At 45.6% G+C, this 139,898-nt stretch overlaps 3 protein-coding genes across 5 annotated transcripts in view; 1 reads left to right on the top strand and 2 right to left on the bottom strand.

Moving 5' to 3' along the window:
• The window catches only part of GTPBP10 (GTP binding protein 10), a 59,041-nt gene extending 34,942 nt beyond the window's left edge, over positions 1 to 24,099 (bottom strand). For both annotated transcript variants that reach the window (XM_085892376.1, XM_085892378.1), the window contains exons 1-4: positions 23,953 to 24,099; positions 20,512 to 20,699; positions 16,397 to 16,488; positions 11,181 to 11,325 (exon numbers count right to left, since the gene is read on the bottom strand). In XM_085892376.1, the coding sequence (XP_085748502.1) occupies positions 11,181 to 11,325; positions 16,397 to 16,488; positions 20,512 to 20,699; positions 23,953 to 23,991 (464 nt within the window). In that variant the 5' untranslated portion in view covers positions 23,992 to 24,099. The remainder of the gene's footprint in view (positions 1 to 11,180; positions 11,326 to 16,396; positions 16,489 to 20,511; positions 20,700 to 23,952) is intronic.
• A 5,149-nt stretch (positions 24,100 to 29,248) lies between these two features.
• On the bottom strand, positions 29,249 to 100,628 carry CAPN7 (calpain 7). 2 transcript variants are annotated; one of them, XM_085892375.1, is made up of 21 exons: positions 100,460 to 100,628; positions 100,192 to 100,300; positions 96,724 to 96,893; positions 95,013 to 95,080; positions 66,153 to 66,371; positions 62,647 to 62,733; positions 62,131 to 62,257; positions 59,970 to 60,055; positions 59,418 to 59,511; positions 57,596 to 57,742; positions 56,563 to 56,669; positions 56,325 to 56,445; positions 55,926 to 56,070; positions 55,698 to 55,797; positions 53,066 to 53,201; positions 52,775 to 52,850; positions 50,496 to 50,641; positions 50,328 to 50,390; positions 49,968 to 50,098; positions 33,638 to 33,730; positions 29,249 to 31,025 (listed from the first exon to the last, which is right to left on the bottom strand). In XM_085892375.1, exons 1-21 carry the CDS (start codon positions 100,559 to 100,561, stop codon positions 30,881 to 30,883), a joined length of 2,472 nt encoding a protein of 823 aa, XP_085748501.1. In that variant the 5' UTR covers positions 100,562 to 100,628; the 3' UTR covers positions 29,249 to 30,880. The 2 variants fall into 2 exon arrangements, with proteins under 2 accessions (XP_085748501.1, XP_085748500.1); XM_085892374.1 differs by lacking the exon at positions 100,460 to 100,628 and adding an exon at positions 100,387 to 100,413.
• Positions 100,629 to 105,897: 5,269 nt separating this feature from the next.
• LOC147021932 (uncharacterized) lies at positions 105,898 to 131,724 on the top strand. Its single transcript, XM_085892373.1, has 4 exons — positions 105,898 to 106,127; positions 117,837 to 117,875; positions 128,162 to 128,523; positions 131,401 to 131,724. Exons 2-4 carry the CDS (start codon positions 117,863 to 117,865, stop codon positions 131,446 to 131,448), a joined length of 423 nt encoding a protein of 140 aa, XP_085748499.1. The 5' UTR covers positions 105,898 to 106,127; positions 117,837 to 117,862; the 3' UTR covers positions 131,449 to 131,724.
• The last annotated feature ends 8,174 nt before the right edge of the window (positions 131,725 to 139,898 follow it).

Raw genomic sequence — 139,898 nt, 5'->3', positions numbered from 1 at the left:
CGGTCGTCCGCACACCAGAAATCTACAACAATATATAATTATATATATACATATCAATAAAAAAATATATATATATATATATACATATATATATATATATATATATATATATATATATATATATATATATATATATATATATATATGAGGTGTGTTCAAAAAGTATCCAAACTTAATTTTTCGTGCGTAAACAAATGAAGCAAGGGAGGTATGGTTTGGTGCACGTATGTAGGCGATCCTAATTCGTATGCGTGAATATTTTCCTGCCTGCAGAAGCTGTCAGTCGCCGACAGACCGCCGATGAGTGAGGAAGTGGAAGTGAGCGCCGTCGGATTTTTGTTTTTGACAAAATGATGGATCACTATGGTCTCATTGCCAGTGATCACTGTGTTGAAGAAGTTGGGATCGCTGTTCACAGTCTCCAGCATGTCCTGTGCGATCTCCAAACGGAGTTGCTTCTGCTCAATCGTTAGCAGCTTTGGCACGAACTTCGCTGAGATTCTCCTTAAGACCAAATTCTCAGTCACAATGGAATGAACGGATCCAATGCTGATGACCGCCTCGTCTGCAAGTTCTCTGACCATGATTCGACGATCCTGCATCAGCAGGATCCTCACTTGGTCAATCACAATCTCATTTTGGGATGTTCAGGGCCTACCAGAACGTGCTTCACTTTCCACTGATGTGAGACCATCTTTGAAGCGGTTGTACCACTCTTTTATCTGTGTGGTGCCCATTGCTTCGTTCCCGAAGGCCTGTTGAATCTTGCGGATCGTTTCTACTTGGGAATCACCAAGCTTTACACTAAATTTGATGCAGTAGCGTTGTTCAAGTTTTTCCATCATTTTGTCAAAAACGAAAATCCGACGGCGCTCAATTACCCTTCCTCACTCATCGGCGGTCTGTCGGCGACTGACAGCTTCTGCAGGCATGAAAATATTCACGCATATGGATTAGGATCGCCTACATACGTGCACCAAATCACACCTCCCTTGCTTCATTGTTTACGCACGAAAAATTAAGGTTGGATACTTTTTGAACACACCTTGTATACACACACACACACACACACACACACACACACACACACACACACACACACACACACACACACACACACACACACACACACACACACACACACACACACACATATATATATATATATATATATATATATATATATGTGTAAAGATGATTAGTGGCGTAGAGGAGAATAGGCAGACCAAATGAAAAGTCCAAGACTTGCAAAAATGACAGATATACCCATCCATGAGTACCGTAATCAGGTTTCGAGAACTGCACAAAACTGGAGAGTTCAAAGAACACATTAGCCCATTCAGACTTGAGAAACAAGGACAAGGGCAGGGTCTATGAGCAGCAAATTTGATTGGTCTTGATAGCGTAAAATGCCGTGATATTTGGACCAAGTACTGATGAACAGAAGGGTTTTGAAAGTGCTAAAAAGGCGTTTTGCGTTCGACAGTGTTCAAGTATAAAATTCAATTGAAATAAAATAAAGATTTTTAAGGTCGTAAAAAAAAAAAAAAAAAATTCCGGAAGTTTACCGCCATTGACGCAGTGACCTTATTTAACACATTACATTAGTTATTCGTGCCTCGTGTTTGTGTTCTTTACAACGTCCTTAAAAACAGTAAATTTTCTGTTTGAAATTATTTTCTATTTTGTTTGATTGCCAGACAGGCAGACAGAGTAAAAATATCATCTCACTCCTCTCTGCACATGTGCGATCAGGACAAATTCAGAGCCAATGTACTGCTAAACTACAGGTTCGTTTTCTGATTCATGTTCAAAATATAACATTCAACTGAAATTAAGTTGTTCCACAATCATAAACTGACATTTGTTAGACAGACTGACAGAAGTGAACCTCTTGCTTCACTCTGCTTTTTGCTTAGCACGTGCGGGTTTAAAAATCGAAACGACGTTTCCGGAAAGTAACCATGTGTTGATGGTGGACAACCGCGTTTCTCTATCCCGTAAGAAGAACCATCGTGTTTCCAAAAGTGAAAAATCGGTATTTCAGGGTTTTTGTCGAATTGTTCTGTACATCGTTAAATAGCCAAATAGGTACAAAACAGACTTTTACATCAAGTCGAGTGCAATGCTCTTCATGAGGAGAAATGTTAGAATTGACATTGATGGAAATATAGACGACTTATAAAATTGAAGGATTCCGGCTTTTTGAAGAACCTTTACCCTTGTTAAAAGAGATTAAAAAAAATAAGGAGCAAATTGGAGAAATAAAAAAAACATTGCAAATAAGATGTTAATCTGTTTTGACGATCCTCTCCCTCCCCCCCGACACACAATGTATGCACCACATTGAAACCCCCCTCCCTCCCCATACATCGATACAACTGATACTGTTGTGGGCCGGGGCTCAGTGGCGAGGACGACCGCGAGACGGAGCAGTCGGGCCGTCTCCCACCGAACACCGGAATTGAAAGGTTGTCACCACGGATAACTCCGGAGTCGATGGGTCGCTTAAAGGACCGTGGTCGCCAATATTTTGACGGCGTGAGGTAGGGTCCACTTGTCTCATTCCAATTTACCTAAGTACCTACGCCATCTAACTACCGGGGAAGCCACACCCTCGGCTGACTTTGTCCGAACCGAGACGCTGTCACCGACTCGGATCCGGCGTAACCGAGCAGAAGTTACCAAAGCCGCGCCGGACCAAATGAACAATTTACGGCACAAACGACCTTCCTAGTTCTCAAGCCCGAACCATACTGGGCCAATGAAAGAAACAACAGGCAATGAGCTGGTACATTTAACAGGGGATTTATTTTACAATAGGGAGGGAGACACAGAGCAGAGTTATCACAAATAAAATGCAATGTACAATGAGCAATCAACACTTATACAATTTCTACTTATCGGACGGCGGCGCCACCACACACACACACACACACACACACACACACACACACACACACACACACACACACACACACACACACACACACACACACACACACACACACACACACACACACCAAAAGAAAATGGACCCGGTGGTCTTTATTTCGACCCTCGCAGACAAGGGGATAGACAGGCTGGAGGTCAGAGCTTGGTCAGTACCTGGCCGCCTTGTGCGGTTTGCCCCGTGACTGCAGGTGTGAAACTCGGGGTCATCGGCGGGCCCAGACATAGTATAGCGGGGTCTAGGCGGGGGCCAGGGTCACTCCTCACAGAGGGCCAGCAGAGATTCCCGGCTCGGACTCCGGGTTATTGCTCGACAAAAGGAGAGATGGAAGTCGACGGCTGTGGAATAGTCAGAGGACCAGCTTGAGATACGGCAACAATGCACACCAAGAGCAATGGCGACCCCATTTTCCTCTCCGACAATTTTAACCCAACTCCAGCGAACACTCAGGGGAGCCCGGTGATTCTCATCCCTCCCCCTGGTCGGGGTGGGGTGATCAGTCCTCTGAGGTAATCTTTGCCCTGATTGGACAGGGTTTCGTGGGGTGATATCTGTCCATCCATGATTGGACAGGGGGGAACCCCCTCCTTTCCAAGGCGGAGTCAGTGTTCTGAAGTGAGGAAACCTCCGCCCACGTCCGTGGTCAAACGCACGTGGGCAATGGCGCCGATGGTGCGAAGAAGTGAAGGATTGATTTGTTGGCGTTGGGTATTGCAAAAATCTAACGAGAAAGAAACTTCGCAGCACACACATGTAATTCCCTTTAAACATAGGAACGGGACCCTAACTATCAACACATACTTATGGAAATAACTAAACTGCGGGGACTCTGGCTGTTGTGTGCAAATGGCTGCCAGATTCGTAACAATACAATGGTGTCCATGCCTTTGTTTATCATGATGTCTTTCCTAATGTTGTGAAGTTTCCAATCTCCTTTCCCTCACCACTTTGTCCATCATCACCAAACTTTATAGGCATGATCAACAATGTCTTACCCTATCTAAATATATAAAGCTAAGTTTGTATCTGTGGGTCTGTCTGTCTGTCTGTCTGTCTGTCTGTCTGTCTGTGGGTCACAAGCACCACCCATTCTACATGCTACGCCTTCTAGCCATCCAGAAATCACCACCATCTTTATCTCTCCATGGAGCTCAAATCGTTTTAAAGGCCTCATGTCCATATGAAGACTGAACAACACATCCCCTACCATTAAATGAAGATACCGTTTTGAGGAAAAAAAAAAAAAGTAACATTTTGATTGCAGCTCAAACGACGTAATGCATGTTTTGTCCGCAGTGATCGTGGCAGCTGTCTAAAGGCGCTGTCACACCTTGATGATTTAGCCAGCAATGGCAACGTATAAAAATGGATGTAAAACGTTGGCGTACGCTGAAATCTTGATGTTTTTTTTTTTTTAAGTTTTGGTCGTATTTATAACATGTTGGTCGTATGCATAACATATTAGTAACGAGCACCGAACGTTTCGTTGTCTTATAGATAACTTATAGCAACGAATGCTTAGCCTGTTGTCAGCGTTCACAACCTATGCCCAACGGTAGTATAAATTAGGCATAGCGCGCTGCACGTATCGCCGACGAACTCGTGGCATAGCCTGTTAAAAACCTGCCGCACGCCGATTTAAATCATAACTGCCTGAAAATTGAAAGTGTCAACCACGCAGTCACACCTTGACGATTTAGTCAGCGTATGCCGACCTATGAAAAATTTGCCGAACCAAGCTGGCACACGTCGAATACGTTATGGGTAAGTTGGGTATACGTTAAGAGTATACGTATACGTATACATACCATGCTCTGAATTCGCCTTCATTGCATCCATCAAGAATTGTGTTAAATCGCATCTCTGACCTAAAACTTTTAAAAACCACAGTTTGCCATGGATGCTCGCTTTCCATCAACCATTCTTTTTTTCCAACTTCAGTGCCAACTCACCCCCTCACCCCTCACTCTCACTCTCAAAGCAACCATCCCACTCTTCTCCCTCCAAGCCTCCCTCTCACCTCTTTCAAAAATTCCCCCCTCACCTTTCTCCCACCTTTCATCCCCCTCACTCTTCCTTCTCTAAGTTGCCCCCCCTCTCATCCACCAACCTGCCTCCCTCCACTGCCCTCTCACCTCCATCTCTTCACTCCACCTCCTCAAATCCTCAACTGCCATCTTCCTTGTCTCTTGTCCCCCCTCTCTCACAGCACCACAGAGCCTTTTCTCCTCCTCATTCGGCCCCCTCCCCTCGCTATTCTGCAATACCTCACACCCCTTCAGCAACCCCCCTTACCTCCCCCTCGTCCCTCGTCCGACGCGCCCCCCCCCCCTCCACCTCCTGCACCAAAAGTCTCCTCCCCTACCTCTTCATTAAAAGTGTGGACCTCAAATATCCGGGGCCTTCGCTCAAACCTTTCAGATCTTTCCATGCAGGTTGCCACTGACAAACCAGACATTATCTGCCTAACAGAAACTTTCCTCTCCCAAGACGTGTCTGACTCCCAAGTATCTCTCCCTGGTTACTCCCTCTTACGGTATGACAGACCTGAGCCTCGTCCTGGTGGAGGTGTTGCTCTCTTCATCAAAGACTCTATTCCTCACTCTCCCTGCACTGCTCTCACTACCCCACACCCCCAGGAATACCTCTGGCTTCGGCTTCCCCTCCACTCCCACCTCATGTTTATATGTGTACTGTACCGTCCACCGAACAGTGATGACTCCATCTACACCTCACTCTCCGAAAACATGGACCATCTTCTATCTTCTCATCCAAACTCTCTCTTCCTCTTATGTGGCGACTTCAATTGTCATCACGCCAGTTGGCTAGGTGTGGGTACCTCTCTCACCTGCCATGGGACATCAGCAAAAGCTTTCTGTGACTCATTGGGACTGACTCAATCGGTCAACTTCCCGACCCGGATCTCAACCAATGGTACTCCATCTCTTCTGGATCTGATTTTGACAAATTTCCCTGACAATATCTGCTGCTCTTCCTTCGCTCCAATTGGTTCTTCTGACCACGTCCTTATTAAAGTGGACATCTCTCTGGCTGTTATCAGAGAACCACCTCACTGCCGTCGAGTCTGGCATTTCACTCAAGCCGACTGGCAGGGTCTCCGAGCAGCCATCAAACTTACAGACTGGTCTCCTATCACTACTTTCTCAAACATCAACTCATCCTGGGAATTCTTTCAAAGAAACTTGCTCTCCCTCATGCACAGATTTATCCCCTCTCGTGTTCAGTTGTCTTACCCTTCCTCCCGCCCTTGGTTTACTGAAGCTTGTGGCGAGGCAGTTGTCCTGAAACAACTTGTCTTTGCCTCATGGAAAGCAAACCCAACTGAGGGCAATCTCAGTTCTTTCCACAAAGCTCGGAACAAGTGTGTAGCTACCCTCAGGAGAGCCAGAAAACAACATCTTTCTCATCTCAAGTCTGAACTCTCAAACCTCTCTCCCTCCTCAAAATCCTGGTGGCGTTTAATCAAATCTGTTTCTGGTGTATGTTCCCCCTCCATCCCCTCCCTTACCTCAAATGGCCGCACTGCTGATTCCACACGTGATAAAGCTGAATGTCTAAACTCGGTGTTTGCAGCTAAATCTTGTGTCCCAAACCCATCACTATCTCTACCCACTTTACCCAGTCGCACCCAACTGTCCCTGGACTCTGTATCCTTTTCTCCTGACAAGGTGGAGAGCTTGCTTTCAAACCTCGAGTCAGATTCTGCAACCGGCCCAGACGGCATCAGCCCACGTGTCCTCAAAGCCTGCTCTTCTGCTCTTGCTCACCCTCTCTCTGTTCTATTCACCCTCTCATTTTCCCAAGGTCATCTGCCATCTGCTTGGAAATCTGCTAACATCACTGCCCTGCATAAAAAGGTGCAAAAACAGATCCCTGTAACTATAGACCAATCAGCCTTCTCCCAATCATCAGCAAGGTTATGGAATCCATCATCGCTTCAGACATGAAATCCTTCCTCTTCTCCAATGGCTTGATTTCCAATCATCAATTTGGTTTCAGACCAGGTCACTCTACCCTAGATATGCTGCTACTGCTCTCCCATCAATGGATGGAGGTCCTCAATGCCAGACAGGAAATCCGAGCCGTATCCCTGGACATATCACGTGCTTTTGACACAGTCTGGCACCCTGCCCTACTCACCAAACTCTCTTCCCATGGTATTCAAGGCCATCTCCACTCATGGCTCGCAGACTTCCTCTCCTGTCGCAGTCAACGTGTGGCCCTAAATGGAGTTCTTTTATCCCCTCTTCCTGTGCAGGCTGGAGTTCCTCAAGGTAGCGTTCTGGGCCCTGTTCTTTTTCTGGTTTTCATCAATGATCTCTCGGACTCTCTGGAAAATCCTCTATTTCTCTTTTCCCGATGACTCAACCCTCTGCCGTACCATCTGTCATCCCTCAGACCGGCAAGCAGCAGCTTCTTCGCTCACTGCAGATCTGGATAAAATCACAAACTGGTCCAACACGTGGAACATGTCTTTCAATCCAGACAAATCTCACACTCTCACTATGTCTCTTCGAAAGGACCGTTTACAAAACCCCCATCCACTTTCGGAACAATCCTCTGGAAAAAGTCTTGACTTTCAAGCTCCTGGGTCCCACTATCTGCCATGACCTTTCCTGGGAAAGTCACATTTCCAACCTTGCCCCAAAAGCCAGTCGCCGACTGGGAATCCTCCGTCGTGCAAAGTCCTTCCTCGGCCCTCTTGAGCTCCTGACCACTTACAAAGCTTTTGTCCGTAGCCTGATGGAGTACTGCTCTCCCCTCTGGGCTGGTGCTCCTGCCTCCCACCTTTCTCGACTTCACGCTGTCGAAACCAGGGCTTTTAAGATCATTGGCATCTCCCGCAATGAAGCTGAGTCTTTGGGCCTCTCACTCAATCACCGCAGGTTGGTCGGTGGTCTTTCTGTCTTCTACAGACTCCTCTCCAGCCTTGCCCCCCTGCTCTCTCTGCGATTTGTCCCAACCACATTTCCACAGGGCGCTCAAGGTCCGCCAACAACCCCCTTCTGGTAAAACTACCAAAATCACGAATCACTGCTCATCTTCACTCTTTCATTCCTCTTTTTCCCGCCTTTGGAATAAACTTCCTCACTCTATTCTTTCCCATTCTTCCCTTCAGGCTTTCAAAACAGCTGTTCACCACCACCTCTTATCTTCCCCCATCCAAATCCTCGATCTTTTCTACCCCCGATAATCCACCCAAGCCCACTTCCTTCAATTCTCCTGCTTTCCTTCCTGAAAGTCCCTTTAATGTCCATCTTCCCCTCGCCATGTTCCCCGTCCCATCCCCATCCCTCTCCCTTCCACAGTTCACCTGTGTCTGTTCCCCAATGTTTTGTCCCTTCCACTCCCGCCCCTCTTGTCTCATGCCTCCTTGCTGTGAGTTGTGTGTTAGCTCTCATACGAGCCTCGACCAAGGTATACAAAAAAAAAAAAAAAAAAAAAAAAAAGAGCACGCTGAAAAACGATGAAGTATGCTGTCATATTTCATGGTACGTCTCGTACGTCGTGAAATTTCAAGCTTGCTGAAAATTTTATGACGTACTCACCGTATGGCTCACACGTTCCGCTACGCTGGGAATAAGTTGTAGGCACGATATGCGATCGTTGACACACGTCAACACAAGTTCCTTGTTAGTTACTCATTAGTCGAAACACGTCGAGGTAATGTTTAGCATACCCGAAACTTGTTTTCTCCGTCAAGGCACATTTTCTTTTTTTCTACTTGGCTCCGTGAAGGCACGTGACGAAATATCTGAAGTTGATATTGTTGTTGTTGTTGTTGTTTTTTGTTGTTTTTTTTTTAGTCTATCACGAATTTTAAAATATATTCGGACATTTGCTTTTAAGTTTCGACGTCAACGTGACAATATCCTCAAACAGAAAATATTCAGAGGAGGAACTAAGAATAAGACATGAGCAAACTGAAGAGGCAATCGGACGTGACGTAACGGCACGTGACGAAATATCGGAAGTTATTGTTGTTGTTTTTTTTATTTAAAATTCTGCCAATACGCCATTATACGGTAGCTGTAAATTAGAAACACATTCAGTAAGTTCCGTGGTCATCCGGAAGACGTCAATCAAATACGTCTACATACGTCAATATGCGTTGGAGGTACATTACACATTCGTTCAAAGCACATTACTCATAGGTTAGAAATAAGTTTTGGGTACGCTAATCATTACCTCGACGTGTTTCGACTTATGAGTAACTTACAAGTAACGTTCCTCGACTTGTGTCAACAATCGCATAACGTGCCTCGACGTGTGTCAACGATCGTGTAACGTGCCTCGACGTGTGTCAACGATCGCATAACGTGCCTCGACGTGTGTCAACAATCACGTAACGTGCCTACAACACGTTTCTCATAGGTTATAAATAAGTTTTGGGTACGCTAAGCATTACCTCGACGTGTTTCGACTTATGAGTAACTTACAAGTAATGTGCCTCGACGTGTGTCAACGATCGCATAGCGTGCCTCGACGTGTGTCAACGATCGTGTAACGTGCCTCGACGTGTGTCAACGATCGTGTAACATGCCTACAACACGTTTCTCATAGGTTATAAATAAGTTTTGGGTACGCTAAGCATTACCTCGACGTGTTTCGACTTATGAGTAACTTACAAGTAATGTGCCTCGACGTGTGTCAACGATCGTGTAACGTGCCTACAACACATTACTCATAGGTTAGAAATAAGTTTCGGGTACGCTAATCATTACCTCGACGTGTTTAGACTTATGAGTAACTTACAAGTAACGTGTGTCAACGATCGCATAATGTGCCTACAACTTATGGCCAGCGTAGCGGAACGTGTGAGTCATACGCTGGCATACGTCGTAAAATTTCAAGCATGCTAAAATTTGAGGACAACCGCAAAGTACAACGATGAAAGCCAGCGTACTACGACGTATGGCAGTGTTTTTCAGCGTGCTCTTAATATATACACAACTTGCCCATAACGTATTCAACGTGTGCCAGCGTTTTAGACAAATTTTTCATAAGTCGGCATACGCTGGCTAAATCATCAAGGTGTGGCAGCGCCTTCAGATACACTGCCCATTAAAGGTGTGTTAATTCTAATATTATGCAGAGGAAAGAAAATAGTGATATTTCTTTTTTTTTTTTAAACAACTTTGTGGGATGTCAAATGCAGTTACTTTCTGTCTGAGGGACAGTGACGTGCCGCTTATAACTCAATGTTTGTTTACAGGAATATACAATGACTGTTACAAGCAAAAAATCCAGTGTTTGCTTCCATGCGAAGTATGAAAAACGACGTGCCTACGCATGACGTCATCACGCAGCGATGTCTGCAATAGCAGCAATGCACTAATAATTATTGGAGCCTTTTTTGAATAACATCCTAAAACTCATGGAAAACTGATATGATAGAGGATAGAAAGTTTATTTGCTGATTACTATGAAAGGGAGAAGAAGAGTAGATTAACAAGAGTCGGAAATATCATGCAAACATGGCAGTTTCATGCGAGGCGTCTCACGATTGCCTAATGACCTAATCTAATAAATAAAGCTGAGTTGGTGTCTTTGGGTGGATGTGTGGCTCTGAACAAGGTACGTTATCATTACAACGAAAATGCTCATGTACTGTATGCTGTTGAGATGTCCAGTGGTGTGTTGTTACCAAGCAGCTAGCTAGAACTTGCGAAGCCAGCTATTCCTTATCAACGGTTTCTAATGGACTGCTTGCATGAGTGCTCCACAAGAAACTTGGTAACTGAACACACCCCAGATTCGTGACATGGCGATGAGGATCAACATCTATAGCATCATTATTTCAGCCATAGCGATGAATTTGTCCGTCAAAGGGGTGGTGCTCAAAAGGAGACCTTGTGTCAAATCATTGGCCATGTCGGATGCTAGCACATGGCAGTCACAAGCATAACACATGTTTATTGACTTTTCCTTTCAAAACCTGCCAACATGGACACCATCACTTCATAACTCGATGAGTCAGTGCACTCAATTATGATGTTTGAGACATGAATGAAAACACAGTTTCTTGATTTTGACAACATTCAAAACCCAAATGATGCAGCCTCAACGAGCAGAAGCCGTCAGGTTGATTTTTAAGGATTAGTCTTTGAAGAAGCAAGGAAAACTGAAAAAAGTGAAAAAATAAACAATTTTGATACTGGGATTACGTGTGCTGCACGCAGACATAATGACTGATCACAGTTACCCAATAAGGCCGACATCAGCGATAAGTTTCAAGCTTAGATGTATGAAATGGCGCTGCGCATGGTTTTGGATGAACCCAGAGTTGATAGTACCTCCATGAGCTCCAACAGCGACACGCAAACGCTGTTTGTGAGTGTACAGTTCTCCTGCAAATGGACAACAAGCACACACATTGCAATGTTTTTTTTTAAAGAAAAACAAACGCACACAAATTGGTTCCTCAACAATCATTTCCTGAACAGTTAATGGCTATTAATTCCTACAGCACTGTGTTAACATTTAAAGAATGTTACAAATGACACCAATTTTACAACACCCGAAACACTTTATTTTAAAAAATACACCTCAAAATATTTGTCCGTATAAAAAATAAAGACTTTAGTGATTTCTAAGCTGGTGACCCATTTTGAGAATGTATGGATCACCAGCTGGGGTCCATTCTTCAGAGAGGTTTCCACACATTCTGAACAGAACCTCTCCAAACATGGGTCAACTACCTCGGCCATGGGTCCAAGTCAATAGATCCACAACTTCAGCAGTGTCCATACAGTCAATCAATCCAGCAATGCAATCTCACTTTCCAACTATCTACACATAGCTTGAAGTATTGTTACAGTTGTCAAGCCGGCCCAGTTGCCTGGTCCAAATCTTGACAAATCACTTTCAAAGTGGTCACACCGCTCCGGATGCTCCATGCAGGGTCGCAGGCCTGTTTGCTACACTACCATATATGGAACATCTGAGCTGGCTAAGCAACGTGCTGGTACTCCCTCACGCTCACCAACCAAATGGCGGTATGAGCGGATCTCTCATTGCTGCTCTTTCAACTCTCCAACCAACTGATGAACCAACTCTCGATCAAACAACTGACCAACAGCTCCGTTCCACTCCCCCTTGTTTCGACTCTGCCTATCATTTTATGGACCTGGCTTCTATCTTATCCAACCGTCCACCTTTCACAATCCAGCCACTTTGATTGGTTAGCTCTCTGTGATCCGGTCATTGTGATTGGCTGCAGGAACGCAGTGTGGGGCGTGGGGGGGGGGTCGCTGATGCCTCGGTGGCATAGAAAGGAGAGGCAATACGTCAGACATTTACGTCAACACCAAGCCGAGCCAGAATTTGCAGTGTGAAAGAGGGTGCCGTGCTCGGTGTTCGCCAATGAAATGTTTCTGGATGGATTTGTAGTGTTCTTAATGTGGTTTCTGGGGTGAATGTTGTATGTGATTTGAGTCTGTAAAGTATTCAGTAGTGCTTTGAAAATGGAGCTTTGGAATGGAGTTTGAGAATGAGTAAAACAACAATGGGATACAGTAGTTGTAACTCTACTCACAACACATCTTTCCCTTCCACTGATACGAGAGGGAGAGGTAATTTAGCTCAACAAAATACTACAGATATAACTCTGCCAGGGATCCATTATGTGTTAGTATGTGTGCCTCAGAGGCCTTCCAAAAACGTCAATAAAAAAAAAAATGTGTGTATATATATATATATATATATATATATATATATATATATATATATATATATATATATATATATATATACATATATATATATATATACATATACATATACATATACATATACACACACAAATTGTTACGGATCCGGGGTTCAAGGCTCACCACGAGAAGCACTCAGGTCCCTCTCAAACACCGGGTCCTGAGGCCATCGAGCACGAGTGACTCTGCATGCCTGCGCGTTGCTAATCAACAACGAGTGCCGATTGGGCCCGCCAAATTCTGGCAGGGTTTCACTACTTCGCGTGGGTACCTTACCTGTGGACGGCCACACCAAGGGGGGTCTCGTGCCCTCGATGCGTACTTCAGTTAACTTACCATATCAGGTGCAGCCGAGCAGAGCTGCCGAGTATGCACCATCTAACAAGAGCCAATCGGTGGGGCAAAACTTCCCAGCTAACACTACGTGCAGACAACGCTGGACCAATGGAAGAAAAGACACAACGAGCGAGGTATATTCATAATGTATGCAATTTATTACAAGCGAAGGCAAGGAAAAGTATGTGGCACAATAATCGCAGGTTTTAATACACAGCCATGTGTACAACAGGGGAAAGCAAGGGTCCGTAAGGTGTGGAAAAAGAAAATGCAATTCTTTACAAAACGACAGAAACACGGTGCAGTGCGAAACCATTATAAAACTTACACAATCTTAACTTTTATTAACATGACAGGAACGATCAGAATCATACCCGAGGAGATTAGATAGCAAGAAAGAAAGAAGGATGAGAAAAAGGTGTTATTATACAGCCTCTCTCACTGCGCATGGCCCAATAGGAACCGTTCTCTCCCATGCTGAGGGAAAGGGCAACGGGGAATAGTACAGGGATAGCGGGGTGTCACTGTATGGCCGGATTATGATGTTGCGTTCCACTACGTCTTATGTCACCATCTCAAGATCATCCCCGAAAGCAGCCTCCAAAGCACACAAGAGTGTTATTGTCCAGGGAATGGTGCTTGAAGTCGGAGAGAGATTTCCACAGAGTGAAAACCGAGTCAAGAATGAGAGCCAAGCCCATTCAAAGCCGCCAGTGGGATATTTATATTCCCCCAAGTGGCGTGGAGTCAATGTCCCAGTGGGCGCGGCCATGCTGCGTGAAGGCAATCCCTGCCAACCTTGTTCGGAATGCGCTAGGCTCATTGGTCCCAGACCTCACCGCGGTCGCTTCCTCCATGCAACCGCCAGGCCGGAAGAGTCTCATTAGTCCTTGAGACAGGTCATGGAGTGGAGGGAGCTCCCGACTTAATGTGGGGGCAGCATGCATCGCTCCTCATTGACAGGGCAAACGTCCTGGAGAGTCGTGGATGGTTCCCCAGGCAGTGCGATGGTCACCACTGACAGGGAGGCACAACAGAAATGCCGCGAGGACTTGCGCGAGACCACAACAAGTTTGGTTGGTCGTGACGCTCCAAGTAAGGTAAAGTGGCGCCACAGAGCAGCCGTGATGGTGGTTGTCATCGTCAATCAAAGGCGAGTGATTCAGATGGTAGCTGAAGCGGTGTTCGAGGTGGGATTGGCACTTCGTGGAAGATCGGCGTCGAGACTGAAGACTGTTGACTGAAGTACGGTGGTTGAAAGGTGGTTGTTGTAGTCTTGTGGCATGGAGGTGGCTATGGCGTTTGTGGTTGGAGTGGGGTGGTTGAAGTACAATGGTTAAACTATGGTGAATCTCACGAGCGAGCGTTGAGATGTGAGCTTGTATGAGGTTGTTTGAAAAATTAATTTGCAATAAAAGTTTGTGTAAGATTTTATCCAGTGTGGTGTCATGATTGTGGTAGTTTTTGCGAGAGTGTGATGCAGTTAGAGGTGGTATAGCAGTTGAGTTTGAGTGCGCAATTTGAACCGAGTTTTGGAGCGGATATGCAAATGATGCCTTGCATCTTGTTGGTCATGGCACGCACCCCTGATTGTGGTTTTAAAGTAAAAGACAGAAAAATGGGGAGAAAGTGGGGGAAAAAAAAAAACATACCTGAATGAATACTAATGACATAACTACCTCAGGAACCGCTCGCGATATGTGATGTGCCATTGCTTTGGGGGAGTGCTAGTTAAACATAACTGCAACAATATACATACATATACATATACAAGCCGGTAGGCGGCCATGGGTCGCCGAGCATGGAAACTATAAGATATAGAGCAAAATGGATGTCATATAGCGGATAGGGAATCACCTTAAGATTATGCATATCAAATCTCATCCAGTTCCATCAACTGATAATTACTCGGTATCCATTTGAATGAAAAGTACCGAAAATGCGGTTTGAAATGGGAAATCCCCAAATTTCGAGGGGGTGCTGTGGGTGAACAAAGATCTAAATCGAAAATCCGGCTTGATCGTTTGTGCACAATGTATTCCAGACGATGTGTGAATTTTCATGACCATCCGACCATAACCCTAGGAGGAGTAGCCTTTGGCGTGAAGGCACCTCCAGCTCTCACATATTATCGATTTTTGCACTAATTGACCTTTGACCCCTGACCTAAGCGAAATCGGTCAATATGTCCTGAGGCAAAGTTGTAGTACTCATTGAGTACCATGAACCTGCAAAGTTTCATTCGTATCGATGCACTCATCTGGTCGCTAGGGGGCCTTCAATTGTCGCCAATTTTCGTGCATACCCTAATTGTAGGGGGCACTGTGGGTAAACTATTCCATATATCACAAAAACCAGAATATATTTGATAGAGCATCACCTGTAAATCATTCGTGCCAAATTTCATAACGCTACGTGGGATAATGGCTTTCGGAATTGATTTCGCGTGAACGGTACCGATTTTGAAGGTTTTTCGGTTGTTGCTAGGGAACCAAAGCGTCCCTAGCAACCATCACAATTTCCAAAGCACGAGGTCATAAGATGTACCTACCACCCAAGTTTGGTCAAAATTTGCCCACGTTTACTACCAAGTATGCTGATGACAAACGAACAAACATCCAAACAAACAGACAGAATTACTCACAATAAGGGTCACCTATTTCAGCGACCCAATACAGTATATCCATCCATCCATCCATTGGGACCATAGTCTGTGCAGAGCATTGGTGCTGCCTAAGCAGTCTCCTTGGCTATTGGGCACAATCCTGGACGGGTCGCCACTCCAACACAGTATACCAGCATGATGGCACTCATTTTGCCAAACTCGGAAGGATGACAGGTCGAGTTAACCCCACCTGGTATTAATTCAACAGCTGAGCGGGATTTGAACCCAGGACCCTAGGATCCCAAGCCGCCACCCTAACCATTTAGCCAACATATATATATATATATATATATATATATATATATATATATATATATATATATATATATATATATATATATATATCTTCCTTGCAAGAGGCTTTCAGGCATTGTCATTTGCAATCTTCACTCAGTGCATGAGCGGCACAGCTGCACCCTCAGCCAATGATGCTATACCACAGCCTTGTGCTGTATACAAATGAATAACAAAGACAATCTTCATTGCGTGCATGTACGGAATTGTGCATGTACGCATACACGCATATACACTGAACGCAATAGCAGCAAGATTTAGTTAAGAAAATAAGATTCAGACAAAGCTTATTTTCATCCAACAAGCAAATTTACTTTCTTGGGCAACTCTTTGAGATTTAACGGAAAACCTCAACGTGTGCAACGAAATGTTTATTGTTATTACAACTGGATGCATGTCTGCATGGTGACGTACCCAAGAGTTGGTTTTCATTTGTTGTGATAGCAATGCCAACAGGAACTTTCAAAATTATGTCGGAACCCTTTTTCCCTTTGATGGACGAAAAACTTGGGAGGAAAAATACAAAAGACAAGCAGAAATTATCAATGCAGATACAATAGAAGCAAATACAATAACATCAAACAATCCTAAAACTCCAACGACAGTTCATTTGGGTGAATTAAAGAAAGGACTACAGAAATGTGTGTATTAGTTGTATGATGCAATAAGCCAAATCAAAGAAGTGAGTTTGATGCACTGGCATCTCTTCAGGAAGAATCAGTGTGAGGGTTAGAAATTGCCAACTAAAGGTGTACTACAAGAAGTCATCCTTCAAGCAAACTAGCAGCACATGGTCTGGCAAAATGACTGTGCCTAAACCTGATCTTTCACTACCATCGGACTTTGGATGGTGCTTCGACGACGGCAGGTACAGCCCAGTTACAACACTCCTGCCATCAGCTCCTGATGGAGTAATTCAACTTGTCAAGTGTGGATGCAGAAAAAGCAACTGTTCAGCTCGATGTTCAAGTCAACAAAACAACCTCACTTGCACTGAACTGTGCATGAATGCAGCCGATGAGGACATATCTGCTAAGACTGAAACTGAAACAGTGCATGGTCTAGATTATGATAAATCACCTGATGAGGATTCATTAATTGTGAAGACGGTTATTGCTATGTTATCATATTTTAATATGTCACAGTTACACTAGCACCTTGTCAAATGGGAAAAGGCAGACTTCGATAAAGTCTTAATATTAATCAAAACAAGGTACACAGACATTAACAAATGTTTTACAAGTGTAAATGTTAAAGCAGCTGGTATCATATAATTAATATCTTCATTTGTAAATTTATAGAGCGAGATTTCTTCGCAAACTTCGGGAGGGATTCAATGTTCCTTGAACAATACTTATTTATTATTTATTTTTAAGGTTGTATATACAGCAAGTTACCTTTTTATACAATGGTTACAATCATTTGTATACTTATTTTTATACTTATTTCAAAGTTTATATTATATATACAGTATATATACTTATTTTTTATACTTGTGTGTGTGTGTGTGTGTATATATATATATATATATATATATATATATATATATATATATATATATATATATATATATATATATTTTATACTTATGCTTTTTTAAATATATTTCATACTTGTACTTATTTCAAGGTTTCAATTTATTTATACTTATTTCAAGGTTGTATACTGTGTACGGCGAGTTACCTTTTTATACAATGGTTACAATCATTTGTATGCTATTATATATTTTGTAAGTTTTATTTGCATGAACTGTAAATGTTCATAAGCAAAGATTGGATGACTTTTTATAAATGCAAGTTATAAAAGTTTAGTGCATGGGGATGTACTGGAATATCAGTTCAGTTTGTATTTTGAAGTTTTTAGGGGATTCCTAAATCATCTGATGAGCATGGTTCAATGTTACTAAACCTTGGATGAGATTTTGGAATGGATTAACAATAAGAAGTTGAAATAATTTGTACCAATCACGACAATAAGTAGAGCAGCATTGGTAGTTTTACACTTGTGTGAAATATTAATTTAAATTAGCCATACATATGCAACACAACAAGTGTTAAAGAAAATTAGTTCATACCATTACTGGGTACATTGTATTGACATTGTTGTCATGATTCTGTGGATACCTTCATTTTGTGTGTATATCCAGGACTTGTTTGTGCTGTAATAAGCTCTGATATGTAAATTATTCTCATTTTGTATAATGTTAGTTCTTGATTAAATATTTTCACATCATTTCAGTCCCTCTCTTGATCCATGGTCAAATATACTGCTTGGGTGAAATATAACATCAAAGTCCATTAAATATTGCACCAAGATATGTTTCATCATTAAAAGTGAGTTGCTTGGTCCAGAAAATGTAGTAATTGAGCCCAAGTTCATTAAAATACGTCAATCAGAAGATAATATCTGGCAAAGTTTGGTCTCGGTGGCCATCTTCGACACCATCTTGAATTTAAAACATTAAATTGATTTTAAAAATTGCAAACATTGACTTTTTAATTTTGCACTTTAAAAGGAACATAAAAATATATGTTTGCTAATTTTAACAAGAAATGCACACAGAAGTGGTTTTATAATTTGCCATAAGTATAATGTACACATTATATGCATCTACTGGTTCTGCCCGTCAAATGCAAGACTTGCTGCACTCCTCACCTGGACTGCATGGGGCTGGTCCCTGAAGCGCTGTTTGAGTTATTTTGGGAGCCTTTCTCCTCTGTTTAGCATCCCTCCACTCGTGCCCTCAACTCGCCACTCACCGGCAATGCGCACCACGCCAACGCATACGCGCTCTTCAACAACTCTTTACATCTCTTTCGCACGGCTGGCTCATTCACTGCCGGCTTTCGAACTGCTCCTTCCCAACTACTGCTGCACAGCTCTCCCCGCACGACTTTTACAATCCCTCATGATCGTGCTTAGCCAGGTGCGCTGATTGGTCGCACGGCGATCTTCTCAAGGGTTCGAACCCCAACTCTGGCATGGTCGCTGAGGTGCCATGCCCCTTGGTTTACGATCTTTGGGAGGGGAGGGGGTTCACTGTGTGGTCTGTATCCTGTATGAATTACTTCAACAAATAACAGTCGCTGTTTTTTCTTTTCACAATAATACATTTAAACAGATCGCAAATGGGAAACGATGTAGAGGATCAAGGTGGAGTGATGGTAGTGGAGGGTTTTAAACACATTGGAGAAGGGCAGGAAAGACTATTTGGTTTTCTGCAAGACACGCATCCTACCATTTCACACAGAAACCAAACACTTATGCTTGACATTTATTGATGAAATAACTAATCTACCTTACCACCCTTACCACCTATGGCCATTCCAAAAACAATATTATTATTTTCCCAAGAACTTGAAAATATCAGGATCGATTTTTAGCAACAAAAGCATCCGCCATATTGAAATAAACTGACCCTAACAGCCTAGATGTATCATACACTTCCCTGCAGTGAATATATCGAGAAGTCGTTAGGTCTGGGATAACTTTGCATTGATTTATTCATTCCGCTGGATACAACCAAATGGTGAGCAGGAACGTTTCCACTGGGCAGGTAGGAAAGGGGGAGATGGGAGAGTTAGGGTGAGGTAAGGGGAGTACTACAGAACCGAGCAGGTAGAGAAACAGGTCTTCTGGCCTTCGACTCCAGTGCAAAGATTATTGAAAAATATGACAACTCATTAACCTCTGCCATCAAAGATGGGCGGAGGTTACTGTTTTCACCCGTCTGTTTGTTTGTTTGTTTGTGAACAGTATTACGGAAAAACTCCTGGACGGATTTCGACAACTTTGTGGGGGGATTAGGTATGGTCCAAGGATCATGCCATTAGATTTTGGACTTGGTCCAAAGTCCAATATGGCCGCTATGGTGGCCATTTTGAAAAAATATTTGAATTTTTGTTTTTGCATTTCTACATGTTTTAAGTGATTTCCAACCAAAAAATAATTTGTTAGAGAAAAAAAAAATTAGAAATTTTGCAGCTTTTTTTTCAAAAAAATTTCGATTTTATTTTTTGCCATTTCTACATGCACATCGATCTAGTTTAGTTTATTCAATCGTGGTTCAGTAGAGTCTGATCTGTTTTGACCTACAATTAATAGGATATCAGGTTCACTTAAGTGACCCAGCAGTATTGACGGCGGAGGTTTTGCACTCGACCGAGTGCTCCCCCTCTAGTTTTATATCTTTTAATGCATTTCAAGGCAAGATTGGCACAATATTAATATAGTTACGAGCATCTTTATAACAACATCAAACAATTGTTCCGGTGATTCCAACACTTCATCGATGCTCCATTGACAACATACATGTGGCAGTGTCTGGGGCTCTGGGCACAACCAACATGACGCATTGAAATGCTTGATGCCCTCATTTGTGTTCTCCACTCTATTTCTGCTCCAAAATCAAAGGACTTTTGTTTTAAAATGTACATTCATAACACAAAAAATGGGAAAAATTAAACTCCACAATTCCACCGGTATTCTGATGATGTAGCGCTTGAAGCCAAGACCTCATGGACACTTACCTGCTATGATGACCTGCTTCAGCAACAAATGTCAATTTGGGATACTTGTCCTTGATGTGACGAAGACTAGCCGATGAATCTGCCAAGAGCCACACGTCTCCACCTGCCCCACCCACTCCTCCATAGCGAGCCAGGCCTTTGCCACTGGAACCCCCTTCAACAACCAATCGCAGTGAGTCCACAAACACCTAAATGATTGAAATGCAGCATTTTCAGGTGTGGGCATTTGGAACGATTCATTGTTGTGGCAATAACCAAATCACAATAGATTGCCAGTCACTTTTAGAAATAATTAAAATAATAATTAATTACATTAATTTACCATTTAATAATTAATATTCAATTATCACATAGATATTTAAAAGCACCACGATAATAATTATGCAGTCCATAACTAACAGGTATCCCTTTGTAGAGGATGCTCCTTCTACCCTCACAGCCCTCAGACACTCTCCAGCCGCTCTAGATTGCACACATTCTTCCGGTCATTGTTGTTCGTATGCAGCACGTGGCTGCACGTTTGCATCAGTTCTTGCAGGGGTGCGGCGATGCAGCAGATGCAGTGCCCCGTTGGTTTGAACAGGAATTTGGTCAGAGTGCCGGCTCACCTTCTCTTCACAGAAGCCGTGGGATCTTTAACGTCCACCACTTAATGCCGAGAGGCGGGACACCCAATTTAACATCCATCCCAGGGACGGCACACACACACACTGATGAATCGTCCTGTCTGTGAAACACCTGGATGACAGTTTGTAGCTGGGCAAAGATTCAAACCCAGGATCAACAGCTCAAAGGTGAGTGTGCATATCTCTAGCTGTCTTGCCAGCTCTGTTCTTCCAGTAATAGCCTCCTGATTAAACTTCCAAAATCCAGGCTGACTGCGAACCTGAACTCTTTTTGTTCCTCGTCTATCCCATATGTGGTTCTGCCGTCCAGAAGCTGTTCAATCCCACTCTTTTCTCCAAGGCTTCAAGCAAGTGATGCACCACCATATCATGTCATCCCCAATCTCGACCCACAATCTTTATTACTCCCATTAACTCTACCAAGACCAACCCTCTTACTTTGAGGTTCCCTACCCTCTTCTCTTCTCAGTTCCTTACTTGCTGCATCCACTGCATCCATACACTAGCAGTGGGGCAGGGATATGTCAAGCAAAAGGATGGGTTTCAAAACTCTGTCATAGTGCTAAATGGGGTGCCATCTCCACTCGGAGAGAGGGGTGGGTTCATCGAAATGGAAGTGTGCAAGCACATGAAGGAGTGAATGAAGGATCGGTGATTGCAACAGGCCAAGATCATTAGCATTCAGCGATGGTCGTGAACTTTGTCCAAGGTATAAGTAAAAAGGGATGCACAGCTTCTTGCAGAAGTACAGCCTTCTATCTGCTCTGGACTGGTGCAGCACTGGCCACATGCAGATCAAACATCCAGCGTCCAAAGGTTATTAATAAGTGCTGTATAATGAATGAAGTAAATGTGATGCAGATACTTATGTTATAAGTGAAGCGCTACATACAGGGTGAGTCAAAAGTAGCGCCCGATTTCTGTTTTTTTCGGCTGTCAGATTCTTTCTGGGAAGTCATGTTGTTAATAATTGTGTTGCAGATTATTAATTTTCGTAATTTATTTATTTTTGATTTTGTTTTGCAGGTTATTGCTGCGAGTTTGGAAAGTTACTGAATTTGCACCAAATTGAACCATGAATTACCTTTCAATGAATCAACGCATTGCGGCCGTGAAACATAACTACAAATATAATGAACAACCAACGATGGCGGCACGCCGTTTGGCACAGGAATTCGATATTAACCCACCTCAGGGAAGAAACATACGATTGCTTGTCGAGAAATTTGAAGCAACAGGGTCGGTAACAACTGCAAAGAAGTCCGGTCGTCCGAAAACGGCACCGAATGTAGCAAAGGCTGAAGAAGCCATCAGAAGACTGGAACAAAGTCCGCAAAAGTGAACTCGCCGTTTATCTGCAGAGTTGGAAGTGAGCCAATCAAGTGTTATCCGTATCCTTCACCAGAAAATATGGAAACCTTACATTCCATGCTTACTGCATGCACTTCATGATGGAGATGACGACCGCCGTCTTCAATTTTGCGAAGAGTTCTTAGCTAAACTTCACGAAGAGGACACAACGCTAGACAACATCTGGTGGTCAGATGAGGCATGTTTTAAGCTGAATGTCACAATTAACAGACACAATTGTGTCTACTGGGCTGCGAATAACCCAAGAGTGACAGTTGAGAAGGAGGTAAATTTACCTGGAGTGACAGTTTGAGCAGCCACATCTCCATTAGGGATAATTGGACCCTTTTTCTTTGAGTGATCTGTCACTGCAGAAATTTACCTGGATATGCTGCAAACCTTCTTTTGGCCCAGGGTACAAGATCAGGACTGTTATTTCCAGCATGATGGAGCTCCACCTCATTGTGGACGTTATGTTTGTCAGTGGCTTGATGAAAACTTTCCCAGAAAATGGATCGGCCGCCGCGGTCCGATCAAGTTGCCGGCACGCTCCCCAGACCTTACACCTCCAGATTTCGTTCTTTAGGGGCTCATGATAGACCTTGTTTATCGTGAAAAGCCTCGTACCATTCAGGAATTGAAGGCTCAAATCACTGCAAAGTTTGAGGAAATTGATATCGAACTCTGCAGACGTGTGTGCCGCTCTGTGCCCGCTCGGCTGCAATTGTGACTTGATCACGAGGGAGGGCACTTTGAAAATAGCGAGTAAAACAGCTTGGTACAGTTCCGTAATTTTTTTTCTTAAATAAATGGTTAGATAAACATGTCATTCATTTATTTCTACCTTCTTGTACACTGCAATACAAATGGCAAACAATCAACTGACAGAAATCGGGTGATACTTCTGACTCGCTCTGTGTGTGTGTGTATATATATATATATATATATATATATATATATATATATATATATATATATATATATATATATATATATATATATATATATATATATATATATTTATATATATATATATATATATATATATTTTTTTTTTTAATATTTGCTCTTTTAACTCTTGTGTTTTATTTGAAGAACAAGAAGCAGGGAACTAAGTTGATGGCAAATGAGTTGGAGCATACTCAGGCGGTGTATGCCTAAAACTAACTGGTCACTCCGATAGTTCGATTTTATGCCGTATTCGCTTGGCTGGTTTTACGCTCCTCTTTCACCGATCCGATGCTGAGACGGACAGCAACTTATTTTAAAAATGAAATCCAAATAAGAGTCGCAAAAAATAAAAATAAAAAACACGACACGGTCCGTTGACGAAGTAGTCTCCCACCCTCAACTCTCAGGTGTTAAAAAAATACCGTAAACTCCGACAACGTCATCCTTACATCGGAAATGTTGATAAAATAAAAAGACAAAGAGCATTTATTTGCTCGTCACAACATGAACCCACCTTTCGAGCCCTGGCCATTGTGGCAGGAGCCGTTCTCATCTCAAATCTTGAGGTGTTTTGGCCATTAACAAAATTAAGTGCGCAACATCCATCCTTCTTTTTTTTTTTACACTCTCACTGTACTTTACTTTAAAATAACGCATCCGAAACATAAACCGAGCGAGACGATAAACCAGCAACATCGGTTTGCAACGACGCTCTATACACCGCCTATTCCGATACGTCAGTACAGACCCGAAAAGCGCAGACGTCAGAGGGAAAGCAGCACAAGAACCTCGAACAAGACAACAGGCTTTATGAATGACCTGACACAGAGCCCAGATGTGGCTTCGGTCGGTTTAACTGATCATGATGACGAGGTCAAGGTTCGATTCCCGACAATCAGGTGAAGATTTAACGAAACACATAAATCCTGATATTGTACCAACAAGTTCATCTACATATTGTGTACGTATTGAGAGCAAAAACATCCCTCGATGTTGTCCACAATCATCTGCCACCTTCAACATCATCAACGTCGTCCACAATCATCTGGCACCTTGAACATCATCAACGTCGTCCACAATCATCTGCCACCTTCAACATCATCAACGTCGTCCACAATCATCTGGCACCTTCAACATCATCAATGTCGTCCACAATCATCTGCCACCTTCAACATCATCAACGTCGTCCACAATCATCTGGCACCTTGAACATCATCAACGTCGTCCACAATCATCTGCCTCCTTCAACATCATCAACGTCGTCCACAATCATCTGCCTCCTTCAACATCATCAATGTCGTCCACAATCATCTGCCACCTTCAACATCATCAACGTCGTCCACAATCATCTGGCACCTTCAACATCATCAATGTCGTCCACAATCATCTGCCACCTTCAACATCATCAACGTCGTCCACAATCATCTGGCACCTTGAACATCATCAACGTCGTCCACAATCATCTGCCTCCTTCAACATCATCAACGTCGTCCACAATCATCTGGCACCTTCAACATCATCAATGTCGTCCACAATCATCTGGCACCTTCAACATCATCAACGTCGTCCACAATCATCTGGCACCTTGAACATCATCAACGTCGTCCACAATCATCTGGCACCTTCAACATCATCAACGTCGTCCACAATCATCTGGCACCTTCAACATCATCAACGTCGTCCACAATCATCTGCCACCTTCAACATCATCAACGTCGTCCACAATCATCTGCCACCTTCATCATCAACGTCGTCCACAATCATCTGGCACCTTCAACATCATCAACGTCGTCCACAATCATCTGGCACCTTCAACATCATCAATGTCGTCCACAATCATCTGCCACCTTCAACATCATCAACGTCGTCCACAATCATCTGGCACCTTCAACATCATCAATGTCGTCCACAATCATCTGGCACCTTCAACATCATCAATGTCGTCCACAATCATCTGGCACCTTCAACATCATCAATGTCGTCCACAATCATCTGGCACCTTCAACATCATCAATGTCGTCCACAATCATCTGGCACCTTCAACATCATCAACGTCGTCCACAATCATCTGGCACCTTCAACATCATCAATGTCGTCCACAATCATCTGGCACCTTCAACATCATCAACGTCGTCCACAATCATCTGCCACCTTCAACATCATCAACGTCGTCCACAATCATCTGCCACCTTCAACATCATCAACGTCGTCCACAATCATCTGGCACCTTGAACTGGGCCGTGTTTTTAGGACAAATTAAATAAGATGAGTGGATGCCAACATGTCTGCAAGTTCGTGAAGACCATTTCCAACATCTACTGGAAACAGAACAAGCTAAAGTACAAGAGCACTCGGTAGAGCACACACCTCAAGCCACGTAATGTCTGATCGATGAGGACATGTTGTTGTGGGCCAGGGTTCGGTGGCGATAACGACCACCAGGGGCAGCAGTAGGGTCGTTTCCACCGAACACTCCGGAATTTCGGTCGTGACTCTCGGATAAGTCCGAGAGTTCACGGATCCCTTAGTGGACCGTGGTCGCCAATATTTCGACGGCGTGGGGTTGGGTTAATTGCCTAATTTCAATATACCTAAATACCCACGTCGTCCAACTACCGGGGAAAACCACACCCTCGACGGACCTCGGACGGAACAGGCCGTTTACAGAGCCCGATCCGGGTGTAAACCGAGCGGGGATTACCAAGATCCGTCGGTCCAAATGAACAATTTACGGCACGAACGCCCTCACTACTTCTCAAGCCCGCACCGTGCTGGGTCAATGGGAGAAAGCACAGAAAACGAGCTGGAACATTTAACACGGGGGGTTATTTACAAACAATAATCAGGGAGGGAGCACACAAACAGCAGAGTTATTCGAATAAAAGAAATACAATTTACAAGGAACAGAAAGCACTTAACGGTTTCTACTTACAGGACGGTGCCACACACACACACACACACACACACACACACACACACACACACACACACACACACACACACACACACACACACACACACACACACACACACACACACACACACACACACACGAAATGGACCCCATGGGTCTATTTTCGGTCCTCAGCCCAGGAGAGAAATTCAAGCTGGGGGACCAGAGCCTGGCCGGGGTACCTTCCTGCCTCGTTTGGTCACACTGACTCCAAACCACCACGGTGGGCCTCGAACCCACGACCCGAAGTCCATGGCCCATGATCGAGACCAAGCTACAACGACCGCAGGCCGCTCGGACCACGATCACCAATGTTCGGTCACCACCACCACGGTGAGCCACCGCAAACGACCACAGACCGCTCGAACCACGACCACCACCGTCTGCTGTCCTCTCGTTTTTACCACCACTCTCTTGAGGTCCGAGCAATTTCTTCTTTCGCCACTCTCCTCCCGATTGGATGGTGCGTCTCGGAGGGTGTGGCGAGGCGTCTCGGAGGCCGGCCCCCCGAAGAGGCTCCATAGTAGCTTTCGGCACGCTGGCCTCCCATTGGCTGGGGCGTGCGTGCGATGCTTGTCCTTGGCTCATTGGACAGAGGAAACACTCCATGCTCTTTTTTGGAGTGGGACTCCGATCTGAGGTGATGGAAGCCCCGCCCACGTCTGTGCTCGGCACGCGTGTGCGTCAGGAAGGCCAATGGCGGCAGGAGCGAAGGAGGGATTCTAACTATACACATACTTATCGAAATAACTAAGCTTAGGGACTGCTGTCTGTTTGTGTGCAAATGGCTGCCAGATTCGTAACAATATCAGGCCCAATACATTTTTGAAATATCATGCTATACATTGTTGAGGCCAGTTAGGTTTAATCCTTCACGCCCAATTGTGGTAGACAGGCGGTTAACACCAACCAGCCGTCCAGGCCAGATTGCCAAGCGGTTTTCCTTGGAGGTGGACACATGATCCTCAGAGATTATGGCGTGTGTGGGAGGGGCAGGGCGGCACGGATGGAGCAGACGCACAGCACAAGGGGTTTATACTGGAACCCACCAGATACACGGACACCGGTAACTCAAAATAAACACGGAGATTTAATGAAAATGGAAGAAATATTTACAAGGATAATAATTCAAAATGTGATGATAAATTGTGAGGTAAATTAGAATCTAAAGTCGAGGCGCCTCTACACACGGACTTTAATACAGACAAGGGGAAAACAAAATAAAATAAAATCCTCCCTTTATTCTGGCACTTTAATAGCTTTATTTGTCCAGAGATTGTCTTTATTGAACTTTGCGATCGAGCTGCTTCATCCTGTGTGGGAAGATGCGCCCAAAATGGCGCCGAGCCACTCTTTGGGCAGGAAACGTACGCTTCGTTTAACCTTTTGTGCGATTGTCCTCTCTTCGACATCGATACATATATAAAAACAATAAGGTCCATCCGACCAGGTGTTTGCCGTGATCTGGTTGTGAAGGCAGAGAGTATAGATCGACATTTTGTGTTCTGGTCCTTGATATATTTTTTAATTGAATTTTGTTAATTTCCCACTTAAATTCCTCTTTCAAAGAATTCTGTTTAAAGGTAAATCTTTGTGTTTGTCGTGTGTGTGTGTGTGTGTGTGTGTGTGTGTGTGTGTGTGTGTGTGTGTGTGTGTGTGTGTGTGTGTGTGTGTGTGTGTGTGTGTGTGTGTGTGTGTGTGTGTGTGTGTGTGTGTGTGTGTGTGTGTGTGTGTGTGTGTGTTTTCACGTGTTCGATTGGTGGGGGTTTCAGAATGTGGAATGGAGTCCTCCCAGGGTGGGCTCAAAGTATCCACCTTCATTTCAGTAAGGGTCACGATTCACGGACCAAGTTGTGAAGTTTCCTATTCTCAAAGTTTTGTGCCGAGGGTTCTCTTCAGGATCGTTACTGAGCCCAGGACGGGTTCCAACTGTAGTTTGTTTGTAGTAGTGTTCCCAGGGGTGGTTTTTAATATATCTGTGAGGTTCTTTGTCATCACTGGTTCAACTTTGACATTCTTCAGCTTCCAGGATCTTTTCACTTTATGCTTGAGGTCTTGGTATTTGGTCATTTTCATGATTTCTGCATCATTAGTCCAAAATCACTGGTATTAACACCTCAACTGGCAATGCCTTCTTTTCTTTTTTGTCCCCAAGCATGATATCTGGTCGCAATGCTTTGTTTTCGATGTTCACAAGGTCGTACATGAGCGGAACTTCAATGTTTTCAGTGATTGCTTTTGGTTCATTTTCCCACAAATTTTCTGGAATTGGAATTTCAAAGTTTTTGCAAATGTGCCAACGGATTACTTTACAAACTCTGTTGTGTCATTGTGTGTACATATGTTCTGACACGTTTGTTTTTTTTTGTGTTCGTCATTAAGCGTCACATATCATTATCTTTGCTAACCCCACACCTGCCGTTTTTTTTTCCTCCTCTTCCCTCACTTGTCCCCTCCTCACCCCCCCCCCCTTCCTCCATAAAATGCAGCACTCTCCTCCCATACCCCTCCCCCATAAAATGCACACTCTCCTCCCACACCCCTCCCTCCCACAGTGAATGGAAACATTTGGTAAGGTGTCGCTCTCACTACCTCCCCTTTCTTCATCCTCTCACCCTACACCTGCCTCCTTTCTCTCCCCCCCCTCTTCCCACCCTACTTTATTGACCCGTCAGTGAAGCGACAGGTTGTATTTGCCAGTGAATAATAAAAATAAAAGGATTAGTGAGAGATTAGTGTTGAACATAGAAGCACATTTTTAAAAGACAATATGCAGAAATGGTCAAAGAAAGAAATAACAAAATAAGTATCAATAACAATTAGGTTTAACATCAAACCCAAAAGGAGATCAATACGGTTATTAAAATTGCACTTTTATTACCAAAATATTCCCACTGTAAAACATCAATTCAGTCCAATAAACGTGTTGGCAAATATAAAGGCACTTTGAAAAGTTACATGCATTGAACCAAAAGCTAAACGAAGTGCAATGAGATGGAAGAGAATGGAAGGGAGTCGGTAAAGCCTGAAAACTGTGTTAGTCTTAATTATTTCAAAACTCACTCGTTGTGAGAACTCATCAGTGTTTCATGAAATCGAAATCCCGTGTCAAAATGATTTTCTCTCCGATAACAAAACAGTTCTATGTAACAATGATAAGCCAGCTTTCATAAGATGTGACAGTTTTTGTTTAAAAAAAAAAAAAAAATCCTGCAGTAGAAACAGCTACTTTTTCAGACTACAGCGTCGGCGGTCTTCAACCCATGGAGCTCAAATGGCAAAATGCAGCACGAGAGGAAATGGTTTGCCCAAGTTACCCTTTCAAATTAAATTAAAACAAAATTTGTTTATCAACAGCAGCACCAATTTGTACGTGCAATGCCAATCACTGGCATTGCCAATGCAATTACACGAGAAATCGGCAGATATAAACAAATTATACATGAACGGCTGATCTTAGACATCTGCATTAAAAGAAAGAAGAACAACTCCTTTCACATCTTCAGATGCACAGGGCTGCCAATGCAGGTTAGGGGTCACAATCCTGCATGGGTCACAACTCCGACGCAGGAAACTAAAATGGCTCACTCTTCCTCATAAGCTGGTTGCCAACCTTGGAAGGATGCCAGGCTGAGTCAACCCACCTGGTGTGATGTTCACTGCATGTCAGGAGCTCAAACTCAGGACCCTATGATCTTAAGCCAGCCACGTCCAGCACATGGACGATAGGATACATCATTGCGGCTTTACGTGCATTACAAAAACACCTGCAGACAATGGATAAAACAAGGTGAACGTCGATACGGGATATGAACATCGATTCCGAGCATAAATCTCCAAGGGCTCAAAGGGCAATGCAAAACAGACTAACCTAGTTTGTTCCGAATGTTAATGCATACCATTTGGACGTTCGATTTTAAAGGAGTCATGAACATAATAGGGCAGTTTATTGACATCCCACCCTCCCTACCCATTTCATAAGTTTTGTCAAGCAGTAATACAGTGGAGGATATTGAGAAACATGAGTTGTGCTGAGATGAAGGAGTATTTAAATTCAATTTCCTGTACATTTCATTTTTTAAATAAGACATCTGAAATGTGAAAACACGGCGGTCGGCTTAACAAATCTTACATCGGGTCTGCAATGCCATTACTCGAGTGAGTGCAACGTTCAGCAAGATAAGACAACATAACTTACTGGATTACATTCCAACGTGACCAACGACTGTCCAACGGCTAAAATTTGTACCAGACACCATCACTTTCAAAGCCTTTTATCACCGATAAACGCCAATACCAGCTCAACATTCCCACTCATTTGATTGCAGTATTCAAAACCATGCGGGACTGGCAATCGATAGCGTCAAATTGAACGAGTCGAGAGATTTGTGCAAACAGAGAGCAAAATACGCCCGCCTCGTGGCCCTCGTAAACATTGTGCTCCGAGGCACCATCAGGAATGAAGTTCCGTTGTGGCCGTGGGTCCGCATCATTGCAGCCGACACACTTTGGTGGGCTGCGATGTGTATACATCCAAAAAGAATGGGCCTTCCTGATTCGGCAGAAAGGTGGTCGGTATTACGTTGAACACGCCCGCTGGCACCTTCTCCACTTCCATATAGCAAAATCCACATCTAGAACAAACATTTTAAAAGGAGTAAACAGCAAGCTTCAGCTTCAGCTTCAGCAAAGGAAAAAGAGCAACAGCAAAAATAAGTGATAACTTGTCACTTACTACGATGAAAAAATGGACAAATGAAAACAAGTGAACCTGAAACCTGATGTGTAAGTGCAATCCGGGCCATCTATTTATTACATATGCATGTGGTGGGGGACAATACAATCCACCTTGATATAAACCAATAATGAGTATGTGCACCCTTTTCCTTCAAAAATTGAACGACTTCAAGGGACATTTTCAAATAATTTTGTTATAAACTCCTGTGGAATGGTGTTCCACGACTGTTCCAAGACCTTCCAAAGTTCATCTTAGTTGCTGGGATTCTTTTTTTACTTTTTGGGTTAGGGTGGCTGGGAAGCCAGCCACCCAAACCGCGAAGCCAACACCAGGCTTCTCTCTCACCCAATCTCCTGTCTCTCCCCTCTCTCTCACGCCACCCTGCTGTCTCTCCCTTCCCAGCTCTCTCCCACGCCACCCTGCTGTCTCTCCCTTCCCAGCTCTCTCCCCCTCCTTCCTATTTTCCCCTTCCCCCCCAAAATCTCTGACTCTCTCTCACCCCCCTCCCTCCACAATCTCATCACCCCACCAATCCCACTCAGACTGGGTGGTTTGTCATGTCATTGCCTTCCCAAAAGTAGTTCAGGCAGGAATTTGTAATTTGACGATGGTGCCAGTGATAACTCGCCCACTCTTTGTGAAGGACACTGTGGGGATCTTAACGTCCATCAACTAATGTCAGAAGAAAGGACGCCCAATTTAACGTGTTGTAATGACACACACATTGATGATTCACCCAGCCCAGAGCAGTCAGGCTTTACACCAAAGAGGTCAACGATTGACCGTATCCTTGCTCTTCGGGTCCTCACTGAATTCAGACGAGAGTTTCAGCAGGGGCTGCTTGCAGCCTACGTTGATCTCTGTAAAGCGTTCGATTCAGTGAATCAGGATGCCCTCTGGAATATTCTTGGTCTCTGTGGGGTGCCACCAAAACTGATCAATCTGATGTCTGAACTATACTATGGTACTGAGAGTCCTGTGAGATGTGGTGATACCGTCTCTGACTTATTTCCAGTTGTTACTGGAGTTTGTCAAGGGTATGTGCAGCCCCCCAACACTTTTCAGCGCATGCATGGACTGGATTCTGGGAAGGATGTCGGAGAGATCAAGCTGCGGTGCATCATTTGGGAATGTCAAGATCTCTGACCTTGATTTCGCAGATGATGAAGTCATCTTTGCGGGGACTTAAGATATCCTTTTGGGGGCCCTTGAGAGGCTGAATTAGGAGTCGGAACCACTGGGATTACATGTTTCCTGGGTCAAAACTAAGATCCAGGCTTTCAATGACATCTTGGATGCTGCTGTCCTGTCTGTGCCAGTTTGTGGTGAGGATGTTGAGGTCGTGGAGAGATTCACTTACCTTGGCAGTGATATTCATGTCTCTGCTGGCTGTGAGTCAGAGGTCAATAGACATCTGGGTCGGGTCTAAGGAGTCATGGATTCACTGGATCATGGGTGTGGCGCTGCCGGGTCCTGTGCAGGAGGATGAAAGTCCGACTTTTCAGGTCCTTGATGCTTCCAGTCTTGCTCTATGGATGTGAGACTTGGACTCTGTCCAGGGATCTGAGATGGAGACTTAATTCCTTTGGTACCAGGTCTCTTCAGAGAATCCTTGGCTATCGCTGGTTGGACTTTGTGTCCAACGAGTGGTTGCTGAGAGAGAATCAAATGAGATTTGTTACCTGCATAGTCCGTGCGCGTCAGCTGCGGCTGTATGGACATGTGGCTCGTTTTCCTGATGCTGATCCTGCTCACCAGTTTCTCAGCGAGGGAGCCTCGTGAGTGAGTGGAGGAGGCCAATGGTCCGACCATGTGCTTCGTGGTTGCAGCAGATTGATAGGCATCTCAAGGAGATGGGAATGGGCCAGGCATCTGCCTGGCGGATGGCCAGACAGAGACCCCTGGAGTACCGGCGGAAAGTGGACGCAGCAAACATGTTCCCATTCCTGACCTGTGCGTGTACTTCTTTAGTTGACTAAGACAATAAAAAGTGTGGAAAACGGGCTAGTAGTCATGCTTCACCAAAATTATTCTGCCCAAGAGTATGGCTTTCCAAAATTGTAACTCATTATCCAGGAAATAATCCCTCTTTTGATGCATCTGCTTTTGGTTGTTTGCCAGTAACCAGGGTAGGGATTTTCAAATGGGTGCTAAAAATGTGGAGCCAATCAGGCCTGGGGGAGGCCATGCTACGAGACAGAGCAGTCGAAGCTGGAACAACAGAGCTGTACAAAGACGAATGATTCAAGGTGAACCAAATAACGAGTAGAAGACCTTCTCACAATCAACATTCAATCCAATAGTCTCTCTGGAATGTGTTCTGAGAAAGCCTTATGTTGGTTAAGTTTTAAATTTCTTTACGTTGACGTTTTGATCATAATAATGAAGCTACCTCGCTAAAAGACGTTTCTGGTGTGCAGTGCTGGGTCAATTAAGTTCCACACTCACTCAGCTTTGTACTACCAATAGTGTGTGCTCACTCAACCCACCTCTTCCCATAAACCGTACCTGTAGTTTCCAGACGTTTTCTTTTCAAAAGGTTCAAGGCCTGCTTCCCCCTCACTGCTCACAGTCACCATTTCAAAACCGACACTGAATTGCCTAGAGGTATAAAAAAAAAATAATAATAATTAAACAGTGCCACAGAAATTGCACCCAAGTCCATGAATCAACAACGAAATAATTTGTAGAACACCTCACCCCAAGCAGTGTTCAACTATATACTTCAATTTAAATAAAGTGATTTTAAAGGTCGTGATAAAAAAATTCCGGAAGTTTACTGCCAGTCATGCAGTCTTACACACCACCTTGTACAACATCTCCAGGTACTGCAAAACTGGAGGTTTTTGGAACTGGTAAGAAGGTGATTTGTGTTCTGCAGTGTTCAAGTCTATATTTCAATTTAAATAAAATAAATATTTCAAAGGTTGTATGAAAAATTAATCCCGGAAGTTGACTGCCATTGTCGCAGTCTTTTACAGGTTACATTAGTTATTCGTGCCTGTTGTACATGTCCTTTATGATGTCCTAAGAAATAGTAAGTTTCATGCTTGGAATGATTTTCAATTTTGTTTTACTGTCAGATAGGCAGAGAAGTTAATTTTTTTTTTATCCATTTTCTATTTTTATTCATGTTCAAAATATAACACTCAATTGGAATCAAGTTGTTCCTCGATCATAAACGTGTGTGTGTGTGTGTGTGTGTGTGTGCGCGCGCACACCATTGCTTTCTTGTAATAGACATTTGCAACTTGCAATTTACAGCTGTAAATAATAGGGTAGGAAAAGCAACTGCAGTAAACCCTCCGTATTCGCGAGTTCCACGTATTCACGCATCGGTAAATATGTACCGATTCCTAATTCGCGACCCATCGACCTCGAGTATTCATGAATTTGCAAGCACCCACCACCCTGCCCCCACGTCATCCTCTCACCCACTGAACCGCCAAAGTGAATGTGCGAGTGTGTCAATAGTAGGCACGAATCATCTTTTTGACTTCCCCTCCAACACCAGCAACATCGTCATCACATCATAAAAGTAACTAAAAACACATTGTACTGCAATTTATTTAGTTTAATTATTGTACTTAAACATTTACATTGATCCCCTATGGTAACAATCTGGCCCAGGAACATAACCCCGTTTTCCCCATTAAACCAAGGTATTGGTATTTGTGAATTCTGCGTTTGTGAGGATTTCCAGGAACGTAACCCTCACAAATATGGAGGGCTGTGTGTATTTTGATTGTGCCTTTATCAGGGCTGAGGTGAGTGAGTTAAAAAACCAAAAACAGATGCAATTTGAACTAGCAGTTGCATGATGAAAAAGCAGAGTGGGGGGGGGGGGTGCATAATGAACATCAGACAGAATACGTTCTCTTCCTGATAAAGGAAGAAAAGAAAAACCACACATCTGCTCTATCGTTTGCCATTTAATGTGCAAAACCATTATCCGAACAAAAAACTTACCTTCATTAGTTCAAAATTATCTTCAATTCTCAAGTGACGGCTTTTTCTCAGGTCTATGCGCAACTTTCAAAGTGACGTATGAATGCTAAACCGAGGCCTTTTGCACATGCGCCGTTTCTGTGTCTACACTGATTCGGATCGGCTCGCCGAGCACTTTTAACCTGCCATTACTCGGGTGAAATCTATGATTCAAAGAGTCTTTTAAACACAACTTTCAGCATTCGATGAAAAATTGGCAATCTAAAAATGGTTAACCATGAGTGTCGTGTTCCTGAATTAAAATCGGACTCACGGAAATACGACAAATATCCATGAGATGCTGATTTAGTATCATTTCCTGGTAATACAATTCGTGGCCACAGCGAATATATATACATACATATATATTGTTGTCGATTTCCACCGCGTTCGGCGTGCGGACGACTGCTTCAGCCAAATCGCGGTAGCGCGCCCACCGAAGGCCGCAATCCAGTCGTGGCTTTCCGGACCAACCCTGGAAACCAGCCACAGATGCCTTAACGCACCATAAACTAGTCAATACTCTGTCCACGCGCTACAGGGTCAATCGCCGAATTGTCGATCTACCTAACTATTCGCGCAGACAAAAAATACCGAGAGTTTATACCTCTACGGGACTCGTACAGAAACGAGCCGCTTAAGTGTGCTCGTTCCGTGTGCGAAGCCAAGCGGTTTTAAATCGCCAAGTGCCGTCGGACCAGATTTTCACTTTTATCGGCCTTAATGGCCAGTTAACATCCTGAGCGCGCCGTGGCAGTCAATGGCAGAAAATGACGCAACGAGCAGGTGAACATTTGAACAATGGGCATTTATTTATAGCAGGCAAGCAATAGGGGGCTTAGGGAAAAAGACAAGAGGAAAGCCTACACCTGAGTTCTATATTTCTATACGAGCACGGACTTATGGCAGTTCTACTTAATGGAAGACAAAGGGCCACAGACTTTCACGTAAAAACCCAAGGAAAGAAACGGGCTCGTAAGCCTTTAATGTACTCAGAGCCGGGATGACCGGAAGGCTCCGAGAGGCTGGGCCGGCTACCTGGCCGCCCCTTGGTGGCGGCTCGGTGGTCTTCGGTTCAGCGACCCTTGGTGTCTCCATCTCGCTGGCCCGTAGCCAACGCGGCGGCAGCTCGAATGGCGACTTGGTCGGTCGGGGGCCTGGCGGCGTGCCCGACTCTCCACGCTCCGCTCTCCTCGACGACTCTTGGGCTTGGTTGGTCAGGGCCTGGCGGCGCGTCTGACTCTCCATGCTCCGCTCTCCTCGACGGGCTCCAACGGGCTGCCCTCCACCAACGACTCACTTCTCCAACCAACGACCAACGAACCGCCAACGATCTACTCTCTCGGCGTCCCAACGCGCCTTTTTATAGCTCTAGGGGGTGAAGCCGCTTTAGGTTTCTTCACCCAAAGCCCGCGCTGCCCCCTTTCACCCTTGAACCTTCACCCCAGGCTGGCTCCGGGCCCTTTCACCTTTGATTGGCCAGTTCCCTTCAAGGCAGAACTCATTTTGATCAGATTATGCTAATCAGCCATTCCACCGCTGACTGCACACGGACGTTCTGATTGGCTGGCTTTTTCCAAGGCAAAGCTCATTTTGATCCGATTATGCTAATCAGCCACGGAATGGCTGACTGCACATGGAGGGTGGAATGTGGCCTCTATGGCGCGGCGTGTCTGCGACAACGGCACTTTGCCGCTGTTGCTGAGCGGGGGGGGGGGGGGGAGGGCATAATGGTGTCACAATGTTGATGGCTTTGTGGTGGAGATGGCGTGGTTGTAGAGTTTGTTATTGAGGAGATGTTGTTTGTTTAAAATAAAAGACAGGAAAAGAATAACGGCGAACTCAAAGATTCACAGCCAGGCACACGAACAATTCCCTTTACACACCGGTGGGGGAACCTCACCTGAAACACATACTTATCGAAATAACTGATCTCTGGGGAACCTGAATGGTGTTCTGTGAATTTCCACCACCGTAACAATATACATACATACATACATATATATATATATATATATATATATATATATATATATATATATATATATATATATATATATATATATATATATACATACATACATACATACATATATATATATATATATATACATACATACATACATACATACATACATACATACATACATACATACATACATATATATATATATATATATATATATATATATATATATATATATAAATGTGTGTGTATATCTGTATTAATATTTTGGCACACCTCTTTTTTTTGTTCCACTATCAGATTTTTGTTACTGCATGAAATGAAACAAGCTTTGACATATATAGTAATGATATTATTGTCTTCCTTCAGAGGCCCCTCAAAATTCGTTTTGATGATTATGGTAGTGAAACAGTTCAAAAACTCCATTTGCAAAATGGGAGGAATTATTGCACAAAAAAGAAATTAAAATGTTTCCCATTATTTAGAGGACCACAAGATGAGTTCGGCTCATAGAATCACGTTCCATTTGGGGAGAAAACAGTTGAGTTCATACCCGACGAATTTGCACTTTCCATGTGCCGTAGTTTCTTCACAAAACCATGACTTTCTGACTTAGTACAAAGTATTTCTTTGCTTTTTTTATACATGGTTGCCGATTTGAAATTTTCATCGACCGATACCCGCTGCCCAGCCAGACCAACTGCCAACAAAGTATCGCCCGGTCAGTTACGGTTAAACCCAAAATCATGATCATCGTTTTAGTGTGGAGGTGAGTATTGACAGTGTACTTGGGTCTTTTCCGGGTGGGTGCGGGATTGAGCACGTGCACATAAAAATCTGGCAACCCAACTTGAATTGAACAACAATGGCCGCTTGATCCTTGAAATTTGAACCGACAGAAATAGCCTTCGAGCCTTCATCAGTGCTTCAGTGAGCCTTGAGTCTACCGCTTCGTAAACCGTCTCACAAGTAAGAGTTCGATCGTGATGGCAGATACCAATAAGAACAAGGAATATGAAGACTCCTCAAGTCACTCCTCTGATGAAAATTCTGTTGCAAGCTTCCCCCCCCCCCCCCAAGTCCAAGCCCTAGCCTTGATCCTAGCAGTGATATTGAACATCCTCATAAATCAATGGATAAAAATGATATAATATATTGTTGAAAATACATTCATGCTATCTGTCCTTTACCATATGTTGCCAGCGACGGGCACCTTTACTAGTGTGGTGTATTGGCATACGTGGGCAAGGCATAATGCGGGGAGCGTTGTGGAGTGGTTTTGGTAGTCACGTGTCCGCAAGGCATATAGGTGTTCGCGCCGCTTGAGGCGGGTGGGTAGTCTACAGTGGTGCACATCCGGATACGCAATAAACAGAGTAACGGCAACCCTCACGACTCGACGTGCCTCACTGCTCACCGGACACCACACTGACGACGAGTCTGTTTCGGATTGACGTGTGCAGAGTGCCTGGTTTCCTCGGTATTCACTTGGAGTCGTTGACGGAGCAATTGGATTGTGAGGCACACGGAGCGCCAGGGAAATCAGCGCAGCTAGCGCGGTTCGAGTTCGATCACCTGGCGAGGAGCCCAGGGAAGCGCATCGCGAGTTTCGCCACACAGGTGAGGAATCTCGCCGGCGCCTGCACGTCAGCGTGGTTCAAATTCACGTCGAGTGAACGGCTGGGCTCGGAGATCGTTTTATTTCTGATTTTCAAGCCTTGGGAAAGGTTTCTGCAATGCCACGGCTCAAAGACGAGGACATTAAGTTCAACTCAGAAGCGGCGTCGGCTGTCGCACAGACTCTGAGAGATGTCCGGAGCCTCGATGGCCAGTGCGCGGCAGGTGATCCAGAGGTCCGCGCAGTGTACCAAGCGTCCACGGCCGCACGCACTGTCTTCGGTGCGGGTCGTGACCGAACATTGCAACGCAGTCAGTCGGAGGGCGGTCTGAACACTCAGGGACGTCTACGGTGTGTGTGCTGAGTGTCATTGGCCATCATAACGGTCATGAATGGCGGCGTGCAAAGCGACCCCTACGTCCCAGGTCGAGACCTACTGCCGGTAAGATGTTTTGTGCATGGCGTACACTTTTACGCCCCGGGTCGTGTCCTGCAGCCTGGGCATAGCGATCCCGGCGGCCCGGAGCAGGAGATGCTGCCGATGTTGAACCTGTTTTCAATTGGTCCGAAAGTGACAAGACCAATGACAGTGGAGGTCAAGATGATCGGGGCACTGATCGTGTTTCGAGTTGAGACCGGAGCGGCGGTGTCGATCATGAGCGAGCGCACCGCTCGTGCACTCCCCGGTCTACGTCTTTTCAGGTCTACCCTTGCATTGCACACGTATACCGGTGAAGTGCTACCAGCGGTTGGCAGGGCACACGTCTTGGTCGCCCATCAAGATCAGCGGGTCGCACTCTCACGGTTCGTGGTGCGAGGGGAGGGGTTCGCCCTTTTGGGTCGGAGCGGGTTGGCCCGCATTCAACTCGACTGGATGGCGCCAGCCGGTGGCCTTGGACGGCCCAGCACGGGGCAGGAGGAGAAGGTTCCTGTTTCGGAGTTCGTACCTCCAGGTGCACCTGTGCCTCCTTCGGGGCACGTACCTCCGTTTGGGCCCGGGCTTCCCTCGAGACCCGAGGGCGAGGTTCCAGCGGCAGGAGCCGCGGCGATGCAACATGGGTTTCCGGTCATTGATTCCTGCGACTACGACATACGGTTCCGGAGCAACGGGGGCCACGCCAGCTGCGACGGGCTCTCGCGCTTCCGCTGCGCTCATGACACAGTGCACACCCGTGTCGTTCAGGCAATTTCAACGGGGGATTGGAGCGAGCCGGTCGCATTCAAGAAGTTCGCGGAACACAAACATCGACGGTGGCCTCTGCGACGTTTAGATGGAGACCGGCAAGCAAGTCGTCTCAACGTCGTGGCAACCAAGAGGCGTACGTGCAATGTGGTTCATAAATTGCTTATTGTTGTGCATTTGATTCTCGCAGCACGAATGATTCAGCTTGGCGTTGTTAAAGCAAATGCCGACAGTCCGCGTGTGAGCATAATGTGTTTGGTTGAGATCGATCGATATGATGACCAATATGATCAATATGATGACCAATATGATCAATATGATGTGAATAACTTGCGGACGATCGTTGCGAATAAAGAGGTCTTTCTGATCTCCGGCTTCGAGGACAGTCCGCGGTTCGCTGCCATCTCATGTGTTGGATTTATACTGAGGGAACGCGCTGTACGTGAAGGGAAGTTTGCATCTGCGCGGACGATGTTCTTGCTGTTTTATAACATGGCTGTGGGTGCAGTGTACGCTGATCGTCCGTGTGGACGTGCGTTGAAGTCTCGGCGGGAGTTGCTGCAGCCTAGGCGGTCGGTGGCAGGGGCGGTGTCGCGTCCGGGGCTGATGCGCGGTTTTGGTGTGGGATGGCTGGTAATAGATCCGGCTGATTGCCTGGTTTGACTTGCACGTGGGACTCCGGCGCTGTTCAGCGTCACCCCTCCCGTTACTCTCGCGCGGGGGCCGGGCCGTTATCTTCCCAAGGCCACCCTCCCCGCTGCTCCACGCCAGCGATGGCGCCCTCATATCTGGTGGATTCAGCGTGTTTACCTGTTTCTGTCCGTGGGGGACGGGCAAGCTTGTCTGCCGGGGCGTGAGAGGTTCAACGATTCATGTCACATCGACCTCGACGGATGGCGTGTAAGCATAGGCGCCTGGGGCGCTTCTGCTGCATAGTGATACTGTGCTCCCTGACTTGCTTCTGTATATCTTTAAAACGGCCATGGTTATTGTGGTCTGCAGGCATCATTGGGTTTGTCGTGCGACTCAGTACTCGAGCACCTGTCCACTGCATTTGGGTTTCAACTCGCTCGCACCAACGCGATATGTGTTGTGATGGGGATAGAGAGCTGAATTGTGGGCCAGATTATATCGACGGCATTATTGTGACAGGTTGTGCAGATGAAGCCCATTTTTCTTTTGTGCCGTAGTATGTTTTGCCTATTATGCTTATCATTATAATTGTCATTTTATAATCATGTTTTTAGGAGGGAGGAATGTGGTGTATTGGCATAGGTGGGCAAGGCACAATGCGGGGAGCGTTGTGGGAGCGTGGAGGAGTGGTTTTGGTAGTCACGTGTCCGCAAGGCATATAGGTGTTCGCGCCGCTTGAGGCGGGTGGTTAGTCTACAGTGGTGCACATCCGGATACGCAATAAACAGAGTTACGGCAACCCTCATGACTCTACGTGCCTCACTGCACACCGGACACCACAACTAGTATAAATATATATATATATATATATATATATATATATATATATATATATATATATATATATATATATATATATATATACATATATATACACATACATATGCTAGACAACCCATGAACCCGTTGACAGCGGTTGATGGAAAAAAAAATCATTTCAAGAAAAAAAAAAAAAGATAGCTCTGGTGAACTATACCGCTGAGGTTGTTTGCATTGATCAAATTCTCCCGAAGAGTGCTTGACTGAATCGGGAATTGATTTTTTAATATTTTTTTGCTTGCAGATTTGAACGAAACTTGATACTGCACACCGCAGGCGAATGGTAAATAAGCTGGCCCTAAAATTTTTGCGCTATCGTGTACCGTTTTGGCTGTATTTCGGGAACATATATATATATATATATATATATATATATATATATATATATATATATATATGATGATGATGATGAGAGTTTTAGTAATACTAGTACGTGCCCGTAAAAAAAAATATATATATAATTTAATAAATAAATATTCAAACCGCAAGCAACAAACGACAACCACACAGGCTGTTTCTTCGCTCTCGCGCGCCCGTACGTGCATGGTGCGGAAGTTCGCATATTATTCGCAGTTACGATAATTCACAATTTAGTTTTTGTGCTGTGTCACGTGATTGGGTTTTCGTATATCATGCCTCGCCCGCTAGGGGTGGTGAGACTGTGCTTCTGGTCGCGCAATAAAGCGGAGTAGATGGTGGCCCGCGTGCTTCTTGCGTCCCACCGAACCTAGTACACACTAGTTGGCTGACGAGGATGGGTGCATACGAACTTATGCCCGTTTTCGACGGGGACAACTTCGAATTGTTTTCGGAGCAATTGGAATGCTATTTCCACGCGAACGATGTGGTCGACGAGAGCAAGCAGAAGTCGATCTTGCTCGCTTCGCTTTCGCCGGAGAATTATCGGCTGCTGGGTGGTTTAGTGGCACCGAACAGGCCCCGGGATGACGGGCTGGCGTTTCGGGACATTGTGGAGAAAATGAAAGCACACATGGCGGTTGAGCAGACTCGCGGGGATGTTCGAGCCACCACCGGCCACGCGGGGTCGCGAGCACCCCGGGACGCGCGCACGACCTTCGATGCGGGTCGGACGTCGCCGCGCGGCCACGCGTGGTGACCCCGCGGACATGCTTGGGATGTGGAGGTCGACACCTGCGCCGTGCATGCCCGTATAAAGGCAACGTGTGTTTGAATTGTCACAAGGTGGGTCATTTGGCGCGTGTGTGCCGTGGGGCGTCGGCCACCGTTAAAGTCGTGGACGGCGATGTGCGACGCGACTCGGGGCGGAACCAGCGGCCGTTGTTGAGCCTGTGTTCAGTTGGCCCGACGACGGCGCGCCCGATGACGGTGGAAGTCGAAGTGAACGAAACGCCGATCACGTTCCAGGTCGATACGGGAGCAGCAGTGTCGCTCATCGGCGAACAGACCGCGCGTAGACTCAACGGCTTGAAGCTTATCAGGTCAAACCTCGCGCTGTTCACGTACACCCGCGAGAAGATAACGCCAGTCGGGATGGCAGACGTGTCTGTGCGGTACCAAGGCCAGGTCGCCACGCTTCGGGTGTACGTCGTACGGGGGAGGGGGCCGTCTCTCCTCGGCCGAGATTGGATGACCCGCATCAGGCTAGACTAGGCCGCAATTCACCTTGTGCAACCTGTGCCGAGCCAGTGGGAGGATCAGTTGGAGGAGATTCTTCAAAGACATCAAGGGTTGTTTAGAGACGACCTTGGAAAACTCAAGGGCATGGAGGCGAAACTCTTCTTGAAGGAGGGGGTGGTTCCACGGTTTTGTAAACCGCGTCCGGTGCCGTATGCCCTGCGGGACAAGGTCAAGGGTGAACTGGATAGGCTAGAGGCCTGTGGAGTGATCGAACGGGTGTCATGCTCGGATTGGGCCACCCCGGTTGTCACGGTGCTGAAACGGAATGGGGACGTCCGATTGTGCGGGGACTTCAAATCCACAGTTAACCCGGGGCTCAGCGTGGAGCAATATCCATTGCCGTCAATCGATGAAATATATGCGCGATTGGCGGGGAGTCAATACTTCACGAAGCTAGACCTGCGTGATGCATATTTTCACCTGCTGATGGATCCCGGGAGTAGCGAGCTTTTAACAATCAACACGTGTCAAGGACTCTATCGATATACCCGACTCTGTTTTGGGATTGCTTCGGCCCCAGCTTTGTGGCAGAAAGCTATGGATCAGGTTTGCATGGGCCTGCCCGCTCAGACCTACCTGGACGATGTACTCATTGCGGGAAAAACGGCAGACGAGCATCTGGCGAACATTGCCCGAGTGCTGACGAAGCTAGAAGCGTGCGGCCTGCGCTTAAACAGGGACAAGTGCGCGTTCTTCAAGCAGCGCTTGGAATACCTCGGGCACATCATCACGCCGGAGGGGCTGTTGAAAGGTCCTCGGAAGGTGGAGGCGATTCAGCGCATGCCACCGCCTCGCGACAAGACGCAGCTGCGCTCATTCATTGGCATGACCCAGTATTACCAAAGGTTCGTGCGCGGGCTCAGCTCACAACTTGCGCCGTTGACGCGGTTGCTCAAGAAGGACGAGCGCTGGGTTTGGGGGCCTGCACACCAGGCGTCGTTCGACCGCGTCAAGCGGCTGCTCACAGAGGATACGGTCCTCGTGCACTACGAGCCTGCGTGTCCGCTCCTATTGGCATGCGACAGCTCTGCATATGGCAACGGGGCAGTGCTCTCCCACAGGATGGACGATGGTTCCGAGCGGCCTGTTTGTTTTGCATCCCGGACCCTGTCCACAGCAGAGCGCGGATATGCCCAGATTGAGCGGGAGGCTCTCAGCCTCGTCTGGGGTGTGCGGAGGTTTCATCAATATCTGCTGGGGCGGCATTTCACTTTACAGACGGATCACAAACCGCTTCAATTCATCCTGAGACCCGAACGCGGGGTGCCGGTGGTAGCAGCCGCGCGAATACAGCGGTGGTGTCTGTTTCTGGGTGCTTACGATTATGATATTCAGTTCCGAAGCACCGAGAAGCATGCTAACTGTGACGGGCTCTCATGCTTGCCGTGTGCGGAGGGTCCAGCTGCGTCCGAGTTGGGCGACCGGGTCGATGTGTTCGCGCTGGACCAGGTCAAAAGCGGGCCGGTCACGGCCAGGCAGGTTGCGGTGGAGTCGGCTCGTGATCCGGTGCTTGCCCGTGTCGTCCAGGCGATTTCTACGGGGAATTGGAGCGATCTGCCTTCGACACCGGCATTTCAACCTTTCACGTCACGCGCAGCGGAGCTGTTGTTGGTCCAACGGTGCATAATGTGGGGAATGAGGACCGTGATTCCACCGAGGTTCAGGCAGCGGTGTTTGGAAGAACTGCATGTCAGTCACCTGGGCATCGTGAAGACCAAGAGTCTTGCTCGTAGCCTGTTGTGGTGGCCGGGGTTGGACAAAGACATCGAGCAGTTGGTTAAGCGTTGCGCCACGTGCCAGACAGATGCTGATAACCTGCGTCGAGCTTCGGGTCTCTGGCCTGTGCCAGACCGAGCTTGGCAGAGGGTCCATGTAGATTTTGCAGGACCGGTTAATGGCAAGATGTTTTTGATTGTGATTGATGCATTCTCTAAATGGCCGGAGGTTGTCGTAATGCAGCATACTTTAGCAAACATTACAGTAGAGAAGCTGCGGACGATCTTTGCTAATAAAGGGTTGCCGGAGATCCTGGTCTCTGATAATGGTCCGCAGTTCATCGCGGGTGTATTTGATGAGTTTATGCGCCAGAATGGTATTCGACATTTAAGGTCCGCACCGTATCATCCTGAGACGAATGGCCAAGCTGAGTCGTTTGTCAAGATGTTGAAGCGGGCTTTGCGCAGGGGGGGTGTTGCACCTGTGCAAGCGGTAGTCGATGCCTTTTTGCTCCATTACAGGAACGCAGTTCATCCTGTCACGGGTGATTCGCCTGCCATTCGTCTCTATGGACGGGCTTTGCGGTCCAGGCTGGATTTGCTGCGACCTGGAGGGTCGGGGAGTGGGGCAATGTCGCGTCCGACGCGGCTGCGCAGCTTCGAGGTGGGGCAGCGGGTGATGGTACGCGATTATTTCCACGGTTCCAAATGGGTGCCGGCGGTGGTCTCTGTGGTGCTAGGGCCGGCGAATTGCATGGTGCGGACTGATGGTGGGGATGTGTGGAAGCGGCACGTGGACCAGATGCATGATCGCTGTTCAGCGTCACCCCCCCCCCACACCTCCCCGAGCCGAACGTTGCAGGGCCCCCACCGGTAGTCTCGCCGGCACCTGACGTTGTATCGCCGGGACTGGCTGGGCCGGCGCCGAGGGGGTCTTCCCCTGATGCCGTCCTACCCGGGGACGTCGAGCAGGCTGGGCAGTCAGGGGTAGCTGGTGTTGCGGAAAGTGCGAGTCCGGCGAGGGTGTCACCTCGACCGAGCCGGGAGGCATCTGAGCCTGGACTGTCTGGTGGCGCTCCCCGTCCGAGGCGGGTCAGGGTGCGGCCGCGGTACTTGGAGGATTATGAGTGTTGATGGGTTTCCGATGGTCATGTTGTGATTATCCATTCGTTATGTGACGGGTCATTTTACGGGGGGAGGAGTGTGCTGTGTCACGTGATTGGGTTTTCGTATATCATGCCTCGCCCGCTAGGGGTGGTAAGACTGTGCTTCTGGTCGCGCAATAAAGCGGAGTAGATGGTGGCCCGTGTGCTTCTTGCGTCCCACCGCACCTAGTACACACTAGTTTTAATACCCATTTATTCAATTAGCACCAATGTATTTTGCCTTTTCGCAATGTCATTGCAAGGAAAAACAAAAAGAGAAGACAAGAGAGAAAAAAATTACTTCCTGGTTCGGAGCATACCAGCACTCTGATGTTACCGAAATTTATGCACCGTCTCATATGAAAACGATCATAACTTGCGGCATTGTGTTTATCCATAAATGCGCATAAGAAATCGAGAAATTATTAGAATACACGAAGTCATCACTCTCCAGAAGTCTGTACGTTGTAACCCGTAATGGGGAACGCGGCTGAGCTTCCCTTCCCCATCGGCCACGCCCACGAAACAACGTGTCTTGTCATTGGTTTGGTAAATAAATGGCCATAACTTGGGAACCACTTGTCCGATTAATATCACACCTTGAAAAGGCACATCCTCAGGTCCCCAGCAATATACCTGGCAAGTTTCAATTAGATCGGACCAGCGGTTGTCGAGAAACAGCGGTCACAGACACACACACACAGATTGCTGGAATTATAGATAGATATAACTAACAAACACACACACACACACACACACACACACACACACACACACACACACACACACACACACACACACACCCAACTTTTAGCAATAGGTGCAGAAATCTAGTTCAATTTTTCTTGTGGCCCCAAAACCAAAACAATATATTTATAACAGCCCTCTCAGCTCCAGTAACTCCCACCACCAAACATGATCAATAGTAAGCATCATCAATTTTAACTTACCCTGTATATGCACAAGCCACGGATATGTCCTTCTCATCGGTGTAAAGGAGCACCTAATCCAGATAAACAGTCCATTTACTAGCAGCGATCCGTCAGGGGTTTGTGTAGCAAACGCCTGTCCACTTGGGCCTTGCACTGGTCCAAATGGTCGAGAGTTTGCAATACAAGCCGCTGCCCGTTCGAGCTGAGAAAGTTCTCCAAGTATTTGTTGTGCAGAGGCACAGCCCTTTCTTTCAAATACTTTTCCAAGTATTTTTACCTAATTTCAGAAGCTCGGTGAGCCATTGTAAGTAACGATCTGTATCCACCGCAGACAATATACTTTATGATGCCCTGGACGCCGGCATTTTCTGGGGTTTTTACGCACGCACACTGAGCATTCTAGGGTGGAATACGTCATTTTGAAAGGCGCATGTTGTCCGTTGCCTTTCCATTCATATCCGAAGAAGGCCGTTCACATGAAATACGCGAACCACATGATAAATTTGTTTACAGTGCAGAAGTTACCGCTCAGACAACAACCACACTAAGATAGCAAGCATTGTACCCTCGTTTCAAGGAAACTTCAAGAAGAATGAACCTCTTGCAACCTGCAATCCAGGCAGGAATTTGAAATTTGTTTAAAGTACTGGGCTGCTGATGATAAGCTCACCGACTCTTTGTGAAGGGCACTGTGGGATCTTTTTAAAAAAATTCACCAACTGATGCTGGGAGACTCCTACCCAGTTGAACATCCATCCAAGGGGCGGAACGTACATCGACGAATCACCCTGCATGAAAGTTTATAGCTGGGTCATGATTCTAACCTCGGCTCGATGGCTCAGAGGTGAATATGCATACCTCTAAGCCACTTATCATTATCCATAGTTAAATGTCCCTCTCTGTTTTTCATTTTCAAATACAAACCACTGTTTCAACTGTAATCTTTGTCATTCTTTTTTAAACAATGCCAGATTATTCTTTCCATCTTTGTTATGCAGTTTTGGAATACTGCGATAATGCAACCAAAAAGTTCTGACACGATCTCAGTACAAATCTGGAGAAAGACAGAGAGACACGGACATGGAGAAAGAGAAAGACAAAGAGAAAGAGAGAGAGAGAGAGAAAGAGAGGGACAGAGAGAGAAAGAGAGGGACAGAGAGGGACAGAGAGAGAAAGAGAGGGACAGAGAGAGAAATAGAGGGACAGAGAGAGAAATAGAGGGACAGAGAGAGAAATAGAGGGACAGAGAGAGGCAGAGACAGAGAGAGGCAGAGACAGAGAGAGGCAGAGACAGAGAGAGGCAGAGACAGAGAGAGGCAGAGACAGAGAGAGGCAGAGACAGAGAGAGGCAGAGACAGAGAGAGGCAGAGACAGAGAGAGGCAGAGACAGAGAGAGGCAGAGACAGAGAGAGGCAGAGACAGAGAGAGGCAGAGACAGAGAGAGGCAGAGACAGAGAGAGGCAGAGACAGAGAGAGGCAGAGACAGAGAGAGGCAGAGACAGAGAGAGGCAGAGACAGAGAGAGGCAGAGACAGAGAGAGGCAGAGACAGAGAGAGGCAGAGACAGAGAGGCAGAGACAGAGAGAGGCAGAGAGACAGAGAGAGGCAGAGAGACAGAGAGACAGAGAGGCAGAGAGGCAGAGACAGAGAGGCAGAGACAGAGAGGCAGAGACAGAGAGGCAGAGACAGAGAGGCAGAGACAGAGAGGCAGAGACAGAGAGGCAGAGACAGAGAGGCAGAGACAGAGAGGCAGAGACAGAGAGGCAGAGACAGAGAGACAGAGAGACAGAGAGACAGAGACAGAGAGAGACAGAGAGGCAGAGAGGGAGATAGACAGACAGAAACAGAGAGAGACAGAGAGGCAGAGAGGCAGAGAGACAGACAGAAACAGAGAGAGACAGAGAGGCAAAGAGGCAGAGAGACAGAGAGAAACAGAGAGGGAGAGAGACAGAGAGGGAGAGAGACAGAGAGGGAGAGAGACAGAGAGGCAGAGACAGAGAGGCAGAGACAGAGAGGCAGAGACAGAGAGGCAGAGACAGAGAGGCAGAGACAGAGAGGCAGAGACAGAGAGGGAGAGAGACAGAGAGGGAGAGAGACAGAGAGGGAGAGAGACAGAGAGGCAGAGACAGAGAGGCAGAGACAGAGAGGCAGAGACAGAGAGGCAGAGACAGAGAGGCAGAGACAGAGAGGCAGAGACAGAGAGGCAGAGACAGAGAGGCAGAGACAGAGAGGCAGAGACAGAGAGGCAGAGACAGAGAGGCAGAGACAGAGAGGCAGAGACAGAGAGGCAGAGACAGAGAGGCAGAGACAGAGAGGCAGAGACAGAGAGAGGCAGAGACAGAGAGAGGCAGAGACAGAGAGAGGCAGAGACAGAGAGAGGCAGAGACAGAGAGAGGCAGAGACAGAGAGAGGCAGAGACAGAGAGAGGCAGAGACAGAGAGAGGCAGAGACAGAGAGAGGCAGAGACAGAGAGGCAGAGAGACAGAGAGGCAGAGAGACAGAGAGGCAGAGAGGCAGAGACAGAGAGGCAGAGACAGAGAGGCAGAGACAGAGAGGCAGAGACAGAGAGGCAGAGACAGAGAGGCAGAGACAGAGAGGCAGAGACAGAGAGGCAGAGACAGAGAGGCAGAGACAGAGAGGCAGAGACGCAGAGACAGAGACAGAGAGGTAGAGACAGAGACAGAGAGGTAGAGACAGAGAGGCAGAGACAGAGAGACAGAAACAGAGAGACAGAGAGACAGAGACAGAAACAGAGACAGAAACAGAGAGACAGAAACAGAGAGACAGAGAGACAGAGAGGCAGAGAGACAGAGAGAGACAGAGAGACAGACAGAAACAGAGAGAGACAGAGAGGGAGAGAGAGACAGAGACAGAGACAGAGAGAGACAGAGAGAGACTACATTTTCTATTTTTCTTGTAACTCAGGATCCATTGGGTATCGTCCGTTCTAAAATGCAACCCCAATCTCCTGCGGCTGTACTTCTTTCAACTCTTATATGGCACCGATGTAACCACCCTATACAAGTACATATAATCTGCATCGGATGCAATTGACCCATATACCTACACAGCAAACACAACAAAGTTACATGTGCAAAAATAAAAATTATGCAATTGACTACCTTGGTCCTCGAACCTCAACGAGCAGAGGTCCAGCCCTTGTCAGACACAACTGGTATATGGGATTGAAACTATAAGTGTCACGGTAGTTGGTGCAGCCTCCAGCACTCTTGCCTTTCCATTCCCCTTTCACCTGGCAAGACAGACAGCTCAAATTGACCTCAGAGTACGAGCAAGTGAAATGCATATATTCTCAGAGGTCAACTTGTACAATCGCATTTGGAATCACACATCGGACATTTTGTTTGCAATTTCCTACTCGCAGTACATTGCTGTGCATTGCAACATTTCGTAGCCTACAAAACCATTGACATCAATCTTTCAGCTTTTGCATGCCGCACAACCACAAAAATGAAACTCACCCGTTGGTAATTGGAGTACGGGTGAGGGATTTTTGATAGTGTGAACTTGCGTGACCCATACACCTACACAGCAAACACAACAAAGTTACATGTGCAGAAATAAAAAAATAAAAATCACAATGGATGAGTGCAATGAAGAAAAGAAACTGGTCACTTTCACTTGCTTACTCTCAGGGTGTAGCTGATGGTGTCATACTTCTCATACTGTGACACGACCAGTGTGTATAAGTGTGTTCCAGGCTCCTTGAGGTTCAGCTTGGTAAGGTAATGTGGACTGTTGATACGAATGCCATCAATGTGTGGTGGGGGGTCGTCTATGCACAACACGTACATGTGCAAACACGATCCAACATACCTTTTCAACCCGTAAAAATAAATAAATGGCAAATTGATACAATATATGGATGTACTAAAGTGGTTTCACACACAACAAGGTACTAATACTATACTAAACTAGAACAGCACGCCTCAAGTGCAAAGTCTCACCTTGCACATTCATTCTGAACAAAAATACCGTTTTTAACTGAATACGCGACTATTATGGCCCATAGAACCACATCGTCCATGCATTCTAGTATGTCACATGGTTTCTTGGCATGGGTTATGAACATCATGAATTTAATCACTCACTCACATCGGGTCATAAATCAGATAAATGAGGTTTCAAATTTTTTGGATAAGGATTTCAATTCAACAAATTATGGCTGGAATACCATTTCACCGATGTCATTTTTAGCACCCGATATGACCCATGGGAGTTGATGACATAGGCCCAAGTTTTTATTCGTTGTCGTTGAGTGGTTTTGGAGAAAATGATGTCCAAATTTTTTTCCTTTAATCCAATACAGCTGCTATACCATGTGACCGATGACGTCAGAGTTAGCAATAAAATATTTTCCATGAGGAGTCGCTCCTATGTTTAAAGTTTCGCATCGATCAGAAAAGTGTTTGCAGAGAAAAACATTTTAAAGCGAAAATATATAGGCGCGCGCGTGCGCACACACACACACACACACACACACACACACACACACACACACACACACACACACACACACACACACACACACACACACTTGTCTTGCATCCCCTCCAGGGCAAGACTAATAAAGTGTTTTTTTTATTCCTCAGACAAACAAAATGGGCATTTATATCTGAAAGTACTTTTTCTTTTTTGTTCACAGAATACCTATTGATACACCCAGACCATGAAGCCTGTAAGCTGTGCAGCACATGTAGAGTGGTGGGTGGTTAGTAGAGGGGACGAACGCAGGAGTAATATTCATAACTGAAGGTACCATCTCGTATAGCTGCTCAATAAGAAAGGCTCAAGCCTGACATTTCATCTGGGACTGCACAAGCATCATAACCCTGGTATTAAGGGAGCATCATGTTACTGGAGGACTAATGACTTAACAAACCCACATATACATGTGATGATTGCCATAATCAAATGTCTATCAAGCCAAATCAAGACCATTTGATTGTCCATGTTGTGAAAGATTTGGCAACCACTGGTAACTCAATAAAACAAAACATTGTGAACTTTGAACCCTGAACTCCTTGGACTTTCGGCTCTCCCACAATCGGCTCTCTGGAGAAGAAAAAAAACAGCCGCTCGGTTAAATGGAGGTTAGAATAGCAGCGAGTAAACCGACCGCTCAGGTATATGGAGGTTTGAATAGCAGCTGGTAAACCATCCGCTACCCCCCCCCCCACACACCCCCAAGTTTTTTTTTAAAAAGTTATTCCTGATTCACAAACCATGTTAATTAAAACTTCTCTAAACCGCTGGAAATTCCAAAAAAATAGCAGGGGTCAGGAAAGCACTTTCACTGTGACACTTGTTCGGGGGAAAAAATCGCAACTCGCCTGCCTGCCCCTTCCCCCCCCCCACTCCCACAATAGGGGGGGGGGGGGTTGTCTGTGACCTGGCCCTGTGTGCTACTCACATGGATGAAAAGTTTGGTGGAGATCGAGCCAGCCATTGTGTTTTATTTTTCTACAATTTTCAGACGTATACACCCACAGAGAATTGCCATATTTAATATATTGGAGTAGGATTGCTATTACCAATACTCTCATTCATTTTGTGGGTGTGTCCATCTGTCCCTGTCTGTCGAACCTGCCTACCTACTTTCAGTGGTAAACCTTGTCATTTATATTTTCCATGAAACTTAAAAATCATTCCACCAGCCTGAGAAAAAGAAATGCAATAAAATTCAATTCAATCAAATAAGAAAAGTGATGAAGAGTAGTCATATCGTTAACCATTACAGAGTTAGCAAATCGAGTCAAAAATCGGTCCCCCACCTCCATCCCCATTCCCCCCAAATTAAGCATTCATTTGCAAAAAAACGAAAACAAACAGACAGAATCATAATGAAACGGCAAAAAAAAACAAAATAAATCATACACAGACAACACAGATTAAGTTCCAAACTCACACGGATAATAAATCTTTTTTCCATTTGTTTTGTAGACCACGAGAGTGAAAAACACCTTGTTTTCTGCAAAATCGTCCTGATAAGAAAAACATGAAAAAATAGGGACAACTAACTGAGTATTTGGTAAGAAACTGTATCAATCCCTTGCATGTTCTGGTCAAGCAAGGTATGGAATGAAACGCTTTTGAAAGAGATCTTGATAAATCTGATGTCACACTGAAAAAAAAAATCTGAAATTGTATACATTTCGCACAGTGTGCTACAACATATCCTCTCTCAGTGCCACCTTACCTTTTCCGTGATGTGCCTGGTGAGCAACACCCACACTGCGGTACCGCCGATAGGCACGGTCACCTCCAAGCGGTACTGCGGGGTGTTGCTCAGGCTGTAGGCATCACGAGTGGGACCCTCAGCTGAACTCCATTCACTATGGGGAGGTAAGTGTTGGGAAGTACAACAAAGGGTGCTGTAATTAGTCATTCACAGTCATTAATATCCTTTTCACTCATGCCCTTTTCATGCAGCACGAGAACCAAGCCGATGGTCAAACATATTCCAGGCTTATCAGTGCTGGAAAACCAGTGACTTTATGCGTCTGTTGGTCCCCAATTTAAATTAATGCAAAGTCGATGGCGTACCATCGCAAATCCCCACGCTTCCCACCTGAATTGAAGTTGAAAGATGGCAAAACGTTCCACCAGGAAAGACCCAGCATCAAATGCTGTGAAAAAAAATCTTCTGTTTTGACCCCTGGGCCCTTAAGTCCCCACCCCCTGGGTATGAACTGGGGGTCAAATCCAAAAACATCGTTACATATTTCATGCATTCCCCAATATTGATTGCTGATACAAAGTTTAATTAAAAACGTTTCAAAATTTGCCAGAAATTGCACTTTTAGGTATTTGACCTTTTGACCCTGTTCCACCAGGGGACGGGGCCATAAATTGTACTGCTGTCACACCTTCTTGCCATGTGGTGATCATGACCACAAAGTTTGGTGAATTTCTGCACAACCATTAAGGAGGAGATAGCATGATGGACGGACAGACAAACAGAGCCGATTACATTATCCTCCCATTGTTTTCTCAAAAAGCGTAGAGATTTTTATTTTTTTGGTATACATAGTTGAGGCTCGTGGAAGAGCTAGCACACTGAAATCAGGACATAAAAGACAAAAACAGAATGCAAAACATACAAGCATGAAGAAGGAAACTCCAATGAGGACAAACTGGAATATTAAGAGGGATTTTGATGGGGTTAACACACGTAAAAACGATCATTGTTTTCGATTGGGGACAATCTGAGATGATGGTCACCAGCTGTCTTTAAGACCTGGAGGGGAGAATGAGATTGAAGAGGATAGGCAAGTTGATTCCACAGGTGGAGGGGGGGGGAGAGGAACAAATGGGTAGATATGAGCAGTGATCTTGGATTTACATTGTTTTACCAGAAGAGGGTTGATTGTGGACCATGTGAGCCCTGAAGAAACTTGGGGGGGGGGGTAACTAAGCATGGAAAGAGCAGAAGGTGCAAGAACAGAAAGGAGGCAGAAGAAGATAGAGAGACCACCGACCTGTCTGCGATGGCAAAGTGATAGACCCAAAGGAGATTCCAATAATCCTGAAGGCCCTGGTATCTCCCACATCAAGCTGAGCAAGATGTGAGGCAGGGAGGCCAGCCCAGAGGGGAGAGCAGTACTCCATCCAGCTGTGGATGAAGGCCTTGTCGGTGGGTAGGAGTTCAAGTGTGCTAACGAAGGACTTTGTACAACAGAAGATAGATACCCAGTTGGTGGCTGGCTTTGGAAGCCAACATTGAAATGTGGTTTGCCCAAGGAAGATAATGACTGATAGTGAGACCCAAGAATTTGTTTAGCATGACCCAGGAGTTTGAACGACTGAACCTCAAGAGAATTGTTAAGAAAGTAGATGGGGGAGTTTTCCAGATGGTCCTTTCGGGGAGAGATATAGCTGGATTTGTCAGGATTGAGGTCCCCTTCCATCCCTTCCCCATTCCATGAGGATCATCAGAAACCAAATTGGTGTTCTGAGATGAGGTGGTTGGAGAAAAGGAAGGTTTTCATATCAACTGCAATGATGGATTCCATGACCTTGCTCAAGATTGGAAGTATGCCGATAGGTATGTTGTTAATGGGATCAGTTTTTGCACCTTTTTTACGCAGTGCAGTGATATTGGTGGATTTCCAAGCAGACGGAAGATGGCCTAGCGCAAATGACAGAGAGAAGATGTGCAAGAGCAGCAGTTCAGGTTTTTACGACACGCGAGCTGATGCCGCCCAGTCAGAAGCAGAGTCCGAGTCGAGGGTAGAAAGAACCTTCTCCACCTTCTCAGGTGCAAAAAACACAGAGTCCAGGTGCAGTTGGGTACGACAGGGAAGGATAGGGACGCATGATTTGGAAGCAAACACCGAATTGAGGCATTCACCCTCCTCACGAGCAGTGTCGACTGTGGTGCCATTTGAAGAGGGGGAAGGGATGGAAAGGGAGTATACTCCAGAGACAGACTTAACAAGGCACCGTAATTAGTGTAACAAGAGATAATTAGTGTTTACTGATCTGCAGGCATTGTTAACATTTGATTTTTCTCCGTTCTTCACGAGCAGCACTCGTATTACTGTCCATCATGTTCTCGTCCGGGTAAGACGTGCACAAGTTCAAGATCCTTTTGCGTGCCTGAACCATCATGGGGAATGCAATGAAGGCCAAATGTAACATCACACAATTGTCTCCCCACCCAACTGGGCCAAACTGCTCCCTATTATTCCCCGACAAGTGTCTCATAAAGCTGCAGTTTGGTGAAGATCGACTTGACTCTCTAATATTGTGAAAGTGCTTTGATATTGTATCACAAAGCACACTCAACAACCTGGACGCATCATGCGCAAAAATGCAATAAGCCACACCTATGCAGGCACGTGGTGACAGGGAAAAGCTCTGGATTCCAGTTCAGGTAAATGACATCGAAGAACTTGCACGCTACATCCCAATCAATCCAAAACACACCTGCAGTGGCAAAAGCAAAGAGGTTTAAAATATTTCTCTGAAATAACCTTTTTTAATAGCAATGCATGGCAACATGAAAGCAATCATTGCTGGAGACCACCGTTATCATGCTAGAAATATTAACGCACCATTGTCAACTTTTTGAGCCATTTTGATGTCATAATTCAAGGCCTTCTGGAGCTCTGGTGTCCAGTTCTTTACGTCGTGTTCGCTGTAGCGACCCTTCCAGCGCAGGTGACTCCAGGGGTTTTTCAGCTGTAGAAACTTTATCCCCTGGAGGACAAATGCAGCAAAAACCCCTTCATCATTTTATTCCTTTGGCGATTTCAAAAATGCTGTGTGACCACGACATTACACAAACCATCAAATTTGTATCAAACCAGGACTCATGTCCTCTCCACAATGTGCTGAAATTAAAAGGAAGTTGGCACTACAAGCTGCTCACACACTCATGAGGCTATTCAAAAGTTATGTTGATTCACCTGCAACATTAATCATTCCTCTTACATCTTTGTTTCCATTTATACCTTGGCTTCTTGGATGTCCAGCACTGCATAGGCATGAGTTGGAACCAAGCCCCGCTGTTCGCCTTCCTCCTCAGTCATTACACCTGTTGCGATGGTGATGAGCACATGACCTCTGTGAAACCTGATTGACGAGGCATGGCCATTTCATTTACCATCATGAGACATGGAATGATGCTTCAATGCAGAGGCAAAGAAAATGTACACAGGGAAGAATTGTGGAAACAGTCATTTATCTCACCGTTGATGCAGCATGCTGAATGTGGACTCTGCCTGGAACTCTGTATGGTCGGCATGCATGGACAGTCGATCAGGGATCCAACCAGTGAGAGCATGCAGGTCAATGTTCTGTGGACACATGACGACCTCCTCAATACAGGTTTAAGGTTTAAATGTTTTCCCACAACCAAGGAAACATTCCCTCTTTACTATGGAGGAGATGGAGATCCAGCACTCAAACAGGTCAAGTTCAAAACGAGAATGGCACTCGGTAGAGCGCATACCTCCAACAGGCTGAACAGGCTCCAACAGGCCGAGCTTACGTTTCGTATCCCACTGATCTGTATTCGGACCTTAACTACAATCTAATCAGCTACCCAACTCATCCACCTAGTTTCATCCAAATCCATCCATCATTTTTTGAGATATCGTGTTATATATATAGTTTTTAGCACTGTCTTTCAATGGTGAAGAATCACTTAAAATTTGAACATCCAGGTCCAGATATTCACCAACATATATAAATTAATCCTTGTCATGCACCCAACCTGGTGTTGGCTTAATGGTTAGGGTGGTGGGCTTGGGATCCTAGGATCCTGAGTTCAAATCCCACTCGGCTGTTGCATCAATACCAGGTGGGGTTGACTCTGCCTGTCATCCTTCCAAGGTCGGCAAAATGAGTGCCAGCTTGCTGGTATCCTGCACGCCGGAGTGGCGACCCGTCCAGGATTGTGCCCAATAGCCAAGGAGACTGCTTTGGAAGCACCAATGCTCTGCACAGAGTATGGTCCCAAAGGATGGATGGATGGATGGATGGACCCAACCTGTCCACCAAATTTCATTTGAATCCATCAACAACTTTTTGAGATATCCTGCTCACAGACAGACAGACAAACAAACAGACAGAGGTGAAAACATAAACTCCATCCACCTATAGTGGCGGAGGTAACAAAGCACATGACCAATTAATCAACCTCACCTCAGATTACTTTAATTCACTGTGCAACCTACGTGACATCAACCATATGGATAATGTGAGGATTTTGAAAGCATACCGAGTTTGATCCGGGAAAGTCGTAGCCACCCATGACTTTCATGTAAGCCTTCTCAACGAGAGAGATCCAGAGTTCATTGCGGTTGTGTGAGTACGAGCAAAGGAGCTCCCCAGAACGATCCACAGGCAGGTAATCATCGATTACTACCTGCCAACAAAGCACATGTACAAAGCAGGAATGCTCACCGTGATTTACGACCTGGCCGATACAGACTATTACGTAACTAGGGAGGTGAAATAACTGGCTACACACGACATGCAATCAAGCAATCAAATGTATTCCACAAGAGGTTTTTGCAGAGCAGTTCCCCTCCCCACCCCCATTTATTTTCTTATCCTCGTTTTCTTGAAAGCTACCTCATAACTTGTACAAAGTAAGGGGTCTACGAAGCTTTTGCATTTGGACAAGTAGGCCGAATGATATTTCATCGTAACCCAGCCAATCTGCTGACCACTGTTATTGCCTTGTGCTGCATGTTGTTGTTGTTTTTTTTTATTTGTACTCAGATTCAAAATAACAAGGACAAATTTCCACCTACAAGGTCCGACAATAAAGTTCCAGGACTGATGTTTTTTCTCTACTGGTGCCAGCACTGGCTTGGGTTTCCTAATTGGACGTGCATCGTAATCTTCCCATCAGTACTGTGTTAGCCGTTGTATCAATCGGTCATGTTTTGTAGTCGTACTGGAGTTTTGTTAAAATTGCTGTCTGGGAGACTCACAAGCTAAGATGGCAGAGCACTGGTACAGTTCACCAGAGAACCTGGGTTTGATTCATGGTCTCGGCCCATAAGTTTTTCCACATATACATATTATGTCTGTTTGCCTGTTCATTTATAATTCTATTGCTTTAATCCTCACACTCTATCGTCAGATCTCGTGTATTTTCCACTTGTGGGCAACACTAATGCAATGTATGATTTTGTAAATACAGTTCCAGCAAAATAAAAACGAGAGTCCGTAACTGTGCTCGTTTTGATTGTCCAGACAGCTTGTTCAGTAGGGTGCTCATCCCCAAGATATTTAGCACTCATCCCATTCCAAAGTAGTTCAATCGAATGAAAGGTGCTCACCTTTTCACATAGCGGGAAATTGTAACAGTGATTCACCTTTTGGGAGATGTTAAACAAGTTTCAATCAGCTTGTCCTCACTTGTGGATATTAAAGGGAGAACAATATTTTGGAATGAGAGTAAGTACATCTGTGGTCTGATACTAAAACAACATTCCGAATGTCTTCTTCCCCATAATACCATTATTCATTCCTGGTCATCATAGTATCTGTATCAGTGGTCTGTTATCAAGGAATGCCGAGTACTTTTGGGAGGTACCCGACATTCCTTGACAATTTTAAAACACAACATCCCACGTTAGCATACTGACAAGGGTAGGTACGTACTGTACTTCAAAGTAATGGCACTAGAGAGGTACAGAGATATTGGCAGGAATGGTAATTACCTTAAGATTAGCCAGGTGTGATTGAGTTGAGTTGCAATGTCCAAGTTGGACATATCCAACTGTTTTGCATGTGCCTCGTGTCAAGTGAGAATGTGTCATTTTTTGTATGTGTAGTTGGGGAAGGATTGGGGGGGGGGTATACACTGAAAGTGTTGTGGGGTGGTCGGGAATGCAGAGATGACATGGACCTGATGGCCAAGTGGCATTCTGTACAAGTCGTTCTTTGTGCAAGGGATCTCCTTGAACGACTTCAGCCAAATGTATAATCTCTTCAGAATGCACATAACTCAATGTACATCACCACTTTAATCAAATAACAAACACATGTACATTTTTTCCTCCGGAGTGCATGCAAAGCATACACACCTTGCGAGGGATGCCATTCACATGAAGTTTCACCATGTACTTTCCGCAGGGATTGTACTGGGGCTCTTTGTGCCTGTTCTGGGGGTAGATGATGCTGCAAAAAGGGAGCAATGATATTGTCTGCAGAAGTGAGGGAACCACTACAAAAAAAAATTAAATCCCATTTGTACAATTCATCCAAGTAGGAGGTAGATGATGCTAAAACAGTGTCTTGGCCAAGAAATTCACAAGGTGGTTTGCCACTGGCTTTCCAGCAGTGAATGAAGAAGCAAGAATTTGAAATATTTGGCCAGTTTCCTGGAAAAATCATGGTCCACAGCTTTAAGATACTTTTTATAATCTCCAATGTTTACAAGTGCATAAAAATAAGATAGCGGCTTAGTGTGCCTTCCGAAATATGACACTGCAAAATGCAATGCAGTGTCATACCTGGAGAGCACCTGGCCAATAGTCTGCAGTCGAATCCTATTTCATCATTAACTTTTCAGCAATAAACAAAAGTAAAGAAACAAAATGAACCTAGCTTTGAACAGCAGATGCATGAGTTCCTACCTTGTGATGAGCTTTTTCTTGAAGCGCCTCTCATACGCAGCACTGATTGCCAAAGAGGCGACAAAAGAACAATCGGAAACAACTGTCTGTAACAGAAAACGGTTTACCATAACCACAAATAAAAACAAAAATAATTCTCCATCCAAATCTAAATTCCATCTTGAATTCAAAAAGGCAAATCAAGGATGAATATACAAATATAATAAAAACATTGGGATCGAGAATGTTGACTTTTTGTATACAAACTCTAGGCTCATGGAAGAACTCGAGCACAGAACATAATCATAACTAGAAGGGCACTCGGTAGAGCACATACCTCCGCCACACAATACCTGATCCAGTAGAACATATCGGGCCCAATAACTTTTTTAAATATCATGCTATATATCATTTTTGGGCCATCTCAATGGTGAAGAATCCATTTTAAAAAAAATTAAAGTTCTTGTATCCTGACCTGAACGTGGATCTTCACCAGAATCAAATCAATTCGTCCTTGCCACACACCCAACGTGTCCACCAAGTTTTGTCTGAATCCGTCCACAACTTTTTGAAATATCGTGCTTTATATATCGGTTTAGCCATAATCTCTCAATGGTGAAGATTCACTTTAAAAAAAAATTTTTATAGCCAGATCCGGATTCGGATCTTCACCAAAATCGAATCAGTTTGTCCTTGACACACACCCAACCTGCCCACCAAATTTAATCTGAACCCGTCCACAACTTTTTGAGATATCCTGCTCATAAACAAAGAAACGGACAAACAAACAGACAAACAAGGGTGAAAAATAACCTCCTTCCACCTTCGGTGCTGGAGGGAACAAGGAGAATTTCGTCGAAAAGAGGGAAACGCAAAAGCAGGGTAGAGGGACAATGAAGGGACACTTGGAAGAAGAATAGTTCTGAATATTGTTTGAATGGAAAGTGGTGGTTGTACTCTGAGCGTGCATGGCAATGTTCTACTGAATTGGGATGGCCACCTCAAACTTAGATCTTTACTTTTTTGTTAAAATGGAGAATCATCATAAGAGTTGGGTGAATTATCAGCCATGATCTTTCTTGGGCAAACCACATTTCAAAATTGTCCTTCAAAGTCAGCCGCCGACTGGACATCCTCCATCATACAAAGTCCTTCCTTGGCAGACCTGAACTCATATTCACCGACAAAGCCTTCATCCGCAGCTTGATGGAGTACTGCTCTCCCCTGCCTCACACATTGCTCAGCTTGATACCGTGGACACCAAGGCCTTCAAGATCATTGGAATCTCCCATGCTTAAGCAGAGTGTATAGGCTTATCACTTCGCCATCACAAACAGGTCGATGGCCTCCCTGTCTTCTACCACCTCCTTTCTGGTCTTGCACCCCCTTGCTCTTTCTGTGATTTGTCCCTCCCCCCTCCCCTCCTCCCAGGTTTCTTCAGGGCTCACACAGTCCATCACCAACTCCCTTCTGGTAAAGCTCCCTAAATCCAGGATCACTGCTCACCTCCACTCATTTGTTCCTCAAAAAATAAAAATAAAAACCTAGAATGGACCATGTTGAGGGACGCCTTCATCTTGCAAGAAACTAAATAGGTTGATCAAGTATCGAAGTAAAGAATTTTAAAAGATGCTAAAACTCATCAATTTTCTTGTTTCCAATCGACTTCCAGCAGCACAGGTCACCGCATATCAGTCTGCGAGCAGGATGTGAAGTCACTCTGAAATCAAGCAGCTACTTACCTAAAATTTTGACAACTGGTATCAAATACACCATAATAAAATAATTACGTACAACATGATAAAGTCACCAGTTCATGTTATAAATTTTGTAACGTTTGGCTTTTGCTTCAGACCACAAAGACCAACTGATCTCCATCACAAGCTACAAGCTGGAATGGGTATTACAGTTTTGCTAAAACATTTCTGGTACGCAAAAGTGTTCTTCATGCTTTATCTTCTCCAATCAGAAAATATTCACCAAACATTGATAGCTCACTCTCACCTTCAAAGTACTGGATAATCAAGCTATGCTCCTTGCTCTAAAATCATTTTAAGAGAGCTGTTCAAGCACCAAAACAGCGGTGTTGGGTCGCGTCCGGTTCCACCAAAGACTGAATCCGATTCGAAAGCTCGAAGGCAAGTAAGCTATCGTGTCGTGCACAAATATAAGCAACACAAACCTGTTTTATACTAAAGCTGGAAATTGCATAAATCATCGTTGGATCATCAAACATGTCAGAAGGCCTGAGCCAGCGAGATAACATCTCCTTCTGTTTAGGTGCCAAGGCCAGCTTTCCATGGTTGTCACTGGAAGGTGTAGGAAACAAGAAAACATCCAAATGTCACTCTTTTTAATTTATTTATCTGCTATCACCAGCATTTTGGAGTCTTGTCCCCATTGCGCTTGACAGATTAGAGCAATTTCTCCCTAAACCCTGACCCCCCGTCCCCCCCCACATCAGTATATTCCTTGTGAAACACAAGTCATTCTACAACTTACTGCAAATAAAGACCTCAATCTAAGCAGTAACAAAATAAGCAAAAATAAGGATCGTTTCTTTGTTTGTTCCTTCCTTGTATGCTTGGCAGACGTGAAATCACTTCCAAAAACACTCGTTAGCTTAACACAAACAGCAAGAACATGCGGTCTATATTCAAGGAATACTCGGTTGTGGCAGCAATGCCTTGGTTCATACCTAAATGGCACGGGGAAGATGAATCGTTCTTTTAGATCTGCCGTGATGAAGGGCATGTACTCGAGGCCATTAATAAGAGATGTCCTTCTGCAAAACAAAGATCGGTTCAGGTGACAAACAGCTTGAACAATGCTCTCAAAAATATAGCAGTACCAAAGCAACTTTGTGGTACACAAAACTTTCATAATCATCACCAACAAAGAGCAATTTCCTCACCTCAACTGGCTTTGTGGTCCAGCAGCGACACGAGACACGACCGAGGAAACAATTCATGACTGACTGTACAAATATCGTACAGTATTACACCAACATTAAAGTTGAATAAAGCAAAGACACTTTCTGAAGTTCCAGAAACGGTACCAATCAACAAAGCCAAGATTAGTGATGTGAAAAGCCATTTTGCCTTTCATCAGCAGGAATAATACGGACGCAAACGTAAAGCATGCCAGTAGGAGGAGGAGATTGGGACCATACTCTGTGCAGAGCGTTAGTGCTGCTTAAGCAGTCTCCGATGGCTATTGGGCGCAATCCTGGATGGGTCGCCACTCAGACACAGTATACCAGCATGCTGGCACTCATTTTGCAGACCTCGGAAAGATGGCAGGCCAAGTTAACCCCACCTGGTATTAATTCAACAGCTGAGCGGGATCTGAACTCAGGACCCGAGGATCCAAAGCCCACCACCCTAACCATAAAGCAAACACCAAGCATGCAGTAGGTGAATCGGGAATAGAATAAAAACTTACAAAACAAGTAAATACTATTTCATTTGAGTGCAATAGATGGAACTTGAAGTATCAAGCGAAATACTGAGCAATTGATGTCAAACGCGTTGTAATAACGTTGCTATAGTGATTGAGCACTCCTTTCGCGTCCAGATGCATAGGGATGCCGAGGCAGCTTTCCAGTGACCAGAGGGCACAATCCTGGATGGGTCGCCACTCCAATGCAGATACTTGAACGGCTCATTCTTCCCAGTGGGATGGTACTCATTTTGCCGATCTCAGAACAACGATACGGTCTTCTGAGATCGGCCCGAGCATCTAACTCATGACCCTAACATCTTAAGCCAGCCACTTTAACTGTGAAGCAAACACCAGGCTCTGATAATCGATGGCATGAAAAATAAGGGTGAAACCACAAGGTGAAAAAAAAAATACACAATCCACCAAAACAGGACGCTTATGGACGAGGCAGGAGAGTATTGATGTTAGAAGTTTTAACGAATCTTAGTGCAGTAATCTTCATCCTCATGAAGCAGCACTTGTATGAAAGGAAGAGGCAATAATCTTTAAACAAATAAAAGTGAGTTAAAGGTTTGCATATCGGTATAGTTAATGCACACACAGCAAGGAGAAAGGGAGTGGGGTGGGTGGCAGAGTGTTGTTTAAATTCAGGAAGCATGTGCACTCAAAATCATGGAATAATGGACAAAACCTACACATCATGTGTAGCAGTAGATATTCTACAACATTAAAGTTAGTTAGAAAGTGAGTGGAGGAGGAAAAGAGATCAAATGATGGGAGAAAGAAGCTTGTGGGATGTTTATTTACAAACGGTTCGGTGGAGTCCACAGGTTTCCCTGATTACTGCAGTAATTAATACAATCATTTATTTTACATGCAGCTGAGATTACCAAATGGAAATATTTATCAATACGTTTTCTTTCTTCAACAATTATGACACCCTTGACACCGAGTACTATAGCGAACCTCCATTTATTTATTTTTCCAAACAAGGTCAATTTTCTTTCTCCCGAGATTAAAAAACAAAACATAAATTAAAACAACCGACTGATTAATATATTCTTGCCAGAAAACAGATACAAATATTTTTGGTTGGGCCTGATTTTGAAGTGTTTTTTTTATTTATTTAGTGATAAAACATCAAGACTCATGGAAGAGCAAGGTGAAGACCACAGATGGACGTAAGAAAACAAGGGAATGAATGAACAGGAAAAGAGGAGCATTATGATGAGGGGGATGGGGACAGAGTAACCTGCAAGTAAGAGGGTTGGGATAGGTAAGAGTTAAGGGAAGTACCGTATTTTCACGACTATAAGGCGCATATAAACGTCTTAGATTTTTGTCAAAATGTGCGACGCGCCCTATAGTGCAGTGCGCCCTTTGTGTGTATAAAAGAACAGGTATGTGCGGTATGCAGAACATTGCTGTTTTAACAACCCCGAAAATGGCAAAGAGACACGCTTATGAAGCTCAGTTTAAACTGAAGGCGATCAGCTATGCGGAGGAACATGGGAATCGAGCCGCGGCGAGGAATTTCCAGATCAACGAGTCGATGGTTCGAAAGTGGAGGAAGCTGGAAAACGAGCTGCGACAGGTGAAGAAGACGCAGCTGAGTTTCCGTGGAAACAAGGCGAGGTGGCCAGAGTTGGAGGAAAGACTTGAGCAGTGGATCGTTGAGCAAAGAGCAAGTGGGAGGAGCGTTTCGACGGTCACGATCCGACTGAAGGCAGTATCGATAGCGGAGGAAATGAAAATCGAACATTTCCACGGAGGTCCGTCTTGGTGCTTTCGCTTCATGAAACGGTGCCATTTTCCATCCGGACCAGGACTACGATAGCGCAGCAACGTCCGGCGGATTATCAAGAAATGATGGAAAACTTCCGCTCCTACTGCAGCAAGCACATCTGCGACAAACGGATCCAGCCGAGCCATCGGCGTGAACCGGCCGTTCAAAGTGAGGCTGCGAGCGGCGTGGGAGCGGTGGATGACCGAAGGAGAGCACAGCTTCACAAAGGGTGGAAGGCAGTGCCGGGCGAGTTACGCCACAGTTTGCCACTGGATTGTTGATGCCTGGGCTAACGTGTCTGCTGGCACTGTTGTCCGAGCTTTCGCTAAAGCCGGCATCATTTCGGAGGAGCCGCACGGTGCAGAAAGTGACTCTGACGGCGAGGAAGGTGGACCTGCTAGGTTGGGTTTAGCGCAGTTCGATTCCGAAACAGAGGATGAGGATTTCGATGGATTTGATTAAAGACTATTACCGGTATTTGATTGTTTTAGTATTTTTGTAACTAATACTTTAATAAAGCACAACCAAACTCAATTTTGCTCCCGATCTATTTTTAAATACGCACACTTGTGTGCTTGTGTGAGTGTGTTGTTGTACGGCGGACGTACGTAGTAGAGGATATTCATATAAAACCCGCGCCCTATCGTGAGGAGCGCCTTATGTGTGTGTCAAATACAGGAACGGCACACACAACTTAGACTGCGCCTTTTGGCACGGTGCGCCTTTTGGTCGTGAAAATACGGTACAAAAGATAATGAGTAAGGATAGGTGGTGCCATGAGATACGGGTGTATCAACTGCTTGAAGGCCTGAAAAGAAGGGTGGCATTGAACAGCCTCAGGAAGGCAGTTCCACAAAATGCATACAAAATGAACACAGCAAACTTCAACTCAAATATCTGAAACAGACACCAATAAGTTTATAATCAATGTAAAAGTAATGAGGCATTTTTGGAAGGATTCATAAAAGGCTCACCGCAACACATGGATCTCCTCCCTGGAGTAGTGTTCACCCGAGGATGAGGATGGCAAAATGTTTCTGGATTGCGACTCTGTGGCCTTGCCATTATTATTGCCAAAAAAGTTTTTGCCAAGCGGTGGGATGCGAGTTGCCGGGCGTGCCGCACGCTGCTGCTTGTCATCCTTCTCTGGAGTATTGGTCACGGTTGGTGAGATGCCCTTCAGTTCCTCAACTCTTTTGGGACAGATTGCACACAACGCAGAGACCATGATTTATTGCCTGTGGGACTTGCAAGATTAGTTGATTTTTGATAAAGAAAATTAGTAAATTTGCAATGTGAACAACTTTCATGAAATACCACAGCATTTCAAAAGTAGGATATTAAACAGGTGAAATAAAATGAGCAGTGATCCTTCCTCAGTACTTGCATGCAAGGACAAAATGGTAAAATGCACATGAATGTTTCAAAGTACACTGAATAGATCAGGATGTGAGAAAGAGAAAGAGGAAGAGAAAGAGGAAGAGAAAGAAATACCAACAGCAGAGTTGAACACCAAGATAGAGGGAGACTTGGACAAACAATGGGTGTGGGGAGGAATGGGGCAGGAGAAGATGCATGGGGTGGAAAAGATGGATACAGAAGGAAACTCAGGAAGGAAAGCTAGAAATTTGGAAGGAGAGATTGGGGTGGGGGTTAACAAATGTAGAAAAGATCATGGTTTGGGATTGGGGATGACCTGAGATTGTGGTGAACAGTTATCTTGAAGACCTGGAGGGAAGAATGAGCTTTAAGACGATATGGATGTTGGTTCCACAGGTGGGAAAAAAAGAGGAACGAATGAGTGGAGGTGAGTAGTGATCCTGGATTTAGGTAGTTTCACGAGAAGAGCGTTGATGGTGGACTGTGTGTGCTCTGCAGAAACCTGGGGGAACAAAGCACAGAAAGAGCAGAGGGTGCAAGCCCAGAAAGGAGGTGGTAGAAGACAGAGAGACCACCGCTCTGTTTGTGATGGCGAAGTGAAAGGCCCATAGACTCAGCTTCATTGTGGGAGATTCCAATATCTTGAAGGCCTTGTTTCCACAGCGACAAGCTGAACAAGATATAAGGCAGGGGAGCTAGCCCAGAGGAGAGAGCAGTACTCCATAAAGCTGCAGATGAAAGCCTTGGAGGTGGATTGAAGTTCAGGTGTGCCAAGGAAGGACTTTGTACAATGAAGGATGCCGAATCGGTGACTAGCTTTAGAGGCCAACTTTGAAATGTGGTTTACCCAAGAAAGAGCATGGCTGATAGTGAAACGCACGAGTTTGAATGACTGAACTTCCTCAAGAGGATTGGTATGAAAGTAGATTTTGGCGGTGGGGGGAAGGGAGGGAGGCGGGGGGAGGGGTTCCAGACAATCCTTTCGGCGAGAGAGAATGACAGTGTGAGATTTCTCAGGATTGAAAGACATATTCCAAGTGTTTGACCAGCTTGTGATTTTTTTTCAAGGTCTGAAGAGAGGGAAGAGGCTGCAGCATTCCTGTCGGAAGGAGGAGTGATGTCACAGCAGAAAGTAGTCATCAACAAATAGATAAAGAGGATTTTCCAGAGGAGGAGAGATTACTGATGATCAGGAATGGGACTGGGCCCAGAACGCTGCCTTGGGGCACTCCAGCTTTGACAGGGACGAGTATATGAAAGGATTCTGTTGAGAGCAACACATTGGCTGTATGTAGAGGAAGTCATTCTGGATGAATAGCAACATGAGAGTAGAGAAAGTCAGTAAGCCATGTGTGGAATTGGCCTTGGATGCCATAAGGCAGATAGGTTGGAGAGCAAGGCAGGATTCCAGACTGTATTAAAAGCAGGAGCTATGTCCAGCGAGATGGCCCTGATGTCATGTGTGACATCCATTGTTGGGTGAGTAGAAGCAGTATGTTCAAGGTGGAGTGACCAGGTCTGAATCCAAATTGGTGATCTGAGATGAGGATATGTTGGAGAAAAGGAAGGATTTCCTATCAACTGTGGTGATGGACTCCATGACCTTGCTGATGATCAGAAATAAACAAGTTAAGAGGATCAGTTTTTGCACCTTTTTATGTAGTGCAGTGATGTTGATGGATTTACAAGCACAGGAAAGATGGCCTCCTGCAAATAATAGGGTGAAAATGGCCGAGAGAGGATGTGCAAGAGCAGCAGGGTGGGTTATTAAGGATAGGTGAGCTGATTCCGTCTGGTCCAGTGGCAGAGTCAGAATCAAAGTCAGAGTCGAGGCTTGAAAGAACTTTCTCTGCCTTCTCAGGTGCAAAAGACAGAGTCCTTTCATTCAAGCTTCTGGGTCTCACTGTCTGCCATGATCTTTCCTGGGAAAGCCACATTTCCAACCTGGCTTCCAAAGCCAGTCGCCGACTGGGCATCCTCCGTCGTGCAAAGTTCTTCCTCAGCCCACCTGAGCTCCTGACCACATACAAAGCTTTCGTCCACATCCTGATGGAGTACTGCTCTCCTTTCTGGGCTGGTGCTCCTGCCTCTCACCTTTCTCGGCTTCACGCTGTGGAAACCAAGGCATTTTGGATCATTGGTATCTCCCGCGGTGAGGCTGAGTCTTTGGCCTCTCACTCTCTCACCGTATGAAGGTTGGTGGTCTTTCTATCTTCCACAGTCTCCTCTCCAGTCTCACCACCCCCCCCAACTCTGTCTGAAATATGTCCCCACCATATTTCTGCAGGGCATTCAAGGTCCGCCAGCAACGCCTTTCTGGTAAAACTACCAAAATCACAAATCATTGCTCACCTTCACTCTTTCATTTCAACATTTTCCCCACCTTTGGAATAAATTCCCACACTCTCTTCAATCCCATTCTTCCCTCCAGGTCTTCAAAACAACTGTTCACCACCATGTCTCATCTCCCCCCCCCCCCATCCAAAATCACGATCTTTCCTACCCCCGTTAATCCACCCCAAACCCACCTCCTTCAAATTCCCTGCCTTCCTTCCCAAAAGTTCCCTGTCGTGTAAGCTCCTGAAAGTCCCTGTAATGTCCATCTTCTTTACCCCATGTTCCCCATGTGAGGAGTGCTATGTTATGGTCACATCCGATCCATAAAATTAATACATATATATTAATTAGATGTAGGGATTCGAACCCACTTTTACAATGTTCTGTAAATGCTTTGGTTTAACTCTGTCTTTTAGTGGCACGGTGTCCCAGCAAGTCAATCCACCCGATGCCCTCTAAAGACGCAGGCTGTGTTAAAGCATTCCACTCTTGGGCCTTTGTTTAGGTTCAAATGGTCATAGCCTGTAAATGCTGTCAGGCATCATTGGCACAGGGCTGCACCCGACTGCACAACCCACATTCCACTTCTGAGAAACAAATAAAGCTGGGTTCATTCACTGTGACACCAAAGCCAGACCTGTCTTTCTCTTTAGATTTATGTGAACTTAAAAGGGATTTCTGTTTGTCCTGCAACAATCCCACAGTGATAAAACTTTCTGTACGTGGGAGAGGGACGACTGTTAGGCCCTGAAAAATGAGCTCTTGTTACACCAACTAGGGTTAAAGTATAACCAGAAATAGATTGGAATTAGAGATAGATTGTATATAAGGGAGAGTTTTTGAATGTAAAACTCAGTGTGGTTTTGGGAGCTCTCCACTGTTGGTTGAGCTGCCAACACCAACTCTGCTGGCGTGTGGTCCTTCAATAAAGCTGCATTTTGGTGAATCCTCTTCTGCTGACTCTCTTCATACCGGGCTGGAGAACGGAGTCTTCACAGTTGGTACCCCAGATGGGACCTCACAGGACTCTTAAGCTGTGGACCAGAGGAGCTCCGCTTGGTGTCCGGCACTTACAAGGGTCTCAGCTAATCGGTGCATGGTGCGCAACACGTCAGGCTCCTGCAAAAGGATAGCCCTAGTTTAGGTAAGAACTGCACACCGAGCGGAGAGAGTTCCTTTGAACGCAGCTCCAGGGCCTACTGAGGGAACGAACTAATAACGGTAAACATATAAGGAGGGTCAAATGTGGGTTTATTGAAGGACCACAGGGGATGTCAGGCTGTATGTTTGTTGACCGGGAAAGGTGGTGGATAAGGATATCCAAGTGAAATAAGGAGAGACAAGTTAAAGTCTTATGGTCTGTGGTAGGGGAGTACGGCCACTTGAAGGGGAGTACAGCCACTTGAAATCTTTGATAAGGAGAGACAAGTTAAAGTCTTGTGCTCTGTGGTAGGGGAGTATGGCCACTTGAAATCTTTGATAAGGAGAGACAAGTTAAAGTCTTGTGCTCTGTGGTAGGGGAGTACGGCCACTTGAAATCTTTGAAATCTATGTTGTTGTGTGAAGAGGATAATAGGTATGGAGTTGCAGGTTCGAGTCCTGTATTCTGTGGTAGGGGAGTATGGCCACGTGAAGGTTGTTGTGTGAAGGGGATAATAGATATCCACGTGAAATCAGGAGAAAATAGGTTCGAGTCCCGTTTTCTGAGTTGGGGTGGGAGAGACAGATAGGTTAAAGTCCTGGAAGAAGGCTTAAAGGCTGTCGATTAGAACGGAACCCCGGTTCCGTGAAGTAAACGGAGAAATTATTTAAAGCTATCAGGCAGTTGATAAGGTAAGAACATAAGATGGGGAATAACTCTGCAAGGAACATAGAGTTACCCAAAAGAACAACACTTAAAGTTATCGGTGAAAGCGGAAAACACTGGAGAGCGTTAGCAGCATGGCTAACGGAGTCACAAGGTTAACGAGCCAGGAGAATGGCTAAGTGGGAAATAGATAAGTGTGATGAATGTTTGTAGAATTACCTGTTTGGACATATTTGTGAATACAATGTAGTTGGAAAGGTTGAGTTTGTGTTAGACGCAAGTTGAGTGTTCCAACCTGGAACTTGTGTGTGTGGAACAACTTGTATGTTTGTATTGAGATGGTGTGTGTGTGTGTGTGTGTGTGTGTGTGTGTGTGTGTGTGTGTGTGTGTGTGTGTGTGTGTGTGTGTGTGTGTGTGTGTGTGTGTGTGTGTGTTGAACACATACGCAGTGGTTATACAAGCGTGAGAGAATTAAAATAAAATCTGCACGAAGCTCAAGTGTGAAGCAGGCTCGCAAGGTCTCTGTGTATGAAAATGCAAAGCCGATCTGAAACCGACTCTTAAAGAGGAAAATATATCAAGCACGCAGGACGGTTACGTGTGCGGGGACTCCGTGACGCGCCGCAGGTTTTTGCAGGCACACGCAGAAAGCTGAGAATTGTTCTCGTGAAGGACGGCTTATTGTTAGGATCTGGGAGATGAATTATACCATGTTACAAGGTTTGGGGATGTCTTTTGGGGGTTTCCGTAAAAATTCCGATGAAAAACGAACGTTTTAAACATATTGCAGGGAAATTTGTCAGGTGATCTTCGCGGTCAAGCAGGCGAGTCAATGAGATGTATAAAGCTCGACCGTGTGTGCGATGACGTCATCGCGCATCGGCCCAGCACCCTCTCAGGCTCGAGAGTACAATTAAATCTGACATTTTAATTGTGGTAATCTGTGTTTACCGGTCAATTGCTTGGTAATCCTTCCTTCCCCCTAGTCATATTACAACTTCTCATCCAAACTTAAAATTAAACGAATAACGAGGGAAATGTAAGAAGACCACGGTGAATAGATTGGGAAGTAATGTATTATTCTGACTTGTAATTGTGTTGTTGTTGTTGTTGTGGTTTATCGGACGCGTTTTTTTTGTCAGACATGAGTGAATCGTCACCACGTCAATAAACGCTTTTCCGCTTCCGGAATGATGGAGTCTTCAATTACATTCAGGATACGATTCCGGTTGTTGATTGAATATATGTTGATTTCCGGTTGTTGTTGGTTGTGAAACGTCACTTCCGGCCTAACATAACATGAAGTTTTGAGTATCCGACTCAAGCAGGCAAAGTGGAAATGAATGGTAGACCAAGGAAATTTACGTTTGTTGGGAAACGGGGTCGAGGCTCAGAAAATTGGTTGGTTTTCATCTCATTCATTACAAGTGCACTGTAATGAATGAATAATGGAAACTATAATTATTTGAGTATAGCAACGGTATTATGATTTGGTGAATGAATTAAATGAATGTGTGGTGAAGATCGACACGATTGGAGGGAATTGTGGTTGATCCTCGATCGTTGTGCCGGTGATGACTCACTTGAGTGCCAGAGCAAAGGTGTGATTAATTAAAAGATGTGACGCGTGATCACGTGTCGCGCGGCTCGCACACGAGACAGATAAAACTGCGCGGTCGGTGGGATTGTCCCCGGGGCATTGTCATTTACGGTGGTGGTTCACTTGGTCCTCGTTGAATGGTGAGAATTGACAGTATACCGGACTCCGTGCTTATGCTGACTAATTGCTGATTTATTTTGTGGTGATCGACTGCACGTGTATTCCTTGCTGCACATGTATTCCTCGCTGCACATGTATTCCCTTATGTGTCTGTAGAATTGGCTTCAATCAAGTGAAATAAAGCCTTACACTCCGAAGGTTTTTCCCTCGCATTCATTGCAATTTATTTCACTTGATTCCTTCGGCTCCCTCAACCGACTATGGACAAGATCTACAAGCCGGAGAGATTCGATGCAGACCCCAACGCTACTGACTCGGAAATTAAGTGGTCTCATTGGTTCCGTTCCTTCTCACACTATCTGACCATCATTGAAGAGGGAGCCGACAAACTGGCCGCACTTGTAAACCATGTCTCGCCCAGCGTATTCAGGCTCTTCTTGGAGTGTGACACCTACGACGCAGCGATCGACGTGCTGCGGGCGCTCTACGTGAAGCGCAAGAACGAGGTATACATACGACATCTTCACAACACACGCAGGCAAGCAGCCGGGGAGACAATCGATCAGTTCCTGCAAGCTCTGAGGCAGTTGGGCAAAGACTGCAGTTTCCGGGCTGTAACTGCTGAGGAACATCGAGACGAAGCGACCCGGGAGGCGTTCATCCAGGGGCTCCGGTCAGCCCCCATTCGGCAACGCTTACTGGAAAAAGCACAACCCACTCTTGAAATGGTAGCTGACCAGGCCCAAGCTATGGATACGGCTCAGCAGCAATCTGAGTCATATGGGACACCAGTGTTGCTAATGAACGCTGCTACGGCGGAAACTCAAGGAACCCCCCGGGACACCTCCGACACTGAGGATGGAGATAAACCCGAGGAATCGGATACCCAGACCTCGTCAAACTCCTCAGCAACTACTTCGGTTGGTAAATGCTTCTTTTGTGGGTATAAAAGACACCCCTCGTAACAAATGCCCCGCCAGGGATGCCACATGCATGAATTGTGACAAGAAAGGGCATTATGCCAGGGTATGCAAATCTACTCTTAGAAGAAATAAACCCACTTCTGCGGCTCTCTACTCACAAAAGAAAGTAACAGCAGCTTCACCGGGGAATCTATCCAAAGTTAGCATCAACATACGAATTAACGGGCATATGGCTGAGGCTCTGATTGATACCGGTAGCTCTGAAAGTTTCGTCAACAGCTCGCTAGCAAAGGGCAGGAAATGGAAGATCCACCCGACAGACAATACGGTATGCATGGCCTCCACATCACTACAGTCCCGCGTACGAGGGTACTGCAATGTTGAGTTGGACGTAAAAGGGTACACGCATCGGGATGTAAGGGTACTGGTGCTTGGTGATTTATACGCAGATGTAATCCTGGGTCATAATGTCCTCAAGCAGCACACGAGCGTCGAAATACCCTTTGGAGGAAGCAAACCTCATCTAATTCTAAATGCTCTGACCACCGCAGAAGTATCGTCCCCCCAGCTGTTTGCTAACTTGTTGCCGGACTGTAAACCGATAGCGATCAAATCGCGACGATACACCGCCGCCGACATGGACTTCATCGCTTCCGAGACCAAGCGATTGCTGGAAGAAGGTATTGTTACGTTTGAGGGGGGGGGGTATGCATTCAAAGGGTAATTAGGATGTTTAATTAGGTATGCCATGCTGTTCGAGTTTACCAGGATCTCGATGTAATAAGTAGAAATTCAGTGGTGATAAGTTGTCTAGTAAATGTTCATTTCTTCAAGGGGGAAATGATAAATGTCACGTAATTAGATAGGGACACGGGATAGGGTAAGTGTGTCTGCGTAAACCCCTTTTGGTATTCTCTGAACACTGGCCGTGACGTCACAGGACAGAGCAGCGGATGGCTCCGCCCCGTGATCACGATTGGCAGAAGGCGACGGCAGTGGGCCAATAAACGGCTCGATTGGAGGTGACGAGGGCAGAAGGATAAAAAGGTTCTGTTCGGGGTCGAAAAGGGAGAAGAAGAAGATTACAACCAGAACGCTCGTGTTTTTTTGGTGTGGAACCTGTGGCGGCAGAGAGCGTCCTGGTGGCTGTGCTGAGTCGACCGTGCTCTTGATCGTGCACTCGATCGTGCCTGGGAGCCTTGCCGAGCCTCGTGCCTCGCTTTGGTTGGCTCTCGGGTTCTGTTGACTCGGAATACGGGGTCGGGCGGCGGGTGGACCTGCCTCCCTCTCCTGCTCGCGGCTTGGCGCGGGAGCTGGTTCCCTGGCGGCTGTGGGCGGACTTGGGCCAGGACCAGGAGGTCGACAGCACCGCGGTTTCTCCTGCCTCCCCCTGGCGAGAGCAAGGCCGGCTCGTCCGGCGCCGATCCAGGGACAGTTGCGTCCACACCACGGTCCAGCCTGACCACCAGAGATAGCTACGTTGTGTGTGTGTGTGTGTGTGTGTGTGTGTGTGTGTGTGTGTGTGTGTGTGTGTGTGTGTGTGTGTGTGTGTGTGTGTGTGTGTGTGTGTGTGTGTGTGTGTGTGTGTGTGTGTGTCTGCTTGGCGCCTTAGAGGGATTGAGAACTGTATATTCATTGGAATTGTCTGTTTTTCCCCACGCCCGATCCCACACCATCCCGTCGAATCGCCCCGGATCCCTCTTCTTGCCGAGTCTTGTTATTTCTGGTAATTATAAAAAAAAAGGAATAAACATCATCAACTCAGTGAAAAGTGACTCGTGCCACCTTCCTCGTCCCGTTTGCAGCAGAGCGATTAGAACCGCCATGTTTGGGTTATAAATAAATAAATCGCCTCCATCGTTTCGGCTCATTCTACGTTGGCGGGACTGTTCAAGTCCCGTGGACGTCACAGTATTATAGAACCGAGCGATTCGCCATGGCGCGCGCAGGTGTTGGTGACTACCAGTCAGAACCATAAGAAACAAATGGTTGTCGATTACTCTCAAACGGTCAATCGCTTCACCCATCTCGATGCCTACCCTTTGCCGCGCATAGACGAGATGGTCGAACGCGTGGCCAATTACACAATATTCAGCACCATCGATTTGCGAAGCACCTATCATCAAATTCCCATTCGAGAGGAAGACAAACCTTACACCGCGTTCGAGGCAGGTAGACGCCTCTATCAATTGAGGAGAATTCCGGTCGGTGTCACTAATGGAGTAGCTTGCTTCCAACGAGTTATGGACGACATCATCTCGGATGAAAACCTCAAAGACACTTTTGTTTACTTGGACAACGTCACGGTGTGCGGTAAGGATCGGGGGGAACATGATATGAATCTGGACAGATTCTTGAGCATTGCTAGAAAATATAATCTGACTCTCAACTACGAGAAATGCGTATTCTAGGCAAGGTCAATTAATCTTCTCGGCTACACAATTGCCGACGGCACGATTAAGCCCGTACCTGAACGATTGCGCCCTCTCCGTGAGCTACCCCCACCTCATGACCTGCAGTCATTGTGTCGGGTGATTGGAATGTTCGCTTACTACGCTAGATGGATTCCCCAATATTCCGAGAAAATACATCCCCTGGTGCATTGCGAAAAACTTCCCACCAGATGCCGCTGTTGTTAAAGCTTTCTACAGCTTCAAAGATGATATCAGTAATTCCGTGGTATTATAGATCGACAGCACGATGTGGTTCATGGTGGAAACGGACGCTTCCGATCACGCGATCGCCGCGACGCTCAATCAGTCGGGACGACCCGTCGCGTTCTTCTCGAGAACTCTCTCAGGAAGCGAGCAGAGACACTCGGCGATAGAGAAGGAAGCGTACACTATTGTCGAAGCCCTACGTAAATGGAGATATTATTTACTGGGCAACCACTTCACACTCGTCACAGACCAGCGATCCGTTGCCTTCATGTTTGATGGGAAAAATAACGGGAAAATTAAGAACGAGAAAATAATGAGATGGCGGATAGATCTATCTTGTTATAGTTACGACATTGTTTATCAGCCCGGGAGGGAAAACCCTGCTGCAGACACCTTCTCTCGGGTCTACTGTTCGGCGACAATCGGTCGGGCTTTGCAAGACCTCCATGAGTCTCTGTGCCACCCGGGGGTAACCAGAATGGCACATTTCGTGCGCAGACAAAACCTTCCCTATTCTATCGACGATATTAAAGAAATGAATGCTCTTGCCCTGTTTGTGCTGAACAAAAACCCAGATTCTATGGCGCCGCTCCTGGCAGATTGATCAAGGCCACTTCCCCCTTCGAGAGACTAAATATCGACTTCAAAGGGCCCCTGCCGACTGAGACAGACAACAGATACATACTCACTGTTGTTGATGAATACTCAAGGTTCCCATTCGCATTCCCGTGCTCGGATATGACCTCGGGCACTGTCGTGAAATGCCTCTCTGACCTCTTTGCCATGTTTGGGAAACCGTCGTATATACATTCAGATAGAGGGCCGTGTTTCATGTCGGCTGAGCTCAAACAGTTCCTATATGAACACGGCATAGCAACTAGTCGAACGACGGGTTACAACCCACAGGGTAATGGGCAGGTGGAACGGTATAATGGAGTCATTTGGAAAGCCGTAACCCTGGCGCTGAAATTGAGAGGACTGGGGCCCGAGGGGTGGGAGGTTACCCTTCCCGATGCCCTGAATTCCATACGCTCTTTGTTCTGTACGTCCACCAATGCTACTCCTCACGAACGAATGTTTACTCACCAACGACGTTATGTTGACGGCCAATCAGTGCCCAACTGGCTAACCTATCCCGGAACAGTGTTCATGAAGCGCCCGGTACGACAAAGCAAGTATGAACCAATGGTGGAGGAGGTCAAACTCATCGATGCTAATTCTGAGTATGCTCATGTTGGACTTCCTGATGGCAAGGAGACCAGTGTCGGTTCGCCATCTGGCTCCCGCAGGTACTCCTCCTGCAGGAACTCCTCCATCTGGTACTCCTCCCTCTGACATTCCCTCCCCAGGTGTTTCCCCCCCAGGAACTCCACCTGAGAATGGTGGCGATGGAGCTATCGCATTCCACCCAAGAGCGATCGAGGAGTCATCCCCGGCACGAGTCGAGGCTCCCCAAGAGGATCGGAAGCCTCCCTCAAGTGAAACCACCATTTACTCCCGGAGAGGTCGACGGATAAAACCCCCTCGCCGACTCGATCTGTAGAGGGGATTATCGGCATTCCTCGATAGCACCTTACCATGCTCCTATAACTCAAAATAATCCTCACTGCTTGGAATGTATGCTTCTGTAGTTTAAATAGTTTGCGCTGCTTGAAATGTAAACTCCTATAGCGTTGAAGTAATCATGGTGCGTTAGTTGAGCCTCTAGTTACATTTTAAAGACGGGGAGAATGTGATGAATTAAAGGATGTGACGCGTGATCACGTGTCGTGCGGCTCGCACATGAGACAGATAAAACTGCGCGGACAGGTGGGATTGTCCCTGGGGCATTGTCATTTGCGGCGGTGGTTCACTTGGTGCTCATTGAATGGTGAGAATTGAGAGTATACCGGACTCCGTGCTTATGCTGGCTAATTGCTGATTTATTTTGTGGTGATCGACTGCACGTGTATTCCTTGCTGCACATGTATTCCCTGATGTGTCTGTAGAATCGGCTTCAATCAAGTGAAATAAAGCCTTACACTCCGAAGGTTTTTCCCTCGCATTCATTTCAAAAGGTTTACAGCTGAAACGGGCTGTGCTGAAACGACCGTGCCAAAAAGTGCCGTGTAATTTACGAAGTCGAATACAAACATAATATGTAGATCTCTACGATTTAGGCATGATCTCAGGCAAGCTCTCTCGAGCGGGAGGTAGACCGGTGATCTCGGGTGTCTGGAGTTGTGCAAAGTGTTGTGGTTGTAAGCGCAACTGTGCCGCTGATGCGGTGCCCCTCTGCCGGTGCACGCGCTGGAGCTGGTACTCATTTCGCCAGCCTTGGGAGGGATGACATGCTGACTCAACTCCCTTGTGTATTAATTCAGCGGCCGACGGGGTTTGAACTCAGGACCCGGGCAGCTCGAGCCGCCACCCAACCCGACCCTACTACCCCACCCCACCCACCGAGCCAACACCCGGCTACTAGTTACGTTTTACCTTCGAGCAACTAAATCACCTTTGAGTTCGAGAATTCCACGAATGAATCGTTGTTGTTGCAGGTGAAATAAATACAGATTATTTGTTAGTAAAGCTTTTTATCTTGTTAATACATTCGCACTGTTTCGAAAATATATTACACAACTGATAAATGCTCGTTTCTTCATTTGGAAAATAAAAATCGCTGTGAGAAGAGATTGTGAACAGCAGCCAACAATACCACTTGGCTGTTATAAACTGCACAACGGTAAAATTACACTCAAGAGAAAGAAAAGAGGCCCGTCAACCAGCAGAGTGACAAGAGGGGCCTATTGTGGAAGGAGTTTCAATTTGTTAAGTGATAGATTAATGATTTTTGTACTGATATCGTGGAAAAATATATTTGGCAGATGGATGAAAGTTGTTTGGACCAAAAGCGCAATCTCAAATTGCCAAAGGTATTTGCCAAAGGTATTTGCCAAAGGTATTAGCCAAAGGCAAAGTTGCAGCTGTGCAGGACCCAAGTAACATATTGAGGGACATGTGTTGTGAGGTGATGGCTTGTGGGCTATTTTGGATGTTCAAAGGTGCTATATTTATATGTAATAGGAAATAGGGAAATTATTTTTATTTTGGGAATGGCTGGCAGTGGGGGCCATGGGTGCCTGATCTGTGTGCGAATCTAGCAGCCATGAGCACTTGACATTCAGGTCCCCATAGCTCAGTTATTTTATTAAGTACAGGTGGATGGATATCTCCCTTTGTCCTATGTCTAATGGGAATTAAGTGTACGTGTGCTGTGAGTTGTTTTGTAATTGGTTTCTTGTATTCACCAACAACGACAACATCCTCCCTGGTTTCCATCCACCATCGGCCTTTCTGACGTGCATACGTGCCGAGCGCCTGTGGGGGGAGTTCCATTGATAACCGACGCTACCCTCAGACCTGGGGTTTGCAGCAGCATCGAGTTGCAGGTTCGAGTACCACCGAGCCGAATCATCAAGGGCCGCATGAGGCGGGAAGGTCCAAGGAAGCTTCTCACCTCCGGCTCACCTTCCCTTCTGAGTTGGGGGTATCAATAAAGACCCGACGGGGTCCATTTCTTTTTGGGGTGTGTGTGTGTCTGGTGTGGGCCAGTCCTTTGGGCAGCGCCTGCATGGGTGTTTGTGTGTAAATTTCCATTTCTTTTATAATGAAGTAAAAAAATAAAAAAAATAAGGACTTATGGGATTTAGATATATTGGGTGAGTTGTGGGGTGTAAGAGAAAAAGGTGTTTGCTCGTGTGGCTCACAAAAAGTGGCCATACGAGAAAAAGGAGGGGGTGTAGAAGGTGTGCTGCCTTTTTGGCTGTTGGTTGCATCATTGGTTGAGGAATGGCTGTGCCGCTGATGCGGGGCCTCTATTTACAGGCTGAGTCGGCCCTCTGGGGTTGGTTCAGTAGTAGGTGATAAGCCAAGATTAGATTATAATAATGGTAAAGTGTCCGTAAAAAAATATGGGAAAGTACATGAAGATTAATTTTTCTACTGTGCTAACAAGAGTGTGAAAAATTTGGGCGAATTGTACAAGCTCTGGTGTTGATGGACAGGAGCAATATGGAGAAATTTGAATTGCAGGCAACTAACATTACGATTGAAAGATGTTTGCCAATGAATCCAGCCTCCCTACTGCCAACCGGTGACGAGGGAGGAAGCACATGTGTGTGAATGAGTGCTGGTGGAAGAACCGAAGGCCAGACTGCTTTGCAGGAAGTAATTCTGCAATTTGGGATTCCAACACGATTGTCATCGGACTAAGGAGGGTCCTTCACGGCAAAAGCAAGGATGAAAAGAGCCAAGGGCTTGGGCATTACAACACGCAATGCCACAAGGGGGCTCTCGCCCCACAAAATAATAACAGGACGCTCTATGCAGTTACCGGCCTCTGCTCCCCCGGATATGGGAAGATGGGGACTGGTCTTGCAGGACTGATGGAATGATGAATTATTGTAAGGTGCTAACTGCTACCATCAGGACTTTTTTTTACTCAGAGGTGCAAGAAGCGCTACCGATACCAGCTGGAGTTTACTTGCATGATCTTCAACCCACTGATCGGGTTTGGGTGAAAGAGTTCCTGAAGAAAAACGCCCTACAACCAAAGTGGACGGGACCTTACACTGTACTTTTGACAACGCCCTCACCAGCGGACGAATGGATCGCGAGGAGGGCTACGAGTGGTGGAGATCCATATTTCAGGGCTGGGGAGGTTGGTTGCTGCGCTTGATAGGGTCAGCGCTTCTAATCATCGTGGTGGTGATTTTTGGAGTATTTCTGATTAAGATTCTCATTTCCATTTGTCTAAAGAAATGCTGTGAAGCCTCACCCCTCATCCAGGCCATCATAATAATTAACAGCAAACTCAGGGAGGAAGACCCCCAGGACCTCTTTATGGGGCCACAACCAGACCCAACCCCCACCAGCTGAGGGGCCAACAAGGTGTTCTGGCGGAGGGGCGCCCTGGGGAAGACTCTCCCAGGTATTACTGATTACTCAACCAACTTTCAAGTGAAAAGGTAAGCCAAACATGGACTCACGCATCTCACGACACACGAAGATACAGGAAGTTGTAACAAGAAAGAAAGGAAATCTACAAGTAAAATGCTGATGGAGGTTTATGATAGATGTGGCAGTGTTTTGACGAGCATATGCATAATCGTGGAAAATGGACAATACCAGATTGTGAAGGCATGTATGGGAAAATACTTGTATGACCCTTATATGGAAATATGCATCTCATGAGCCTCTTTTGTCTTCCAGCGCAAGTTGAGAAAGGAGCTTACACCACGCATTGAGTGCTCACAGTGCTGCTCACCCATTATTACATTTGCATATTGTCGATAAGTATTGTTGCAATTAGTGTCTAGTATAATTACCTAAATAAGTATTGTTGCAATTAGTGTCTGGTATAATTACCTAAATAATATTGTTGCAAGTAGTGTTTTGTAAGATTACCTAACTAATATTGTTGCAAGTAGTGTTTTGTAAGATTACCTAACTAATATTGTTGCAAGTAGTGTTTTGTAGAATTACCTAAATCATATTGGGGCAATTAGCATTTTGTGAAATTACCTACACAATACTCTGAATAAGGAAAATTTACTACAATTTGATGCGAGGCATGTGGCAGCAAGAAGGTCAGATGCTAACCTGGGCCACCAGTAGTCGGGGTCTTCTCATTTGGAGGTTGTCATTGGCTGTTCACGGCATTTGCAAATACCGTTTGGTGGTGGCGGAGCCTAGGGATGGTCAACTCAGCCGTCAAATGGAGGCCCACCTATTCGGTGAGCTTGGGAAATGGCAAAGTATGGTCAGATGTGACCAAGGAGGGATTGTGAGGAGTGCTATGTTATGGTCACATCCGATCCATAAAATTAATACATATATATATATATATATATATATATATATATATATATATATATATATATATATATTAGTGAGATGTAGGGATTCTAACCCACTTTTACAATGCTCTGTAAATGCTTTGGTTTAACTCTGTCTTTTAGTGGCACGGTGTCCCAGCAAGTCAATCCACCCGATGCCCTCTTAAGACGCAGGCTGTGTTAAAGCATTCCACTCTTGGGCCTTTGTTTAGGTTCAAATGGTCATAGCCTGTAAATGCTGTCAGGCAGTCTATCATTGGCACAGGGCTGCACCCGACTGCACAACCCATATTCCACTTCTGAGAAACGAATAAAGCGGGGTTCATTCACTGTGACTAGGGCTGGGCTCTCACTGTGATACCAAAGCCAGACCTGTCTTTCTCTTTAGATTTATGTGAACTTAAAAGGGATTTCTGTTTGTCCTGCAACCATCCCACAGTGATAAAACTTTCTGTACGTGGGAGAGGGACGACTGTTGGGCCCTCAAAAATGAGCTTTTGTCACACCAACTAGGGTTAAAGTATAACCAGAAATAGATTGGAATTAGAGATAGATTGTATACAAGGGAGAGTTTTTGAATGTAAAACTGTGTGGTTTTGGGAGTTCTCCACTGTTGGTTGAGCTGCAAACACCAACTCCACTGGCGTGTGGTCCTTCAATAAAGCTGCATTTTGGTGAATCCTCTTCTGCTGACTCTCTTCATACCGGGCCGGAGAACGGAGTCTTCACACCCCACCCCATCCCTCTCCATTCCACAGATCTCCTAATGTCTCTGTTCCCGACTGTTTCGTCCTTCCCTCTCCTGCCACTCTCATCTCCTGCCCCCCTTGTTGTGTTGTGTGTTTGCTCTCATACAAGCTTCGACAATGTATACAAAAAAAAGTGTCCAGGAGCAGTTTCGTACATCAGGAAAGGAGGGGTACAGAGTAAGGGGTTGAGGAAACAAAAGTTGGAAGCAGACCCAGAAGTGAGGCGTTTAGCCTTCTCATGAACAGAGCCGTGGTGCCATTTGGAGAGAGGAAAGTAATGTTAAGGGAGCATACTCCAGAGACAGACTTAACTAGGCTCCAGCAGGTTTTAGAGGAGGGAGACTGGTTTGAAAATTAATTATTGAGGTTGGACAGATGTTGTTTTCTGGCTCTCTTGAGAGTGGACGCACTTGCTGCAGACTTTTTGGAATGCACCGAGATTGCCTTCGGTCGGATTTGCCTTCCTGGAAGAGAAGGTAAGTTGTTACAGAGCAACTGCCTCACCAAAGGATTCAGTGTACCATGGGTGGGAAGAAGAGATGGGATGAATCTATGGATGATATAGAGCAGGTTTCTGTGAAAGAATTCAAAGGCTGAGTTAACATCAGAGGCAGTAGATATGGCAGACAAGTCCTGAAGAGAGATGGCTGCTTGCAGTCCCTGCCAATCTGCTTGAGTGAAATGCCAGACTCACCAGCATTGAGGCAGCTCTCTAGGAATAGCCAGAGAGATGTTGACTTTCACAAGCATATTATCAGATGAACCAATTGGAGCAAAGGAAGAACAGGAGACATTTGTGGGAAAGTTCGTCATCACCAAGTCCAGAAGGGAGGATTAACCATTGGGTGAATTCCGGGTTGTAAAGTTCACAGATTGAGTCAGTCCCATGGAGTCACAGAAGTCCTTTGCTGAAATGCCATGGCTGGTGAGAGAGGTACCAACACCTAGCCAATTCGCACGGTGACGATTGAAATCGCCACATATGAGGAAGAGAGAGTTGCAATGAGTTGTTAAAAACAAATCTGTCCATGTTCTCAAAGAAAGAGATGACAAAGAAGAGATGGGAACAGAGGGGAAGTCACAGCCAGAGGTACACCTGGGTGATAGGAGGTGTAAGGTCAGCACAAGGGCAGTGGCAAATGACTATTGATGTAAAGTGGAACTCCACCACTGGAGTGTGGTTCAAACCTATCAAATCAGAAGAGACAGCAACTGGAGAGAGACACCAAGAAGTCGGGACATCCTGTGGGAGGAAGTATTCCGTTAAAAGAACGGAAAGTCTGGTTTATCGGCAGCATCCTGGATTGAAAAATCTATCAGGTTAGAGAGGAGATCTCAAATGTTGGAGGTTCGCACAGTTAGAGATAGGAGAGAGAGGAGGCATTGGATGTAGGATGGGGGGAGGTGAGGCTTTGTGTGGCGTGAGGTGGGGTGCGAGTGAAGGTTTGAGTGTGTGGGGTGAGAAATTCACCAAACATAGTAATCATGATCACCCCGCATCACAAATATCCAAGAACAGTGCCATTTTTGCCCACCACCCTCCCCCCCCCTTTCCTTAAGGCGGGGTTAAAAGGTCAAATACCAAAAAATGCAATTGCATGCACATTCCTCAATGAAACTTTGTATAAGCAATCAACGTTGGGGGATGCATGAAATATGTAACAATTTTTTTTTAATTTGAACCCCGGTTCATGTATCAGGAGGTGGGGACTTGGGGTTACAGGGGTCAAAATGGGGGAAAATTTTTTGTTACCTCAAAATTTGATTTTGGGTCAATCCTGGTGGAATATTTTGCCATATTTCAACTTTGCTGTCCGTGGGAAGCGTGGGGATTTGCAAGAGCACACCATCTACTTCACTCTAGTTAAGATTATAATTATGCGAACTTAATCCTCCCGGAATTCTCAATAAAACCAAAACGTTTTGTGCAAGAAAGAATGCAGGCAGACATGCATGCAGGCAGACATGCATGCAGTCCTGAGGAAATAATCAATTTAATGAAAGACAAGACAACATTGTTGTGGATTTTCGCCGATCCGGCGTGCGGGCGACCACCGCCTTTAGCTTAATTGCGGCTGCGCGCGCCCACCGAATGAGCAATCGAGTCGCAGCTTTCGGATAAACGCCAAAACCCAGCTATGGGTGTTTTTAACCACACCATAAACTAGCCAACTCTTCTGTCCACGCGCTACAAGGTCGATCGCCGAATTGTCGATGTACATAATTATTCGCGCAGACAGAAATGCCAGGAGTTTACACCTCAATGGAGCCTGCACGAAAACGAGCCGCTTTAAGTAGCTCGTTCCGTTTGCGATTGCCGAGCGGTTTTATATCGCCAAGCCCCGTCGGAGCAGATGAACGTTTTATCGGCTTAAAATCAGACAGCTAATTATTCCGAATGCAATTATGGCAGTCAATGGAGGAAGGGATGCAACAAGCAGGTAACATTCAAAAATGGGGAACATTTATTTGCACACATAAGCAATGCAATGAATGGGGATAGGGGCAAGACACAAATAAAAACCTACAGCCGATGTCTTTTTATTATGTACATGCGCTTAATCAGTTCTACTTGGAAGACAAGGCGCCACAGACTTTCATGCAAACCCCAAGAAAGAAAGAAAGAAAGAAAGAAAGAACCGGGCTCGTAAGCTTTTAATGTTCCTCGCAGCTGGGATGACCAAAGGAACTCCGCGAGGCCGGGCAGGTTACCTTGTCACCCTTGAGGAGACCCAATGGGTCTTTTGTTCATGGGGGGCCCTCGGTACGTCTGTTCACCGGGGGGTGTCACCAAATGCGTCAGTCGCTTAAGCGGCTCGAGCAGCTTGGTGGGCGGCCCTCCTCGGTCGCTTGGCCTTCCACGCAGCCTGGTCGATCGGGCCTTGCTCTTCTAGAGTTGATGCTCTTTAAGAGCCTGCTCACTCCTCAGCGTCGCTCGACCGACTCGGGGCCCGATTGCTCGGACCGTTACTAGCTTGCTGGCAACTTCTCTCTGACTGGCGACTTCTCCCGACTCCAACTCAACTGCCGGCTTCTCCCATCTCCCGACTCCACTGCTGACTCCAACGGCCCAGCCCAACTCTTCTCTCAACTCCACTTGACTGCCTCCACCGACCAACAACGCTCTCGGCGTTGAAACGCGCCTTTTTATAGCCCCAAGGGGAGGGTCGCTCTGGGCTTGCCACCCAAAATCAGCGCCCTCCCTCCTTTTCACCTTTGAACTCTCACCCCCGGCTGGCTATGCCCCTTTCGCTGTTCTGATCCGATCTCACTGTCAAACGCGGCCATGGTTGAGATCACTTTCACAACGCGGCCGTGTTTGAGATCACTTTGCCGCTGTCGAGGATGCCATTGTGTTTGTTTGTGGAGATGTTGTTTGTTGGTGAAAAGATGGTGGTGTTATGGAGATGTTGGCGGTTGTGGAGAAGGTGGTGAGGAGATGTTGGCGGTTGTGGAGAAGGTGGTGAGGAAATGATGGCGGTTGTGGAGAAGGTGGTGAGGAGATGATGGCGGTTGTGGAGGTGGTGAGGAGATGATGGCGGTTGTGGAGAAGGTGGTGAGGAGATGATGGCGGTTGTGGAGAAGGTGGTGAGGAGATGTTGGCAGTTGTGGAGAAGGTGGTGAGGAGATGATTGTTTAAAATAAGACAGAAAAGAATAACACTACCTCAAAGGTTCACAGCCCGACACACGAAAAATTCCCGTTATACATCAGTGGGGAAATCTAACCTGGACACACTTATCGACATATCTGATCTTCGGGGAACCTGAATGGTGATCTGTGAATTTTCACAACTGTAACACTACCCCCTCCCCTTTTTACAGACTCGTCCCGAGTCGTCAAATTTCCATGTGCCTTCATGTGTAAGTTCTCCCCTAGTACGATTTACCTTTGGATCCTTGAGTGCGACATTTGGTGTATCCGTGTCCCAAAAGTAAATAACCTACGGGCTGTGTAACTAAACAAACTCACTCGTACAGACGACTTAACTACAATTGCCGGTGCTACGACAAACATGCAGGGGGAACAAAACTCGTGTACAATTTTACCTCAACTTAACCCTATACATTTTACACTAAACCATGGCCCAGGACTGATGGACTCTGTGGGAAAAAGGGCACGGCAAAGTTATTCAGTATTTTAGGGTGAGTGCTCCGCAGCTGAAGGTCAGATGTCTTCGGGGCCTGTTCAAAAGGCCCCCGTTGTCTGTCACAGAACCTTTTTCATGTCTTTAGCTGCTGGAGGCAACTCACCCCAACCCGGCATGCCATATGCCATCCCACAGGCCATTCTTGAAGCAGGGAGCCAGGCTGCCCAAATGCAGTCTCTGGCTCATGTAACAAATACAGGTATGAACATAAGAAGGTAGCCGGCTGCCCAATGCAGTCCCAGGCCTCCCCCTTGAAATGAGCGCAGTTGAGCAGTGAGCACAAGCACAGGGAAGTAGCCAGCTGCCCAATGCAGTCCCAGGCCTCGCCCTTGAAATGAGCGCAGTTGAGCAGTGAGCACAAGCACAGGGAGGTAGCCGGCTGCCCAATGCAGTCCCAGGCTTCCCCCTTGAAATGAACTGGATGACGCAAGCAAACACAAACGGTGCACGGGCTGCACAAATGCAGTCCCCGTGTGCAGCTGCCTGCAGGACAGTCCCTGCAGAACACTGGATGGGCACTGATGCAAGCAAACACAATGGTCGGCAGGGCTGCCTGCAGGGCAGTCCCCGCAACTTGCGCGATGATCCTGGCGCACATGGTGATGGATGGACAGAGGGGCAAATGCAAACAAGGGCGAGCAGGCATGGGGTCAAGGCAGAGGCAGGCAGACAAGGCATGGCAAGGCAAGGCCGGAACAGGCTGCTGTAGCACAAACAGGCCGGCATACGAAGGTGGCTGGCCTCGTCTCGCTCTCGAGGTTTGTGGAGGGAGTGCGGTGTTGCCGGCCAGTCTGAAGGCGGGCTCGGGCCTACCCTACTGTCTCCCTCCCAACCTATTCCCTTTGCCTGTCTGTCCATACCCACTCCCTTAGTTTGCAAAACCAATTTTAGCCCCATCTTATTTTTATTTCTCCCTTTTTAATTTGTCTCCCTAACCCCCTTTATTGTCTCTGTCCGGCTAACCTATCGTGTCACCTAGCCTACTCCCAACCCCTATGTTCCCTTCCTGGAGGGGAATAAGGGAGAGCTAGCGTCCTGTCTTGAGGCCCAATCAAGCCTGAGAATGGCCTCCACAGATCTCAGCGATCTAACCCAAGGTGGGCCCAGCGGCCTACTGAGAGCGAAGGGATGGATGGTGCGGAGGGGTACACTTTCCTATCTATCCTAACATTTACTAGCCTTAAACTACCCCGGGGCTTTCAACAAACGTCTCGCACATAATCTATTGGTTCTACCAACCAAGATTCCCGTCGCCTGTGTTGGTGTCCGCACAAATTTGGGCCTTGCCCTCCAATTTTCACTCGTGCCCTTGCACGGTCTCATGGCTGGGTCGCGTGGCTCACTTGGCAGGAACTACCCTCTGCCGATTCTCCAACCATGGCACCCCCGGGCCCTGCGACTGTCTCCGAGCCTACCAGCTCCCTAAAATCTGGGGAGTGCCCTCCTTGGCTACTCCCCCTCGATGCTCACGTGGCAGGCTGGCGCCACGGGCCCCTTTCCCTGGGTGCCCGGGGCCACGAGACTGCCCACGTGGCCATTGGCGCTACAGGCCCCGCTTCATGCGGGCCCACCCGTGCCTACTATGCTATCCCGGCCCTCTTGGGCCCTTGGCCTACCGCGGCTGACGAGCCCGGTGCCCACTAAGCGATACTCACCATTCACAGCCACGCTCCCAGCCCGTCAACAGGACTCCTGCACCCCTCCAAACGCGTTTCGAACCTACATTCGCACCAACAGCAAAATAACCTCCATTTTGTCAATTTGGCTAACCCACGAGCTGACTTTACACTGACCCCAGGGTCCCTTGGGTGGGAATCACTCTTCCCCCCAATCACTCATCGCACCATGCATACCACATTCACTCCATACACACTCAGGCCCACTGGCCCTCACTCGTTCATTGTGTTTCAATCCATTTCTCAACTCACATCACTGAACACTGCCATTCTTCTCACTAAATCCCTCAACTAACTCGTGCTCCCTTGTCATCCCTTATACTACATCACATCCTTTTAACTCTACGTAGCTAAGCTACGTCCCCTCTACACATTCAAAGTCTTTCAGTGTCCTCAAATCCGTTTTCCCCAAGCTAAATCTATCCTAAAATCCCTCTAATGAATCCATTCCACGGGTTCCACGAGGAACAACTCACCTCCCATGAAGCTGGTCTAACCAACTCTAACCCATCCCCCTAACGAGTGGTGTTCCTGTGCCCTAAGCAAGGAGTTTCCTACCCCCGCCTGGGCTCGTGTACTGGAAGCGAGGCTTTTCCTCCTCCTCTGCATCTCCATGGCGGTGGTTTACGGTACGCAAGTTCATCCTTACGGGCGTTACCGACGTCCCCTTCAATGGCCGATCCGTGTGGCAATGACGTCACTCCGCCAATTCGGAATAGCGCTCGCTCGCGGGGAATTCCCCACGCGGGACGTGCGCTGTTTGTCCGGCATGCATGCCGCGAGATTCCCGCCGATGACGTCACACGCGCACCGAGCCTGCAGCTGGCGCGCGCGTAACGTCCCAGAAACCTGCTCCGCGTGCTCCACAAACAGAACACGCGGTAAGCAGCAAGAAATGTCCCGAACACGCGTCCATGTGGGGACCCGCGTGTTCCAAATCCACCTAACACTCGCCATCTTAACCGTCCTAGTGACGGCCATTTTCGATACGCGGGACGTTCCCGCGCCGGCTTCCCTGTACGAAAACGCGCGCGCGACGGCCGTTCGGTATCTGACGAAAGGGCCCCGCACACGACGTCCCGTGAAACCGGCGTGGTTCTCGAAACAGCTACAGCTGCTTCTGCTCTCCCATCAATGGATGGAGGTCCTCAATGCCAGACAGGAAATCCGAGCCGTATCCCTGGACATATCACGTGCTTTTGACGCAGTCTGGCACCCTGCACTACTCACCAAACTCTCTTCCCATGGTATTCAAGGCCATCTCCACTCATGGCTCACAGACTTCCTCTCCTGTCGCAGTCAACGTGTGGCCCTAAATGGAGTTCTTTCATCCCCTCTTCCTGTGCAGGCTGGAGTTCCTAAGGTAGCGTTCTGGGCCCTGTTCTTTTTCTGGTTTTCATCAATGATCTCTCAGACTCTCTGGAAAATCCTCTATTTCTCTTTGCCGACGATTCCACCCTCTGCCGTACCATCTGTCATCCCTCAGACCGGCAAGCAGCAGCTTCTTCGCTCACTGCAGATCTGGATAAAATCACAAACTGGTCCAACACATGGAACATGTCTTTCAATCCAGACAAATCTCACACTCTCACTATGTCTCTTCGAAAGGACCGTTTAGAAACCCCCCCCCCATCCACTTTCTCAACAATCCTCTGGAAGAAGTCTTTTCTTTCAAGCTTCTGGGTCTCACTATCTGCCATGACCTTTCCTGGGAAAGTCACATTTCCAACCTCGCCTCAAAAGCCAGTCGCCGACTGGGAATCCTCCGTCGTGCAAAGTCCTTCCTCGGCCCTCTTGAGCTCCTGACCACTTACAAAGCTTTTGTCCGTAGCCTGATGGAGTACTGCTCTCCCCTCTGGGCTGGTGCTCCTGCCTCCCACCTTTCTCGGCTTCACGCTGTCGAAACCAGGACATTTAAGATCATCGGCATCTCCCGCAATGAAGCTGAGTCTTTGGGCCTCTCACTCAATCACCGCAAGTTGGTCGGTGGTCTTTCTGTCTTCTACCGACCCCTCTCCATCCTTGCCCCCCCCTGCTCTCTCTGCGATTTGTCCCCACCACATTTCCACAGGGCGCTCAAGGTCCGCCAACAACCCCCTTCTGGTAAAACTACCAAAATCACGAATCACTGCTCATCTTCACTCTTTCATTCCTCTTTTTTCCCGCCTTTGGAATAAACTTCCTCACTCTATTCTTTCCCATTCTTCCCTCCAGGCTTTCAAAACAGCTGTTCACCACCACCTCTTATCTTCCCCCATCCAAATCCTTGATCTTTTCTACCCCCGATAATCCACCCAAGCCCACTTCCTTCAATTTCCCTGCTTTCCTTCCTGAAAGTCCCTGTAATGTCCATCTTCTCTTCGCCATGTTCCCCGTCCTATCCCCATCTCTCTCCCTTTCACAGTTCACCTAATGTGTCTGTTCCCCACTGTTTTGTCCCTTCCACTCCCACCCCTCTTGTCTCATGCCTCCTTGCTGTGAGTTGTGTGTTAGCTCTCATACGAGCCTCGACCAAGGTATACAAAAAAAAAAAAAAAGCGGCCCTTTCGGCTCGCTATTCCCGTCCCTTGTCTGGACCCATCTGTCCATTTCCACGGACGTCATTTCACTCGCGCTATGCGCGCGTTTCAACACGCATTTCGCCACACTCGTAAACACACACACCGGGACAATCGCACTGGGAATTTGCGCTACCACAAGCGCTCCCAGGGCCTCCATACCCCCCAAGCTCCGCGTGTACCCATTCACAGCACTCGCCCCCCAACTCGCACGGAGTGACCGAACTCACCTCGTCGCGATCCGCTTCAAGGGGGCATACTCCCTCCCCTCGTTCCTGAAGGAGACTATCCTGCTGCTTGCACCTGGCCACCAAACATTCCCCGAGCTCCCCCTTATTGTCCCTCGCTAACTCCATGTGTGTGTGTTCGTCTTTAGTTTCATCCAATTCACCCTCTATCTCCCGTGTCTCGGTTATTTCTTTTAATTCCTGCGTCTCCCTTCGTGTCTCTGTTAAGTCAGTCACCTCATTCATTTCCACCGTTTCTTCCCTTGTTATCCGTGTCTCAGTCACCATTAATTTTTCCGGCGTTGTCACCTCCACGTCTCGTCCTTCACGTCTCCCGAATTATTGTGACCTTGCCCGTTTCCATTGCGGGACTAACACAATCCACACTCCCCTTTGTTGGTTCGGTGTCTCTGCCACATGGCGCCGCCATTTTGTTCTCCGTCGTCCGCGTTTCGTCACGCGCAATTGCCACGATTGCCTTTTACCCAGCCTGGAGACTCAGCCCCATGCTCTGCATTTCACCCCGCAGCATTTGCATATTTTCATCCATGCCGCCCCTCATCGCATCTAAATTGCCGTTCATTTTGCACGCATTTTCATTCATGTTTTCCTTCATCGCTTGCATATTTGTATCCATTTTTTGCACATTTGCATCCATGTTATCCTTCATTTCTTCCTTCATCTCTTGCATCATCCGCATCAACATTTCCATCATCTGATCCGTGGGCGGATTCGCACGTGGGGAGCGTTCGTCCACCGCCCCTACCACTGGGCCCATTTCGGACTCTGCATTTATTTGCGGGGAATAGACAACCTGCATAACGGAGTCCTGCACGCTGATTTCGTCCTAAGCCATAGATTCTATTAACTCGTACTCTAAACCACCCTGCGCCTGCTCGCCTTGAGCTGCCATTTTGCGTATCGAAAATAAAAAAATTTCAATGCTCGGAATTTAATGGAACCGGAGAGTCGCCTCACACACCCTTGATCTGGTTCCGTTAATTTAGTTTCGAGGAGGATGAATTTGAATCCCACGTCCTGACAACAGTGTTGTGGATTTTCGCCCGTCCGGGCAACCGCCTTTAGCTAAATTGTGGCCGCGCGTGCCCACCGAACGAGAAATCTAGTCACAGCTTTCGGATCAATGCCGAAACCCAGCTATGGGTGTTTTTAACCACACCATAAACCAGCCAACTCTTCTGTCCACGCGCAACAGGGTCGATCACCGAATTGTCGATGTACCTAATTATTCACGCAGACAGAAATGCCGGGAGTTTACACCGCAACGAAGCCTGCACGAAAACGAGCCGCTTTAAGCAGCTCGTTCCGTTTGCGATTGCCGAGCGGTTTTAAATCGCCAAGCCCCGTCGGACCAGATGTACGTTTTATCGGCTTACAATCGGCCAGCTAATTATTCCGAACACAATTATGGCAGTCAATGGAGGGAGGGACGCAACGAGCAGGTGACATTCAAAAATGGGGAACATTTATTTGCACACGTAAGCAATGCAATGAATGGGGAGAGGGGACAAGATACGAATAAAAACCTACAGCCGATGTCTATTTATTATGTACATGCATTTAATCAGTTCTACTTGGAAGACAAGGCGCCACAGACTTTCATGCAAACCCCAAGAAAGAAAGAAAGAAAGAAAGAACCGGGCTCGAAAGCCTTTAATGTTCCTCGGAGCTGGGATGACCAAAGGAGCTCCGCAAGGCCGGGCAGGTTACCTTGTCGCCCTTGAGGCGACTCGATGGGTCTTTTGTTCGTGGGGGGGGGCCGTCGGTATGTCTGTTCACCGGGTGGGGGGGTGTCACCAAACGCGTCAGTCACTTAAGCGGCTCGAGCAGCTTGGCGGGCGGCCCTCCTTGGTCGCTTGGCCTTCCCAAGTTTGTAATTCACATCGGGCCTGTCCAACGATGCTTCAGAGGAGCGAACGGGCCTTGCTCTTCTGGAGTTGATGCTCCTTAAGAGCCCACTCACTCCTCAGTGTCGCTCGACCAACTCAGGGCCCGATTGCTCGGACCGTTACGTAGCTTGCTGGCAACTTCTCCCGACTCCAACTCAACTGCCGGCTTCTCCCGTCTCCACTGCTGACTCCAACAGCCCAGCCCAAATCTTCTCTCAACTCCACTCGACTGCCTCCACCGACCAACAACGCTCTCGGCGTTGAAACGCGCCTTTTTATAGCCCCAGGGGGAGGGGTCACTCTGGGCTTACCACCCGAAATCAGTGCCCTCCATCCTTTTCACCTTTGAACTCACCCCCGGCTGGCTCCGCCCCTTTCGCCGTTCTGATCCGATCTCGCTGTCAAACGCGGCTGCGGTTGAGATCACCCTCACAACGCAGCCGTGTTTGAGATCACTTTGCCGCTGTCGAGAATGCCATCGTGTTTGTTTGTGGAGATGTTGTTTGTTGGTGAAAATATGGCAGTGTTGTGGAGATGCTGGTGAGGAGATATTGGCGGTTGTGGAGAAGGTGGTGAGGAGATGCTGGCGGTTGTGGAGAAGGTGGTGAGGAGATGTTGGCAGATGTGGAGAAGGTGGTGAGGAGATGATTGTTTAAAATAAAAGACAGAAAAGAATAACACTACCTCAAAGGTTCACAGCCCAGCACATGAATAATTCCCGTTATACATCGGTGGGGAAATCTAACGTGGACACACACTTATCGACATACCTGATCTTCGGGGAACCTGAATGGTGATCTGTGAATTTCCAGAACCGTAACAATATAAACGGAATCCGGGACAGAAACAGCCAATAACCAGACAAATCACTTAACAAAGGGAGACAAACAAAACCCCATAATGTGCAACACACAAAAACATGTGGGGATAGAAAGCGCAGGCAATAACGTGCGAGTTCAATGAACAACACGACCCACTGGCGGACACAGGTCTTCCCCAAGGCATCGATTTCAGCACTCCTTGGCTCCTAACCAAGCACACTCCACCCGCATGCATAGTAACTGTGTCATGGCCCAATTGCACATCACCAATCATGAACCAATCTGCACCATGGCTGCCGAGCAGCGTGGCCAATGCCAAGTCATCTTGCCAAATCAGGGGTGGCAGTGTTAGGGTGCTGGAACTCCTTCCCCGGTGCAGGAGGGGAAGAGGGAAATGGACAGGCGTGTTGCAATGTGAATAGTGAAATGCCCAAACTGCTTCCCCCTCATCCCACTCAACAGAGGCGGCACATGACAAGGCATTCTTAACTCAGTCTCCACTAAAGGTTACAACACCATTTCCTAGCAGTGTACAAAGACAGGATGACTTATCCCCATTCAAGTGTCCTTAATACAAGGTCCAAAAAACCCAAAAACTGCACAAACAGGGATGTGATGTATGCCTTAAATCTAATAACTGCACCTCTTTTCCCCTCCCCCCACACACACAAATATATATATTTCAGTAAGACTTGTAATACCCATACCAACCAGGAGCAGTGCTATACCATACATATTTCCAGAGAAATAATTTGGGTCCTTCCCCTGACCCTAAACATATATATATATATATATATATATATATATATATATATATATATATATATATATATATATATATATATATATATATATATATATATATATAAAGAAATTACTGCTTCAAACCTTCCCATGCACACAACGAGAAGAAGCACCAGTTATCGCCTAATTCCATCCAGCGGTTCAGGAGTGCATACAAGTCATACAAACACAAATGAGTAGACACTTCTCAAATTACAGTATGATGCATGCTTTATAACAGACACAAACAACTCACCTCTCCACTGCCTGCTTTGTCAGTGTGTTTAGTTTGGTTTGAAGTTCTTTATCTGACGTCGTCTTGCTCTGAAATATGTAATAAAACAAAACAATTTTCCCCAGAGCCTCTTGCAAGTGTTCCAGTTGTGCTGCACATATACAAGGGTAAAACTTGTAATTAACATTTTCAAAATTAAATATTGCACAGAGTGAAGAAGAAACTCAATCAACGAGAGAGCTCATAAAAAAACCTTATCCCACGCAGTGTTCAAGTGTACAATTCAATTGAAATAAAATGATGAATTCCAGAAGTTTACCACCTTTGGCGCAGTGTCTATTACACCACGTCACATTAGTTATTTGTGCTCGTTGTTTGTGTCCTTTATGACTTCCTTAAAAACAGTAAGTTTCCTCTTTGGAATGATTTTCAATTTGGTTTGACTGTCAGGCAGGCAGAGAAAGTAAAAAAAAAAAACCTCACTCCTCTCTGCGCATACACAATCAGGCCAAATTCAGCGCCGAAGTACTGTATTGTTCAACTGCAGGTTTGTGTTCCGATTCATCATCCGATTAGTGTTCAAAATATAGCATTCAATTTAAAGTAAGTGTTCGTCGATCAGAAAATGACATTTTTAGACGGATGGACGGAAGGACAGAAGGACGTGAACCAATTGCTTAATCCCGCTTTTTCCTTCATGTGCGTGGGATAATGAGGCTTACACAGGCCCCCTCAGCCCCCCTATTGCTCTATTAAATGACTTAATTGCTCCATGTTCTTCATCACAAGCTCTGAGCACAAAAAATAAATAAATAAGCAATAGCCCTGCCTGAAGATCCAAAAAAAGCATTGTATCACTTCACAATTCTCTAACAAATGGACTTTACCAAAATCAAACTATATATCATTTTTGTCTCATGGTTGCCAGGAACATATGACCAAACATTCTCATATTTCATATTTATTTCTCACCACAAAAAATGAGGCTTGTGGAAGAGCGAGTAAAAAAAAGCCTAATTTTTGTTGAAAGTAAAAAGAGAGCAAACTGACAATGAGGCAGTGGAGCCACAGTTGGATCGAATAAGTAAGGGAATTAATGAACAGGACAAAGATGAGTAAGAATAGCAGAGAGAACACAGTCACTTTCAAGTTAAAGGGATTGGTTAAAGTTAAAGGGAGTTAAAGGCCACCATACTGTCTGCGGTAATATTTTAGATACAAGTAAGGGGATGCATAATGCTTATCTTACATATTATCACAACTATTGCAGCCTTTGATTAAAAATTTTACAAGGGCATGTAGAAAAGCAAAACCTCCTATTCCTCTTCTCCAAAATAGGTAAAGATACTCAAATGAAACAGACAGATACGAACTAACATCGATCTTTATGCTACCATGATGCATATTTATTTCTCAACATAATCAACACTGCGGTCCACACTTTCTGCCAACGTTAAAGTAGTTTAATGATGCCGTCACGATAGAAATGTGCATTCCATTGACTTAACAGGTGCTTTACAGTGGCCTTGCCATCATCGGCGGAAGAAAAAAATTCTCCACTGAGGTGTTCCTTAAGTTTGGGGAAGAGATGGAAATCTGACGGAGCCAAGGTGGGGCTGGTGATGGTTTATGGTGGTAATAAATTGACCGTCTCTTCCTCGCACGATCATAGTGGTTTCCTCCATTGGTGCTCACAACGCGGTAAAAAGAGCACCACTCCCAAACCACTTACCGTTTTCAGACACAGGTTAGCAACCTGCATGTACAGTTCCACAGCATCATCCTTGTCACCCTGCTCATCCTCAACGAAAGCTTGATCCAGCAGGAAACGCGCCTGCTTAAGCTCCTGTGGTTGTTTCGAGCACTGCTGCAGTGCTCCAGAATCTCCTTTTTGCTGTTTCTCTGTCAAAATATAAACAACAGTTTCCAGCTTCAGCCTTATTGTATAACTGGAAGACACGCTGTTTGTTGCCGTATTTATCAACAAAACACACTGTGTGACGAGATGACCTTCGAAAATCTGCACAAGTACAAATCAATACTTAAATATAGCATTCCCAACATCCTTTGAACAGTTCAAACAGGCCACTGATTTCAAAGTTCAAAGTTGATAGTCAAATGCAATATTGCTTAATTGGTTACCGACTTGCTATAAATAATATCTATCGATGTTAACAATTGAGCAACTCACGAGAAAAAGGGCACCCCGAGCGTGAAGGGACTTGGGGGAATTGTGGTTCGAGTGTCCGCTCTGAGTTGTTAATTCAAGACGGACTTTGGTCGTCATACCAAAGACCAAAAAAGTAATGTGTGTGACCTTACTTGACATTCAGCCAATTTGAGGATAGAGCATGGATAAACCTCATATGTTGACGTCACATGAGGGGGAGGGAGGGGGGGCGTCCTTGATGACTGTGGAGAAAAGTGATCTCACAAGATGGTTTCACCAGAACTCAGTATTCTGGGAAGTTATGTCACTGGCTATGTTTAAAACAAATAAATATATGTATATATTTACATACACACAGTGCCTATAAAAAGTTGACACCCCTTTCAAAATTTTCATTTTTGATCAGCCTCCCTGATCAGTTTACTCCTTGCTTGGTCATCCACTTTGGGGGGACTGCCTAATCTAGCCAGGGTCTTGGTGGTACCATATGCCTTGCACTTCTTAATGATCATCTTGACTGTGCTACAAGGGAAATTCAAGGCCTTTGGAATATTTTTTATACCCATCCCCTGATCTGTGCCTTTCTATAACTTTATCCCGGAGGTCTTTGGAAAACTACTTGGTGCTCACGGTTGAGTCTTTGCTGTGAAATGAATCAGCAGCTGTGGAGGGACAAAAAGCACCTTCTTTGTGTAGCTTTTCTTGGTTGCTTTGTTCAACTTTCTTTGGCTGGAAGGGCAAAGAGGCAATTATTAGCCCCCGTTGGATTTAGTCCAAAACGGGGACTTTTGGATTCGGTCTTGATTTTCATGTCCGTGTGTGCATGCGTGCATGCATCCACAACCATATCTTGGAAATGTATGGACCGATTTTATTCGTACCTGGCACAAAGACAACACGTGATGGTACACATAAGCACGTCATTTTTTTTCGAGATCACTGTATCCAAGATGGCTGACGTGGCCATTTTAGTTAAAAACCTGATGTCGAACACATCCTCAACCATTTCTGGGAAAAGCATTTACCGACGTTGTTCAAACTTGGCAGACAATGAATGATTGCTTACATATATACATCATTTTTTTTTTGAGATAAGATCCAAGATGGCCGACTGACAGCCATTTTGTTACTTAAACGTGTCCTCAACCATTGCTCCGACACGCATGGTCCGATTTTGTTCAAACTTGGCACAAGTGCACACAGTACGCAATGGCATACACTTGCACCTAACTTTATTTTGTGATCTGATCAAAGAGGGCTGACTGGTAAACTGGCAGCCATTTTAGTTGAACATAAATATGGGCTGTCTCTTCAACTCCATGCAGCAAAATTACTAAAACAATAGGAGCTACGACATATTATGTCTTTATTACTTGTTTATAAAAAGTCTTTACTGGGGATAATTGATTCGGCGAGAGCAGATTGGTTGTTCCCCCCAGTTAAGGTTGAGATGTGATTGGGTCATACGTATGTATGCACTTAAGTGGCCCTGAAGTTACAGCTCTAAAAAATCCCTCACATTGACGGGGGGGGGTGGAGAAGAGTCAGTGATGCAGACGAGGAGGCAGGAGTTTGAAATATCGCCGATGTATTAGCACAGTGGCCTTCACTTTTCAAACTCCACTATGGGACCATTATACATCCATAAGCTAAGTTAGCCTTAGTGAAAGCTTCCTGAATATGCAAAAGTGCTCAATCTCTCAAAGGTGAAGAATCACTTTTTTTAAATTTCAAATTCTCGCATCCGGATGCGATTGTTCACAAAAAGAGCCAATTCGTCCTCATCACACACCCAACCCGTCCATCAGGTTTCATCAGAATCCATCCATAACTTAATAAGATATCGTACTATATATTGTTTTTGGCCCGATCTCTCAATGGTGAAGAATCACTTTAAAAATTAAATAACTCTCGCATCCAGATCTGGATCTTCACCAAAATCGAAATAATTAGTCCTTGTAACATACCCAACAAGTCCACCAGAAGTTTCGTCCGAATCCATCCACAACTTTTTGAGACATCTTGCTCAGAAACAAAAATAATAATAATAATAAAAAAATAAATAAAGAGGTAGGGGTGAAAACATAACCTCCATGCACCTTTAGGGGAGGAGGTAAAGATTAGTTCGATACGACGTTGTACACCCAAAGAAAAATGCAACTTCAAAGAGAAAATGTCTTCAGAATAGAATTACTTTTTCGGAATTTTGCTAATTATGTTGCAGTTGTGTGAAAATTGGTGTTTCTTTTTTTTATCATGCAGGAACCGACGTAAAAGTGTCTCATCCCAACGGTATTTGAATCAGTTTTTTTTTTAAATAATAAATAAATAAAACTAGAGTAATTTGACTGCACGCAGTCGACGGGAATGCCTCCACTCTCCCGCACAAACGCTTGAGCATTGACATATTTGACCCTTGACCTTTATCATATCTGGCCCAAAATCTAATCACTTAATTGCCCTGTCTAAATTTACCTTTGTACCAAGTTTGATGGAATTCTGTCCAATATTTGAGTTCAGGCGTAAAACAGTAAAATTTCAGAGTTTGACCTTGACCTTTGACCCTTGACCTTTATCACATCTGGCCCAAAAACGAATCACTTAATTGCCCTGTCTAAATTTACCTTTGTACCAAGTTTGATGGAATTCTGTCCAATATTTGAGTTCAGGCGTAAAACAGTAAAATTTCAGAGTTTGACCTTGACCTTTATCATATCTGGCCCAAAAACGAATCACTTAATTGCCCTGTCTTACTTTACCTTTTCACCAAGTTTGATGAAATTCTACAATTTCCTTCTCGAGTTATCGCGTAAACGAAAATCCGGACGGACGGACGGACGGACAACCTAGAAACATAATGCCCTCCGGCACCCTTAGGTGTGGAGGCATAAAAACCAGTCCCCGCCAGCATGACGTCATGTCCGTCGTTTCTGTCGCCACGTCCAGTTGTCCTCATTTTCCTTGCGGTGTCGGTTTATCTACAACACGTCATGTTCACAGCCCCTTCCAAACAAAACTCTCGTCGTTTACCCGCGGCTTGCAGAACCTCCGCTCGATTCAAATACTCATGGGCCTTGTCCTGGAGCACGTCGTGCTGTGAGCCAGCCATCAAGGCATAAAACAAGGCTTGTGCAGCTTCCTGAAAACGGACACGCACGAACATTCATTAACCCACATTGGAGCGTAACGGTCAAAACACTCGACATGAACGAAGGTCCGACATACCGTGCTATCGGAGTGACGAGTCACGGCCGCGGATATCACTACGCACACAATAATCCTTGGGCCATGCACGTACCGTGTAGTAAAAGGCAGCCGGTCCGTACATGCCGACCTGGTCCTGCTGCACGGCGAGCTGCGCGAAGCGGACGGCATCCTGCTCCAACCCTTCTGAGTCCATGAATCCAATCGCGGACACTCACGACACTGCAACGTTTTCCTTTTCCTCTTCCGGGTGTGTTTATCTACGTGGGGTTCTTCTTCATAATCACATGGCGCTTACAGATCTACGAGACTCTAGATACGCCACTAACTCAAAACTTGACCACTTTGTACTCAACATGCCATTCGGTTTCCCTAATTTTTGATCAGGATTTCCCGCTCTCTTTTCGGAATCTTAGCACCGCTTTTTACAGAGTCGAGGATGCTTCTGGGTCAATAGACTTATGGTTCCCGGCAGATCCGACACTTCGACCCCCGTCTCTGGAATATTTTAGATAAGATAAGGTAATATGTTCTAAATTTCAGCAACGTCCATTTCCGCATTCTTGCGTTTTTAACGAAAACCCTCGAAAATCATGTTGGTGCCTGTCTGTCTGTCCATCCGTCCGTCCGTCCTGGTGCCTGTGTGTCTGTCCGTCCATCCAAAATGTGTTGGCTCTCACATCTCAAAGGCTATACATTGAACCGACCTGAAACTTGGAATATACATCGGACAATATGTCTAATTCATGGCTTTCGAAACAAATTCAATCATTCGGTCAGAAAGGTCATGCAATTCTGCTTAGATTCCACCAGAGGGCAGCACTATCTATCATTTATGGATATGCATTAGTAGATCAATTTATCTGTCCATAAAATAAGTCGTCTACAATTTTACGTACTCAATTCCCTGCACTCATGAAATGAAGAGCAGGGTTAAGCGATCCATAGTGTACGTACGTACGTCGTACGTGTCCGCATTTTGTTAAGATCTAACATCGAAAACCATTCAGCGGAGGAAATTGAAACTTTACCACTAGTGTAGTAGATAGTAGAAAAATCGTGCAAATTATGATACAAGCATCAAATTTGGCTTTTCTGTTCTGCAGGGCTTTCTGATCAAATCTGCCCGATTGGCCATTTGAAAATCCAAATTTTGAAAAATTAAAAAAAAAAAAAAAAACTTCAAAAATATTTGAAGTCACAGCTGGCTGAAATTCTTGAAGCGCAAGTGAACATCCCAGACAGAGAACCAAGGGGAGATGCAGTCATCATTGATGGCTCAGCACTTATCAATGCCCTACCTCCACGCACTTCAAAGATATTTGATGACTATGCTAAAGAAGACATCATCCCAAAGGTGGAATCCTATGGTGCCAAGTACAAGAGGGTGGACGTAGTGTTTGATGTGTACAAGAAGTCAAGTCTGAAGTCTGAGGCAAGGTCGAAAAGGGGGAAAGGAGTCAGAAGAAGAGTGACAGGAACCAGTAAGACCCCAAGTAACGGAAGGAGCTTTCTTCGAGATGACAGCAACAAGACTGAGCTGTTTCACTTCCTTGCGGAAAAGATGTGTGAAGCACAGACGACAAGCACAGTCATTGTCACAAAAGGAGAAGATGCCATTAGCAACACAAGGAAGTCACTGGATGCTGTGTCTCCATGTTGTCATGAAGAAGCTGACACTCGAATATTTGAACACGCCAGGGATGCAACGACGGATGGTAGCAAGTCCATTATCATTAAGGCTAATGACACGGACGTACTAGTCATAGCAATATCTCTACTGCCATCCTTACAGGAACTAGGTCTTGAGAACATGTGGATTGCCTTTGGCCAAGGAGCCAAGGCGCGATGGATTCCAGTCCATGAGGTCGTTTCTGCAATAGGGCCTGAGAAAGGTAGAGGGATCCCATACTTCTATGCGTTCACTGGATGTGACGTCGTGTCTGCCTTCCGTGGTAAAGGGAAGAAAACTGCATGGCAGACTTGGAACGTCTTTGATGATGTTTCTGAAACATTCACCAATCTCAGCCAGCATCCAACATTGATTCGTGATCTTGACTTTTTTGAAGTTTTTATTTTTTTTTCAAATTTTTCAAAATTTGGATTTTCAAATGGCCAATCAGGCAGATTTGATTGGAATCCCCTGGAGAACAAATGTACCAAATTTGATGCTTGTATCATCATTTGCACGATTCCTCTCAAAAATTGCTGTTATCTGCCCCCACGAACATGTTACCTCACCGTGGCGGCCACACGTTTGAGGTCAACATCGGCCAATTCTCAAAAATCCTCAATTTTCATCCAATTGACTCGAAATTTGAACAGGATTTGCATGCATATCAGGTCACTGAATTCAACCACCAACTATTTGTACTTTTGAGGTCAACATAGGCCAAAAGGTCAACATAGGCCAAAATGTCAACAAAGGACACAATTCTGAAATCCTCAATTTTCATCTGAATTTTCAACTGCGTGTGAAGGAAGAGGAGGAAGGAGGAGTACATGAAGAATTCAAAAGGGCATGTGGTCAGGGAAGAGTATTGATTATGGGGGATTTTAACTTGCCAGGGATAGATTGGGTCCAGGAACAGGGAAAGGGCAGAGTAGATGAGGATTTCCTAGTTTTAGTCCAGGATTGCTTTTTAACCCAGTTTGGAGATAAGCCCACGAGGGAGAGTACAGTGTTAGACCTCCATTTAAGAAATGATCCCAATATGGTGGAGGAGGTCGAGGTAGGGGAGCATTTAGGAGCAAGTGACCATAACATTGTGTGTGCAAACATTCTGTTAAGGGTTAGAGTTCAGGATAGAAGAGTTAGGCTATTAGATGTCAGGAAGGCAAACCTTGACGGTATGAGGAGAGAATTGGGTGATGTAGATCGGGAGAAACTAACAATAGGACAATCAGCATCAGAGAAATGGGAAACCTTTAAGGACCAAATGTGTCGAGTGCAGAGGAAGTCCATTCCAATGAGGTGCAAAACTAGAAACAGAAAGAGACCAGGGTGGTTGAGCAGTGAGATAAGGAATGCTATTAAGGAGAAGCAGAAGGCATTTATTAGGTTTAAAATAACAGGACTGGAGTTAGAATTATATCACTCTCACAGTAAACAGAGGCAAGTGAAGAAAATAACTCAGCAAGTCAAAAGAGAGTATGAGAAGGGCATAACTAAGAATACTAAACATAATAGCAAGACTTTCTTTAAGTATATCAGGGTAAAAGAACAGGTTAGGACCAGTGTGGGCCCATTGAGGAATAGCACTGGGAGAGTGGTTAGTGATGAAAGTGAGATGGCAGGCTTATTAATCAGGTATTTTGCTTCAACTTTTACACAAGACCAGTCAGGAGAATTGCCAATGGCTGAGAGTATCTATCAAGGAGGTGAAAAAGGGTTTTTACAGAAGATCCAGGTTGGAGTGGAGGAAGTAAAGGAACCGCGAGGTAATCTCAGAGTAGATAAGGCTCCGGGTCCAGATAATATGCACCCAAGAGTATTGAGGGAGGTGGCTGAGAAGGTAAGCGAGATGATAACGGATATTTTCAATAGCTCGCTGGAGTCAGGACAGGTACCGGAGGATTGGAGAGTAGCAAAATGTAATACCGCTATTTAAGAAAGGAACCAGAGAGGAATTGGGAAACTTTAGACCTGTTAGTTTGACTTCAGTTGTAGGGAGGTGTTGGAGACATTAATTAAGGACCAAATGAGGAGCCATTTAAACAAATACAAACTAATTAAAGGTAGTCAGCATGGGTTTAACAAAGGTAGTTCCTGTTTAACAAATCTTTTAGAGTTCCATGAAGCAGTGTCTGATTGGGTGGATGAGGGAAAGGCAGTGGACATAGTATATGTAGACTAAAAGAAGGCATTTGATGAGGTACCACATCGGAGTTTGTTAGCCAAAGTGAGGGCTTGTGGAGTGGCTGGTCAGGTAGCTAATTGGATTGCAAACTGGCTTCGTGGGAGGAAGCAAAGAATGGCTGTGAGTGGGAGGATTTCTTGCTGGAAGGATGGAAATAGTGGGGTACCTTAGTGATCAGTGCTCGGACCATTACTACTCAGTATTTACATCAACGATTTGGGTAATTGGGTGAAGAGTAAGCTTTCCAAATTTGCAGATGACACAATGTTTGGAGGTGAAGTGGATAGCGGAGTGGATGGTGATCAGATTCAAGAAAGTATTGATACTTGTATTGTTTGGGCAAAAGATTGGCAGATGGAATTTAACCTGAGCAAGTATAAGGTGTTGGGGATGGGAAAGAACAATGAAAATAGAGATTACAGGATGTAAGGGGTAATTTTGGAGCGTGTCACACAGGAGAAGGATCTGGGGGTGGTATAGATATGGGAGGTAAGCAGGCAGCATAATGCCAGGCAGTGATAGGGAGAGAAAATAGGGTTTGAAGTTGTCTTCGGTGGGGGATCATTTATAAATCAAAAGAGGTGGTGTTAACATTACACAGGAATTTTGTGAGGGCCACATCTCGAATATTGTGTGCAGTTTTGGTCACCACAACTCAGGAAGGACTTTTAGGTAGTTTGAGTATTGATGGGTGATTGTGTTTGGAGTGCTGTTGGTGGGGGTCTTGTTAAAGGGGGTTGTGTGGTTGATGTGTGTTTTTGACCAAACCCATGCCCCCTCTCCGAGGGGAAGAGAAGAAAAAAAATTACAAGGAAAAAAAAATACAAAATTTATTTATTTTCTTTCATTAATTAAAAACTTCTTTTTTTTTGCATTTTCTTTCTTGGATCTTGCGTTGGTGTAGTGTTCGTGCAGGCATGATAGGCTGTATGGCCTCCACCTGTGTTGGATTTCCTTGTTGTTGTTGTTGTATAATTCGTGTGCCGATTAACCCTGCTTTACTGATGCGGATTCCACCGTCAGGGATTACATAACAGTTTAAAATTTGTTAACCTTTTGTTTGACGTGCAGTTCCAAAGCACTATCTGCAAGCGAGTGTGCGTTTTGTACCCTTATCATTCAGTTCCTGTAATTCTCTGTGACAAAAAGGTTTGTTGATTTTTTTTTCCAGTACAGTACATGTCAGTTGGAAAATGCTTCGTAATTTTGTCTGAAATTATTATTTATTTATTTTTTACAACGCCAAAAAATACAAAAACAAACAAAATATTCTTTCATTAATTAAAAACATTTTTGTTCGACTTCTCCTTTGGGAGATTCGACACACCGTTTCAAATATAGACATTCCTTTTTGCAAAGCTATAATGTCGTCATCAACCTTTAACAACACGCTACACACATTCACATAACATCGTTATTGTGACGTATCCGAAGGATTGCGGGGTGAAAGACCAGACAACAGTTCAGTCGAAGCTGCACGTTTCATGCCCAGGGAGGCGCACACTGCGCATGCGCGTGGCGGGGCTCCAGTTTCATGCCCAGGGAGGCGCACACTGCGCATGCGCGTGGCGGGGCTCCAGTTTCATGCCCAGGGAGGCGCACGCTGCGCATGCGCGTGGCGGGGCTCCAGTTTCATGCCCAGGGAGGCGCACACTGCGCATGCGCGTGGCGGGGCTCCAGTTTCATGCCCAGGGAGGCGGCGAGGCGCACACTGCGCATGCGCGTGGCGGCAGCTTCACAGAACATGACAGTTGCTCGCGCTCGGTTTCCGTCAATCGGACGAATAACGTGTTAGGGCGTGGTTTGTGTCATTCCTCAGTGTTTTGTTGGGGTATCGACCATTTCCGGGATTTTTGTTCCTTGCTCGGGCCTGTATCCTCACGGCGAAGCCTTTTCATCTCGGTATGTTTCATTCATATTCGTGTAATTATCCACCTTTCCACAAACAAACTCTTTTAACCCCCCCCCTCCCCCCACAAGGCCAGATGTGAAGTGCGATGGCTGTTTAATTATTACACTTAGTAAATCGAGATTTTAACCGTGTCAGGGAGCCGTGCGATCCGATCGAAGCAGATGCAGCATGAAAAAAATAAATAAATCGCAGAACCGTCGGGAAGCATCCGTAAATAAAAATATAAATAAATGGAAAAAATAAATAAATAATCAAATGCAGGTGAGCGACCCGAGACGATGGGGAAGCACGGTAAGTTATTGCTTACAATGTGTAACCTTACCCAGTTAGCTTACACATTGTGCAACTTTGTAAGTTGTAAGTCCTTGTGCAACTTTGAGCTTTTATAACTTTATATGTACACACACGTGATATAAACAAACTCTAAATGTTGCATGAAAGCATAATTCATCAAGTTCTGTTGATGTTTAAGTTGTTGGTGCTGTTGTTAAATCCACAATCCTCCTGGGTTTCTTGACGAGTTGAAATTTTCTGATGAGAAAACTTCGACGTCGGTGGTAAAGTTAACCTCCACAATTATTGCATTCAGTTCCCAAACTACGACGATGAAATCTTTCACACGTCACCTTGTACCATCAAGACTCCGCTCCCTGCCCATATGTTTTGAATGTTCGACGGTTCTTGAATGATGTCTTCCCAGACAAGTGGATCGGGGACGTGGACCAATTACTTGGCCACCTTGTTCGCCTGCCCTGTCCCCATTGGACTACATTTCATGGGGCTATGTACAACTAGTGTTTACTCGTCAAAACCACATTCTTTCAATGAACTTATGGCTACAAATCACAAATTCAATTCATGAAATCCTTAGCAGCAACTGGAGAATGTTTTCAACAAGTTGGAAAATCAGATTAAACGATGTATTACGAAAGATGGACGTTATGTTGAAGTTATAAAAGTTGAAAGTTGCACAAGAACCTTGTATGAATATATATATATATATATATATATATATATATATATATATATATATATATATATATATAATATAATATAATATATAATTGTATATTATATATATAATTATATATATATATATTAGAATATATATATATATATATAATTAGATTACCATACGTCCGGTTTTCTCCAGGACATCTCCATCTGGCCGGGTTTTATAAATATCTAAAAATGTCGGGGATTTTGACTCTTTTTATTTTTATTTTTCATTTAAAAATTTTTTTTTTGCTTTTGCATTTTCAAAGGTATACATTTTATGATTTGGAATACTGAGTCTATAATTATGCCATCATGGCGTATTTGACGTGTTCGAACATCGACGCTCACCCGTCCACTTCTTGTCCATCCACGCAGTGAGAGAGTCCAGTGGAATGCTTAGTCCACAATTCAGTGTCTTTTTTTTTTAGTCTGTACCATACACACTTGTTTGATTTTCTTATATTCTTTACAATGCAAAACGAATGTGCAAATTCACTGCAGAACTAACAACAAAATTCTCGGGTTTTCGACGTGGTCAAGAAGAATGGAAAGTCGAGTGTTTGGTATGTAGAGCTGGTACGAACATCTTTGTGGCAAATAAATGTGTTATTGATTTACAATCTCATGTGGACCTGGCCAAGCACAACATTTCCAATAATAATCCAGTATTTCGACTGGAAGAATGGTGGTTTGCAGTCAAAATTAATTGAGGTCCAGAACACACCTAATGAGACTGCTGATACGATTGCTCAATGCATAAAGGAAACTGTGAAAGAGTGCCCTCTTGTTTTTTTGGAGTGTCCCTCTCCAGTGTCCGTTTTTTTGTTTGTTTCTTTGTTTTTTCTTTGGAGTGTCCCTCTCTTTTTCTGTTTCGAGAAAAAAATTGTGCAAATGGGTATTCCTACTTGAAAATAGTATAAACTTAGCCACCTGTGGGTTATTGATTAGGTGAGAGTTGATTGGTTATTTCCTCAAATTATGGGTGAGAGATGTACTACTTGTCAATGTCTGCAACAGCTGTAGAGGAACTCGGGTAGAGCTTGGAACATAAAAGGGCTTACCTTATGTCCCTTTTCTTGGTTCCTTTACGCAGCTTTCTTTGGTTAGAAGAGCATGGGAGATGACTTTTTTTATCATCCTAGCCACCTGGGATAATTGATGAGGTGATGGCCAATTGGTTATTCCCTCCAATTATGGGTGAGAAACGTGATTGGGTCTTGTTCCATGGTAACTGCAATTGGCATTGCATGCGGTACATGCTTGGGAGCCTCGATTGTGCGCATTTCTGTCTATGCTGTCATTGATGACTCAGCAATAAGTAATGAAACCAGACTGGGGGGTAATGGGTGTGTGTGGCATTGGAATTCTCATGTGTGTACTACTTATGAATGTCTTTACAGCTGTGGAGGAACTCTGGGAAGGGTTTTAAACAATAGAGGCCTCACCTTGTGTGGCTTGTCTTGGTTGCTTTGTGCAACCTTTATTTGGCTGGAAGAGCATGGGAGTGTATGTGTGTGTGTGTGTGTGTGTGTGTGTGTGTGTGTGTGTGTGTGTGTGTGTGTGTGTGTGTGTGTGTGTGTGTGTGTGTGTGTGTGTGTGTGTGCACGCGGGGTGTGCTTACACATTGTAAGCAATAATGAATAATAATAATAATAATAATGAAGTGTTTCCCCATTGTCTCGGGTTGCTCACCTGCATTTGATTTTTCATTTATTTATTTTCATTCATTTATATTTTCATTTATGGACACTTTCTGACAGTTCTGTGATTTTAATTTTTTTATTTTTCCTGGCGTATCGGCTTCGATGTCCGTCAGCACACAAAATTACCTTTCTTCTCCATTGTCTCGGGTTGCTCACCTGCATTTTTTTCCATTTTTAGGTCATCTCGTCAGAGATGACCTAATAAAACCAGTCGATGTCCGTCCGTCCGTCCATACATACGTACGTACGTCCCCATTTTTTTCTTCCGATTTTCTTGATATTTGGTATGTGGGTAGATGTCGATGAGGGATGCACGACGGTATGACCTTTGACCCGATTGAAGGTCAAGGTCAAGGTCACTCCAAAGTTGCGAAATCGTTCATTTTCAAAATCTATCTCCTCCGCCGTTTATGATCCGATTTGAGCAAGAGGGCAGAAAGCCCTTGGCCTGTACAATATACCTCTCTTTTTCGAAGTTTATCATCCAAATTTGTCTGTTCCAATTATTAGAATCGTGGTACTCCAAATTCTGACCACTCGCTCGACTTGTTTCCCCAAATTTCAATTGATCAGAGTTTAGCACAGGAAATTTGTTTTTTTTTATACCTCGAAAAGACGAGGAAAAAAAATTCATTTGGTATATGCTTAAAGCTGCCTTTATTTATTTTTAGCAACATAACCTGACCCATTCAACATGTTTATGTGTTATTCAGTATTGCAGTGAAACCAGTTTTGGTGGTTTTCTGTTGGTTAATTAGTAATGCAACTCCAGGATGCATTTATTACTCAAGTAATACCCAAAATCCAGGCTGACTGGACACCTCAAATCTTTCCCGTTGTTGAACCACCTTGCAGACACCGTTCTATCCCACTCCTCCCTCAAGGAATTCAAGAAGTGAGTGCACTCCCTTTTCATGTCACCCCCCTATCCTTACCCCACGATCTTTTTTAACCCCATCGACCCTACCTGGCCCATCTCTCATACTTGCACGTTACAGTTTTCCCTACCATCTCCTCTTTCCTCATTTCCTGTTTTTTAATCCCTTGTCTGTTGTGTCCCACGATGGTCCCTCTGCCCATTAATCAACTTGCTCTTCCATGAGCTTCGATCTTGTTTCAAAAGTAATAATGATGCAACTAAATTATGCAGAAGTGGCAGATTTTGAAGAGTTGACCAAACTGGAAGTTTAAATGGTATATTTGCCTTAAAGGAAAGTTGGTAAAACCAAAAACCATCATCTTGGCCAATGTAGACAGCAGTGCCTGGCCCATTTATAATGTACTAGCACATTACCCATAGGGTGATTAAATCACCCTCCCCCCTGTACAGGCGTGCACACACACACACACACACACACACACACACACACACACACACACACACACACACACACACACACACACACACACACACACACACACACACACACGTAGATAGTTTGAGACCTGGAAAGGCTCCGTTCCACCTTCTGAAACCCGCATATGGAGAGTAAACTTGTACATGCAATTCTGACAACTCAACAAAAAATTGTCTCAGCCTCCCCTTCCCAAATCTGTCCCATCTTTACTCTCCTCCCCCTCCCAGTCCCATGTCCTCACCCTTCCCCTCCCAACCTGAAGGCATCGATCTCCTATCTCCTGGCCACACTCAAGCCTTCAACCCCACCCCCTCCACACCAAAATACCTCAACCCCCCCCCACAGCCTCAACCTCCCCCTTCCAAAGCTGTCACGTCTTTACTCTCATCCTCATCCCACTCATAAAAGCAAACAGGCATTAACACATCGAAACAGTGGAATTAATGCTTTCTACTCTTCTATCATGCTATCACCGGCTTCACAGAAACCCGCCAGTCGCCTGTTCAACTCACAATTTTAAGAGAAAATAGTTGGAAATAATAGCAAGGACCTGCATAACATCTGCAGTAAAAGCACTTCATGAGAGAAAGCATTCTAAAGGGTAAATTCAAAAGTTCTAAAGGGTTCCCAAATTGGTAACTGCAGTATAGAAATTGTGGGTGGTGTCAGTTGAACTGTCTAACCAATGGGGGAAACTCGCACACACGTAAGGCTCTGTTTATAGGATAGACTTGCACTGAGACAGTGCTCTTGGTGTGACTGCTCTTTATGGGAAAGATTTCCTGGTCCCATCCTTTACTGTCTGCCAAGTAGTCAAGAGAAGAGAAGAGAAGATGATGCTTTGTATACCAGCAATAAACACAAATCAACAACTTGATACAACCCGCATATTGAATAAATCAGCTTTGTTTTAACCACTAATTTGATACTAGAAGTATCGTGATCTATAAAATAAACAATTCCACGTGAATGTATGCAAGGCACACAACAGGTTGAACATTGTTGTGAGAAATTACAGTGGTAACTCATGTAGAGCTCTAACCACACCTTGCAATGGAGTGATGACCTATCAGGAATTGGTTATCAACCAGAAATGTTCACGATTTATCATGGGCGCCCCATTGCTCTGTGATGAGAATGGGCATCCCTTGACTTGACTAAAGTATATGTTCTGGAGGTTGTGGGCACACTGCAGAAAAGATAAAGTGGAACAGCCATTTGCAGCAGTTTGCAAAGTGATATGGACATCGTGTTCCTGAAAGTAATTGTACACTTGTTATTCAAAGTGAATCTCGCTCCCGCTGCCCGCTTTCGGTCTCGCACCCGCTGCCCGCGTTCGGTCTCGCACCCGCTGCCCGCTTTCGGTCTCGCACCCGCTGCCCGCTTTCGGTCTCGCACCCGCTGCCCGCTTTCGGTCTCGCACCCGCTGCCCGCTTTCGGTCTCGCACCCGCTGCCCGCTTTCGGTCTCGCACCCGCTGCCCGCTTTCGGTCTCGCACCCGCTGCCCGCTTTCGGTCTCGCACCCGCTGCCCGCTTTCGGTCTCGCACCCGCTGCCCGCTTTCGGTCTCGCACCCGCTGCCCGCTTTCGGTCTCGCACCCGCTGCCCGCTTTCGGTCTCGCACCCGCTGCCCGCTTTCGGTCTCGCACCCGCTGCCCGCTTTCGGTCTCGCACCCGCTGCCCGCTTTCGGTCTCGCACCCGCTGCCCGCTTTCGGTCTCGCACCCGCTGCCCGCTTTCGGTCTCGCACCCGCTGCCCGCTTTCGGTCTCGCACCCGCTGCCCGCTTTCGGTCTCGCACCCGCTGCCCGCTTTCAGCTCTGTCCTTTCCAAGTTTCTGCAGGACACACACCCTTTTCAGGCCAGTAACCCTTTTCTTGTTAAACTCCCAAAATGCAGGCTCACAGCTCACATCCACTAATTAGTTCCTCAATTATTCCTCTTGCCTGTGGAATCAACTTCCCTTTCTGTTCAGTCCCATTATTCCATCCAGGGTTTCAAAAGATGTGTTCACCATTATGTCAGATCACCCCCATCCATACTCTTGATCGCATCGACTCCAAATGACCCCATTTCCAAGCACTCCCTTAATCCACGTTATTGTCATTTTCCCCCCTCTCCGTCTCCTCTTTTAATTTGTTAGTTGTCGATTGGTTTGTTCCTTTTATGTTTCATCCCTGCTTTCCCATTCCTCTTCTTGCTGTGTTTCATTCTTGTGTGCAGCTTGTTCACCCCCATGTGTCCTCCCTCCCCTTGATCTAACTGTCACTGTCACTGTGACTTCTACTCTATTGTCGGTGTTTCTTCTTTTCAATTTTATTCTGTTTCATTCTGATCTTGCTCTTCAATGAGCCTTGACCATGTATACAATACTATATTACACATATATTGAATCTATTTGTCGTTAATAAAAATAGGACCGCAAATCCTGAAGTTCATCTGGATCAGGAGCAACAGTCACTCAACCTCCCCCCTCCCCCCCTGCAGATCCCCCTAGACCCTGATTTTTTTATTTTTAATTTTTAATGCCGTAAACAAACGTGAATCATGGGTTATGAAGGTTGTGGTAAAATTTCATCAAAATTGTGGGTGTAGTTTCGGAGAAGAGAGTAAATACCTATTTTGGGGGGATCAAGCACACCCCCCCACTCCCCTTTCCGTAGAACTCCTTAATGAGCACAGATTTTGATGCAGTCAATACACCTTCGTTAGGCATCAGATGTGAAGCTTGTGGCCAAGTTTCATCAAAATCGTGTGTTTAGTTCAAGTGATAATGACTGAAGTGTTCACAGGCTTACCAACTCAATGACTCAATGACTCACTGACTCACCTATGGGAACCGCTCGATCGCATAAGCTCACTGGACCAAATGGTGTTCATATGGTGCAGGACATAATGTGCTAAATTGCCTCCTCCTGTGTTATAGTTCCTTGTCCTGTACAATCGTGTGTGTGTGTGTGTGTGTGTGTGTGTGTGTGTGTGTCTGTGTGTGTCTGTGTGTGTCTGTGTGTGTGTGTGTGTGCCTGGTGTTGGCTGAATGGTTAGGGTGGTGGGCTTGGAATCCAAGGATCCTGAGTTCAAATCCCATTCAGCTGTTGAATCAATACCAGGTGGGGTTGACTCAGCCTGTCATCCTTCTGAGGTTGGCAAAACGGCATGCTGGTACCCTGTGTCGGAGTGGCGACCCGTCCAGGATTGTACCCAATAGCCAAGGAGTCTACTAAAGCAGCACCAACGCTCTACACAGAGTATGGTCCCAATGGATGGATGGATATATATGTATATAGTGTATATGTACGAAGTCCATCTAAAATGTAACGGAATTGAGCCTGCTGTGTGCTCCACTCACACAACTTGAATGAATGGGTTGCGTCACAGTCTTTCGCAACATTCCAGCACTATATATGATTGGTGATGGTTGATTGCGCTCATTGTGTGATTTTTTTTACAGGTCGTGCTTTACACGTTGTTTCGTCTGAGTCGTCACGTGAGCTCTGAGTCGTGTCGACTATAAGTCATGAGCAGAGCAGAGAGCCAATCTGAAGTTTCTTGCCAAGCTTGGCAAAACACCTTCTGAATCCTGAATTGCTGCAGCAAGTCGAAGGGGAAGAAACGATGTCACGTACACGTGCATTTGAATGGCACAAGAGGTTCAAAGAGGGATGGGAGGAGGTTGAAGACGATCCACAGTCTGGAAGACCTTCAAGGAGCAGAACGGCGGACAACATCGAGCGTGTGAAGCAGATGGTGTGTGCAGATCGTCGACTCGCATTGCGGATGATTGCTGAGGAACTTTCCATCAACAAGGACACTGTCTGGAGCATCACTGAAAATCTCGAAATGCGCGCGCAAGGTGTGTGCAAAGATGGTCCCCAAGATATTGTCGGACGACCAGAAACAGCAGAGTCACTGTCTGTCAAGACATTATCGAGCGCCTCGAGGACGATCCAGACATGCTCAGGAGAGTCATTACTGGCGATGAATCGTGGATATTCGAATACGATCCCGAGACCAAATGGCAGAGTCGTCAGGGAAAAGTCCGGCATCACCAAGACCAAAGAAAGCAAGGATGTCGAAGCCGAAGGTCAAGGTGATGCTCATCGCGTTTTTTGACATCAAGGGCATCGTCCACTTCGAGTTTCTACCACAGGGTAAAACAGTGAATCAATGCGTGTACAAAGAGATCCTCCGGCGCCTCATGAGATCAGTCCGGGACAAGAGGAGGGATCTGTGGGAGAACAATGCCTGGGTGCTCCACCATAACAATGCCCCAGCTCACAGTGCCCTGAGCATCCGACAGTTTCTGGTGGAGAGGAACGTGCCAACTCTGGAGCAACCCCTGTATTCGCCAGACTTGGCCCCTTGTGATTTTTTCCTATTCCCCAAGCTCAAGGGGGTGATCATGGGGACTCGATTTCCTCATGTAGAAGCCATCAAAATGGCCATGATGAAGGAGCTCCGGAGGAATCCAGAAGAAGCCTTCCAGGGGTGCATTGAAGCGTGGAAGAAGAGGATGGACAAGTGTGTGAGACTGGAGGGAAACTATTTTGAAGGGGACAAGCTGTGATTTCAATATATTTTTTGGAATAAAATTTCTGTGAAGTCAGTCCCGTTGCTTTTTAGACGGACCGTGTGTGTGTGTGTGTGTGTGTGTGTGTGTGTGTGTGTGTGTGTGTGTGTGTGTGTGTGTGTGTGTGTGTGTGTGTGTGTGTGTGTGTGTGTGTGTGTGTGTGTGTGTGTGTGTGTGTGTGTGTGTGTGTGTGTGTGTGTGTGTGTGTGTGTGAGTGAGAGAGTTTACATATATAAATACACACACATACAGTCGGCGCTTCACCACACCTTTACCAACTGCTGAAGACATCATCACCTGCGAGTTGCACAATTAAAGCGCTTCACCACACCTTTACCAACTGCTGAAGACATCATCACCTGCGAGTTGCACAATTAAAACACTTCGCCGCATTTCCCACGAGCTGCATAAGATTTTATCACCCGCCAACATCCCCCACAAACAATGGGCAGATGACTCGCCCCTCCCACAGCTACCCACAATTTCCACATGACGACTGATGTGCAGCATGTCCTGGGTCTCAATCGTTTTTCTCATCCCACTGCTTTGAACTGTGTTTTGCCTCTTGCTCCACTCATTGATCAAACATGGCTCCCAAGCATAAGACCAGTGCTGTAGATGCATCGACTGCCAAGAGGCAGAAGAAAGTGATGAGCTTGAGCAGCAAAGAGGAGCTGCTTGATTGGCTTTCAAGAGGAGAGAGTGTGGCCCCTTTTTGTCGAGTGAGTGTGGACAGATGTATGGAATAAACAAATCCACCATTCGCTACATACGGAAGAACGAGAAGGTGATCTGAGAAAGTGTTGCTGCAAGTGCTGTGCCGAGCATCAAAGTGGTTACTCAGGTCCGGAATGTCCACATAAAAAGGATGGGGAAAGCTCTCAATGTTTGGATTCAGGACAACTCACAGAAGAACATGCCTTTAAGTAGACCTCTCATTTGTGCAAAGGTGATACGTATGTACACGAAAACACGTATTTGGCTGGCGTGGGTGGCACTAGCACGAGTGAAATGGGTGGCGCTACTAGTACGAGTGATATGGGTATGAGCAGCCCCAGTCCATTCTGAGTGAGCAGAGGATGGTTTTACCACTTCAAGAAGTGGCAAGGTCTGCGCAACATTAAACTCATGCGAACATACCTCCTGCAGACCAGGAGGCGGCTGAAACATTCCCTGCTCAAGTTGCACAGCTCATCAAGGAGAAGGGTTACCTTCCAGAGCAGGTGGTCAACACTGATAAAACTGGCTTGTTTTGGAAAAAGATGCCAACATGAACTTTTATCTCGAAGCGTGAGGGGACAGCATCGGGGTTCAAGGCCGGAAAGGACTGGGTATCTCTTCTCCTCTGTGCAAACGCAAAAGGGAACTGCATGACGAAGCCCATGATGCTGTATCATTCCCTGAACCCATGTTCTCTCAAGGGCAAGAACAAACACATTCTGCCTGTGTTTTGGAGGGCCAACAGGAAGGCATGAGTAACGGCAGCAATTTTCATGGATTGGTTCCATAACTGTTTCGTCCCTCACTTGGAGAGGTACTTGGCGGGAAAAAAGGTTCTCCTGCTCGTCTTTAGCGCTCTTGGCCACCCCGGGGACCTGAAAGCGGCTCACCCGAACGTCGAGGTGATCCTCATGCCACCCATCACCACTTCCCTAATCCAGTCGCACTGCCAAGGGGTAATCTCCACTTTCAAAACATATTCTACCCACCGAACCTTTCGCTGCATTTTGGATGTGATATACCAGACCAGGGCTTTCAATGGACTGTCAGAGCTCACCATCGAGTCTTATTGGAAAGGGTTCAACATAGCCTACTGCATCGGCGCCATCAAAGAGTCACTTGACGAGGTGATAGCCTCCACCATCAACACCTGCTGGCAATACCTGTGGCTACAGGCAGTGAAGAACTTTATAGGCTTTCCTGTCAACATGGAGGAGAGGAATAGAATTGCCCGATTGGCACGGCAGGTGGGAGGGGAAGGCTTTGACGACGTAGAGCCTGGGGAGTTGGATGATCTTATCGCCTCGCATGCTGAGGAGCTCACCAAGGAGGAGTTGGATGCCATTATCAAGGTTTCTGAGGAGGAGGAGGCGGACAGTGATGAGGAAGAGGTGGTGAGGTCCAACCTCACGGTCAAGTTCCTGGGTGAGATGCTGCAGGACATATGGGCAATTGCCGACAGGCTGCAAGATACCGATCCAGTTTTGGAGCATTCCCTCAACTTCAAGGGTGGATTGGATGATGTGATGTGATGCTCCCCTCCCATACAAGGAGCTGCATCAAAACCTGCAGAAATCTGCCAGGCAGCTCTCGATCATGATTTTTTTTTTTCACCCTGGTCCCTCCACCGCAGAAGCATCAGCACCCTCTCTTGTCTGTCCTCTCAATCTTGTCTATCCTGCCTCCCCCTCAGTGCACGACTCATCAGCAACCTCACCTGCGTCGTCATCAGGGGTTCATAGAGTTCACTGGATTTTAATTCATCATCATCATTTGAAAAGTTGCATCAATAGAAATTTCAAAAGGTACCTGCTGTTGTTTTTTTAACTTTTACGGTAAGGTTGGTTAAGCACTTTTAATAAACTGTAATCGCATTCCTTCAATAAACATTGGAAACGTCACGAGGTGTTGTCGTTTTTCATTATTGTTTTTTTTTTTCAAAACATTTTTTATAAAACTGTTATCTTGTGCATTCGCAGTTGTAAAAGTTTTCTTTAATTTTTTTAATTTTCCACTATGAATCAGGAACTGCCAGGAACCTATCCCCCTTTTTTCCATTGAAATAATGCCCCAACATTCGTGGCATTTGCAGGAACGTATCCCCCGTGAATGTCGGGGTTCGACAGTATATATGTATATCCCAATCGCATCTCTCACCCATATTTTGCGTGAACAACCAATCATCCCCAGGTTTGACTCGGACTGTATTATGCTGTCTTTTCGCCCTCCATCACCTCATTTTTCCATGAGCAGAGTTTTTGAATACCAAATTAAATTAAAGCAAAATGTGTGACCACAAGAGTTTGTGCCATTACTAATGGAATATGGCTTTTGCTGTTTTTCTTTTGGCAGGGAAGACTGCTTTTGATTAATTTCTGATGTGGAACCAAGGTGAGTGTCCTGCTCATACATCCACATCGATATGAAGACAATGTGTATGCTATATGGTATATTTATACCGATACATTTTCCTCAAAAGGAATGGGTTTTTTCAGACTAATTTCACTCACATACTTTAATGAAAAAATATTTATTTATTTTGTTTTTTTAAATTATTATTTGCTGTACCAATAAGTCTCATTTTTGTCTTTAACTGTATGTTGCATTTTTGTTCTCCATTCGAACACTTTGTTTTCCTGACTTCCTTTTGGTTGGACCATCTTAAACTTTCACTCTCCATGTAGCCAGACGTTGTATATACAGTCAGGTACAAAAGTCTGAGTTCACTGAAATCATGAGTGCCAAGCTTCCTCGTACCACGATTTCAAGCAGCAGTTTTTCAATGTGTTGAAGATATTGTTGCGGGCCGGAGGTTCCGTGGTGAGAACGATCGCTAGGTGGGGAAGGTTACGTCGTCTCCCACCAGACTCTCCGGAATTATAAGCCGTCCCTCTTCGGATAATTCCGTGAGGCGGCGGGTCGCTTAACCGACAGTGGACACCAATACCTCCACCACATAGCGTAGGGTCTTTTTGTCTCGAACCAATTTACCGAATAAACCACGCGGTGCCGTCTACCGGGGAACCACGCCCTCAGTACGCCTTGCCCAAACAGGACCACTCTACCGACTACCAACTGCCAACTACCTTTCCGGTTTGGATGCAGCGAGCGATCTGCCAAGGTTGTATTGGCTGGAATGAACGGATTTTCGGGTATATAACCTGCCTAAGCTCAGATTCGAACCATGCTGGACCAATGGAGGAAAAGACGAAAACGAACTGGGAACATTTCTCCAATAATTTATTTACAATCACTTGCAAAAGGACTCAGAGCAGACTTATTGTGGGATATAGAGGTAAGATTTACAATGATCAAACACTCAAACAGTTCTACTTAAAGACGGCGCCACACACTCAGACGCGCACTCAGACGAAAATAAACCCAGATGTATTGCAAAGGACCCCTGCAGCCAGAGAGGGTGGTGAGCTGAGTTCGCAGTTCTTTTGGGGTACCTTAACTTTGGAGGGAGGGGGTGCTCTGTGGTGCGGCACCTGTCAATGGTCGTGCAGCTCAGGCACAGCCACACGCATGGAGCTCGTGTCCGCAGAGGAGCTTGACTTGGGTAGAGCGGAGTCCAAGGCAGGGATCAGGGCCGCCGACAGGACCCACGAGAGACCCGGTCAAGGTCGGGCGCCCTTGAACCAGCGCATCAGACGGCCCACCGAGGCGAGACAAGGGCAGACCCTCCGCGTCACGACCTCCTTTTTCCCTTTGGCAACCAGCGACAAACTGGCTCACTCCAACCACTGACTCCAGCTCATGAACACGACCCACACAGAACTCCACTGAACTGAAGACTCCTCCAACTAACGAACCCTCCGACTCAGCACACCAACATGACGACGAACGACCCCCAAAGAACTCCTCGCTGAGGACGGTGTCGTAATTTTTCCATCTCCCTCAGCGGGGAGGGGCCTCGGTGAAATTAACATCACTGTCCGCCTTGATTGGCCTCCATGGGTTGTCCGCCTCCATGGGTCCGCCCCTTCTGGGCGAGCCTGCCCCTCACGCGTGACTGCTCTCACCAAAAAGGTAGCTCACAAAGATTTTGCCTCGGAAAGCGAGAAAAAAGGTACTGTGGTTCAAATAAGAGGGGAAATAAAGATTTATTACCCAAACTAAAAAAACATTGCAACGCACCCCTTTGATTCCCACTAAACACAAGGAGGGGTTCTGTCTACACATATACTTAACGGCATAACTAACTTTGGGTCAGCTGTATGTTTGAATGCATACGGTTCCCAGAACCGTAACAATACTTATGTAGTCATTTATTCACAGTCTTTCCTTACCTCTGCCACTGATGGTGCATGGATGTTGTTTTCACCCTGTCTGTCTATTTGTCTGTCTGTGGACAGGATATCTGAAAATGTTGTGGACAGATTCGGACGAAATTTGGTGGAGAGGTTGGGTGTGTGACAATGATGAAATGATTCGATTTTGGTGAAGATCTGGATCTGAATCCAGACACTAAAATGTTTAAAGTGATGCTTCCCCATTGAGAGATCGGGGCAAAAACGATATATAGCATGGTATCTCAAAAAGTTGTGGACGGATTCAGGCAAAACTTGGTGGACAGGTTGGGTTTGCGACGAGGCCAAATTGATTCAATTTTGGTGTTTATCCGAATCCGGATACGAGAATTTTTAATGCAAGATGTATTGGTGCGTTCATAAAGAGAAAATAGAAAGAGGTGTAGCCATCTGGGTAAAAGACAGTATTGCATCGAGAGGAAGGGGTGACATTATGGAGGGAAATAATGTAGAGGAGTTTGCATGGATAGAGATTGTAAAATGTAATGTAGAGAAAGATACTGGGATGCTTTTATAGAGCTTCTGGCATGTGATGCGTCAGCAAGCAGCTTGCTATTGCTTTCCAAGCCAGTGTATCAACCGCTTTGTGAGCGACTCCCCTAACTGCTTTGCAAGTGGTGCAAGTGATTTTAGAGAGATGCTTCATTATGTTAGCAAAAATGGCTGCCGTAAGCTGATTCAAAACGCTACTACAACCAATTAAATGTTCAGAGGCATACCCCTGCTATTTATACTCATAATATTACTGAAATGTACATTCCATACTTTTATTGCTACTTCTACTTTTCATCCTAATTCTTCAATATGTACAAAAATGCAGGCAGGTCGATGGTCTTTGTCTTCTGCCGTCTCCTCTCCGGCCTTGCCCCCCCCCCTTTTGCTCTGTCTGTACTCTGTCCCCCCCCCCTATACTTCTATAGGGTGCTCAAAGTCCTCCAAGAACCCCCTTCTGGTGAAACTGCTAAAATCAAGAATCACTGCTCACCTTCACTCATTCATTTCTACTTTTTTTTTTACACCTCTGGAACAAAGTCCCACACTCTCTTCAGTCCCACTCCTTCCTCCAGGTCTTTAAACAGCTTTTCACCACAATCTCTTGTCTTCCCCCACCCAAAACCTGGATCTTTTCTACCCCCGTTAATCCACTCCAAACCCACCTCCTTCAAATTCCCTGCTTTCCTTCCTGAAAGTCCCTGTAATGTCCATCTTGTATACTCCGTGTTCCCCATCCCTCTCCCTTCCACAGATCTCCGAATGTCTCTGTTCCCCACTGTGGTTTCCTTCCCTCTCCCGCTCCTGTCTCCTGCTCCCCTTGTTATATGTTCTGTGTGTTAGCTCTTATACAAGCTTCGACAATGTATACCAAAAAAAACAAACAAGTAAACGTATTGACTCAATAAGTTGAATACTTATTGACGCAAGGAATTTCAGCTTTTCATTTTAAATTAATTTGTAAAAATTTCTAAAAACACGTTTTCACGATGTCATTATGGAGTATTTTATGTAGATCAGTGACAAAAAAACCTAAGATTTAGTCCATTTTAAATTCAGGATGTAACACAACAAAATGTGACAATGTCAAGGGCTGTGATTACTTTCTGAAGGCACTGTAAATAAAATAACAGGACTGGAGTTCGATTTATATCACTGTCAGAGGAAACAAAGATAAGTTTAGAAAATAACTCGGCAAGCCAAAAGAAAGTATGAGAAGGACATGGCTACGAATATTAAGTAACAAGGCTTTCTTTAAGTGCATAAGGGGTAAAGACCAGGTCAGAGCAAGTGTGAGCCCATTGAGGAATAGCACCGGGAGAGTGGTTAGTGATGAAAGTGAGATTAGACGGCAGGCTTATTAGGGTACCAAGCCTTTCAGGCTGGGTAACCTATTGGTTCACAGGCACCAGCAGTGACCACTATTTTCGTTGTGTCTGTGTGTCTGTCTGTCTGTCTGTCTGTTTGTGACTCTCACCAGAGCATAGCTCCGTGACGTTTGATGCGATCTTGATGAAACTTGGACACAAGCTAGATATCATGGTCTAGTTGTGTCTTTTTGTACGAGGGGCGTCCCACGCCCTTTGTGGGTGGAGCCACGCCCACTTGAACTTTTTTTCTCGATTTTATTCTCGCAATTTCATTTCCTAGAAGCTGTGCGTAATGTCCATAAGTACAACATATAAAAAAATCCGATTTGATTTGGTCAATTTTGATGGAAGAGATTGGTTTTTACGATAGGACTTCCTCAAAAGCTTCCACTAACTCAATTGTACCTATAATGCCATTGTTCAATAATGTCCACGAACCATCGTCGCCTCCCGATTATATAGCATGGTATCTCAGCTTGTTGTTTTTCTTTCTTGTTTTTTTTTTTTTCCACCAGCAATTTTCGGGTTTTTTTTCGCTTTTAAATTCATTTTCTCGGCAACCATTAGTCTGATTAACATAAAGTTTTCACCGTAGTATGTGTTTTTTTTTGTAGTATTTTAAAGTGATAATTATGACATCATGGGTCATGTGGTATGGGTGCCACCTTTGAAAAACCGAAAAACTTTGGATGTCTTCTCTGGAACCATTCGCTGGAAAAAATTGAAACACAGTTCATTGTCAAGATCTCCGCAAGTGGTATAAAGTGGTGTTAACCGTGATGCCATCGGTGAAGTGGTATCCCAGTGAAAATTTGACACCCAGAACGCTGCATCTGAGAAATTTGGAATTTCTTGAGCGCCATCTATGCAACAACTCGCAGAAGGGAAAAAAAATATTATGATGTCATAGGTCACGTGGTTCGGTAGCCATATTGTTTTGAATTTTTTTTTTTAATCTTCTCCACACACATGTTTCCCATGACATGGGTGTACAAGTTTGTTAATGACTAATTGCTAGGTCACATGGTTTGGTGGCCATATTGAATTTACCCTCAAACCTTCAAAAAATCTTCTTCTCCAGAACGGCTGGTCAGATCGAGGAGAAACTTCCCACACACCTTCTTCAAGGCTTGGGGATACAAGTTTGTTCATGAATAATTGATAGGTCACATGTTTTGGCAATTGGCAGCCATATTTGATTGAAGAAAAATATTAAATAATGTTTTGTTTGGAACCATTTATCCTATCGAAGCAAAACTTTGCAAGTATCATAATGCCATTGCTGCATGTAGAGTAAAAATTATGATGTCACAAGTCACGTGGTTTGACGGACATCTTGGATAGAAAAATGCACCTTATCCGATTAACACGAAACTTCACATGCATGATCCCCTACCCAATTAGAGGCAGAATATAAATTTATGATTTCATGTCATGTGGTTTGTCAGCCATGTTGGATTGAAAATTATAAACTTTTAAAATCTTCTTCTCCAAAACGACTAAACAGATTGAGGCGGAACTTTACACACCTGTTTCCCAAGCCATGGGTGTACCATTTTGTTAATGAATAATTTATACATCACATGGTTTGGTGGCCATATTGGATTTACCTTAAAACCTTTTAAAATCTTCTTCTCCAGAACGGCGGGACAGATATCGGCGAAACTTCCCCAAGATGTGGGGATACGAGTTTGTTCATGAATAATTTATGTCACATGGTTTGGCAGCCATAATGGATTGAAGGAAAATATTAAATAATGTTTTCTCTGGAACCACTTCATCAAACAACATGATACTTCACAATTATGATCGAGTAGACATGGGGAAGGTATGTTTTAAATTTCAACCTGATAGGCCACATGGTCTGGCAGCCAACATTATTTAATTATTTGATTCTGAGAATTGTTTTTTTTTTAATAAGGCTCACTTGGTTATGCCTGGATGTGTTTGAGGGTGGAGGAGTAGCCCAGGAAAAAGGGACAACTGCGTACATAATAAATAGGTGGAACGTGGCCTGTTCTTAGATCCATAACTTGTCAATACTGCGCCATAGAGAGACGTGTGAGGCCTCGTTAGACTCGGGGAAGTCCCGGTTTACCCTCTGCACCCATGGTGTCAACATTTATTACTTCGTGTTCAGGTTATTTAAACGCTAATTCATTTGATACCGACCATGTATTCAGGAAAAACGGCTAACTGTGTATGTAATAAATATATTGAACACAGTGTGTTACTCGGTCCGTAACTCGTCAATCCTGGGTTGTATCAAAGCCGGATGTCTTGGTACCCAGTCATCACTGCCCAGCAGTTATAAAGTGGCAGTTCTAGTTAAACAGTTGTTTTGCTTCAACTTTTACCAAGAACAGTCAGGAGAATTTCCATTAGCTTCGAATGCATATCAAAAAGGTGAGTAATGGCTTTCACAGAAGATCCAGGTTGGAGTGGAGGAAGTAAAGGAACAGCTCGAAATTTAAGATTAGATGAGGCTCCAAGGCCAGATAATATGCACCCAAGAGTATTGAGGGAGGTGGCTGAGCAAGTAAGTGAGATGTTAATGGATATCTTTAAAAGCTCACTGGAGCCAGGACAGGTATCGGAGGATTGGAGAGTCGCATATGTAACTCCGCTATTTAAGAAAGGATCCAGAGAAGATTTGGGGAACTTGTTCTTCCACGAGCCTTGACCATGCATACATACAAAAAAAAATTGTATACCTGCTCGTTTGACCTCGGTTATAGGGAAGGTGATAGAGATGTTAATTAAGGACCAGATGAGGAACCATTTGAATAAATGGATTTATTATAGGCAGGTCATGTTTTACAAACTTATTGGAGTTCTATGAAGCAGTTTCTAATTAGGTGGATGGTGGAAGTGCAGTGGATTTAGTACAGGGTGTTTCAAAAAACGTGGACTATTTGAATGTTTTATTGTAGAAAAATTACAAAAGGTAGCAAGTACACTGATACATTGATGGAAAGCATTCACCATGCCATTTTCGAATCACTCATTATACTGCTGTAATCGACATTTTCAATGTGTGCTCAGCTTCTGTTCAAGCAGGCTTTGATCCTGACTCCGAAATTCTCCACAAGTGGCTGGAGTGGTAGCCTGATGGTGCTCCTCCAGCTTCTGCTTCAGGACAGCCAGGATTTGAGGTTTGTTGGCATAAACGTGACCTTTGGCAGCACCCCCCAAAAAAATCCAAATGATTCAAATCTGGGCTGTGGGGCGCCCACTCATACGTTGAGCCCAGGCTAATAGTACCACAATTTCCAAACAGGTGGTGGAGCAAGTCGATGGTTTAACCTGCAGTGTGTGGTGGGGCACTGTCCTGCACGAACCATGCAAGTCTGGATTGGTTTGGAGACCGTAGTTGAGTGAGATCAGCATGGAATCGGCGTAAGACGTCGTGGTACCGCTCACCATTGACTGTCACCTTCTTACCATTAGTGTCCTCGAACCAATACGGTCCAGGCATACCTCATCTGGCATTCAATGCACAGAAGCAAGTGGACTTGGGGGTTCTTGAGAGACATCTCAGACACCTCCTCAGGTGGCTCAGCACCCCAGAAGATGTTGTGATTGTTCATAGCCCCATGCAACTGGAAGTGTGCTTCATCACTTAACCACAAAGAGTTGATGGGGGAGGAGGATACCATGTATAACTCATCACCGATTCTTCGCCTCCTGCTTCAGCACCTCGGAGAGGGGTCAAGGCTCTATCCTGAGGATTTCTATGCTGAAATAAACATAGAGAATGCACGAATTTATTTTGTCGAAATAGGTTAGGATCATTTGAAAAGATGAAAATAGCTTCCAACTTACATAAATGTGCCATACTCAGACCACTATCTTGAAAGAGTCTATGTTGTGTTGTTCATCACTTACTGGATTATCCACCAAGTGTTGTCCACCAATGGCAGAAGTACAATATGTGGTAGAAGGACTTTGCATATTCCTGAAAATACATACTGGCTGTATCCGTGTTCCAGTTATTCTTGCGAATCATCAGGGGGACATATTGCTTGATGCGCTGGGCCAATGGGGATTACATGATGCAAGGGGAAACCTTGGAGGATGTCACACAGGAGGACTGGGGGTGATAAAATATGGAGGAGAGGGGGTAAGCAGACGGGACAGTGCCAGACAGATAGGTAAAGCTTGAGGTAAAGGAAACAGGGTTTTAGGTTGTAATTGTCAGGGGATAAATTATAAATCGAAGGAGGTGGTTTGTACACTGTACAGGAATTTAGTGAGTGCCACATTTAGAATATTGTGTGCAGTTTTGGTCACCACAGCTCAGGAAGGATGTAGCTGCCATAGAAAGGGTTCAATGCAAAGCTACTAGATTGATTCCAGGCCTAGCTAGACTTAACGATGAGGAGCAGCTGAAGGAGACGGGGCTTTATACACAAGAAAGGAGGCGGTTATGAGGTGATGTGATGGAGATGTTTAAGACGATGAAAGGTATAGATAAAATAAGTGCAGAAGAATTAATCAGCAGAGTCGACAGTGATAGGACCAGGGGCTATAGCCTGAGATTAAAGAAGAAGAGAGTTAAGATGGTAGTGAGGTAAGGGTCTTTTACTCAGATAGTAATTAATGCATGGAATGATCTCCCTGGAAAGGTAGTGGCAGCGGAAGCCGTAGATAAGTTTAAATTGGAATTAGATAGGTACCTGGAAGTATATTGGGATATGGTCAGGACCTGTCAGTAACTTCAGTATGGAAGGGCAATTGTGTAAATCTGTACTGATTGTGATGTCTGTGAGAGTCTTGTCAAGGAAGTGTGTGTTTGTGTTTGTGTGCGTGCGTGTGTGTTCCATGTTGTGCATTCCTCACCCTAAAATTACCATCATCCCTTCCCCTCCCCCCCCCACCCTCCACCAATTTTTTTTTTTTGCATAAATAAAAAATAATAATTTATTTTAATGCCCTGATGATATCTCTGAGTCTGTCACACTTTTGTCATTTCCACTCCTTCCCCATTACACCAATAAAATTAAGTCCTTAGCTTGATGGATTTTTTTTTTATCTGGTGTTTGTGTAGTACAGGCATGATGGGCCAAATGGCCTCCTCCTGCGTCAAATTTATTATTGTTTACGTGATCTTCAGCTAAATGAATGAACAGAGGCACACGTATTTTTGTTGTCCGGGGTTCGGTGGCGATAAACGACCACGAGGGGGAGCAGTAGGGTCGTCTCCACCGAACACCCTGGAATTTAGGTCGTGACTCTCGGATAAGTCAGAAAGGTCACGGGTCCCTTAGCGGACCGTGGTTGCCAATATTTTGACGGCGTGGGGTCGGGTTAATTGCCTAATTTCAATATACCTAAGTACCCACGTCATCTAACTACCAGGGACAACCACACCCTCGACAGACCTCATTGAAACGGGTCGCTCTGGCGACCTTGGTCCGGTGTAACCGAGCGGAATTACCAAAGTCCTTCGGACCCAATGACAACTTACGGCACGGACAGCCTCACTATTTCTCAAGGCCGCACCATGCTGGGTCAATGGAAGAAAGCACGTGCAACGAACTGGAGCATTTAACAGATATTTATTGACAATAGGGAGGGAGACACAGAACAGAGTTATCTGAATAAAAGCAATGTACAATGAACAAAAGCACTTAACAATTCTACCTAAAGTCTGGCGCCACACACACACACACACACACACACACACACACACACACACACACACACACACACACACACACACACACACACACACACACACACACACACACACACACACACACACACACACACACACACACGCTGGACCCCCTCGAGTCTTTATTCGGTCCCTCAGCCCAGGAGGGAAAGGCGAGCTGGGACCAGGGTCTTGTCGTTACCTGGCCGCCTCGTGCGGTTAGGCCCGCGACTGCGCGTGTGGGACCTGTGGTCTGTAGGAGCTTGGATGTCGAGCAGCCGAGACTCAACTCGGCGACCACCACGACCAAGACCGCTTGAACCACGATCGCAGACGAAAATCAATCGCCACGATCACTCCTGTGCTCTCATCTTGACAACCACTCTACTCTTTCTCTTCTCCGGCCACTCGCCTCCTGATTGGACGAGGGGTTGGCGGGCGATCAGTGTCCTCCCCTCATTCGTCGGGCCGAACACTCCATCTGGCTAAGGCGGAGTCGGCCCTGAGGTGATGAGCTTCCTGATTTGACAGGGGGGAACCCCCTCCTTTCCTGGGCAGAGTCGGAGCTCTGAGGTGAGCGAAGAACGAAGATTTGTTGGCGATGTTAAAAAAAAAAAAAAAAAAAAACCTGACTATAAAAGAAACCTGCAGCGCACACATGAAATTAACCCATTAGACAGAAGGACGGGGCCCTAACTATAAACACATACTTATCAAAATAACTGAACTGTGGGGGCTGCTGTCTGTTTGTGTGCAAATGGCTTCCAGATTCGTAACAGTATAAGGCTTCTTCTTCACAAAGTGGTTGAACAGACAATAGCCAATGTTTTGTTGTGTGTGCAGGTTGTGGAAATCCTGCACATCCCCCAAATACTGGTGACTTCAGACCCCAAGGACTGCCACAATGTCCTCCATGTCCAGGCAACCAGGGATACCCAGTGCCACCTGGAACCATCCCAGGTTATCCAATGCCTGGTCAACCCATGTGTTTTCCTACACAGCCAGGGTTCCCAAGTCCCAACATGCCCTACCCTGGTCACCCCGGTCACCCTGGTCACTCTGGTCACCCCCACCAACATGCTGAAAAAGGGCATTGTGGTAAATCAGGAGATCATCATCATGGCCATCACAAGAAAGACAAGAAAAAGAAGGACAAGAAAGACAAGAAGAAGGAGGGCCACAAAAAGGGCCACAAGAAAAGCAAGGTTGGTATTTCAGTTTGCCAGTGTGTTAATGATATTTCCACCAGTTTCTGATAGGATGGTGCAGAGATAGCACACTTACCTATGAGCTGTTTCATCTGGTTTTGATCCTTGACACAACTAAACTATCAGACTAGTGCTTCACAGGTAGGACATTGTTTCACAAAGTGTGCCAACTCTCAGGTGACATTATCCTTGGAGCACGGTGTAGCACAGCGTTTCCCCCCCTCCCCCCACTGTGTTTCCCCACCTTTATATAGTCTTGGAGAGAGAACATCCACTAAAGTCCCTCCCTCTACAAATCATTCATACTCGTACTTGCTAGACAATGCTGCTTCCGGAAGTAACCACAAACCTCGCACCCTGGTGTGCTTTCTACACAGTATAAATCTAATGGCATTGTAATTTGTTACCTTTTTACATGTCTTCTCAACTTTTTCATGGACCTCTCACCTGAACAAACATTACAGTTCGTGTATACACTGCTTATAGAAAGTCTTTATCAGACTTTTCCCACCTTTATCTACACATCGTTAGCCACAACTTATAAGTGAAAAAACAAATTCGACAAATTTCAGAAAATTAATTAAAAATACAAAATTAGATTATCTTGGTTGGATAAGTGTCTACCCCCCTGAGTTAATACTTGGTGGAAGCACCTTTGACAGCAATTTCAACTGTGAGTCTGTTAGGATAGGTCTCCACCAACTTTGCACACCTTGATTGGACAATATTTTCCCACCTTGATTGGACAATATTTGCCCATTCTTCTGTATAAAACTGTTCAAGTTCAGTCAAGTTGCTTGGGGAGCGATGATGGACAACAATCTTCAAGTCATGCCACTACACAGATTTTTGATTGGATTGAGGTCGAGGCTCAAACTGGGCCATTCGAGGACTTTATCTTTTTGTTCTTTACCACTCCAGTGTAGCTTTGGCTGTGTGTTTTGGGTCATTGTCATGCTGAAAGGTGAACTTCCTCCCAATTTTAACTTTCTTGGAGAGGGGCAGCAGGTTTTCTTCTGGGATATTTCTGTATTTTTCTCCATCCATTTTCCCTTCCAACCTGACAAGTGTCCTCATCCCCATAACCTGATTCTGCCACCACCATGCTTCACAGTTGGATGGTGTTCTCTGGGTGATGTGCTGTGTTGAGTTTACACCAAATGTAACGTTTTGCATTTCGGCCAAAAAGTTCCATCTTAGTCTTGTCAGACCACAAAACTTTTTGCCACGTGTCTTCAGAATCTCCAGAGTGTTTTTTTGCATTCCTCAAACAGGACTCAAGGTTGGCTTTCTTGAGTAATGGCTTCCTTCTTGCAGGCCAGACTTGTGGAGTGCTTGAGATATTGTTGTCACATGCACACAGTGACCAGTCTTTGCCATAAAGGCCTGTAGCTCTTTCAAAGTTGCAAGTGGCCTCTTGGTGGCCTGTCTGATCAGTCTCCTTGCTTGGTCATCCAGTTTGGAGGGACGGCCTGATCTTGGCATGGTCTTGGTGGTACCATATGCCTTCCACTTCTTAATGATTCTCTTGACTGTGCTCCAAGGGATATTCAAAGCCTTTCAAATATTTTTATACCCACCCCCTGATCTGTGCCTTTCCACAACTTTATCGTGGAGGTCTTTTGAAAGCTCCTTGGAGCTCATGGTTGAGTCTTTGCTGTGAAATGCACTACCCAGCAGAGGAAACCTACAGGAACAGCTGATTTTATTCTGAAATAATCAGAATCACTACAATTTAACACAGGTGGAGGCGAATTAATTTGGCGTGTGATTTTGAAGGTAATTGGTTTTACCTGAGCTAATTTAAAATTGTTATTATAAGGGGTGCGTACACTTATCAAACCAAGATATTCTAGTTTTGTATATTTAATTAATTTCCTGGAATTTGTATAATTTATTTTTCACTTGGAAGTTGTGGGTTACGATGTGTAAATAAAGGTGGGAAAAAAAGTCTGATTGAATGGAATTTAATTCCAGGTTATAAGGCAACAAAAGGTTTAAAATTTTGAAAGGGGGTGTAGACTTTCTCTTGGCATTGTGTGTATACAATTTATTCCATAACAAATGACACACTTTTGAGTGTTAACATTGCATTCTACCAATACATCCTCAAACTAGGACAGCACTTCGGTGAGTGGATACCTCTGCCACACTGAACAGTTTGTTTTGTAATCCACTGATAGGCTGGATCTGCATCCATACCTGAACCAAAATCTAATCAATTTGTCCTTATCACCCACCAAACCTGTCCACAACACTACATTTTGCGATATTGTGTTTCATCTCGTTTTTGACCCGATCTCTCATTTATGAAGAATCAGTTAAAATAAAAATTAAAAAAAACATTCTCGTTTCTGGAACCGGATCTTCACCAAAATCGAACCAACTGGACATTGTGACACACCCGACTCATCCACCAAGTTTCTGAGATCCTGCAGACAAACAGACAGACATTAAAGCATAACCTCAGTCCACCTTTGGTGGCGGAGGTAATTATAGTAAATGCATGTATACACCAAATTATTGGTTTGTAGTTTTTAATTTGTTCAAAATTAAAATTCACCCCAAATCAGCATGCAACATAAGTGAGTTTCACTACAATTGATATACACTATAAGTAACCGTGCCTTGTCCATGATTCGGCAGGATGCACGTGTGAAGATGATGACAAAAGACATGAGATTGACAGATTCTCGGCCAATTGCCAAATCACTGAAATGATGTATGATGTACGATGATGAATACACAATATTGCGCTGAGGGAACCGAAACCTTTGTCTCAGTAACAAGGAAAACTTGAAGCATGAATATAATAAATGTTTGCAGGTTTGATTAAACCTCATCTCATTTGTCTATCTCTCCCCTTTTCCCCAGAGCTCGAGCTCATCCTCTTCGTCGTCCTCTTCAAGCAGCTCAGATTGATCACTGCGGATGGAAAGCTCTCTGTGCAAACACTTCGTACTGTGTTTATAAAAGCTTTTTAATTAGTGCCTTGCAATAAATAATATATTGGGTTTACACGTTTATCTGTGCCAACTTTATGGCTTTGGATGGAGTTTTGTTCTGAATGGGGATCAATTTACTTTTATTTCTTTTTTGGTGGGGGGGGGGGGTTGATTTGAAATTTATGGACATGCTTGCTGATATTCCTCATGATTGTATTTCCTAAACACAAAATAAAACGATGAAAATGTACAATTGCAAGAAAATTTTGTATTTCTCGGAAAGCACAATCTTCTCGTAGGATTCTCATGATTGCAGTATTTCCGACTACCTGCTAAACCTACAGAGGGCATTTGATCAGCTGCACGGTCTCACCCTCAGCCGATTATGCTACCCTGCAGCCTTGTGCTGCATACAAATGAAGAAGAAGAAAAAGAATAATAATAATAATAACAAGAAGAAGATCTACATCAAGTTAAAGCCGCATAATTTGGGTGCTGTGATTTTAAACAACGCCTTACTCCATCCTTTCTCCTGATCTATATTTCTTGATACAGGACCTGCTTTGGAAAGTTGATGAAGCTGTTTGTTCATCATTGCTGAATGAATGTCACCCTTGCATTCCACAGCTTGCCTGCTGGGTCACGTCCTTGTGTGAGAGAGGCAGGATTCGAATTCACCTTTTTATTTTTACAGTTGATGGTGTTGTATGAAATTTAGTCTTTTTTGATGCAGGAATTGATCGTTTAAATGCAATTCAACATGGATAACACTTAAAAACTGATACCTATAGAGAAAAGTACAATTTCTTCTTGTACTTTGGAAATGATATTCTTGTTCCAAACTTCCAAATGCTGACATTTAGACAGTTTATGAGATTTGTGACATAGACACTTCGGCTCAGTTTATGTACGAGTGTAAGCCTGAAGTTACATACACAGTGCCTTCAGAAAGTAATCACAGTCCTTGACTTTTGTCACATTTTGTTGTGTTTCAGCCTGAATGTGAAATGGATTAATTTTTTTTAAAAATTTGTCACCGATCTATGCAAAATAGCCCGTAATGACAAAGTGAAAACATGTTTTTAGAATTTTTTACAAATTAATTAAAAGTGAAAAGCTGAAATGTCTTGCGTCAATAAGTATTCAACCCCCTGAGTCAATACTTTGTAGAAGCATCTTTGGTAGTGATTACAGCTTCAAGTCTTCTTGGGTGTGTGTCTGTATGAGCTTTGCACATCTGGATTTGGGGATTTTTTCCCATTCTTCCTTGCAGATTTGCTCAACCTGTCAAGTTGGATGGGGAGTGTCTGTGAACAGCAATCTTCAAGTCTTTCCACAGATTCTCAATGGCATTCAAGTTTGAGCTTTGACTGGGCTACTCAAGGACTTTCACGTTCTTGTTCTGAAGCCATTCCAGTGTTGCTTTTGGCTGTATGCTTGGGGTCATTGTCCTGTTGGAACGTAAATCTTCACCACAGTCTGAGGTCTTTTGCACTTTGAAGCAGGTTATCCTCAAGGATTTTCCCGTATTGGCTCCATTCATTGTTCCCTCTATCCTTACAAGTCTCCCAGTCCCTGCCGCTGAAAAGTATCCCCATAGCATGATGCTGCCACCACCATGCTTCACGGTAGGGATGGTGTGAGATGGGTGATGAGCTGTGCTTGGTTTCCTTCAGATGTAGCGGTTTGCATTCAGGCCAAAGGGTTAAATTTTTCTTCTCATCGGACCACAGAATATTTTGGCTCATGCTCTCAGAGTCTTTCATGTGCCTTTTTGCAAACTCCAGGCATGCTATCATATGTCTTTTTCTCAGGAGTGGCTTCTGTCTGGCCACTCTCCCATAAAGCTGAGATTTGTGAAGTTCTCCAGAGACTTGTTCTTCCAACAGGTTCTTCCATCTCAGTCAAGGAACTCTGTAGTTCTGTCAGAGTGGTCATTGGTCTCTTAGTCACCTCCCAAACTAAGGTCCTTTGCTCAGCTTGGTCGGGTGGCCAATTATAGGAAGAGTCTGGGTAGTTCCATCTTCTTTCCATTTCCATTTCCTAATTATGGAGCTCATTGTGTTCTTGGGAACTTTCAACACTCCACAAATTGTTTTATACCCTTCCCCAGATTAGGCCTCCTCACAATTATATCTCGGAGTTCTACGGACAGTTCCTTGGACTTCATGGTGGAGTTCCTGCTCTGACATGCACTGTCAACTGGGGGACCTTGTATAGAAAGGTGTGTTTCTTTCTAAATCATGTCCAATCAATTGAATTGGCCACATGTGGACTCCAATCAAGTGGTGGAGATATCGCTCGGATGACCAAAGGAAATTGGATGGACCCGAGCTCAATTTGGAGTGTCATAGCAAAGAGGTTGAATACTTATTGATGCAAGACATTTCAGCTTTTCATTTTTTATTAATTTGTAAAAATTTCTAAAAACATGTTTTCACTTTGTCATTATGGGATATTTTTTGTAGCTCGGTGACAAAAAATTAAATTTTAATCCATTTTAAATTCAGGCTGAAACACAACAAAATGTGACAAAACTCGAGGGGTGTGAATACCTTCCTAAAGGCACTGTAGCTTGTAATAGCAAGTTGCTTGACCATTCATGTTGTACTATCATGAACCTGGTCTTCACAACCATGTTTTAATAGTGATTGAGCAGTGATATCAATTACAATTATCCAGCAAAATGTAGCCACCTAACAAACCCTGTGGAGGTCATCGAGTCGTGGGAATAAAACTGCCAAGGAACCACAAGAAGTAGCAGTTATGTAAAAAAAAAAAACTTGAAGTTCATTACACACAAACTATATTTGGTCAGTACAGTATATTAACAATCGCCTCCGAGCTGTCTCACCTGCTGTCACGTGTACACAGTCAAAAGATGGAAGAGCAAATAACAGTTTTTGTCAAAGACTTGTATTTGTTCACTGCCCAGACAACAAACAGAGCAAGCATTGAGCAAAAACCCAACGACCATGTACGCCACCCGCATATCAGACTCCATTTGCTTGTCTTGCTGAACCTGACGACTCATCACCTGCACCCAAGCCTGGTTTTGGCTTCAATGGTTAGGGTGGTTGACTTAAGATCTTGGGTTCAAGCCTCCTGTCAGCCGTTGAATTAACACCAGTTGGGTTGACTCAGCATGCCATCCTTCTGAGGTCGGCAAAATGAGTACCAGCATGCTGATAACGGGCCATTGCATCAGCGGCACAGCCGCACTCCCAGAAACTGATGCAGCCGAGCAGCCACAGGCCGCATACGAATAAATAAATAACCTGCACTCTGGCTGAATTCCAAATCCCTGCTTTAATCGACAAGGGGCACTGCATCCGTGGCACAACCATGCCTCACAGCAACGTGCGAAACCTGTAGCTATGTGATGAATAAACAACAATACGTATTTAAGTCAGAGTATATGAAATATTGACAGAATACAACAATTTGAAGCTCTTGTGTGCAAGCATTATAAATATTTACACATAAGGCCTACATTATCCCAAACGTCTTTTGTACAATAACAACTCGAACATCATGTGGTTGAGTGCAACCTCAGCGAGGCTGAACAGTTCACGTTTTGTATCCCACTGATAGGTCGGATCTGGATCTTAACCAAAATGTCATCAGCTTATTCTGGTCACCTAACCAACTTGTCCACAACGTTTTCAGGTATCATGACATACAGTGCCTATAGAATGAAATGGAAGACCAAGAAGTCAAGAGGTAAGATGGAGTCATCAGGAGGAACCTGGATAGGATTCGTGTTTCAACCGCTACTCCACCACCCTCAAACCCATCCAGGTGCAGCCAAATGAGCCTTACAGAAAAATTTCTGCAAGAATTCACTTCTCCTGAGAGATACATAACACAATAGCAGAATAGAGAGTAAAATATAAAAGAGAAGAAAAAGCAAGAATTAGAATGAATATAAAAAGATTTGTGAAAAAAATAATAAAGAGAATTGTGAAAAAACAAAAAATTAGAAAGAAATGTGAAAGCAACAAAGATGTTGGGAAGAACTCAGACAGATAGATTTCAGCAGTTACTCCCCAGGCTAAAACACAGCAACATATACAAGCTACCAGGGGTCCGTCAGTGGGGAAGCACAGTCAACACCCCCCTTTCAAAATTTTCACCTTTTGTTGCCTTCTAACCTGGAATTAAATTCCATGAAATCAGACTTTTTCCACCTTTACTTACACATCGTAACCCACAACTTCCAAGTGAAAAACAAATTCCACAAATTTAAGAAAATTAATTAAAAATACAAAACCAGAATATCTTGCTTGGATAAGTGTCCACCCCCTTATAATAGCAATCGTATATTAGCTCAGGTGTGACCAATCACCTTCAAAATCACACACCAAGATAATTGGCCTCCACCTGTATTAAATTGTAGTGATTCTGATTATTTCAGAATAAAATCAGCTGGTCCAGTAGGTTTCCTCTGCTGGGTAGTGCATTTCACAGCAAAGACTCAACCATGAGCACCAAGGAGCTTTCAAAAGACCTCTGGGATAAAGTTGTAGAAAGACACAGATCAGGGGATGGGTATAAAAATATTTAAAGGCCTTGAATATCCCTTGGAGCACAGTCAAGACAATCATTAAGAAGTGGAAGGCATATGGTACCACTAAGACCCTGCCTAGATCAGGCTGTCCCCCCAAACTGGATGACCAAGCAAGGAGTAGACTGATCAGAAAGGCCACCAAGAGGCCAATTGCAACTTTGAAGAGCTACATGCCTTTATGGCAGACTGGTCACTGTGTGCATGTCACAACAATATCCCAAGCACTCCACAAGTCTGGCCTGTATGGTCGGTTGACAATAAGGAAGCCATTGCTCAATAAAGACCACCTAGAGTCCCCTTTGAGGTATGCAAAAAAACACTCCAGAGATTCTGAAGCCATGTGGCAAAATTTTTGTGGGCTCATGCAACGAAGATGAAAATTTTTCCCTTCAATCCAAAACGTTAAGTTTTGCACAAACCCAACACAGTACATCACCCAAAGAACACCATCCAGACTGTGAAGCATTGTGGTGGCAGCATCATGTTATGGGGATGTTTATCATCAGCAGGGACTGGTGCACTTGTCAGGATACATAGGGATTAAGGACAATGTTCCCCAATATGTGAATGCCCCCTGTGACCTATTCCTACGTTTTTGCATTTATTTACAAGCCAACCAGGAAGAAGTGCGTTTTTATAGCTAACACAATGCTAACAAGCAAGCAAGGCGTGCCGAGCAGGCAGAAGCCCCGCCTTCCCAGGTTTTGTGCGAGCAAGCCACACCCCGGAGGTGGACGGTTGTTTGGGTGAAGTCGAAGAGAGATCAGGAGTGAATGCACGAGTTCAGAGTGAGGGATGTAGTTGTCGGCGCAAGACGAACGTGGCTCGGACGGAGGATCTCACTTTGCTCTCCTCTCGGCATGATGAAATGGCTTTCCTTCGACGCAGGAAGAAGACATTTGTATTTGTGCTGAGGTGAATTGGCTTGCATGGTGGAGCAAAACGCTAGCCATTGACTCTTGGCTGGGCGGACCTCGAAGCCTCATGTATATCACTGAAGAGACGGTGCCATTCTGAAAAGCAGCGGATCAATAAGCGCGATTGACGAAGAAGCGGCACGGCGGTCTCTGAGCCTTGCTGTTGAATATCGCCTCACGAATCACCTGATGTACGTTTTCCTACTGCAAGAGAGCAGCTTGGCGCTATTTTTTGGCCATGTCTTCACGTGCAGGACGAAGCGCCTCAATTCCATGTTTCATGATGACCATCTCTGGACCAAGCTAAGTACCAGAATAAAGGAAGGGTTTTCTTTTGTTTCGTTTTCCCCTTGTCCATATTTAAGTCTGTGTGTAGAGGCACCTCGACTTTAGGATTTATTCACTTCACGTTATTATTATTACCTTTTGAATTGCCCTTGTAAATATTTATAGTCATTAAATTCCCGCGTTGATTTTAAGTTGATGTGTCTGTGTATTTATCGTGGGGTTTGAGTATAAACCCATTGTGCTGTGCTTTCATGTGTCTCCACACACTCCCCCTTTTATAAGCCCCGGGTGAAGGGTGGGGTCATGACCTGAAAGTTGTGGTGTACTGGGCCTGCGGGGGCAGGGCATAATGCGGGGAGCATGGTGGAGGCGTGGAGGAGTGGTTTTGGAGTGGTCACGTTCCTGTGCGGGACATAGGAGTTCGCGCTGCCTGAGGCGTGGTGTAGTCTTTGTAGTCTGCGGAGCCGGTGTAGTCTCTGCGTAGTAGTGTGCATCTGGACGGGTAATAAACAGTGTTCGAGAATCCTCACGACTTTCCGAGTTCCGCTGCCCTCCAGACATTACAGTTGGCGACGAGTCTGTTCGGATCGGCGTGTGCAAAGTGCCTGGGTTACGTCCAGATTGACGTTTTTGGCCGGGGCGATTGGATCGCTGCAGCGAGTAACTCAGTGCACCTCGCGCGGTTCGAGGTCTACACCGGGCGAGGGTCCCGGAGAAGCGCATCGCGAGTTTCGTGCGCCGCACGCACAGGCTTCGGGGCCAGGCGTCTCGCCGTCACGGACGGCTCAAGGATGGCGGAAGGTCGGGGCACGGCACACGGACGCGTGCCCGTCTTCGTCGGAGTTCGTTTTATTTCTGCTTTGCCAACCTCGGGAATGGTTTCTGCGAGGCCAGAGCTAAAGGACGAGGGCATGAAGTTCAGCTTAGACGCGGCGTCGGGCGTCGCACAAGCTCCGAGGAATGTCCGGGGTCTCGATGGTCGGTGCGCAGCAGATTCGGAGGTCAGCGTGATGTTCCAGGCGCACACAGCCGCATGCACAGTCTTCGGCACGAGTCGGGACCGAGCGTTGCAATGCAGTCAATCGGACGGTGGTCTGAGCACTCGGGGACGTCTACGGTGTGTGTGCCGAGAGTCGTTGCCCATCATAACGGTCATGGATGGCGGTGTGCGAAGCGACCCTTACGTCCCGGGTCGAGACCTACTGCCGGTATGGTGTTCGGTGCATGGCGTACACTTTGACGCCCCGGGTCGAGTCTTGCAGCCTGGGTATAGAGGTCCCGGCGACCCGGAGCGGGAAATGCTGCCGATGTTGAACCTGTCTTCAATTGGTCCGGAGGTGACAAGATCAATGACAGTGGAGGTCGAGATGATCGGGGCACTGATCGTGTGTCGAGTTGAGTCCGCTCGTGCTACCCTCGCATTGCACACGTATGCCGGTGAAGCGCTGCCGGCGGTTGGCGGGGCACACGTCGTGGTTGCCCAGCAGGGTTCGTGGTGCGAGGGGAGGGGCTCGCAGTTCCTGTTTCGGAGTTCGTACCTCCAGGTGCACCTGTGCCTCCTTCGGGGCACGTACCTCCGTTTGGGCCCGGGCCTCGCTCGAGACGCGAGGGTGAGGTTCCGGCGACGAGGGCCGCGACGATGCAACGGGAGCTGCCATTCATTGCTTCCTGCGACGATGATGTATGGTTCCGGAGCAACGGGAGCCATGCCAGCTGCGATGAGCTCTCGCGCTTCGGCTGCGCTCATGATACAATGCGCGCCCGTGTCGTTCAGGCGGTTTCAGCGGGGGATCGGAGTGAGTCAGTCGCGTTCAACAAGTTCGCGGATCGCGACCATCGACGGCAAGCAGGTCATCGCAACGTCGCGGCGACAACCGAGAGACGGACACGTGATGTGATTCATGGGTTGCTGTTTGTTGCATATTTGATTTTCATTGCACGAGTGATGCAATTTAACCTTGTTAAAGTAAATGCCAACAGTTCGCGTATGAGCATAATATGTTTGACTGGGATCGATCAATGGGATGTCCGATATGATCGATGTGATGTGAAGGCCTTGGGGGCGATCGTGGCAAATAAAGGGGTCTCGCCGACCTCCAGCTGCGAGGGCAGCTCACGGTTCGCTACCCTGTCATGTGTGGAGATTATGCTGGGTGGACGCGCTGTACGTGAGCAGAAGGTTGCATTGGAGCAGACAATGTTTTTGTTGTTGAATGACACTGTTATGTCTCCAGGCTGCGCTGACCGTCCGTGTGGACGTGCATGGTTTTCTCGGTTGGGTTGGATGCGCGATTTTGGTGTGGGGATCAGGGATCGGCTCGGAGCCGGGGCTGGTTCGCTGTTCTGCGTTACCCCCACTCCTGGTTTCGCCAAGGTCAGACGTGCCTGGCGCCCTGCAGCGCAACTCTCTGTTCTCGCCAAAGCCGTTTGGACATGCGTTGGGATCTCGGCTGATTGTGTTACGTGGGTTTGTTATGGGACTGATGGTGCGCCCAGCCAGCGGCGCTGTTCAGCGTCACCACCCAAGGTCGGACGGGCTTGGCGCCGGGCGGCACAAACCTCTGTTCTCGCCAAGGTCGGCTGCGCTGGCGCCACGGGGCTTCCAGACAACGGGCTTCCAGGCTCGGAATGTTTATCTGATTTGGGTCTGTC

This window comes from Eptatretus burgeri, chromosome 8 (genome assembly GCF_056783735.1).
Source record: "Eptatretus burgeri isolate ZD-2024b chromosome 8, Ebu_testis_v1, whole genome shotgun sequence".
Classification (NCBI taxonomy): domain Eukaryota; kingdom Metazoa; phylum Chordata; class Myxini; order Myxiniformes; family Myxinidae; genus Eptatretus; species Eptatretus burgeri.
The sequence above is the reverse complement of the archived record's forward strand: the minus strand, read 5'-3'. Positions and strand labels throughout refer to the sequence as shown.

Coding starts and splice junctions, on each gene's coding strand:
- CAPN7 (XM_085892375.1), bottom strand. CDS start 100,561: ATGGACTCAGAAGGGTTGGAGCAGGATGCCGTCCGCTTCGCGCAGCTC. Junction 56,670..57,595: donor ACTTTCCCGGATCAAACTCG/GTATGCTTTCAA, acceptor ATGTGTCCACAG/AACATTGACCTGCATGCTCT. Junction 56,446..56,562: donor TTCAGCATGCTGCATCAACG/GTGAGATAAATG, acceptor CTCGTCAATCAG/GTTTCACAGAGGTCATGTGC.
- LOC147021932 (XM_085892373.1), top strand. Junction 128,524..131,400: donor AGGGCCACAAGAAAAGCAAG/GTTGGTATTTCA, acceptor CCTTTTCCCCAG/AGCTCGAGCTCATCCTCTTC.